General features: G+C 49.0%; 2 protein-coding genes across 8 annotated transcripts; both read left to right on the plus strand.

The window, feature by feature from the left end:
- Window positions 1-3,705: 3,705 nt before the first annotated feature.
- RXRG (retinoid X receptor gamma) lies at window positions 3,706-42,176 on the plus strand. 7 transcript variants are annotated; one of them, XM_062602194.1, is made up of 11 exons: window positions 3,706-3,806; window positions 3,882-4,014; window positions 31,195-31,454; window positions 34,692-34,836; window positions 35,515-35,694; window positions 37,882-38,042; window positions 38,733-38,862; window positions 39,411-39,543; window positions 40,278-40,369; window positions 40,610-40,715; window positions 41,726-42,176. In XM_062602194.1, the coding sequence occupies exons 2-11, from the start codon at window positions 3,921-3,923 to the stop codon at window positions 41,871-41,873; spliced, it is 1,449 nt and encodes a 482-aa protein (XP_062458178.1). In that variant the 5' UTR covers window positions 3,706-3,806; window positions 3,882-3,920; the 3' UTR covers window positions 41,874-42,176. The 7 variants fall into 7 exon arrangements, with proteins under 7 accessions (XP_062458178.1, XP_062458172.1, XP_062458171.1 ...); XM_062602188.1 differs by lacking the exons at window positions 3,706-3,806; window positions 3,882-4,014 and adding an exon at window positions 15,682-15,787; XM_062602187.1 differs by lacking the exons at window positions 3,706-3,806; window positions 3,882-4,014 and adding an exon at window positions 15,817-15,947.
- Window positions 42,177-49,641: 7,465 nt separating this feature from the next.
- LMX1A (LIM homeobox transcription factor 1 alpha) lies at window positions 49,642-92,152 on the plus strand. Its single transcript, XM_062602144.1, has 8 exons — window positions 49,642-49,821; window positions 50,384-50,570; window positions 86,346-86,578; window positions 90,881-91,050; window positions 91,203-91,280; window positions 91,388-91,457; window positions 91,593-91,763; window positions 91,979-92,152. The coding sequence occupies exons 1-8, from the start codon at window positions 49,746-49,748 to the stop codon at window positions 92,137-92,139; spliced, it is 1,146 nt and encodes a 381-aa protein (XP_062458128.1). The 5' UTR covers window positions 49,642-49,745; the 3' UTR covers window positions 92,140-92,152.
- The last annotated feature ends 13,751 nt before the right edge of the window (window positions 92,153-105,903 follow it).

Genomic DNA, 105,903 nt, shown 5'->3' on the forward strand with positions numbered 1-105,903 from the left:
AGGCATGGTGACGTCTGACATACAGACTGGCTAAAATCAGGGTTTGCAAGTCCTAAGTGCAACTATGTTTGTATTATAGTTTGCAAAGTGCTTTGGAGCAGCCCTGTGCCTGTTAGAACAGCAGCACACAGTGAAATAGGTTTCAACATAGACCAAGCAACCTATGCTATCAAACTAGCTGAAAAAGGAGGATCATGGGAGAAGCACCGTGGCTGTGATTTTGACACAATTGTACCATGTTCATACAGTCCTCATGACTCAATACTGGAGTAATGCAGGTTCACTGTGGAGATCTCTGGGCCTTGTGCAAAAGCAATGAATGAACAAGATACTAAGTTCCCATTAAGTTAATGGAGCTTGAACAAACACTTCAGGTTGAATGTAGGGGTTTGTGTTTTAGTGGGTCTGGGTATTGATAAATCTTCTCTTTCCCCTTCTTTCCACCAGAGCTACTGAAATAGCAGTGGTTAACAGGGAGAAATTAGGAACAGCAGTTCAAATCCCAAAGTGTGACTAGGATAGGTATTTGGAATGCCTATATGAAATACCTTCAAAGAGGTGATGAATATACGGCAGAAGCAAGGAGAGAGTGAAAAGCATATTTTATGCCTGTTTTTACACTTAGCTTATGTGTAGGTTTGAATGAAGAAGAACTGATGTGTGTCTGGTTTGGCTGATTGCCGAACATGCCATGGAAATCAGTGCCTATTGGTAGTGCCATTACCATTTCTGGGCTAGAAGAGCATTAGTTTGGTGCTGCATCTGAAGTAAAAAATTATCCCAACCCTAGTCTGCTCCTTGGGCAAGGAATTTGATCTGGTTCAGGTCTTTATGAAGACCTGGATGGCCAGCAGTGCTCTGCTGCACCTGTGCTCAATCTGCCTGCTGCAAAATGGGCTCTTAAATGGCATGAGCCAAGGTGAAGCCAATCTCATTTTGAAGCACTCTGGGTACACCCAAGATATTTCTCTGGTGCAGAGTGCTCTGTTTTCCTTTTCCCTGCTGCATGGTGTCCCCAGTATGCTGCAGCTTATGAGAAAGAAGGGGGTGTAAGGGATGCCCCAAGATGGGGATGGAACTCTGGTCTAGGATATTCTTGTGGGAGCCGAAGGGATGCAAGTTCAGAATAAATAAAAGATGGTGATTCTCTACTCTTTATTTACCTGTCCTCAGGAATGCTCTTCCCAGCAGCTCTCTCCCTCCCAGGGAGACAAAGGGGAAATCATGGTGGCAGCTCTAACTCGGGGTAAGGGCCATTTTCTGGAATGGACTTCTCCTAGACCGTTTGGAGCTTTATAGGCCAAACTCAAATCCTTAAACTTCACCAGAAAACAAACTGTCAATCAGGCTTAATGAGAACACTCCCAGGAAGCTCTGACTATGGAAGTCTACAGGCTCTCATTTGATGACAGTCAATAGCATTTTTTTTCCTCCTAACAAGGTTTCCTTAGAAATGGATCCACTGCTGAATCCTGGGTCTGCCTGCCATATCTGGGGGGACATCTGGTGTAAATTCTTCATTATTAGATTACATTAGTTGCAGCAATAATCATTCACATGGGATTATTACATCCAAGCTTGTCTCATTGCCTTTATCCTTTCACACATTGTTTTTCCTGAATCCCCTTCAAAGGGCTGTTGTGAGTCTGTGTTGGAGCAAGAAATTAACTTGTTAGTAATTTATGCATCATTTCCTCCAGCCACATGTATTTATGGAAAGATCAATATGAAATAATAAGGAAGTGGGTGGGTATTGTCACTGTGGGGCTGAAATAATTCCTTTGGTATTACTGTAAATCCTTCCCTCGCATATGAAAACCTGCAGTCCTGTCCATCATTAGCTTATTTTGCTAGACTATCAACAGAACACTGATTTGACTCCTTTGTGTGCTTGCACAGTTCATGTCCTGCTACTTCTGCTCACAGCCACACAAAGTGCTTTGAGTGGAGGTTTAAGGTTTTGAAATTGCAGTTTTTCATAGCCCTTCTTCTGGTTCCTGTCCTGTAATTAAAGCCATGCCACCTAACACTGGAGATTTGTTTCTGGAGTGGTTCCATGCTCTGGCAGCTGCTGTGGTATGTTAGGTCTGAGAAAGGGAAAGGGATAGCAAGTGGGATCCAAGCACCACAGTTCATGACACAGAAATCCTGCTGCCTGTGGGAACTGGGGAGGCGAAGCTGAGTGGATCAGAAAGGTCAATGGCAGGCTTGAGAGGATCTGGAGTCCCTGACTACTGATCTGACTGGTGGACAGCCCTTCCTGGGTAAAAACAGAGAAAAAGGAAGAGTTTGGATCCATCTTGCCCATGGCAGTGTAAGGATGTAAGAGGGGCAATACTCGCAGGGAGAAGACAGACAGCAGACAGAGCATGCTGTAAGAGGATGTAAGAGGGGCAATACTCGTGGGGAGAAGACAGACAGCAGACAGAGCATGCTGTAGTTCTATGGCTCCTAAAGAGGCCCAGAGTTGATGCCACAGGGTATCTTTCCATGTCCCTTTTCTCACTTCCTGGTTCCAATCCAGACTACCCCGCAGGGTTTCAGCTACATGAGAACTTGAATTTGAGGTATTTGTTGCAATTGCTGGTTAAGAATTTCCTGAAAGTGCAAGAAAAATCAAACTGGCAGTTCAGCACCATTGTTAGCCCTGTGGCTGTTTCTCTGGTGGTAGATGTCCTGGCACTTGGTACTGATGTGGAAGGGGCTGTGGGGCTCACTTTGGCTTTAGCAATGCTCTGTCTTCTGATCTGAGGGGATTACAGCAATGCAAAGGCTCCAATTTCTGAAAGTCTCTGGAAGAAGTCTTGCAATCACTCCACCCTGGGACTGGCATGTTTTGTTGCTGTAAATGTAGAGAAATCTGGGAGAGGGAGGCGGTTAAAAACCCCTATCAGGTCTGACTTGCATCCCAGAGCAATAGTCTTTGTGCAGTTGGGCTGGGCTGGGCAGCACAGAATGTTCCGGATGGGACAGAGAAGTCAGAGCAATCCTGCCCTCCACAACCCCGACGATGTTGACACAGCCTGAAGGGGAACACAGAGGAGACAAGATCATGAGATTATCAGTGCAGACTGGGGGGAGGAATGTCATTTGCTTGAAGTTCTTCTCCATCAGGACTGGCAGAATTCAGACATGGAGAGAAGGTACAAGCAGACACCCATGCATGGTTTGAGAGCATAACAGAGATAAAGAAGCTCCGGAACAAAGTCAGAGGCTCTAACTTCAGCACAAGAAAAAATGGTCACAGCACTATCTGTGTGTCTTCTGAAAGCCTTTTAGAGACATGGGTCTGTCCAGGTCATCTGCAAGCACTAGTGGCGCTCTCAGGAATGCATACAGGACATTGCTCCCTTGTCACCTGTGCCACAGGCCTCACTCAGCTTCAGTGAGGCAAAATCCAGCTATGCGTGGTCTCTGCTGGAGTCCAGTGGTGATGTGGCTAACACTACCACTTTCTTGATAGCAAAGTTTGTTATCAAATAGCATGGATAGGCTTGCAGATGAGAGAAGAAAGACCAACTGTCACAGAGAAGGAGGAAAGCAGATCTAAAATTGATGTTCAGACAGGAGGTCAGTTGTTTGCTTGGTTTAATTCCTTAGGAGCTGGAATTAGAAAAGAAATCACTTCCAGGAGACACTTTCCAGCCCAGGCATTTCAGACCAGCTCCTTTGCCTTGCAGGGCCTTTTGCAGGCAGCCTGTGCAGCCAGCCCTTCCCCTTGGCATTGCAACATCTCCCGCTTTCCAGAGAGACAGGAGCCCAAACAGCAAACACAGGTAACCCCAGCCCTGGTCAAGGTCTGGGAGGTAAATTTGTAACTTAGGACAGATTGAGAGGATGCTTCTTTGTAACATGTAAACAGTCATTTCTTCCTCCAACAGGCCAGCAGGGCTGAGACAGCTGATCCCAAACCTCCCTTCATGGTTGAGTCTGCTGAAGAGACAGGACACCGGTTGGAAATGCAGCCGGGCACACAGTCTTATTCCCTGGAGACGGGCTCCTTCCCTCACTTCTGTAAGTCCTTCCCCTGACCCTGTGCAGATCGGCTGCGCTGAGCAGCAGTGTGGGCTCAGCTGCAGGCTGGGCAGCTGCACGGAGGGGTGGTAGACACCGCTGTGGCCATTGCCACGTGCCAAGAGCCAGAGGGGTTGCCCAGCCTCCTGGGCATGCTGCTGCTATAGGAATAGGTGCTGGCTGAACAGAGCCTTTACGGGAGTGTAGCACTGTGCTGTGCTCTCCATTGCAGGAGAGAAAGTTCAGTCTAGACACTGGGAAAAGCTATTTCACAGGAGTGGCAGCTTTGTCTCTGATTTGATTTAGGACAGGAAGATGGCCAAGATGAGCTTGCAGGTCTCTTCCAGACCTGTTTTCTATGAGTCTGTGCTTTCCTCCCACAATGGAGGGAAAGAAAAGTGTTCAGAGTGTGGAAAGGGATACTGTATTTACAGGTGAGAGTTGTGATGGTGTACACTAAAGGTGTTCTGGGGATCAGCTAATAAAAGTTAATAAAAGACAGTGGAAGATACATGTAAAGCTCGTCAATAATTTTCCATGGGAATAATACTTCTTAAAAGCGATGTTCCTCCAAAAACTCTCCTGGGTAAATACTGATTTTGTCAAATATATTTAATACGTGTGTGTATGTACAGAGTGAGAGAATTCGAGTGGGAAAATACTAATTGTCTAATTTCAGATCTGTTTGGACCTAGTTTGTGTTTTGACCTGACCCAATGTGTTTTGACCTGTGCCAGTGCTTCACTACCTCTGCTGCATATGAGCATATATGTATGAAATATTGTGATAAAAAGGAATATATTTACCTTTTTATATTTCCAAGTCACATAAAGTTTTAAGCAGCAGCTTCTCTTGCTGCTTTCTTAGTAAATATGTCACATATCCATACCTATATAAAGTTTGATTAGTATCAGCTGATACACTATTTGTCTGATTCCTGTATATCAGATAAACCAGTGGCACAACACTGGAATTGATCTAGTTGGATGCAAAGTAACTTTTGCACCAGGGGATGAACCCTGGGAATTGAAACCCAGCTGTCTTGAGCAGATCAGAGGGCTGGAAGGACTGTAGAGAGGGCAGGGATTGCTCCCAGAAGACCAGGAGATGTTAACTGGATGCAAACAGGTAGGCAGCTGATAAGGTAGCAGGCAGTAGGTAAGCATTTGGGCTTGCAGTGAAGTTGCTTTCTCCTTCTCTCTGTGTCCCTTCCATCTGCTGCACAGACCATGGCTAGTGCATTTCCACATTGGCAGAACCCATGTCATAACTGGGACATGGAGGAATCATTGTGTCCTAGGTTCAGCAGTAGCAGTCATTTTACTCCTTCTTAGTAGCTGGTGCAATGCTGTATTTTTGACTTTCAGCCTGGGAACAGTGCTGATAATGCTGATGTTTTTAGTTGCTGCTCAGTAATGCTTACTCTGACCAAGGACTTTCTGAGTCTCATGCTCTGCCAGGGAGGAGGGGAAGCCGGGAGGAAGCAGAGACAGGACACCTGACCCAAACTAGCCAAAGAGGTATTCCATACCACAGCATGTCATGCCCAGTATATAAACTGGGGGCAGTTACCCAGCAGGGCTAGATCACTGCTCAGGTCCTGCTGGGTATCGGTCGGGAGGTGGTGAGCAGCTGTATTCTCTTCCCTTGTTATTTTCCTTACCATTATTATTATTGCTGGTAGCAGTATTGGTTTGTGTTATACCTTAGTTACTGGAGTGTTCTTATCTCAACCTGTGGGAGTTACATTCTTTTGATTCTCCTCCCCATCCCTTTGGGAGCAGGGGGGATGAAAAGGAGCGAGTGAGCAAGTGACTATGTAGTTCTGAGTTACTGACTGGACTTAAACCACGACACATTGTAAGTTTCAAAAATCTATTATTTTTTTTTTCTTTTTGTAAGTACTCCCAGGGTCAAACTCCATCAGTTCTGGAAGATTCTCTAGCTTTTTACTGGGGTGACTCACTTTGTACATGAGAAACTCCGGCAAATGCCTGGCTGCTCACAGCTCTGTTTCTTACAGAAACCTGGACAGATATGTGTGTGTGGAAGTGAAGGACAGAGACAAAATTTTGTTCTAGTCTGAGAGATCTAAAAAGACGATCTGGGTCATGACAGCCAGAAAGGCATCCATCCTGCCAGGTTTCTCTCATCCCTCAGGACAAAGGAAGGCTGCATAAGATCTCTGCCTGGGGCTCAGCCTCAGACTGAGTTTCAGTCCTAGTCCCCAAACTCTGTTTGTTGTCTGGAAGTGATCTGCAAAGGATTTGTCACCAGCTGTAGCCAACAGAGCCCAGTTGAAGTCTAGCATGTGCTGCCAAAATCAGCTTGCAGGTACTCACTGGTTAGACCCCTCCACTCTGCATCTGTCAATAAAGCGAGCATCCTTCGCATCCTGACTTTTCCCAGCTGACCTTTTTAAGCACGGTTGCAGGTTCTGCCCGATCTTCCCTTTGACAGATCTGAAGATTTATTCTGAACTTTGCCGAGGCAATTGGTTTATGGGAGAGATCAGCAACCTTTCATGGGTGCAGGGCTGGCCTGCCTTTCTGTTCTTCAAAGACAAGCTCACGCACACCTGAAACACTTACAGGGAGCTGGGAGAAGCTGCCTTTACAATGGATGAGATGGCCCCCTTCAGACAGGGTTCTTGGAGGTGGTTTTTGCATAAGAAAGAAACTTCTTCACTGAAGTCAGGGAGCTGGCAAATCAGAGGTGACTGAAACAACAGGAACAAATTCTACTGCAATTTTTATGTAACTCCAGTGACATTCTAGGGGTAAGACTTCCTTGCTGGCTTACTCCTTCCAGCAGAGAGGAGACAGTAAAAGCCCTTACATTAGCTGATAAGGGGTTTTCTCTAGGCTAGACCTAGAGTGCTGTAGTAGGCATTATTGCAGTAACAGCAGTAGTGAAAAGGGTGGGGGTTGTTCTTTGAAAGTGTTTTGAGTCTCCTCTTGATCTACACTTCAGCTGAAAACCCAAGTCGAGCTGCCAGGGGCTTTTTTACTGAGAGGGTGAAGCTAGGAGGAGGGTTTGGTGTTAGAAGTATCTTCTCTTGCTGTAGAAAAGTAGCTTACTGGGGTGTTTCAGGAGTTGAGCTGAAAGTCATCACTAGGTATGTGATGTTCTGGTCTTCCCCTAAGTCTCTTGTGCTGAGCAATAGCCTACTGCTAAGCAGGAGGTGCCTCTCTAGGGAGGTGTGCTGGGCTGCCCTTGAGAAGGGGGAGGATGGAGGGCAGGGTGATATCTCAAGGTTCATCCACATGTGACAGTAATGGCAGAGGGGAAATCTCCAGGAAACTGCAGTAATGCAATAAATGAGAGCAAACCTGAATGTTCCAGGATCAGGGTTGGGGGGAGGGGGAGGCAATGTGGTGGAGCAGTGCATTGCTGTGCCCTGCATCACATAGGTGTGCACCTGAAAAAGCCAAGTAGCACTATGGTGGCTCTGACGTGCCAAGATATCAATGCCTGCTCTGAGCTTGAGTTGGTGGCTGCTGAGCACAGCTCTGTCCTCAGATGGGCCTTCCTCCCTGTTGGTTTTTTTGCAGTGCTCTTGATTGCTTTCTTGTCATGGCTTTTCAATAGGAAGCCTTTGACATGATTCTGGCAGAAATTGCTCTCACCTTGGCTTGCCTCTTCTTCGTTTTTTTCAGAAACATTGTTGGATCCTGAACAAGACATTTTGGGGCCAGGTCCTGGATAGCCCATTTCCTGTGAGGGGTGTCAGAGGTGTTAGCTGTGGTGTGAGGAGGCCAGGCTGCCTCCACACCCAACTGTCAGAAGTCCTATGCTGTGTGATTTTTACAAGGGCTTTAGCTATAATTTTTGGCACGAGTTACATTACTGTATTTATATATATATTTATTACAACAGTAAAGCATCTGTTTTCAGTGCTTTGATGAAGAGAATCATTACACTGCAAATCTAGTTGCAGAAGCTGTGTTCAGAGACTGAAGGAGACTTAGGGGTGGATTCTCCTCTCGTTGGCACCAACCCTGCTGGGCTTGAGGGCATGAAGTTGAAGTGCACAAGCAATCCGGGTCTCCTAAAAACAAACAAGATCTGAGTTTGCAGTCCCTCAGCGCCCTGGGGAGTATGTGATATGTCTGCTGCAACCCAGAGCAAAAGAATCAGCTAAGGAGTTTGGCTGTTTTGAGGTGCAGGCTCACTCTTTTCCCCTTGGGTCCATCTCCTTGGGATCCCCAGCTAAAAGAATGGCATCAGAGGAAAGATGGCTTGGGCTAAGAGCTGGGGCCCATACTTTCTGGTCCTTGGCATAGGAACCAGCAAGGTTACAGGAGGATACAGCAGCGTTTTGGGAGGAAGGCTGCCTCTGTGTGAGGCTGGCCCTGGGGGCAGTGAAGGAGTTAAAAGCCCAGCCGTTCTGCCCAGTCTGGTTTGCCTGTAATAACCAATTAACAAAGTGTAATTGTGCAAATCCATATGTGGCAGTAATTACCAGGGAGATTAATGGATTCCTTCCTTTCTAAGCAGACCACACCACAGCTTGCCAGTTCCCCCACCACCTGAAAGGATTTGGTGAGGGGGGAAAGCAGGAGCTGCTCTTCCCTGGACACTCTGTGATGAAGCCAAGCAGACAGGGAGGCCCTGTGGGGACTGCCCAGTGCTTGTTTAAATACTCCTTTTCATCTTCCTGCATTTCCTTACATACAGCTCGCTGCTCCCTGGCTCAGACCCGGCCTCATGAGGACAGTTCGTGCCCAGCCTGCCGGGTCCGGACTGCCGTGTCCCTGCCGTCTCCATTGTCCATTCATTCCCTGCTCCCCTTTCCCCTGTTTAGCACTAATTGCTGCAGAATATGGCGTTTGTTTCCCCTTTTCTTTTGTAGCTTTGTTATTTTTGTTGCAGTGGGTAATCCAGCAAACTGTTAAAGGCATACACAAAGTGAGGAGGGGACAGCAGGGTGCTCAGGGAAGGTTTTCAAGCCAGGCAGTGGGGTTGCATTTGTGGGATGGCAGCTTGCAGGCAGGCTGGGCCTGACACATCCTTTAGGATGGGTTTTCTTAGGGTTATATAGCCACAGAATACAGTGAATGTTTCCCCCTCCAAATGCTGTGGGTGGGGAAACAGGGCCCTGAGCCCTGCTGAGGGAGAAGCGGCTGCATTTGTGGACCTGTCCCCTGGCAAGTCACCACCTGGGCAGCACAGACTTCTCCACAGTTGCACCTTGGGCACTTGAGATGCAAAACTGCCTGTCCCACTTGGCAGCCTTGGCCAGCCTTCTCCCCACATCACACGTGGATCTGAGCCCTGCTGACCCATGGTGCAGAGGGAGCTGGAAAGAGCTCAGCCCTGTTTCTGAGCTGGGCGATGATCCCTGCCCTGACAGATAGCTCGTGCAGAGAGTCACCCTGTGGGGAGGGCTGATGTGCTGGCTATGGAGACATCCGTCTATGGCTGCACGCACAGGGCTGCAGGTGCCCTGGGGGTGGCTGAGCTTGCTCAGCTGGGGATCAAGCAGGTGGATGGGGAGCCAAAAGCCCTTTAGAACCTGGGATGGCAGGGAATGATCACATATCACATCTTGCATCAAACATCCCTGCATCCTTGCTTCCTTGCTGCCTTCTTCTTCAGGCCAAAAAAGGTGATGTTGGGGGTTGAGTCTGCGTCCATGATTTTTTTATTTTTATTTTTTTTCCCCCTGTGTGTAGGCTGGGACTTGGACTTGGGGTAGGCCAGAGCTGTGTGGGCTGGGTAAGAGCATCCCACAGGTGTAAAAAGCAGCCAGGCAGAGCCAGGCCAAAGGTCCATCTTGCACATGGTGAATGCAAGATGGAAGGGGGGGGAATGCAGGGGAAGTAGGAGCAGGGTGTGCTTGAGTGATCTCCCTCCAGCAGGTACCTCCTGGCAGCCTCTGCCCTGAAGTGTTTGGCGTTTTCCATCAGCGATAACTGTGCAGGTCCAAGACCAGCTGCCCCCAAAATCTGTAGTGACATCTGCGCAAACATCCCTGCAGAGCACTGGCTGGTCCCTGTGCTGTTATTCTCTGGCAGTCCTCGCCATGTTCACTGCGTATACATTGTGATGGATGTAAATGACCTTTTTCTTATTGCTGACTTGTTTCAAAGGCCAGGAATGGGGAGGTTTGGGAAGATTCTTGTCTGGAGGTGATAGGAATGCACAGAAAGGTGCACCTTCCTGGAGGACTGGGAAAAATGGAGAGCCTGGAGAAAGATGCTGGGTTTGGGTTGGCTTGCTCAGGATTCTGGGAGCCAGCCTGCACCAATAACTGGGTTTCCAGCCAGAAAGATGAAATGGAACAGCTCTTGGGTATTGCAAACTGGATGGCGTTTTGTCAGAGAGCTGTATCCATTGGTGTCATCTGAGGCCCCTGACTCTTTTAGCTCTTCTGTTTTACCTGAACGAGTATTCATCAATACTCATCTTCCTTGCTTCTGTGTCATCCTAGGTTAGAGGTTATGTGTGCTAAAGCATGGCATGTAAACATAACTCCTGGATCCTCTCTGCTTGTGAGAGCTTGAAGTAGCCCGTATCTTGGTGGAGCAGCCTTCCTGGAAGGCTTTCCCACCTGGCACAGGTGCCCGGGGGATTCAAAGAAATACCCAGGGCACTGAGGGATGTGTCTTGCACAATTTTTGTGATGCTTGAAGTGTTGGGTCTTTGCTGCCCTGGATTTTAGGCTCCAGGACCATGGGATATAGCAGATAGCTGTGATTAAAAAGCCTTATTAATGAAATAAGCCAGGAAGACTGACACTGTGTGTGTATGTCTTGGCTCTTAAATGTCCAGAGTTTCCTATGGGAACAATCCTTGACCTGTGCTGATTCCCAGACTGTGCTCAGGAACCATCTGATGGACAATGCCAGGCACTGAGTTATTAGCCGGCAGGATGCTGGATCATACCCTGGAGTTGGTGAATTTACTCGTATAGATTAGTCTTTGGGGCTGTGCTGCTGGTCTGGAAATTTTAAGACCTGAAAAGGGACTGGGCTCAAATTTTGCAACTGGGTTATGTCTAGTTAGCAGAGGAGACAGCTCTATGTTGGAGAAGCTGCCCTGGGATCTTCAGGGATTTCTTGAATAAGCTGACTTAAGTCAGTGTACATCAGCACAGTGCCAGTATTCAAACATGTATTGCTGTGCCCACATCATCCCATGTTTTTGCTTCTGCTGTGCAGAGGCTGCTCCTACTGCTCAGAGGATCAAAAGGACAGGGTCAAAACATGTGGGCAGGTGCTCACTTCTTTCTCTCCCTTTCTACTGGGTATGCAGAGAGGTGGTATTTGACAGTGCCAGCAAATGTCATTCCACGTTCCTGCAAATTCTTCACGTGCTTGCTTGTCACTGCTGTGCTGTCTTGGCTCCTTGTGGTGTGGTCCGTGCTTGTCTTGATCTAGAGCTGTTCCATTCTTTCAGGCACAGGGAATTTTTTCATGCTCCCATGGCTTTAAATACCAGTGGATTTTCCATTTGGTACGGGGGAGCATGTGGCTTTTGAGATGATCTGTTTGAAAGGCAATGGAGGGCATTGATGAGGAAAGCGATGTTCCCTCTAGCTGGATCCTTACCTGCCCCTAGGCTGCACAGGGAGGTGAAGGGTTTTAAATAGTTTCGGCAGGGAAACACTAAGAGAAACTGATCTCATGGGAGAATATTTTGGCTGAGTTTGACATTGTGTTAGTCTCCCTTCATCTGCCACTGGAAAGTGAGTCCCAGGGGATGGACAGCTGCTATAAAAGATGAGAGAGGTGTAACTGTCCGTTAAAGGCAAAGAAATGGTTCAGTGCCCTGAATGTCAAACAAACCAGGGTGGCAGAGTCTTGAACTGATGTTGGTTGGATCTATAAGGAGATGATCACAAAAGGAACCTGTTGGTTTTCTGTGAAGTGGAAGTCTGCATGGCTTAGGGGACATATAAAGAGTGGAGTTGGCTGAGCCATTAGTGGAGCCAGAGGCAGTGAGAGCTGAGGTGAGGTCTTTGTATCCCCCTCCTTCTGCCTTTTTTTTTTTACAGCTCATTAATGAGGGTTATGTTTGTGCTTCAGTTCATCTTAAATGCATTTTGACCCTCGTGCTTGAGCAGCAAGACTTGATAGTGCTTCATTTCTTCCAGTTGCCATGCCTAGGCTGTTTCTCTGGGCCTGGTATTTGTGGAGAAGCTGTATAGGTATGTTTTTGCAGCACAGGGAGTGTCTCTGCACAAAAATGTGGTCTGGTTTATTGTTTGGTTTTTTTTTTTTCCGTGTTTTCCACCCACTGGTGACTCAGAGGTGTTATAGGTATGAGCTGGAGGCTTGCAGTGTGCTGGGTTGCTGCCTTAATAGTGCTAGCCCGGGGTTGCTGGATCAGAGTATTTGTTCCAGGACTTGCCTGAAACTCAGTATTGCTCAGGAGAGCCATCCCCAGGAAGTTCATGTCATTACAGAAACACATAACGTCTGAGCATCAAAGACAGCAAAGCACTGAGAAACCTACCTCTCCATCTTTCAAGCAGACACTCTGGTTTTAGCAGTAATTTTGATTTCCCTTACTGCTCTCCTTGCTAGGATTTTATTTCCTTTCTCTCTTGCCTAATGGAATCAAATCTACTGACATCTACTAGGCTGAAATCTACTAAAAAATGGTTAATGAGCCAGTGGTGTCTGCAGAAGTGAAGTGGAGGTGGGATCCAGATGAGCTGCCTGGCTCCTGAGAAGCTGCAAGTATCCTGTGAAAAGGCAGCAGCCCCACTATACCCCTGTGACTTATAGAAAATGTCTTGTTGCTGGAGCAAGGACTAAACCATGAAGACTGCTTGGGAATTGCTGACTGAAGCTGTGCCTAGGCAATATGGTAGATGTGACTTTTGGGCCCTTGGTCCAGATCAAAAGCTCTGTGGCCATGTGATGCAAAGTGCTAACTGGTGTAAATGCCTTCAGCTTCAGATCTCTTTAAGGAATAGTAATGGGCCAACTTGATAAGGCAGGATTTTTCCTGTGTCAGATACACTGGCTGCCAGAGAGCACATTGCATTGTAAATGTAAAAGTGCAGGAGAGACAGGAATAATTCAGTGAAAGCTGGAGCCTTTGCTGTGGCATTAATGTGACAGTGTGCAGCCAGACACTTGCACCAGATCCGGGCAGTGCTCAGTGGAGAAATGCACTGTGAGGAAGCTTGAAGTTGTGACCTTGCTGGCTTGGAGAGAACATGGGATAGAAATCCAAAGGTATGTGCTGATCTCCCGTCTCTCGTTGCAGATCAGAGGGGTCTGAGATGAGGTGTGTTAAGGTAGAGATCAGTCTTCTGAGCTTTCAGGGCCAGGCTACTGTGGCTGGGATTTCGGGTATTGGGCTGTGGCTGGTGATGGCTACTGTGCCCTCAGCCATGAAGGTATTGGTACAAGGTCCTGATGTGAAGCTGTTTCTGTTGGATGCCTCCAATTCTCCCTCCCCTGAGAAAGGTGCTACTCAGAGCAGAAATAACCCCTGTTACCTTGAACTCCAAGATATCTGCGTTTGCCTGTCTGGTATAAATAGACCATCTAAGGCAGCTGAATGTGATGGAGATTGACAGGTTGTCTCTGGAGTTTTGCACTTGCTGAAGCAGGAAGAAATGTAAAAGCATGAACATGGGGATGCACAAAGCGAGAGTAGCAGCAAAGCCCCAGCTACACAACAGACTGTAGCATTTTCCATGCAGGTGAAAGGTCTTCGTGGCCTTGTGCAGAGTAGTGCTGTAACAAGACTTTCCAGACCCTGTGCTGAGCTCTCATGGCTATCATGCAAGGTCCAATGCAAGGTCCAGCAAATACTTTATGTGGCTGGGCTGTCCCCTGTCAGCTGTGTCCATCCAACTCAGGCCCTTTCCAAGGAATATAGTGTGCTCACAGAAATCTAGGTTTCCCAGCAAAAGAGAATGACAAATAGAGCAGGATCCAGAAGGAAAATAAATAAAAAGAAAGGCTCTTTGAAATGACTTCTGCAGAGAAAGATGAAGGAACTGAGTTTCACTGAGGTTGTTTGTTTCTGGGTAGTCAGAGAAGCCCTGAAATCAGTAGAGATTTTTTGTGAATAAGGTGTGGGTATTTTGGTTCTTTTTAGAGTACCTGTCCTTGCAAGCAATAATGCAGGGTTAACCTGGTCAAGGAACAATCTTCTGTTAAAGTATTTCCTCTGAGAAATGGTTGTTGTGGGAAAATGGCAAAATCGTGGCAGTTGCAAGAGCTGTGTCTCCTAAGGTTTCCCTGAGAACTCTTTTTTTAGAAGATGAAGACATCTTGGTCTTCTGGGTGTAACTTTCTTTGAACATAGCTGTTCCAAGGCATTTTGCAGACATCTCAGCTTCACACCATGTATACACCAGGGTTAAAGAGGGGCTTGCTTTGAAATGACAACCTGTAGGTCTTCTGACACTCTGGAAAGTTTGCTTGCAGGGTGGTATCATGGAGGTACCAAGTGAATGTTTTCTTCACCTGTCCTTTGAAAGCTCCTTGCTGAACATTAAATGACACACTGGTTAACTTTAAGAGCTGAGTGTTATTTCTCACCAAAATCTCTGGACAGAAGGTCAGAGACCTGCCTTTGGATCTGAGTGTCTTTAGCCCTTACTCACAGAAATTCTGGCTTCATTGTGTCCTCATCCAACCTGGAATATGGGTTTTATAGCCCAGATTTATAGCAAGTTTGCTACCTTGCACCACTGACAAGAGAAGTCAGGGGCTTACCTTCAAGTGCAGAGGGATGTGTGACTCTCCCAGTTTGCACTATTGTGGTTCCTTTTTTGTCTCTATGACCTTTATTCCATTTAAGCTAAAAAGGTGGAATGACTTGTGTGAAAATGGGGGGGTGAGCGATGAGCTCCCAAGCCCTGAGCTAGCTGTTGATTAACTCAACTATTGTGTCTCAATACAATGCATTCCCAAACCCCTACCTGGTGTAGCACAGATCTCCTGTATTATGGGCTTGCTTATTCCCATGTGAACCCAACCCAAAGTAATGGATGCTTTTGACCAAAAAAAAGTATTTTCCAGAGGATCCAAATGGCTATCTTTTGGTTCCACCTTCCCAGGAATACTGCATGCTTTTCCATGATGCTACCACTGCTGACCTTTCTGCTCTGGCAAGGGGGAGTTGCGGGGAAGCACATAGGCAGTGATTCTTCACTGTTACAAAGGCTGGGATTGTTGGCAGCTTGACGCCCCAGAAAGTGTCTAATTGACTTGACTCTCTCTAGCTGGGCTCTGAATGGATTTTCTGCCTCAGGATATCTCGGCATTATAGTGGACCTGTTGTTTTTGCTTCTCGCAGGGTATTAAAAAATGCATTGTTGAAGCAGAAAGCGTGAGTCAGAACGGATGTGTGGAAGGAGCTGCCTGTTGCCCCATGAATAAGTGCCAGCACAGAGGAGTGGAGTGAGACGGGGTCACCTGCCATCCACAGATAGTGGCTGAAAAGTTTCTTGGAGCATCCTATAGAATGAGCTTGTCTTGATGGTATAGATGACATATTCAGAAATAGACAGATATAAACCTGCTCTTTGCACCTCAGATAAGGAGCATCAGCATTAAGATACCTCTTCTAGCAATTTTGCAATGTTTGTCTATTCCAATGCATCTCCAGGTGCCCTCTGGGCTGGGAAGAAGACTTGCTCATGTATCTCTCACCTTGTCATCTGGCACTGGCGCCTGGCAGCATCTCACCTGCAACTGTGTCAAAATGTGCTTGTGCCACCACTGGTGCCTGCCTGGGGAGATAATTCTCTGGAGTAGTGAGCAGCTGGGTCCTGCAACAAGCAAAGCTGCTGGAGGTGCTTATGCAGGCATAAGAGGATTTGGTGACACCTCTGATTAGGGTTGAGGGCCTCATTATGGTGCTGGTAATTGAAGGTCTCACAGGGTTCAAACAGCCTGGGAATTATCTGCCCTCAGAGGCTGCTCTTGGCTGCATGGGATTGTGCTTTCTGCAAGGTAAGCAGTGCCCTCCCTGAAGCAGACTGGTTCTGGGAATGGTGGCCCATGCCCTCCAGAACCTTGGGAGGGGACCCACATTGGGTGGCAGCTGTAGGGCTCAGGTACAGATGGGGAAAGCCTGCGGAAAAGAGGGCAGGCTGTGTTACTTCAGGTGTGTTTGTGGTTCTGCTGTTTGAATATGCTGCTGCTGGTAATTGCATTAGCCCTATGGGGCTCTGGGGCTAATTTCATTAGCCTGGTGTCTGTAGTTATTGCTTTACAAGAGACAGCAGTGAGAAAGGGCAGGGCTGGGTGGAGGAGGGCTGATGCATTAGATTCCTTCCTCTTCATCTCCAGGGAATCATAGGGCCACCTTGATTTTGGTGACTTTCTCTGTCTCAGGCCAATGTTGACCTGCAGCAGGTAGATGAGGTTGGGTCAGTCCATCAGTTAGCCCCGAGAAACCCAGTTTCAAGTCCCTGCTCTGCTACTGACTTCCTCTTTGCCCCTGAGCATGTCACCTGTTGTCTGTTTGTCCTCCTTTGCAGGCATGCAGGGAGGGCAATGGGCGTTTTGGCTCCTGGGGCACTCAGCCTCTTAGTCCCTATTGCACTTCACTAGCCATGTAAAGGGAGCTCCAGCTCTAACACCAACACCCTATGGGCAGTGAGTCTTCTCAGGGACTCTCTAGCTCTGAAGCAGTGTCAGGAGGAATATGTATGTGCAGTTGTAAGGTTATGAGGGCTGCAACCTTTTTATTTGCTTATGCTGTTGCCACATGCATGACCAAAGAATGCCTCTGCCTTTAAACAAAGATTTGATGGACTGATGGGTTTCGTGGTGATGTTTGCAGTTTTCCTTGTTCAATCCAATGTGCAAGGATAAGGGACCTTATTTACTCTCTGGCTTTTCTGGTTCTGTGGCAGAATGGGAGAGGCTTTCACATGTTTAGGGTCTGGCTCCAGAGACTAGCGTTCCAAAAGGCTTGGTGGAGTAGTACTGGGCGTTCTTTGAGGTGTTATTCCAACACACTGCTGAAATGCTGGCTGCAGGGAAATGGCTTTGGAAAGCTAACTGAGAGGTAAGTCAGTGACCCCACCACAATGTTAGTATCTCAGTTGGCTTGAATCAGCACTGCTTTGTTGGGAGTCCCACTCTGACTGATGCTCTCAAGGTGTGGTTGCTGGGTGGCAGTCAGCAGCACTAAGTCCCACCTGGATGTGGCATGGCAATGTTATTCCTTCCTAAAATAATAGTAGCAGTTATTTTTTCTCCTTTTACTTAACGGTGTGTGTGTGGTGATAAAACAGAATTCAATAATTTGGAGCAGTGACCTGTGCTATTATTTCTAGTAGAAATTGGGGATCTGCCTCTGTATGCTCCTGCAGCACTTGCTGAGAGACTGGGCTGGTTCCTGGAGTCTGTCACAGACTAATTTGAGTACTGATTTGAGCCTCTCCGTACCCCAAAACCCATGGTGGACCCCTAAATGTGTTGCCTGATGCTCGCTTTGCCTGAGGAAAGGGCCTGGTGGGGTTTCCTTGGAGTTGCTCAGTATGTGCATGTGTTCTGCAGCACTAAGCACTCACTAACCCAGATCTGCTAAAAATCAATAAAGTAATCCACTTACTGCTTGGGACTGCCAGCCTTTTTAAGGAGCTCAGAGATGTTTTGTCTTATTTCCTCTCCCCTTTCTTCTAAGCTGGGAGAAAGAAAAGAGGGCTGGGAAAGGGGGTGCTGGCAGAGTTGGACTAAAATCAGGCTGTTTGCTCTGGACAGATCAATAAAAATAATTCCCCACTAAAACTTCATTAGCATGGAATTAAAGCTGCTGAGATCCCATGTAGTCAGTAAGTATGGTACTGCTAAATCTCAGCACGGTTGGTGCTTAAATGCAAAGCTGCTTTGTTGCTCACACCTCTCTGTCCCAGTGCTGCTGGGGCTCAATGGGCTCTGCAGCCACCTCTGCCTCACTGCTGCTGGGTGAAGGCACAGCCCTCTCATCCAGCCTGAGGGCAAGGGACAAGCCAGGCTGGGACTGTAGTAAGGTATAACTCAAGCAGGTGGAAGTAAAACTGCTGGGCAAGAGAGGATTTGTCTTGAAATAGTGACTCAGTTCTGAGTGCTGGTGGGCACTTTAAGACTGAGGATAGATGGCCCCCAGTTAGATGCATCTCTGTGGGGTGATGGACAATTGATGGGAAAAGTCTCTGGGTGGACAGACAGGCTTCCCACCATGCCAGAGTTATCCTCTGACACTGGATAATAGAAACATCCCTCTGGCAGGCTGCACATGGGGCTGCACAAAGTCCCTCTCTTCTGTGGAAGCCTTGGGTCTTATTGAGGGTGTGTGTGTGAAAATCACTTATTTTTGTAGCAGATTTTTTGTTGGGGTTTTTGATAGAAAAATGTTTCTTTCAGTCTCATCACAGAGGAAACTTGACCTGCTGATAAATCTAATTTTCTGTCCAAAGATTGAAACAAGCCACCTTGCAGGCCGCTTCTTTGCAGCACTCTGGGTCTCTGCCCGGGGGTCTTGGAGCATCCCTGCTCTGTGCCTAGCTCTTGCCTCCTGCCCCTAAGGAGGATCCCAAGTGTGGCTGTTAAAGGACAGCACCAGAGGCAAAGTCGGTGTTATCCTGAAATAGCAAACTTTGCCTAGAGGTTAGAAATCCCTGTGGTTGCCAGAGATCTGATGCCACTTGGATTAGGGCAGGGTGGAGATGGTTTTGGAGGAACCTATGGGTGTGTGAGTGCATGGCCAGGTGACTGAGGGGGTGGTACCCACTGAAACAGGAGCTGTGCCTATGGCTTCTGCACCTGGATGCTGCTGTGAACTCTTGGAGGAGGACTGTCCCTTGCTGAGGACATTTGCTGGGGAAGTCCTTGTTGTATGTTGGTGTCGTGGCAGGGCAAAACGTGAGCTCAGCTGAACAGGGAGAGGGATGGGACATGGCACCACACAGTCAGATGCTGCTGTATTATGCTCTTGTACTGGCTATCAAACCCTATGGTCTTCCTTCCCCATAGTTTGAAACTTGTGGCCTGTGAGCGGGGCATGTATGCATGCTGCTCAGCTGCCTTTCCTCCTCTGAAATAGTTCTGCAGTGCCATTAGTGTTTGTGCAGTAAACCAAACGAGATGTGAACAGTGGCCAATAGAAAATATGAGAGCAAATTCTTCTGTTTGTATTCCCCCTGCAAGACTGCAGTTACTTGTTTGGTTTTGGGTTTTTTTTCCGTTAGTAGAACCTTCTTTGAATACTAATCTTACCTTTTTTTATTTTTAATTTTTTTTCAATTTTAGTTTTTTTAACTGTAAGAAAAACCAGTGCATCTATACCTGGGCTCCAGCTTATGGGCTATGCAGGATGCTGGTACTTGTTTAAACCCCCTGGTTAGAGAGAAATGGGTATGGCAATGCCTGAGAAAGAAGCAAGAAACAGAGCTAACAAGGGTAACCTTTCCTTCTCCTGCACAAGCATTACCTCTATGCTGACAGCACCTCAGCATCTGCATGAGCTGCTGCTGGATGCTGTGAACAGCTCTGGGCTGGCATATTGCATGCCTTCCCCTTGTACGGTGCTTAGTGCCAAAGGGCAGCATGGGCCCTTGGGTGACCTGGAGGGAGCCAAGAGCCAGCAGGCCCTTGAAGAATGCCAAACATTCTAATCTGTTGTTCTCCCTTCCTTTTGCCTTGCTGCTTGCATGGCATGCTCCCCATCCTGTATTTGGGGGTGCTTTGTGGTCTCCCTGGAAAGGCAGAGCCCCTTGTTAGCTCTGTGTCTTCATTCTTTGCCACATGGCTCGTGCCAGTGGCAAGGCTGTAACCCACCTCCTCCTCCAACAGTCATGTAAGTCAGTGCAGACCTTGGTCTGTGCTCATTTTACAACCTTAGACAAAATTCTTTCCTCCTTCATCCCTTCAAGGTGCCCTCACCTGAGGTCACCCATGTCAGAAGCCAGGAGCAGTGGGCTCTGCTGTTGCCTGCATCCCTGCTTCTCTCCCCAACTGCAGCAAGTGGTAGGGGGCTTGCCAGGCATGGAGCTGGGACTGCTTCCCCTTCAGAGTACCAGTCACTGGAGGAGGCAGTGATGAAGACTGCGTGTGGCTTTGTTCTGATCTAGCAACTGGCTGCTTGTCTGTGATTACTTCTACCTATTTCCCGCAGTACTTTATTATCAGGCTGGGTGGACATTAAATTGAAATTCTGGATGTACATATGGGACTATGTGTGAAGCCTGCTGCATTCTGCTGTGAATGCTTTACTGACTGTGGCATGGACTGAGCCCCTGGGTTCTGTCCCATATCCCTCCTTCTCATCCTAGGCAGTTTTAGCAACAGCTAACAATTTTTTGGGGCATGCTTTGGGTGTTTTTTGGACTCCTCTGGGGATAGGAGTTGAGCTTCCAGCTCTGCTCTCCCCAGGAACGTCCTGGTTCTCCTCAGCCTTGGCTGCATTTCCTAGGGATGACTGCAGTCCAGCACTGCAAGGGCCATAACTTGATGCCAGGAGTGCAGCTGAGGCAGGGCTTGATGTGGGATGGGAGCATGGAGCTCCCTGCCCTGCACAGCCCTAGCCCCAAAGTGCTAGGTTGCATGTGTGCTCCTGCCCTGTCAGCCAGCCCATGATCAGGGCACAGCCACTCTGGGTAAGGGTTGGTCCTTCACGTGTCCGGAAAACACCTCCACATGGCTGGGTCTAGTGTAACTAATAACCTGCATCGAGTCTTCACTGGTGGAAAAGCAAGGCACCCCCCTCCTTCCCCACGATGCTCCTCCCCTGAACAACTTAACCCCCCCTGCCCCTCCCAATTTGTGATCTATACCGGAGCTGTCATGCATTGATCGGCGTCTTATCCAGGCGATTATGCTACCCGGACGGTCTGCTGTGAATTTGCGGGGAGCAGAGACAGCTGAGCACGGGAGCCAGCCCTGAGCAGCAGAGAACAAGAACATGTCTCATTCCGGCGAGCAGCTGCTGTCAGCGTGAAGCAAGGATGAGGCCACGGGAGCAGGCAGCTGCCGTGGCACCCTCCAAGAGCCCCTGCTCCTGCAGAGCCATGCCCCGACCCTGGCGAGCTGTGCTGTACTCCAGGCAGCTTTGAAGTTAGGGGAGACAGTTGTGTTTAGAAAGGCAAGCAATGAACTGAAGATTAAACATGTATGGAAATTATCCTCACTTCATTAAGTTTCCTGCGGGCTTTGGCAGTAAGTATTTTACTTGCATTTGCAATCTGTGCCTTCTGGGTTAGGTGGAGGAACTGATTCCATAGTAGGAGTATGGGGGAGTTAAAGGGAATTTAAAAACATGTTTAACCTAGCTTGTATGTAGCTGTAACCTGTGGTGCCTGTGTGCTTATGATTGAAACTGTCCTGTAATTGTATGTGCTGTGAACTTCAGCACAGCCAAGCCAAGCTGTCTGTAATTATGCAGGCTTGAGTCAAACCGTGACTCTCCTCTAAAGTTCCGTATATGACATTTGAGAGATGCATGTATGTGTTTGCGTATGATGGACTGAATCTATGAATTGAAAGAACAAAATCAAACCAACTAAGTACCTTTCCAATTGCATTTTAATTAAATTGTTGGAGGGGAAAAAGAACCCAAATTTTAAAACATAAAACAGCCCCCAAGAAAATCTAAAGAGGGCTCTTTCCTTGCCCAGGGGCTGTCTCCTGTCTGTGTGACACAGATACCACCATAACTGTGTGAAGCTTTGTCAGATTAGTCAAATGAAGCTGTACGGTGAGACAATGGTCTGTGAACCACTGTGTCTGGGTGGCTGTGAGCTGCAATCCCCCTGCACATACCAGCCATAAGCGAGCCCCAGTTGCAGAAACCCGAAGCTCTTGGGAAAAGGGCTCTGCAATTACTGGGGTTTGCTCATTATCTTTTCTGAAGTTATTCCTCTTGTCCTAACATGGGTGATGTGCAAGTGGAACGAGTTGAGGAGCTGTAGGGGCTCCCCAGCTGATGCAGGGTGTGGGCAGGTTGGAGTGCTTGGCTGCAAGGGACTGGAAGCACCCGTGTTTTGGCTGCTGACAGCATCATTGGTGCTGCTCCAAGGAGGTTAAAGTTCATTATGGTTTATGGATGTGCAAAGTCTTAGTTTCCCTGGAAAACTCCTCAAGTTGTTCCCAGCCCTTTAGGGTAGGTGAATGCCTCCAGGAGTTCCCCTGGAAGCCCCAGGCTGTATACATCACAAGAAACCTGTTATTTCTCTGCTAGAAGAAAGGTTTGTGCAGAAGTTGAATTGCACATGGGATGCTCCCGCTATGTGTGCATTTTTTTTCCTCCCTCTTGCACCAGATGCTCACCTCTGGTAATTTTCCAACTCCAGAAAAGTCATTGGTATTGCATCAAATCATCCCCAAGTTTCACAAGCACTTTTTAGGCAGTTTCTGTACAAAAGAGATGACTCGTTGGAAGAATCTGTTGCTCACTGGTGTTTTTAAGGATTAAGCAAAGACAAGCCAAACTCTCTCCTATTGCTGCAATAAGAGTGAAACAATGAAAGTGTTATTTGTGTTTAGTTTGTTGAATATTACAAATTTACTAAGAAGCAAAAGAAAAGTGATGTTCAGACTGATTTTCATGGGAATAGGGCACAGATCCCTGTAGAGACAGGGGTCACAGCTTTCAGTAGAATGTTTGGGAGATTTCTAGAGGAGGAAATTGTTAGTAGGAGCAGAGGTATTTCTACTTCACCAACAAATCTGAAGGGACTGCTCTCTAGCCCGAAGTTCAGTATATTGGAACTTTTAACTTTTATTTAACTGAAGTTTTAGCCTGCTTCTGATTTGGTTTAGCAAGAAGTGTTTTCTGCAGGTGAGTTATTGACAGAGATGCAAAAGCATTGGCCAAGTTTTGTTTGGGCTGATTTAAAACGGTCACTCTGGCCTGCCCTACCCTCCCCAGATGCTATAGACACGCAGGTTACCACTTGCATCTACATTCTCCTCAAGGCTGGAGGGCTTCCATGCCCCTGAGGCAGCTTGGTGGGGCTGGGGACCTGCAGGTGGTGTGGGACTGCCTCTCCTTGGGTTGTTGGGTGTGCAGAGAGAGATTTCTGGCTGCTTGAGAAGGCAATTGCTGCTCTGGCCAGACAACTTTAGGGACCCATGGGCTGTACAAGAGGACAATAAGGCTTTGAGAGAGATGAAGCAGGACAGATCATGGTGACCAGCGATGTTGGGGGGAGCGGGGTGTGGGTGTGTGTGTAGCAAGCTTCCCACTGCTTTGGGGTCCTCACCACAAAGCCTGTGAAGGCAACCTGCATCTCCATCAGGCCCATGATACGTTGTCTTTGCTGCTTCCCCTTTATTTAAAATAGCTATGAAAATGTTTCTGGTCCTGCCTGTGCTGGCATTATGAAGGGGGACATCAAGACAACGGAAAAGGGCAGTGTCCACACTAGGCTGTCAGCTTGCTGCCTTCATTGTTCTTGCACCTTGTTGCTGCAGGGTAGTTAAGATGATGTGGCCGCTGCTGTTTGGCATGTCTAGATCTTATTATATTCAGATTTCCTTCAGCTCTGAAATTCTGGGTTTCATTTTGAGCTTAAGGTTGACATTCAGGTTAGAAATAAGGAACACGTTTTCGATAGCGTGTATAACTCACTTTGATCTTAAATGTCTAAATAACACCATGAAATTTGAGAATGTACATACACCAATTGGTAATAAGTACATAATTTGTGGTGAGAAGAGGACAGTCAGACTCTAAAGTGTTACAGATGAGTTTGGAGAGTAGCAGGGCAAGTGTTCAGATGAGTCACCCTTAGACATCTAAAGCAGGAGGTGTGCACTAAGGCAGATGGATTTGCTTTCACAGCCTGGGCTATAGGAACAAAGAAAGGGCTTCAAAATGTGTTTTTATTCTCCAGAAGGATGCATTTCATCTGAAGCTCAGCTCCCAGGGCAAGAAAAGATGCTGTGCTGGCTGTCCTCTCTCTCTGGGCACTTTCTGGCAGTGTTGGTTGGGGACAAGAGCTAACTTGGCTCCTCCACAAAGTCTCTTTTATTAGTACTCATGTAACTTGGCCTGTGGCCACACCACCTCTGGCTTCAATCTTGTCAGCTCTCCCAAGCAAAGTGGGGTTAGGCCAGGTCATTTGGGGGATAAGGAGAGAAAAACCCACATTGTGTCTGGAGTGGGGCTGCCTTGCTGGCTGGCACCTATTTTTGCCTGTGATGGTTTCAGGTTTTGTGACCTGTGTGATGCTTTTTCTGTCTGTCACAGCTTGCTATGTCAGAACCTGTAACTGAAGTATGTGAAGATGGAAGAGGGCTTTTTGACCCAGAAAAGATGTGAGAAATTTCAGTGACTGGGCAACTCCTGTAGCTACTGAAATATAGATTTTATTTTATTTTTATTTTTTTTAAGAAGGAGACACTTGCTTTCAATTGCCTGGGGCAGCCACATTTCTGATAGGGACCTGTAGCCTCTCCAAGGAGTTTAAAGACCGTGGTAGAAATCTGCATTTTTTCCTGGTGGATCCTGTGCTGGAAATCTTGCTGGCCAGGTGGGAAAGCTGATCAGACAATCATGAAAAACCCTTCACGCCTCAAATGCAACAACTTTTTTTCTTTGGAGATGAGAAATGTTATCCAACTCTTGTGTGTTACTGTGGTCACCAGGGGGATGTGATACCTTGTTAGGGTACTAACTAGAGAAGAGTTATGTGGTTACACTGCAGGTGTTTCTTGTCCAAATGTCCTTGGACATCTCAAGCTATTGAGTCAGTATTTCAGTTAAGTCAGAGCAAGACCTCAAAATAGCATCTGATGCTGAACCTGCACCAGGGCAGGTGAAAATCTTGTGTATTTCCAGCCCATGGTTTCTTACAGCCCAGGTTTTGGGTGGGCCCTGTTTGCAAGAGTGGCATAGGAGCATTACCTGAGAGTAAAAGGGGCAACTCTTCCCAGCACCCAGAGAGCTTAGGGAAACTCTCTCCCGCCCTGTGCAGATCCCTGTTGTAGAAGCCCCTGCTCATGTATGTGCCAGCACACCTCCAAAAAATTTTGCTCCTCCATGTGTGTTAGCTGCAGGGGAAGGCTGCCTTATTTATTGACTCCAAGTTGAGCAGGAAGATGGAAGCACAAAGGTTACTGGACCTTAAAAGCAAGGTGAAAACAATAACCTTTCTGTAGGATATTAGCATGGCAATCTGTACTGCCTGTGGAAATCTGCTTGGACAGTTAAAAATACCACCAGAAAGGGTACAGTTACTCAGTTTAGCTTCCATGTATTAAATAAAAACTACTCCTGCAGACATAGCAGGAAAACTTTGGTTCCAGTTAACCTGGGTTCTCTGCTGCATAACTGCATCCAGTTTCAGGACAGTTTCTCACAGGTACTTCCCCTTGAAGGTCGTCCCCAAGGACGAGCTGCCTGCCAAGCTGTACCTCCCACACACGCCCGTGCTCCTCTCCTGAAATCAGCCCTTCTGTTCATGTCTCTTCCCACTTCCTGGTGCTCTCTGATCTGCGGAGGATGAAGTATCTGCGAAGTTTTGCTAGTCGTGTGTCAGGCAGGACAACTTTAATTGCTCGTGTGAATGATATGAACCTCTTTCATGTATATCTGGGGCCTCAGAAGCACAAGCGTGGTTTTCACTATTTGAAAAGTTACAGCTTTTGATTCTAACATTAAAAAGAAAATTAAAGGCTGAAAGTGTCATCATCTCTAGGCTTACCAGAGATTCTCAGGTCTCAGGAAGCCTGACTGCTTTAGGCCTTATTTGAAGAAAGACCCCAGTGTTTAACACGGACATCTTTTCCCTTGAGGCTTTGCTAGGTGTTACAGCTGAAGGCATTAACCATAACAAACTTGCAACCCATACTGGTTCAAAAGACAGTGTACTTAGAGCTTGGATGTTTCTGGTCTCTGCATCCTCCTTCCACTTTCTGCTCAAATGTAATTACTGAGACTGGTATTTCCTGTCATTATTTGGGTGTAAATCAAGACAGCTTTATTGGCTGCAGCTTGGATGCTTATCTTCCTGCTGCCTTTTCCAAGGCATTTGGGGTCACTTGCACACTCTTGTAGATAGTCTTTGCTTTTATGCCCGCCCCAGCTTTACCTGTGAAGTGGTCATAGCACAAAGGTATCCAACCTGGCCTTATTGAGCTAATGTAGGTCCTGGATCAGCGTAGCCATGTTAGCCCAGACCTGGCTGTTCAGCACTGGTGTAGTGGACCTGGAGTCTGTGCTCTCCAGGTGCATCTGTCAAACACCTATGAATCTGCTGTGATGTAGCCAGTGGTGTTCTATTCCTGATTTTATAAGGCTATTCATGTAAGTTTCCCATCACTGGGCTACGATTTTGCTAAGGTGGAGATGAAACACTGGTGGAAGCAAAGTATCGTAGCTTTGTGTCCTCTGCTTCAGTGACTGGTGCATGAAGGTAATGCTTATGTCCTTGAGCGTATGAGAGTGAAGTAGTTCTTAGGATCTTCTCTCATTATTTTTTTCTAATGTCAGCAGAATGATTATTAGATATGATCTTTATTCTGAGTGCTAAAGCAACAGGATGGACATTGTGTGTGTGAGCACGCTTTCAACACACAGCTGCTGTCTGCAGCAAGTGATGTGATACATTTGCAGAGACAGTTTGAAAGAGCAAAGCACCCAGAAGCAGGTTTCTTCTTCTCAGGCTTTGGTTCCTGCAAAGAGGAGGCTGGACTGTGTCTGCTCCTGTAGAAGAGAGCTTGCGGAGGGTTGATTGAGGCACCGACTTCTCTGTAGGCTGTTTGCAGGAGAGACATCAGAGAAGCTACACAGGGCAGCTCCCCCTTGTCCTCTGTACCTCTGCTCCTCCAGGAGAGAAATAAATACAGTGTCAGGCTTCCCTGAAATGTCCAAGCATTAATGTGGAGGAGGGAGATAGAGGAGAAAGACACAAACAGCTCCATTTGAGGATCAGAAGTAAGTTGATCTTGAATCTGGAGTAGGTGGTTAAAAGCAGTAGCAAGCCCTGATGCTGGATGCAGGGTCTCAGCCCATCTTCCCCAGCAGACGTGGGGGACCTGGTCAGTGTGGGAGCCCACAGGCAGGGGCTGTGCCAGCCACAGAGCCCTCTCTCCCGATGCAGGGCTGCCCTCTGCTCTGCAGGGCTCCGGCACAGCCGGCTGAACCCCGGCATTGCTTGTCACCTCACATTACCTGACGGACAGACTCGGGGCCCGCTTTGGCCTGTGTAAATGTCACCTGTGCCGAGTGCTGCTGCAAAGGCAGAGGCGGCCGGCTGTGGCAGTCATGCAGGACTGAGTCCCGTCTCTTCAGTGCCCTCTGCTCTGTCCCAGAGCTGCTTCCCTGCTGCAGACCAGCTACTTGCTGGCCTTGCTCTGCTGCTATGCTGTCGTTTCTGGCTGTCTCCCAAATCATGGAAGAAAATACCTTGAGGAAGGCCATGCCGCCACTGCAAGCCCAAGGTCTTTCTGGCTGCTTTCTGTTGAGAAATGTGGGACACAGAGCATCAGTATTTTCCTGAAGATTCATTTAATTTTTTTTTTGACCAAAATTAATCATACTTGTAATATCTGCTGTTTGCATTGTCCAAGCCACCCTGGCTCCTTTGGACTGAGGCAACTTTGAGGTTACTCAGCTCAGGAACTAAGTAACCCCGGTGTTAAAGGTGCTTTGGTATGGCTCTTTGTAGACACCTTTTGCCAGTTGTGCAAATTGCTACTTGCACAAGCTGATAAGATATGATTGCTACCAGGTTATATCCCTCTTGGAGCACTACAACCTGAGAGGAATTATTTCCCCAGAGTGGGAAATTTTCTCAATGCAGGAGGGTTCATTTCTGCTCCCACAGGGACTGACTTGACAAACTTATCCCAGGGAGAGACTGAGAGTCAAAGTTTGGACCACCTTGCAGGAGTGCTTTACTTCGCCCCTTTCCCCCCTTTTTTTTCTCTTTTTTGGTTTTCCTTTTGTTTCAACGCTTCTTCATGCAGTTTGTATTACAGTCTGTAACAGGTGGATAAAATTATTCATGAGTAAAATGGTAACTTAACACGGGAGGTTTTCACCAATGGGTTTGTCACAGCCTTAGCGGGACAGCATGGCCAGGCACTGTGGAAACACGCTTGTTAGCTCTAGTGTGTATCATCAAGCCCTGGCAAAGCCTGCCTTTACACCTATGTAAAGGTGTAAAAAATATCTACTGTGCTTGCCAGTAGATATTTCCATTTCTCTGTCCATCTCCTTCATGCATTCGTATTTCTTTGATGTCTCATTGATAGGGTAAAAAAGGTAGGTGCAAGCTCTTCACAATTCCTGGTTTCAACTTTTGATCCCATCTTGGAGGTTAGGGGATTCACCTGGCCATAGCCTTCTTGGCACTGACACAAGCACACCATGGGGCTTGTCCTGGACAGCAGTCTGCTTGGCTTTGCTCTCCGTCCTTGGGAACCTTTCTAACGGAGAAACTTAATGGTGACAACGTTTCTGTAAGGTCTGATGTAAATGCAAACAGTTAAATAACTCTCCTGGGAGTCTTTTCTTATTGGTTTAAATCTTCTGCATGATACTTTCAAAATATGCCCTTTTCTGTGTTAATGGAAAAGGATGAAGAATCATGCTTCTCCTTAGCTGTCCTAGTGTGATAGATTTCTGCGCAGTCTCCCCTTCAGCAGTTTATTTTCCAAGCTGAAGAATCCTCAAAGGCAATGTTGTTTATCTAGCTGTTTAAAGAGGCATAAAAGCAATTTCTTTGTAAGTCTGTGCTACAGATGCTGAGCAGGGCTGCATGCTATGGTACCAGACTACTCACAGGTGATGAAAAATGCATTTGCTGTTCTCTGGCACAAGTCCTTTAAAGTCCCAGGAAACAACTGAGGTGCCTCTGTGAGCTGAGCTCATAGGTAACGGGGAGGGGCAGGAAAACCACATCTTCTGCCCACTGCTAAATGCTCTCCTGGCACTTGTGTCTGGGGTGAAAGTCTTTTGCGCTTGGAAGCCATTACAAGGAAAGATTTTGCTGTCTATTAACAGAAAGTAGGCTGCCTGTCTCCATGATGGTGGCAGGGGGATGCGAGATGGCTCTTTCCAGCAGCAGGCAGGAGCCCTGGCTCTGCCTTCAGACCGCCTTGCTGCCTCTAAGGCTTCTGCTGTTGTCATTAAGCCGGCTTCCTCTTTCTGCACATTGCTTTCCCACTGGGAGAATTGATCCAAAAAGCCAAAGCAAGAATTGACAAAGACCTTTTCTCCCCCCACCCCTCCTGCAGAATTAAGTCTGAAGTGGGTTGATAACGGCAGATCTAGTCCTCCTTGACTCTGACAAATGTCTTTAATGTTATTCAGCAAGCTGACCTTTTCCCGTCTTTATTGTGCATCTTCCCTTTGAATCAGATTTGATTGTTACTTCAGGTAAAATACAAACACTGTCACGTAAATAACTTTGCAATAATGGTAAAAGGAGGAAAAAAAACCCCAACAAACAAAACACCAAAGTGCTTCCTTACTTGCAAATGCAATGGGAACAAGAATCCTTTATGCCAGCCATGGAAAACCAACTGTGTGACCTTCCCACACAACATCTTTTCCTTGCTACTCCAGGGAATGATCTCCTGTGTTGACAAAACAACAGAGAAACAATGGTTCATTGAAATGTTAATACAGCTATTGCTAACTGGGGTTGGTGAATTCTAGGGGAGGGAGAAAAGGTCATATAAATCCTTAAAATACAGCTAGATACATAACCTATCAGAACTAGTGGGCATTTGATGCCCAGGTACCCTCTGAATAGGAGACTGGTCCTATAGAAGAAAGCATTTAGACCTTGGGTGAGGCATTCAGCCTCAGAGACTGCCCTGAAGTGGCAATGCTCAAGGTTATATTGCTTTTCTATACCTCCTCCTTCCCAGTGGGGTTCAGGGGCAGATTGGTCTCATGGGGCTACTCTGAGACTTAGTTTGGCAATGTGCACTGGGGTTCTTTAGTGTGGGAGGAGGAAACCCTCTTTCCTTGTGTCTCTGAAATTGTCTGCCCAGGAACATCTGTGGGAATATTCTCTGCTCTGTCTCATACTATGTGAGGAAAAGTAATGGACAAAATATTTTTGGGATGCCTTGTCCTATAATCTGCATTGCTAGCATGTCATGGGCAGTTTCTGTCCTCCATTGCTCCAGCTGCTGCAGAAAATGCTGGCATTGAGTTTTGACAGCTGGAGGATCATGTGAAATAGCATCGTGGGTTGGTGAGTGGGCAGGGAAGGAGCTAAGCCATGGCAAGAGGAGCCTGCTGAGCATGATGCCTGAGCCATCGCAGAGAGCAAAGGTGCTTCATAAGACACGGGAAGCATTCAGGGGTTTGCAGCCTGATCAGTGGAGATTTCATGGTTTCAGTTGTGCACTGTCTCTAGCACCAGCTTAGACAAAAGAAATGGGACCTCAGAGAGTAATTCAGAGAAGACCAGCAGCAGGCAGGCAGTGGTGTCTTCTTCCAAGTCAGCTGAGGCACCGAAGCAGTGAAAGCAGATTTGAGTATAAAGTGTTGTCTTTATAATACGTTTTGTTGTTGTATGTAACTCTATGTTGTGTACCATAACCAACATTTTGCTCTTTCCCTTTATAGCATAAGACATGTTTGCTGGTTGGCTTAGAGCCTTGATGTTGTGGTTTAGACCTGGCACCTGGCTGGTAATTAAGTACCACACAGCCGCTTGCCCACCTTTTTCCCCTCAGGTGGGATGGGGCGGAGAAGTGAAAGAATGCAAAACCTGCAGGTTGAGATAAGAACAATTTAATAATTGCAATCGAGTAAAATACAATGATAATAGAAATAATACCAGAAATAACAATATTGTTAATAATATTAGAGAGCAACAAAAAGGGATAAATGAAAATTCAGAAAACACAAGTGATGCGCAATACAATTTCTCAACACCCACTGACCAACACCAAACCCATCCTGAGCACTGGTCAGTCCCTTCTGGGTAACTCTCCCCAGTTTATATACCATGCATGTTGTACTGTGGTATGGAATACCCCTTTGGCTAGTTTGGGTCAGGTGTCCTGGCTCTGCTCCCTCCTGGCAGAGCATGAGAATGAGAGACTGAAAGGTCCTCGATCAGGGTAAGCACTACTGAGCAACAACTAAAACATTGGTGAGTTATCAACATTGTTCTCAGACTGAAGCCCAAACACAGCACTGCACCAGCTACTAGAAAGAACATGACCAAGGCTGGGCAGCTGATAGCTGTACAGCCAGCCTTGCTCATAGTGTATTTAATCTCTCTGCTTTTCCCTGTAGATTCCCCTGTCCATGCCAGCTCCACATCTGTGAGCCTGTCATCAAGCCTTTCCTCGGGAAATTCGGTGGAGGGGCACCACAACTACCTCGAAGCCCCTGCGAACGCCTCCCGGGCTCTGCCATCCCCCATGAATGCCATCGGGTCTCCAGTGAACTCACTGGGCTCACCATACAGAGTCATTGCGTCCTCCATCAGCTCACACCCCGTCTCACTGCCTTCAGCCCCGGGCATGAATTTTGTGACACATGCAAGTCCACAGGTATGCAGATGCGCATACTTGCTTTGCTACAATTCACAGTGTTTAGACTGCATCAGGTCCCAAAATTTGAGGGTGTGGATTGGCTGGTGTGAAGTCTGGTGGTTTTTGGCCACCAGCTCATCTCACTTGGGAGATGAGCTGTAAAGAACAATTTCCAGCACATGAATCTTTCTGCATAACCCCCACTGGCACAGACACAGAGAAGACACCTGTACATATTTCAAGATACCCTGCACAGTAAGTGGGAGGAGAGAATTCCCAGGTCAGCTCTCACTGTGGGTGCAGTCCAGCTCTCCTTCACTGCATCTTTTTTTTGCAGTGTATGTAATTACTGTACATAGAAGTAGTCAGGATGACCAAGGGCTGCAGCATGTGAAGCATTCCTCTTCTTCCTGCAAAAGGATATCTGCTTTGTTTCATTGTTTGGAAAGGAGACAGACTTTCTAGAGAGAGGCAAATGTTAGTGCTAAATGCCAGCCACATACTCTGTGTTGCACATAAACTTGGCCTGAAGAAAAACAAGGCCCTACTATCCTTACTGCCTGAGCTCACTCAGACAGCAGAGAGACTCAGGTGTTAGGGTTGGTGCTTTCCCAGAGCCATGGATGGGCTGGGAGCCTCCTGGTGTGGCTTTGTGGGGCAGAGACAGGAATGTGCTGCCCAAGAACCTGGCACCACCTCTGGCATGGCTGGGAAGAAGGTGGCAGCATAGAATTTTGTTAGTGTGCTGAAATGTTCTGGGAGTTCAGATCTAAGTAGAAATTCTGCCTTTTATTAACAAGACTTTGTGTTTTATTAGTGAGACCTGAAGGTAGGAAGTACTCAAAAGCCTCTGGGCTTCTGCTGAAGAAGCAGCAGGTTGGACGAGGCCTTGGGTGATATGATTTAGCATAAGGTGTCCCTGCCCACGGCAGGGGGGTTGGAACTAGATGATCTTAAGGTCCTTTCCAACCCTAACAATTCTATGATTCTATGGTCCTCAAGCCCTCTCTGCCCCATATACTACTCTAACTACACAGTCTGTCTGAAGCTCTTCCTTGTGCCTGCCACCAAGGCTGGGAAAGGGTGGTGTGGGGAGGCCCCTGAATTGCTCTGAGAGAGTATAGGGTGATTTGGCAGGTTTGGTTTAGCTTTTACCAGCATCCTCAGCTCCTGCATGGATCTGGGCTGACTGCAGTGGGTGCACCTGACATCCTTCTTTCCTGTGCACCAACAGCTGTTCCCCATAAACCTGACTTGTACACATGGCATCCAGGGCAGGTGTTTTGTGGTGGTGGAGCTGTGGCAGCACTGGCTGTGTGGAAGCCTTTCCTTTGGGGATGGGGATGCAACCGGGAAGTGGTTTCCCCAACCTAGGCACTGTGCCAAGTTCCCAGCTCTGAGGAGCAGGTTTCACTTGTGTTGCCTCTAATGCAAGGAGACAGCTGGGCCTTGGGGATTCAGCAGAGAGGCAGCTAATGGATTTGGGTTCAAGTAGTTGTCCCAGATATCATACGTGATTGCACTTAACCTGCCAGAGTCAAGCTCTGAGGACACTGATGGCTAAAACTGCCCCATTCCCTCCCCCTCCCATACATCCTCTCTCCCTGTTACTGTCTTAAAGTGCAGCCAGAAAGAAAAGTAGCTGAACTCTGGGTAACATTATAAACCATAAGAAATTCCTCCTGGCTCAGCATCTTGCCAAGAAGTTTTCAGGATTAAAAAAAGGTGGCTGGATACTTGTGGGGAGGAAGGGTTTTGATTTCCCTTTTTCTTGGGCCAATGTTGAAGCATTATATTTACAGCTGCCAGTGCCTGGGCTGGGTTTCTGCTGGGGAGAGCGAACCTGTATTCCTCTGGGCAATTATTCCCAGCGCACTTCTATTTTCCAGAGGAGCAAAACAACCTGGCTCCTAATGTGGTAATTTTTTTGCTGGATAATTTGTATTTTCAATGTCATCAGACCTTTGAAGCTTTGAAAATACAGGAAAAGTGTGAAGGAAGATAAATACAGGCTTCACCTTTTTATTTTTTCATAATGACCAGTCCAAAAATCCCAATGGGATGAACTCTTCTTCTTTTTTTCCTGAAATTCCCTGTGGAAATTATACTTTTTAATGGTAAATGGGCAGTTTCTTGGAGCAAACGGACAACTTGCAACAGCATGCATGAAATCTAGTGGTTTAGATGTTATGGAGACTTTAACAATATCTGTAGCTGGATTTTCATTCAAAGCCTTGTTTTGTGTCCCTAGTTTCACCTTCTTGCTGGGAAGAAGAACTTTATCTGATAAATTGGGGTGACTGCTAAAAACAGGCTCAATAATGAAGAAACCATTCCCAGCTCTCAAAGAACGGCAGTGGGAAAGATGATTTCATAGTGGTTTTGGGGAGACATTGCTCTGCCCAGACAGCTTTGGAAAAGACGTGCTCAATGGCCCTTAATCCTTACTACACTGCCAACAACAGCTAGAAAGCAAATAGCAATAAAACGAAGCCCTGGGCAACATCAGGCTTTGGTCTCTAATCGATGTCGGTTTGTAACCTTTAACTTGCAGCAGCCACGAGCAGCTCCTGGGGATCTCAGCTGGGGGCTCTGGGCCATTTGTCTGCATCTTACTGAAGCTGACTTTTAGATGCTCAGCCCCTTCCTTTTTCTTCAGCTGGTAACCCCAAACCTGCTCCAATCCCGAGGCTGTGATAGTGTTAGGGACCTAAGTCCCAGGGAATGACCAAGATGGCCATGTTTTTATGTGTTCATGCAGATCTGTTTATCGTGAATCAGGGAAGCTAACCCACTCAACATCATTAGGGCTTCCCTAGCCATGCAGCAGTGTAGGTTTCACTGCAACAAACTGCCTGGCTGCAAAGCTGTTCCTCACTAAGCTATTAGTGCTCAAGGCTGCAAGCAGAGATCAGCATCCTCTAATGAAGCCAGCGCTGTTGCTTCAAAGCTGTAACTGAGCAGCTGAGGGTTGCTGCCTGCTCTTTTATAGCTATGCTGAGTACTGGCTTTGGTTACAGCATCAGGGCAGGATGAGAGGCAATATCTGCTACCAGGCATCTGCTTAAACTGCTCCAGCTGGATTCACCAGAGGATGTCTCTCTGCCCATGGCAGCCCCATGGAGTTGCTGGTGATAAGCTTATGGGATGAGCCCAGCAGGAACAATAAAGGAGGGGTCAGCTCAATTTGGGGATGGTTTCACTGGAGTATGAGTCTTGATCCTCTAACCTGTCTTGTGGCTTCTGCTATTGCAGCTCAATATCTTGAACAATGTCAGCAGCTCAGAGGATGTCAAACCCTTGCCAGGTCTCCCAGGGATTGGGAACATGAATTATCCATCTACAAGCCCAGGATCCTTAGCCAAACACATCTGTGCCATCTGTGGGGACAGGTCCTCAGGTAGGAGGTTTTCTTTCATGGAGAAGGCTTTGTGCAATGAAGACTCCCATGATGCTCTGAAGCAACGCTCGTGCAGGAATGAACCCTGTGGAGGATTGCTGGTGCCATACTGGCATTGTAGGATTCATAGTTAGGTATGGCTTACCCAAGGGTTTTGCAGATTAGCTGTGCTGTGCCCAAAAGAGAGCAAACCTAAAAGCTGTGTTTTTCTCCCTTATGTGTATAATCTATAATATTTTACATTTTGTCCCTGTTTATCAAAGGTAAATATAAAAAACTGTGTTCTTACTTACCTGTGCTTTGTGTTAGCAAGGCTTTGCCTATGCCTGGTTTTCTCTCCTACTCCAGAGACCTGCAGCCTGGCTGTGCCTTGCAGACCACCTCTGTATCAGTGCACCCCATTTGCTACCTACGGCTTTAATGCACTTGTACTGCATCCAAGATGTGGCTCCACATCCTTGCCCTGGGATGCAGTCCCTCCTTATCACAGCAGCATTCATATAGCTTAACTGCTACTGGTCACTATTACTGGAAAGAACCCCTGAAGCCAACTCAGGCCTGCTGAAGTGATACTGTGCAGTCAGGGTTTTCACCTTTGGGGTTGTTTCAAGCTCCTTCACGCTGGAGGGAAGGGCAGATACTTACCTGCCCACTCATGGTCTCCCCTTGCCTCTCCAGGGAAGCACTATGGGGTGTACAGCTGTGAGGGCTGCAAAGGCTTCTTCAAGAGGACAATCCGGAAGGACCTGATCTACACCTGCCGTGACAACAAGGACTGCCTCATAGACAAGCGCCAACGCAACCGCTGCCAGTACTGCCGCTATCAGAAGTGCCTCGTGATGGGCATGAAGAGGGAAGGTATGTGAGGGCTGGTGGAAGGCATGGGCTTAAAGAAATTTTCCTTACATTCTTTAGGGCAAATCTGGCTCTTGTAGCACTCCAAGGCTAGAGCATTCTAAAAACCCACACTGACAGCTTCAGGGCATTTTTGACCTTGTCCTGTTCCCTGCAGTATCATCAATGCTGTGCTGCTTCAATTGCTTAGCGCAGTGGGGGACTGCAAAATGCCAAGCTGAATCAAAAACCTAATCCCAGGCACAGCTCTCCCTTCCAGCTGGGTGCAAAGTGGTTCAAAGGACCAGGGTGTCAACTCAACTTTCCTTTGCAGAGCTTGAAAATTTAAACACCAGGATCTTGGTGGGCTCTGTGGGGGTTTGGCTGCAATAATCACAGGGGCTTTCTGGGAGCTGCTGAAACTGGGGGCATATTGCAGCTTGGACATGGATGGAACCTTGACTTTGCGCTAAGATTCTGATGACTTTAGAAACACTTCCCTGGCTTCTTCCTGTCCATTACTCTAAGGAGGACAAATGATTCCCCCAGCTGGTTAGCACATAGGAGAGCATCCCATATTGTCCTCCCTCAGTGCCAGGCTCTATGTCCCACTGAGCCACCTCCTTGGGTGCAGCCAGTTCCCCAGAGCTGGGCAGTCCTGATAAGCACATCCTCCAAACTGGGAGAAATGCAGAGAATTTCAAAGTGGTTGTAAGTCTCAGTGCTGAGGAACCTCCTGTGGTTTGGCCCTTCCCCTGAAAGCACCCTAATGTAAGCCAGAGTAAGGCAAGACTGATGCAAGGATTTACTTCCTGAAACCACTGCAAACAGCAGAGCTATAAAGACAAATGGGAAAGAAATCTCCTAATCCAAGTACCTGACCTAAAAGCTTGTCACACCCTTCTTCCATCAGCACTTACTTAATTGAGACAATGGAGGTCAAATTCTCCTGCAGGCTTGCTATGATCTGTGGACTTGCTGAGTTTTTCCTTTCTTGGTGTCCCCTCCTGTTTATGCAGGTCCCCTCTCCTCTTTAAGGACTTTTTAATCCCTTGGCCCTGGTGGTTTTCCACTCCTTTGGATACTGACTGACTGGTGCTTAGCTAACAGGTGGGGAAGACATTCAGCTGTTGAATATTGAAGCACCAACGTCTGCATGGCAGGGGCTAGCTTTGCCACCAGCTTCTTCCCCCTGAACCTTTCATTTCAGGTGTATAACTGCCTACAGCTCACCACAGGCCGTTCTTTGAGACCGGGCCAGCTGCCTACTTGTCCCTTAGGGGTTATGGGGCACTCTGGGCACCTGCCTGGTGCTGTATGCTCACACAAAAGAGTGATGCGAGCAGGATTTCGTTTTGGGACATTTCTGCCCAGCAATGAGCTAAACCGACATGACACCTGCTGGTCACTTGATTTTTAGCAGGATTTTCTTCCCATCGGGATTTTCTTTAACAAAAATATGTACCCAGGGCTTCTATTGAGCACAAGGCTTGACATACCGCATACACGTGTTCTACACCAACCTGGCTTCCACACACCCAGCAGCCCTGGGATTTAATAGGTGAGATCTGGAGAGAATTTCAGTGATTGTATTTCTCTGGATAGTAGGTATTTTGGAAAATGTACAGAGATGGGAGAAGAGAGTGAAGACATTGAGGCATTCAGAGGTGCTAGGAGCTACTGTCTATTGCAGAGGGTTGGGAAGAAAAGTAGTGGAGGAGAAGGTGTCACAAGGGCTGGGCCAGGCTGCATAACCTTTTGCTCAGGAATGAGTTAGGCAGCATGTGTGGATCCAGCTGGGGTGATGGACCATCCTGCTGCTGAATGTGCTAGCCACTGTGGGAGTGTTCAAAGCATGGTGTGAGAGCAGCAAACCTTGGTGTCTGGGTCCTGGGTCCCTCCTGCCTCCTCCAGCACCTAGTTACAGCTGAGTCCAGGCTGCCACCTGGAGGTATCAGCTCCTCTTTCTTATATTCTGGAGCTTCATATCTTGGAAATCACAACTTTTCATCAGATTTGGAGGCCACTGTTCTACAGCAACCCCAATGTTATCGGGGGTGGTGATGGCAGCCATTTTTCTGGATGTACATTTTAAATATCCATTTATTTTCTGCTCTCAACCTCCTGAGCGAGTTTCCTCCCAGAAGAAAGAGACCCATCACAAGCAGGTAAGTGTTGCTGTGGATGTAGAACCATGTTTCTGTTCTGCAGCTGTGCAGGAGGAGAGGCAGAGGAGTAGGGAGCGGAGCGAGAACGAAGCCGAGTCCACAAGCAGTGGCAGCGAGGACATGCCTGTGGAGAGGATCCTAGAAGCTGAGCTGGCAGTCGAACCCAAGACAGAGGCATACAACGATGTGAATACAGAGAGCTCGGTAAGAGCACTAACATCACTTGCAGCTTGAGATGAGAGCCTTTGAGGTGTGATTTGAAAAGCTAAACCCCATGTGAATGGCTACCATTTTTGCAAGGGGTTTTTGGTTTGCACTGCCTAAAAATCAGTAACCATTTTTCATTTGAAGCTACTCTGAATGACTAGAAAACAGGCTACACATTAAATTCCTAGCTGTTTTTTTTTAAATTCCCCTTGGTTTCAATGAGTCAGTAGGGGGATAGCTGAATGCTGGAGATTCTCAGCCTGGGACACTGCTTGTCTGCCCCAAGTGACCAAGACTGGAATGGAGCTGGACTCAGCAGGTTTATTGTGGTTTTACTGGTTTGGATGACACTGCTGTTCATGCCCATTCAGAGGCTGCTTGATGATGATCAGATACGCCCTGGGGAGTAGGACTATAGCCTGCCATGCAGGACTTGCTTTGCAAAGAGCAAGCAAACAGAAAAGCTTAGCAACCAGCTGATTTGGCTGGTTGTAGAGGGGATAGTGGTAATAAATATCTTCTCTTCCCAGCACAGCTGAGATTATTGTCAGTTTGATCATTTCACTTGTGGCTCTCAGTATCATTCATTTGATCTGATACCATGTGCAAAGCAGACAGTGACTGTCAAAGATTTTTCATTGACAAATTCTCTTTTCCTCTTTTCCCTTTGATATTGCTCTTAATTAGACAAATGACCCTGTTACCAACATATGCCACGCAGCTGACAAGCAGCTCTTCACACTTGTTGAGTGGGCCAAGCGAATCCCTCACTTCTCTGACTTGACCCTGGAAGATCAAGTCATTCTCCTCCGGGCAGGTAATGTTCCCACCTGGGGTCTCTGGGGATATCCTTGGATCCATTGTCCCTCCTCTGGGCTGTGTGCTGTGCCAGCCAGGCAGGATGGTGAATGTGAAATCCTGATCTGATCTGTCCCTGCTTGCCCTATAACAGAGCAAGCACTCCATCATGAGCCATGATAGGCAGTTGGTAGAGGCTGTCTGTGGCACGGTGGAATCTGCTGTTTGTTCCTCTCTTTATGCAGACATGTAGGAGGGCTGGAGAAGTGTGAATAAAAGTCTTATTAATGTAATTCCTGTAACTGCAGAACTTACTATGTGTGGGGCACACTAGTGTGTAATGTGCAAAATGAAAAAATAGTGTCTCCCCCTTCCCTGAGTCCTTTTCTGCACCTTCGTTGCTGCTGGTCACAATTTGGCACTCCTTGCAGTGTTGGCAAGGGTGTAGTTGGCACTTGGGGTCCTATCTCTCTTGCGAGCCCCATCTGAAACCAGCTCTCCTGCTCCATGTGGGACTGATTTTCTTTTGCTAACTGTCTTTTGTGTCCTACACACCTTCTCTTGCAGGATGGAATGAGCTGCTCATTGCCTCATTCTCCCATCGCTCTGTGTCAGTGCAGGATGGCATCCTTCTGGCCACGGGCTTGCATGTGCACCGCAGCAGTGCCCACAGTGCTGGTGTGGGCTCCATCTTTGACAGGTGCGTGGCCTGTTTCTGCCACCCCTAGCAGTAGTGGTCAGGCTGGCTCTGTCTTTCCCCTCTGAATGGGCAACATATCCTTAGTAAGAACCCATGATCATCTGGGACAGGACTAGTTTAGAATGAGGAAGGGATGCTTGACTGGCTTAAAAATCAAAAATGGAATGAAAGCACCTTGAAAGGGATTTGCAGCTGCAGAAGGAGATCTTTGGTTGAGTGTGCAGGGGGAGGAATGCTTCTCTGCCTTTTCTCTAGAGTTTGTCATAGCTGGATCTACAGCTAATACTGATCAGCAAGAGCTTTATCTGGCAAAGCCTTATACCCCAACTTGCTCATGTACCAACTGCATATGTACCATCCATACCATGCCAGCTTCTTGCCTGGCAGGGCAGCGCATTACCACTCCTACACAACTGGGATGCTTCACATGTTTTGCACAGTGAAATGTGGAGAAAATCCCATGTGGTTTTCCTTAAGTGGGCGCAAATTTTCTCCATGGTCCAAGTGGAGCACAGAGACCACATGCTGAGCAAAATGAGAACAGGAGCGAATTCGGTGCTCAGGTCCCTGAGTGCTGTTGAGGAGTGTGTGGCATGGTTTTCCCTCAAAGCTGCCTCTTCCTGCAGAGAAGAATATAGGATATTCCCAGTGCCTGTCCCAGATGATTTTCAGTCAGCCACCTTGATGCCTATACCTGTCTGTGTTCATCTTCCTACCCATGTCACTGTATGCAGGGTTTTGACAGAACTGGTGTCCAAAATGAAAGACATGCAGATGGATAAGTCAGAGCTGGGGTGCCTGCGAGCCATTGTCCTATTTAACCCAGGTAAGTCTGAGACCTGGGGCAGTCCCAGGTGGCATGCACACCCTCTCGGCCATGGCAGATCGCAGGCAGGAGGGGTGTGTCAGTGAGCATCAGGTAGGGCTGCAGACAGATTTGTTCCAGTCCCTGGGTCCATGATTACAGAGAGTCTGAGTCCTCTCCTACCCCTACAAGAAGTCACTCTGCAGTGGAAATGCCCCCTGCAATGATTTCTTCCCTACCCCTATTTTCTCCTTCATCCAGATGCTAAAGGTTTGTCCAGCCCTTCAGAAGTGGAATCACTGAGGGAGAAGGTCTATGCCACACTGGAAGCCTACACAAAGCAGAAGTACCCCGAGCAGCCAGGGCGGTGAGTGTCCCCCAGCAAGGCAGGCAGCTCAGGGCAGCACAACACCCACCGTGGGAAGAGAAGACTGAGGCAGAGGTGTCTGTGCTAGCCACCCTAAAAACGACAGGAGGACACCAACCAGAACTGCTTGAGCAGCCCAGCGCCCACAGGCTGGCCTGTCCTCTCCGTGCCCTAATCCTGGGCCAGAGCCTTTCTGGTGCTGGCGGGGTTCATTTTTCTTGCTTTTCAATCCAATCATACCCTCTACTGGCCGAGCTCTTGAAGCACCGGCAGCTGGACCCATCCCCATTGCCACCAGCCAAGTGATGTGCCCACAGCATCTTCTTCTATTTTTGGCTCTGGATGTGACTGCAGAGTTCTACAAGTGGGATATGGGGAGGGGGATGCACTCTGCCTGCTGCACCCCCTTGCAGCTGTGCCTCGAAACGAGAGGCAGTGGCTGGCAGAGGCACTGCCGAGGGGCTGCACACTCTTGGGAGGCTGGGGAGTTTTGAAAGATTCTTCTTCCCAAGAAGGATTGAAATGGCACCATGGAGATGTAAGTCTTGGAGAGAGAATCCGGATGTATCTTTTGGGGGTTTTGGTGGTTTTGTTTTGTTTTGTTTTGTTTTTTTGGTTGGTTGGTTGTTTTTTTGTTTGTTTATTTGTTTGGATTTTATGTTTTAAAATGCTAAAATCTGTTTTGGAAAACATACATCCCTGAGGACATTCAAGTTGAGGCTGGATGTGGTTCTGGGCAACCTGAGCTAATTTAAGATGTCCCTGATCATTGAAGATGGGCTTTGAAGGTACCTTCCAACCCAAACTATTCTATGATTCTATGTTCCATCCACACATGCAGAGCGAAATGCTTATTTTGAAGGCATAGGGGAATCTAAGATAGAACTTCCCAAGCCATTTTGGGGGGAGAATTTGGGCTCTTCTTTCCTGAGCCCCTGCTGCAGGCTTGGAAACACTTGTGAGAGGGCAGCCAGTGCCTCCCACATGCTTCTGACTCTGCTCTCTTCCAGGTTTGCCAAACTCCTTCTGCGTCTGCCAGCACTGCGGTCCATCGGGCTGAAGTGCCTGGAGCACCTCTTCTTCTTCAAGCTGATTGGAGACACCCCCATTGACACCTTCCTCATGGAGATGCTGGAGACACCCCTTCAGGTCACTTGAGGGCCTGGCCTCTCTCTGGCCAGACCCTGTCCCCACTGTGCCCCTGCACAGCCTCCCACCCCTCCTCTCTGAGTCTGTGAGAGCTCCCACCCTCCCTCCACTCCTCCTCGGTGGGATTGTTGCGTTTTGTACAGCTGTAAATCACCTCCTCTAACCCTCCCTGGCCTGGCTGTGGGAGGTCACAGATCCTCTGACCAGTTAACCATTCCCCTGACCCCTGTACAGATAATCGCTTTAAATTATTTTTTCATTCTCAATAAAAACCAACAAAACAAATAAAATAATATATGAGAGAGACACTGATTTGAGCTGGCAGAGCAGTGTCTCTTTTGCTGTGATCACAGTTCTGGCTTGGGATGGGGCTGAGGGATGCTCCCGAGACTCTTTAAGTAGCCCAAATCAGGACAGAAGCATCATTCAGGATATTGCTGGTTGTGCTGATGGGTACAGTCCTCTGGCCAAGAAAGGACAGGTATTGTAGCTCTTGCTAAGGAAGAACCTGGAGAAACTTGGTGCTTTGAATCAGAACACTTCATTCCACCACCTTACAAAGAAACTCCTGGACTCCTTGAATTCTTTAAAATTTTTAAAGTAATATAAAAAGTGACTTTTTAATGTACTTTTTTGTTTTCTGAGCTAGTCCAGTCACTGAGGGAAAAACTGAAGTGCTTCATTTTGGTTCAGGTGGAGTATTTCAGGTTGAAACAAACCTGGCATTCTCATGGATAATTTTCAGTTTTCTAAAGCTTCACAGATCCTGTTCTTTAAAAAGCAGATCTCCTGCTTTTTAAATTTATTTTATTTCCCTCTCCATGTTTTTTGCACTGTGAACAGGCTCTTCAACCCCAAGTTTATAATCTCATGCCTCTGTAAGTGAAACTTGCAGAGGCAGAAAATACAAGACACTCAACGAACCTGCTTCAAAGGTCTGCCTTGTCTTTTCCCTGTTCAAATGGCACTGCTGGAGCTTCCCATCACAACTGAGCTAACCAGAGTCAAATGAGTTAAAGACATTAATTTGTTCAATATGCAGAGCTTATCCTGGTGGGAAAATGTCCTCCCAGGAACCCAGCAAAACTGTCTGCATTATTATTCATAAAACAGGTGTAGTGTTAAGTGATCTGCCCCTTCTGACCCTCTCAGCAGACAGTGCGGTGAGATGCAGCCATGCTTCGTCTGTCCGTGTGACAGATTGCAACGCTGCCGCTCAGCGACTCGGGGAAGTTTGAGGGGAAGGAGTAGTGACAACAGGATAAAGAAAGAAGGATAAAAATGAAACATTTAACATTTTGTTAAAAATCCCACCCAGGGACATGATTTGTTCTCTGGTATTTCACTGTGAGAAGGAAAAAGAGAATGAAAAGAGCAGGAAAAAGAAACAACCCCTCCAAATTATGAAAATGCTAAATTGTTTGGTTTTTCTTGTGATGATGAAAAGAACAGGGAGAAATTCAAATAGGTGAAAAACACTGGCCAAGGGGATATTTTAAATAGAAAATGTGATTCTCCATTAAAAGGGAAGTATTCTAAAGAAGGATAATCAACCTGCTCATTGTAAAACCTTTGCTGGAATTTGAAATACTGCATGCAGACTATGCTGGGATGGTACCCACCCCACACTGCTGGCTAGATAAAGGAAGAGGTTACTTCCAGCCTGGACTAGTACAAGCTTAAAAGCTGTGGGCTTTTAAGAGCTGGTCCCCAACTAGCTGGGTTGGGTTCATTTCCTGATTATGAAGCACCGAGTTTCTCTTGGCCTCCCTGCTCTCTGTTTTGATGGTTTAAGTCAAGGAGGTTGGTTGGCATTAGCAGACTTAGCCAGAGAAGGGCCGCAGGAGCTGATGTCACTGTCTGAAGGTAGGCCATGTGGTATTAATACCTTTTGTTGAAATATATAGAGGGAAACATGGGGATCCTCGTGCTGCAGTAGACTTCTTGCGAAGGTGGTGTCTGAGTGTTATTTTGGAGCCCTGCAGCGCTTGGTGGTGAGAGTGTGCTTTGGCTCTGGGGTGAGTCACTGCAGCACAGCAGGCTGAGCCAGCTGGAAGGGACAGGATGCTTCAACACCCATAGTGCTGTCTCTTTCAGGAGCTCGCAGCCTGTCCTCAGCTCACAGTGGTTGCAGCTGTGATTATATTTACATGGAGCTGCAAGGTTGGAATTTAATTTGGTCAAGGCAACCACAATCTTTGGGACATGCTCAACCCTCTCTGATAGGGATTTAACATAGAGAGTGTAATGCCTCTTGGTGGCTTGAGTCCATGATGAGAAACTCACAGTCCCTGGTATTCCACCCTGGCAGAACTGTTCAACCGCGTGGCCAACAGAGAAAAATAAACTGGACAGAAGAGTGGGATCCAGTGTGTAACCCAGATGATCCTGTGTGTGCCACTGCAGTCAGTGAGAGCAGAGCTTGCTAAGTCCCATGAGCAATTCACCTTGACTGTCTTGAGGCTGGTCGTGAGCTATTACCTGCACCACAAACAACCACTTTTTGAAGTGGGAAATGATGGGATATGATAACTAAGAGATTCCTGTTCTAAAGGAGACATTTGTGGCTCCTGGACACCCTTACTCTTAGCAGTCTACCTTGAGAACCTGGAAAGGTGGTTTCTGAGCTCTGTCTGCAATCCTTGAGGACCTGAGGTTTGTCCTAACCCTTGGATTCCTCAGTCTGTCATCTCTATATGATGATGTCCAAATGCTGCTTCCCCTAGCCTTGCAAAGTGTAAGGGTTAAGTCTCTACAGCCACCCTGAGGAGCAAATCCCACAACATTCAGTAATAACTCATAGGTACAGCTTTCCTTTAGGCTGAATTGTTGCAGCAGAACATAGCTGGAGCTTGCCCAGTCTGCAATTCTGCAAAAACCTAATTTTCATAAAACAGTAGAAATGGCAATTGTGGATAAGCCAAAGAAAACTCATACTCTTGCACATACATTCAGCCCCAGTTTGTGTGGAGTTAAAACTGCACAAAGAATTAAAAATAGCCCTGAAGAACTCAAAACTCAAGAAATACCAAAGTTTAAGTCCCTTTCAATGTGGTTGCTTTTCCTCGCAGACCAGGGTCAGGATGATGCCTTCAAAATCCAGGCATCAGCCACTTTTCAGGCATAACAAGGAGAGCATACTAGGGTCCAGCTACCTATGCTTCCCACTGAAACCTGGCTCCTCCTATCTCCTCTGAATTTTGCTCTTGCCAGATTCCTGTTGCTGGATCTTGCCACTACTTTGAAGATCCTGACACTGGTTTCCCCAGGAAAACCCTCATAGCCTCAGATTAAGCTCTGTCATTTTTCTTTTGCTCTTAGAATGACTGGTGCAAGACAATGTGTCATATTCTCTTTCTCACCATGCATCATATCTCATGAGCTTTCAGAGTTTGCAGCAGGTTCCCCCAACACAGACAAGCTTTGTTTTAGTGCACAGGCCAAAGGTTTCAAAGCATTTACTCTCATCCGTTTGCTCTGTAGTGCTCCATGGAGGAGACACCAAACAATAGTGTGTTTAGCCACTTATGATGGGGACCTCAGAAAAAGTGAAAAACACTTCAAACTCCATTGCTCGTGCTAAGCTGGATTTGTTTCTCAGCCAGAAATCAATCCAGTGTATTTTCCTGCCCTGACTTCATTGGGGTTATGTAGTGGCTGCTTCAGTTTTTACTGAAATTCAACAACAGCAGTTCTGTATTGGGAATAAAATAAATAAAGCCCAAACTATAAAGGTTTGATCTTTGCATTTAATTCAGCTTCTCTCTCCCTGCTGAATTTAGTGATTCAAGATCATGTCCTGTAGACCTAAGATGACTTTCAGATGCCAGTGATGTGACTCTAAACTGAGTGCCACCACCATTTGGCCTTTCCTTGAGGACCTGTTGTTGTCTGGGCCCTGGACTGCTTTCACCATCCCACCTGAGCTTCCCTGACATGCTGTCTTTGCTGCCCCATTTCTCTGTCTGTCCCCTCTCCATCCCATCTCCAGCTCTCTGCTGTCCCATCAAAGTCCTTGGATGGGAAGCTGGAGAGGCTGTGCTGACTTGTTACCTCCTGCAGTACCAGAGGGCATAGGGAGGAGGAGGGGGTAGAAGAGAAATTACACTGATTCAGAGCATGTGGGACTCCTTAGAGCTGATGGTGGCAATGGGAAGCAGTGTGTGTATCCCCTTTCAGGACTGACTGTTTTTACTTTATGGTGAGGGACATTGTGGAGGAAAACATGACACAAAGACAAAAAAGCTCAGATAAATCCCCAACTGTTTGTGAATGTTGGTGGAGAAGGACCAAGCCAAACCTATGTAAGGTCAGTGGCTGCCACCCCACACCACTTTTGTCTCTCTCCCTATGCTCTCTGTACAATTAGCTCTTCCTGGGACAGGCTTGGGTGCAGGGATTTCAGTGGTAAAAGAGTGTATCCCCCCAAAGGATATATTCAACAGCATTGTGGCTGTGGGCTGGTTTCTGGCTTGCCTCTCTACCAGGGCCAGCCAGACCAGCTGGGTCTGCAGCAGCTGATGCCTATAAAGGGCTGTGAGGGTGACAGGAAAGAGAAGGTGGAGTGTATTTAAGAGGGTAAGTGGCAGAGAGGGATGTCTCTGAGTGATGGGCAGGGCTTTGTCTTCTGGGAAGACTTGGCTTCGGGCATTAAAAGCACCCTGATGGTGCTGACTAGCTGGCCCAGTGGCTCCTGTCCCAGGACAGGTGCCTGGAGCACATGTAGAGAAGCACTACTGATAACCGCCCTCTCCCTTGGTTTCCTGTGCACATGCTTTTGTGTCCAGACCTCCCTGCTCCTCTGTGGATTTGGCTCCCTGATGTCTGGACCCATGTCTGTTGCTTTGACTGTGGCCAGTCATCCCTGAAGCTGAGTGCTGTTGATCTCCTTCCAGTGCTGAACAGTGTGGACCTGCTGGTCCACCCAAGCTCCTTGGCACAAAACAGGAGAACTGGGCAACGCCAGTGGGAAGATGGCTGGGGGAAATGTGTGGCCCCTCTTCCAATGCCGTGGGCTTGTTAATTTGGCAGGCAGCTTCTGTTCAATGATGTTTTTTCCAGACCACTCAGTTTTTGTAACACCTGGCTGCCTGCAGACCCTACAGCTAGGAGAAAGCCTAGTCCTCCTTCTCCTCTGGTTTAGTTCTCTTCAGCTGCTACTGCTGTGGGCTGCTGCACCTAATTCAGCCCTGGGTGAGCTAATCATGGAAAGCCTGGCCCTCGGAGGCTGCACTGAGCTGGCTGAAATACTGCTTTCATCTTTTGTGGGGCTGAGGTGAAGGTGTGGTTCACCTGGTGACCATCCTTTGCAGGATACCAGGTGTGCTCCAGTACCTGTGAGCAGTGTGGGAGCTGGTGGATGTGTGTAAATCATGGGCAGCAACACCCTGCTGCAGCATCATGTGCTGGGCCATCCCTCAAGCCTGATCCTTCCTAGACTGAACTGGAAGTTGCGCACAAGAGCTGTGAGGTTAAGACAGTTTCCAGACCCCTCCTTACCTGGGGGGGGGGGGGAGGGAACCACCAGATGACAGCACCTAGGTGGGACTTACTTTCAGCTGTTTCTGCATCTCTGAAGAGACCAAATCAAGCAGGCAGTCTGAGTATATATGCATGGTGTCCTGTACAAGACCATAGTTTTTAGCAGTACTAAAGGATGGCTTTCCCATCCCATGGCACTGACTCCTGTGGAAGAAAATTCTACTGCCCTTCACAGCTAGGGTGGAGTGGGCTGGGCTGGCTGTGCTGTTTTGCAAAGGGAGGAAGAGCAGTATCTGGAGCCCATGGTCATGTCCTGGCTGGGCTGGTGTCTTGGAAATGTCGCTCTGATGGATCTGGCTATTGAGAAACTTGGCTGGAGCTGCTCGGGAACCTTCAGGAGAGACAAAGACAGAAGCATCAGAGCCCAGTGACTCCCTGCTGCAGCTCAGCCTTTCTGGATGTGAGGGATCAGAGCTGTTTCACTCCAACCTGTGCAATGGCACCATTTCTTGTGTGCCCGAGCTTCCAGTGTAGTTACACTGGGATTCAGCGAGGCTGTCCCGAGAGTCCATTTCCTTCTCCCATGGGATTTTGGCAGGGTGGTGATCTATCCCTCCTAACCTGTGGCCTCTCCCCTTCCGATGAGCTCCCAAAGGACATGACCTTGGTGCCTGTATCACCCACGTCATCTGGGCGTGGGGAACACTCGGTGACGAGGATGCCCCACAGAGAGGCTGGGAGCGCTCCTGTGGCTGGTACCAAGGTCACTAGTGGACACAGGAGGTGAAGCCCCTAAAAACCTCCCATCATCCACGAGCCTGTAGCGAGTCCCTCGCAGCTCTGCAGCCGGTTCTCCCTTGCTAGCTGGAGAGGAGGGACCCGGCCCTCCTCCGTGCCGGAGGAAACTGCTGCCGCGCTGTCCAGGCTGCTCCGGCAGCAGCGGGTAAGCGGTCCCGGTCCCGTCCCCGGTACGGGTGGCTTCGGGCCTGCGAACCCGTGAAACTCCCCGAAAAATTAGCGAACCCCCGCCAGGGAGGAGAGAAGGAGAGAGCCGGGCAGGACGGGAGATTGTCGGGGCTGCGGGAAGGCTCCAAGTTTCAGCTTCTCCGGCCGGGCGGGATCTTTTTTCCTCGGGCTTCCCCTCCCCGAAGCAGATGCTGTTTGGCGGAGCTGGAGCGGCGCTTCCCCGGGGCTACCTCCCCCTGTGACTCCGCGGTACCGGCGCCCATAACGGACCGGGCCCTGCTTGGCGTCAGCCATCACCGGCGGAGAGCCTTCCGGGGCAGCTCTCCGCCTTTGTTTTTGTTTTGGTTTATTTTCCCTCCTCCCCTCCCAGCACTAATTTTCCTTAAACACTCCGGGGCAGCAGGAGCGAGGCGCCCGAGGCAACGCGCAGCGCGGGGGAGTGCATCCCCGCCGGGAACCGCAATCCTCCCCGGCCGCTGCCTCCTCGGGCCGGGACTGGCTTTTTCCAAAAGCTCCCGGCCTCGGCTTCTCCTGGAAGAGGAGTTGGTTTCTAGGCGGTTTCACCAGCGAGAGAGCCGCGGTGGCGGGCCACCACTCTCCACCTTTTTTTTTTTATTATTCCTTTTTCTCCTTTTCGGCTTTCTAAAAAAATAAGAGGGGAAAAAAAAAAAAAGCCAGGGAGCTGAGCCGAGGCCGCCCGGTCGTGCCCCCCAGAGCCGGGAAGAGCCGCCGGCCCCTCGAGGCGTGGCGGGGCTGGTGCCTGCAGCCAGGCAGGAGAGCGGGGAGGAAACTTATTTCGAGTGGGGTGGAGAGGGGAGGGCAGGGCAGGGCAGGGGGTGGGGGTCGGGCAGGGAGGTATCAGCTCCAAGAAATGTGCCTTGGCAGCAGTCGGACGGGCGCTTCCCCGCAGGTTGGTGCGCTCCGCTCCGGAGCCGTCCAGAGCGCTGAGGCTCGGTCCCCACTCCGGGCAGCATCGGTGGCGGGAAAGGCGAGGAAGGCCAGTCCGGGGAGGTAGGAGCCGCTACAGGATCATCCCGGAGCGGTGGCTGCGGACGTCTTTCCCGCAGGCTCCCTGCAAGAAGGCTCCGCCCGGGCGGTCCCAGGTAAGCGGTAGAGCCCTGCCGACGGCTGCCTCGCATCCTCCCGTCCCGCATCATCCTATCCCTCTGCAGCGGAGGGCTGCGGGGCTGGTGGGACGCTGTGAGCCCGCCTGGAGTAGGGGCTGCGAAGCCGGAACGGGGAGTTTGGGGTGTTTCTTCTGTCAGGAGATAAGGAGGGAGGAGGGGAGCGGGGCGTCCCGGGAGCTGGCGGGTAGCCGGGGCAGGGAAACCCCGGCCGGGAGCGGTGAGGCCGGCGGCCGGGCTGAACGCGGTGTGTCCGGGCTGTGTTGGTAGGCGAGCGGCGTGGCCCCCTCGCCCGGCTCGGCTCCTCACCATGCTGGACGGGCTGAAGATGGAGGAGAGTTTGCCGAACGCCCTGGACCCCGCGGCCCCGTTCTCCTCCCTGCTGGGTAAGACTGGGCACCCCGCTTGCCCTCCTGGGGACCCTGAGGGTAGGGCATAGCCGGGCGGGACACGAGCGATGGGCACCGGGGAACCCCGGTGGCAGCTTTCTCTGCGGCTCGTTCCTGCTCGGCGCGGCACCACGCAGTGCCCCGCGCCCGCCTTCTCCGCTCCCATTTCTTTCCGTAAATGCATTAAATTGTGTGCTCCCGCTCTGTCCCCCACTACAGTGAAGGCCTTTCCTTCGTATCGAACAATAAATAATTTGTAATTTTTAATTTCGTTTTAATATCCGTTTCAAACAATCGCTCTCTCTCCGAGCTGCGGTTCTGCCTTCACCTTTACAAAAAGAACGAAATTGGGGACGATGACCCGCTCCCGGAGCTGCTCTAAGGCACAGGTCGCCCCCGGATCCCGGAGCAGCACCCCGCACACCCTCGCCTCCCACCCGACCCACCAGCCCGCTCCGGGGAAGCGGGAACAGCGCGATCCTCTGCTCGTCCCTCGCGCGGTCCGTCTCCCCGTCCACCTCTCCCTCCACCCACCCCTGCGCCCGGGTCCTTCCCGCAGGCAGAGCCGCGACCCCCAAGTCGGTGTGTGAAGGGTGCCAGCGCGTTATTTCGGACCGGTTCCTGCTGCGCCTCAACGACAGCCTGTGGCATGAGCAGTGCGTCCAGTGCGCGTCCTGCAAGGAGCCCCTGCAGACCACCTGCTTCTACCGTGACAAGAAGCTCTACTGCAAGCTGGACTATGAGAAGTAAGTGTCCCCTTGTCCCCCCGGTGAGCCCCCCTCGTTCCCCTCCCAGCACCCTGCTGAAAGCATGAGGGGCTGGGGGGCTTTCCTGCAACTTCCCTCCTTCCTCTGCGCTGTGTGTCCCAAGAGGTGTCAGCTTTACAGTGCTGCGTGGTGAGTTGTGCTTCTCCCTTGCAGCCTTGTCGTGCCCCAGTTCTCCCGTTTTTGGAAGTATTTCCTTGTGCTTGGCTTGGGCCTTGGGCATTTAGGAGCCCTTTGTTCGAATCCTGAGACTTGGGGTTACTGAGCCTGAGCCTTGGTAACCCCGAGGCTGTGGAGGGACAGGGACAAGTGTTTTCCCCATCTCCTCTGGCTTTGTTCTCCAACTGAGCATCTTCAGGAGGAGCATTATATCCTCCCTCATGTTGTTCTGGATGGAATTAGGAAAATATTATATATTATTAGAAAAATAGTCCCACAGGCAGGACAATACTATTGTTCCCCCTAGTCAGATGGGGAAACTGAGGCTCTTGTTGGGGACCAGTGAAGGCCCCACTGAATTTGGAGTTTTTGCTTTCACATGCAGAAGGCTTTACCTGCATCTGGGGCTCTCATGAGCAGGAAATTTAGACACGGGTGGTTAGAGCTTCCAGTCCTGATGCTGCTCCTTTGGCAAGTGTGGGGCTGGAGGGGGGGAAGAGAATGAAAAAACTATTTTTCCTTTTTTATTTAAAGAAAAGCCTTTCCAGTGGGAATGGAAAGAAGGCTGTTGAGTCTTTCTTCTGCAGCTGTTTTCATTTTCTTCCTGATCATGCCACTCTCACTGTCCCTGCTGGACCCCATTCTCTGGCTGGGTTTTGGAGCCGTTAAATTTGTGTTGCCTCTGGGCCAGTTGTTTCTCGAGGAGGGTGTAGCTGTGGGGCCAGACCCTTCACTACGGTGATAGCACAACTGCTGGAGCCCCACGGTTTCATTCCCAGGTCACTGCTACATGAGAAAACAGTGGTTGGCGATGCTCTGATCCCTGGCCTTCGGTGGGCTGATGAACGTGCCTGGGGGCTAGCCCTACTCCAGGCCTTTTTAAAGTTGGTTTTGTTTTTTTTTTCCTTTAAGTCCCATATTGTGGGTTTGAGTTTAATCACTATGGATACAAGGCAAATTGAAAGCAGAATTTGTGCGCGTGACCTTGTTTTCAAATGTTTACGAAAGAGCGGAAGAATTAGCTGCCGTGAGAGTGGGAAGGAGAGCGCTGCGGTATGGGCTTTTTTTTCTTTTCAGGCAAAAATTTGTCGAGATTGGGTGCACGGCTTGCTTGTTCATAAAAATTTGGCTTCCTGTTCCCATAGCTTTCCAACACAATTTAATTCACATTTTTTGCTTTACCGGTGCCTCCATTTGGAGCATTAAGGGGAAACTGGGGTGAATATTACCACAGAAATGCCTTTCCAGCTTGCAGCCTGTGTGGGTTTTACTCTCTGCATGTTTGACTGCACCTTCTGAGCTCTGGAAGCTGGTTCCAACCTGAAACCCCTCTCCTATGTCTCTTGTCTGGGAAAGAAATTGGTGCCTCAGCTGGCTTCTTGTTGGGCCCATCTTGCTATTGGGATGGACAAGGATGATTGTGAAAAAGAAAAATGCTGGAAGTATTTCCTAGGCTCTGATGATGGCATCATTTATCCTGGTTATTTCCCAGCTGTGTTTGGTTTGGTGACTGGCTGGAGTTGGGAGTGGGTTCCTTAGCTGGTGGTTTCCCAGAGGTGTGATGGTTTTATCCCTGAGCCACTGCTGGTTTCCTCTCCTGCTCCCACCTGCTCCTCGCTATCACATCTTTGTGCCCTTGAGTTTCATTTTATTTTATTTTTTTTGGCATGGGGCTGTAGGTCCATGTCCCTGCTCCCTCCATCCCCTTGCCCGGGCTCTCTGATGTGCCAGCACTGCTACTCGTTACCTGGGGATGGCAAGGATGCAGAGCAAAGTCCCAAAGAGCTGTTCCCTTTGGGCTCTGCTGAGCTTTACACATGACTGTATTTACCAAAACCCCCTCTTTCTTTGCCCAAGCTGCCTATCCCGATGTTTTACCCTGGTGAAGTAATGCTGTGCCGGCATCTGCTTGGGTACTGATGCTGGTAATGGGGCTTTCAGTGCGAAAGGGGCAGGAGAAGAGACTGCTCTTGCACTGAGCTAATTACCTCAAGCCGATAGCTGGTTAATTATCGTGAATGACTGACACTCCTTGTGCAGTGCAATGGCGTAAAGTGGCTGATCCTCCCTGGGGCCTCTCTGTGTGTCTGCGTGTGAAACATCAGTGCTGGGAGTATCAGCGAAGTGGTCGGGGTCCCACTTGCCAGTGCTGTGGTGGTGTTGTTTTTTTGTTTGTTTGTTTTTGGTTTTTTTTTGTTTGATTTTATGGAGATTTTTATTTGTTTGGTTGGTTTTGTTTTGTTTTAATTGAAAGATGGGATTTCTCTTCCATGTGCTGACTGTTGTAATGTTTCATTAGAGATGAGTAGGTACAGCATTTTCCGACAGGCCTCTTTGCTCTCTGAGTTCTGTTTATAAGAAGGCTGTAGAGGGTTAATGACAGAGCGTGAGATGGCAGAGTTATGCCTTTAGTTATAAATACAGCCATGGAAAGTGTTATGGGCGGTATTAATCAACCGTCTGACTTGCTGGACTCTAGAAATTGAAGAATCATTTACTAAAGCATGTTTTACATTTCTTTGTCTTTCATGAAGAGGAAGACCTTGGGAGAGGATCTTGAGAGGGATGGTTGAAAGACAAAGGATGCCAGGCCAGGTCTCAGCATCTCTTTGGGGTGCCCAGGGCCACAGCTTAGGACCTGTGGGCAGTTTGGACAGTGGTGCTGACCACACACTCAGGGGGCTGGGGGTCATTCTTGGATGAGCTTCCCCGACTCTGGAGGGGAGGGCTCCTGGGGAGGGACTGCTTGGGCCGTGCCCCTGGGACAACATCTATTTGGGGCAGAGGACATCAGTTACAGAACATCCTGAATCTCGCAGCAGCCCCCGGCACTTATCCAAACCTGATAAGTCTTAACTATGACAAGGTTCAGGCTTCGCCCTGGCCAGCTCCCTGACTGCAGAGCAGATTCGGGGATGTTCCCCAGCTGTGGGGCCCCTGCGCTGGTGACCAGGGGGATGGGCTTTTGGGGTGGCAGGTTTTCTTTTTCGGTAACATCAAATCTGGCCATAAATGAGGAAGGGTGCTGGAAGCAATGGGAAGAGAGGGGCTGCCCTAGAGGCTTAAAATCCACATGAAGATGGGAATGCCTGAGCCCCACAGGCCTAGACATGTCTCATAGTGGGTTTGCATGGGCCAGGCGGAGCCAGAGCTGTAGGGAGAACTTGGAGCCGCTGGGACATTCCCATCCCAAAGCCCCACCGTGGGTGATGCCAGTGGCATGCAGAAGCCCTGCTGGCTGGTTCTGGGGGCCGAGAGCACTGACAGTGGTGCAGTCATGATGGGGGCGCAGCTGGGGAGCGTGGTGACGGCGGGACGGCTTGGCACGTCCCCAGCCACGGCGCAGAGCCCCAGCCCCAGCCCCGGCTGGCAGGAGCAGATGGCCAGCACATCTTGGAGCAGGCCTGGCATGTGGGCGCCGGCAGTGGAGGGACAGCCGCAGCCCCCAAGCCGCCTCCACCATGCCGGGCTCCCTGGCCGAGGGCGGCAGTTGTGTGATGCTCGTCCTGTCTTTGCATGTCTTGATGGCTCTGTGCTCTTTCCAGCTTCTGTGTTGTCATTGCAAGGCTCCCTCTGCTTGGTTCTGAAATCCCCTGCTCCTGGAGTCATGGGGTCATGAGGGTGCCTTCACCTCTGCCTCTGAGAATTAAAATGAGGAGGCACATCCGGATGTGAAGGAAAAAAAAGTCCTTCCAACCTCTGAACACACACAAAAGAAAATGTGTTTGAGAAACCCATCAGTGTTGGATTTTAAAATCATACCCTGCATCTTTGTACGGGGGATGAGTGTGGTCCTGGCAGACCATGGCGGGCTCTACCCAGGGGGAAGGTGGGATCTGCTGGTGCAGGGCAGTGCAGCGCAGCCTCCTCTCATGGGCTGGAGGCTCGTCTGGCAGCTGCTGCCGTAGAGGAGAGACAGGGAAGAGGTTTGAAGCACCGTGGCTGTTTATCTTGCTTAATGTGTCTAATGAATGTAATTATGCAATTAGCTGCAAACTGTAGCGCAACTTCCCCAGCCCAGAAGGGTTGCAAAGCAGATAATCCCGGATGGATAGAATGAATAAGGTGATGCTGAATACTCTAGAGCTGCCTGCTCCCACTGGCTAGGACTTCCTATGGTCTGTGTGGTTTGTGCTGGTAATTTGCAGTTCTTTGCTTTCCCTGGCCTGGAGAAACAGGATTTTTTGCTCTCCTTGTGGCTGATTGGAGAGAATGGGCCTTCCAGAGAGCCATGGGCCAGCCCAGCTACAGTGGAGAATGCCTTCCAGGGGTCCTTTTCCCTTCTTATAGGGCATCCTATGAAGAGTATGGTGCTAACTTGGGGTTCTCCACCTGGTCACGCACTGGAGGCAGTCAGGCTGGTCTGGACAGGGTAACAGAGCACATGGCAGGTCTGTGGCATGATATCCTTCTTGCTGGTCTCTCTTTTCCCATTCCTCATTTTTTTTTGATTCTTGAGCATCCTATCCTTCTTGCCTGCTCTCAATCCCCACCTAGCACCTTGTTTCCTGTAGCAAATGCCTCTCTATCCTTGCCTGCTTCCCCATAGCTCCTGGAGGAAACATGCTGACTTGTAGGCTGGGATGAGCGCAGCTGTGGGGTAGTCAAATCTGGCCTCATCCCTACAAGGGTTATAGCGGTGGGTCTATATTCCAGGCCAGGACCAGGTGCTGGTCCTTTGTTTTTTGTTATTAGGTTGCCTTGTTGTGCTGGTGGGGGTGGGAGGGAAGTGGGGAAGCAGCGGGATGCAGCAACGAGAGGTGTGTTGTGGCGGCCGCTGGGGGCTCTGCACTGGAAATGGCAGGTGAACAAAATACACCCTGCCTCCATCTCTACTACCCTCTGTCTTCTCACTTGTGGGGCTTTCCTTTTCCAAAGGGAGTAGAGGTCAGATTTGACATCTTGGCCCTTCACTCTGCCCTTAGTTGGGTTCGAGTCTTACAACTAATGTTTCATAGAAAGGCCTGGAAGGGAGCAATGTTTCACAGCTGGGGACCAAGGCAGCTGTGAATATACTCATCATATGTTTCTTTGTAGCAGGGACCAGGGGTAGCTTTGAGATCACCATTTCTCCTGATCATTGGCAGTGAGACTGGGGGTTGGTGCTGGCAGGGCTGGGACCTGAGCAATCCTGGGACTCTCCATGGTTTCTGCCATCTTATTTCAGACCTGCAATGACTGATTTCCCTTTCTCTCTCTTTCTCCCCCTGTGTCACAGTTCTCCCTGATCAGTGCCTATCAGAGTGCTTGGATCTGGGGGAACTGCTTCAGATCTTTGCAAACCCAGTGAAGACATTGAAAAGAAATCGGCTGGGGGATGAAAAGGGGGGTTTATATCAGTTTGAGAATTTTGTCCCCACCAGCTGGAGAGACAGCTGGGGTCCTTTTCTGTCCCGGCTCACCAGCCCTTGCCTTGCTGGTTCTTCACCTGCTTGCAGCCACCAGGCACAGGGAGGGATTTGCTGAGCCACGGATTTGGGAGCGCCTACAACTGGGTTTCTTGCTCAGTCCTTCCTTGGGGAGCTTTCTGGCAGGGTCCAAACTCAGTGCTGTGGTCAACCCCAGATGCTTTCGGATCGTGGTCTTGGGTGTTGGCTATGCCAGAGGCTGGCCAGCATGTGGGCAGGATTTGCCAGTGGCCACGTGTGCTGCCAGGGAGGATGAGCTCCTATGTCTGTCCCTGTCCCGGGGTTGTCTCAACATACTCAAACCCACAGCAGTTTCTGACTCTGATCCTGTACATTTGTCCCAAAGTTTAGCCAGGAGACCTGGAAGCACCCTCTGCCTTGGAGGGGGAGAAAAAGTACTTTGGGGGGTGAGGGTCTCCTCTTCTGCTCACAAGGCTGCAAGTCCTGCTCCTTTCTGAGGAAAGAGAAAACCCAACTCTTTAAATCTGGTTTGGATCTGGATTCATGGCTCCCCACTTCTGCTGAATCCTGTGGTGTTCAACCATGGGGCTACTCAGCATGCTCTAATGCTGGAGGATGTCTGAGGAAGAAGAGACTGTGGCCAAGATGGTGGGAGGTGGAAAAGAGAGTGGTGTCCTGGGTATTTTTCCATTCAAGATGCTCTTTGTCCTTTTGTACTCCATTTTGTCTCTGTCTTATGCTCTCTGCAGGGGCAGATGTAAAGTGGGGAACTGGGGACAGCAGCCTGGGCTGAGAGACTGTGCTTGTACGTGCAGTTTAATAAAGCATCTCCTCTGTCATAGGAGTAAAGAGTGGTTCTAAAGCAGGGGAAAAAAGGTTCAGATTTTATACAAGTTAGATACTGGGATTGACCCCCCCAAATTCCCCCCCCCCCCCCCCCCCAAAAAATGGGTTTTCATGAGGAATTTGAATTTCTGTGTATTCATAGATTTCAAGAGAGAGGTGTGTGGAGATTAACAGCTTTCCCTGCCATGGCAAGCACCATGCAGATGTGTGTGAAAGCCTATAGTTGCAGTTACACTATCCTGTAACTTCCATTTTGTTCCTTGATGCTTTTAACTTGGAAAAAATCCTCTCTGGGCAGAAGGAAGTCAACTGGTCCCCGGGTACCTTCTTCTGATGGTGCTCAGGGGCAATGGATGCACCCTGGTTGTCTGTGCATCTCCGTGAAACCAGCAGGCATCTTCTTGCAGCTCTGTTTGATTATTTTTAAGATCATCAAGCCTTGGTTGCCCAGGAGAAGGGGTCTGTAATTCCTGGCTTCCCATCCCAAATATTTACAGGCAGCCAGATCCTGAAGCTTTTGCAAAAGGCCTGTAGCAGCTTAAGCCTATCTATCTGATAGCCTTTCTCTATCAGATGGCTCTGCCTTCTTTCTTATATGTTTTGCTGGGATCTTATTAATAAAAGACCAATTTCTTCATCTTGTCAGGGATCTTTCAGGTGCTCTGCATTTTGTAGACTTGCTCTCTGAAAACGGTGATTTCTTCCCATAGGGGTTTGAGTTTGGAGGAGGGTGGCATGTGCATTTCTCAGTACAGAGGTGAAATCATGTTGTGTTCAATGCAAACAATTTATTTTCTTATTGCATTGTGTGCTTTCATGCACCTACCTATTTTCAGCAGAGCATTTTCCATGCCTATGAATATGATCCTGTTTTGGGTTCAAGTCTCTTGCATTGGTGCCTGGCTGAGACTTGGCTCCTTTACCCATGAAAATGGGGCTGGAAATATGTATCTAGCTAAAAAAGGATTTGTTCACTATCATAATGTCTTGCTGGACATGTTTGAATAGGGGGCACTAATTCTCAGTCTCTTTCCAGATTTGCCTTAGTTTTACATTGTGCCTTTCTGTTTTCCACCTTGGGCTACCTTTGACTGAAGGCAATCTAGAGCTTGTGTTGCAGTTTCTCCCAGGCATGAATCAGTAGGATTAAGGCATGAATTGATGGGAGATGGCATGAATTGGTAGGAGAACTGCTCTGCTCTGTATCACAGCACATCCCAGCGGGCAGAGGTGCTTCTTTTCCAAGGGTCGCTGGGGCTCTGTGCCTGCAGGTGAAAGGATTGCCCTGCACAGAGGCATCCTGCTCCTCCTGGGGGCAAAGGTGTCGAAGGGCAGAGAATGCTGGAGGAGGCTTCCTCAGCTGGTACTCATGCTTTGCAAGCCCATTAGAGCTCAGCATTGATCCTCCCCAGCCATCGTCCGTACATTGTCTCTTGCCACTCCTTGCCCCTCCCCTTCCCTTGTGGGCTTCATTTCCTAGCACTGCTCTTAGGGAGAGCTTTCTGTCCTTGACAGCGGAACAAATCCCTTTTCAGGTGACCCTCACACCTCAGCCGATTGTCCTCTGCCTCTGCCACCGCTGTGCAAAATCTCGCTCCCTGGTATGTCTGTTCCTCTGGAATGATAACCACCATTGCCCCTGAAATCCCTCTGGGCAAGGTCCCTGCTCTGTGAGGGAGTAAAGTGAGGTCTTAAAAGCACCACAAGAAGTAAGAGCAATTCCTGGATAATTTACCTTTTGGATGTGATTCATCTCTGTGACGTGCATCCTGTACTCTAGTTTTGTGGTGCAGAGCTCCTTGGATGAACCTGGAACCTGTGTGTGTGCTGAGGGCTCCTTCTCTGCCTGGGGCCAGTGGGGCCACATTAAAAGTTCATTTTTCACTGGATAACATTGCCCAAGGTAGCTGAGCAGAAAGAGTGAGGTGGGAATTTTCGCTTTGCTATTGAAAGCTCAGGGAAACATTTGGCAGTAAAAATTTGGAAAGGGGAGAGAAAAAGATTAGGGGACATGAAGGCAGTTCTCAGCTGCAGCATTTTTTATTTTTTTTTATTTTATTTTTTTTTTAAATTTGTAAGAGTCAGTGTTGTCATTTCTTCCCTCCAACCCCAACTGTTGTAAAAATACAAGGATGCTATCGTCAAAATTTCTGTTTGGCACTTATCAGCTCTGTTAAATCTTTGTTCCTGGAAAACAGTGTCTTAGCTATGCAAAATGTTGCTAATCTCTGCAGTAATATGTCTAAACAGGAAGAGGGAAATGCAATTTGGGAAATGGCACATGTTCACAGGGATGATTTTGATGCCTTTGGATGAGTAAATTCATGGTTGATGATTGTGGAGATGGATGTTTGTCAAGACAGAACCCCAAAAGTCTTGCCCAATGACTTCTGTGTGAACCCCAGATTGGAACTGCCCTTGAACACCCTTTTGGGGCATCTTTTCCATATCTGGTCTTAGAGAGGACTGTCCAGGCAACAGGGGAAGAGGGAATGGCAGCTGTACTGTGTGTGCGTTGAGTATGCAGGACCCCAGCCCTGTGCTGGGTGTTGATGATGGGGTGACAGTCTCCTCTCTGCTTACAGACCAATTTCTGTAGACTCCTGCAAGGGTTGAAGAGGAGGAAAAGGCTCTTCTGAGAACGTGGTACAGGCAAGCCAAAGTCTGAATTGCCTCATGGAGATGCTGAAATCCAGGTGTTGGATACAGGAAGAGCAGAGGGCCCCTTGCTCACATGAACACTGTCCGTGAGCCCAATCCTCCTCTTGGCTTGGGTGCCTGTGGTCTCTGATGGGGTGGGATGGCTTAGGCTTATGCATCTTGAATCTGGCTTTTGCCAAATGGGTGGCCAGCTGGGTTGATGATGTGGAACTGAAATACTGAATTATGTATATCTCGGCATCTCTGCTGCTGGGCAGAGCACTGGAGTGGTATCGAGCAGATCCTTTTAAACAGCAAATTGGACATGGGAGCTTGGTTACGAAAGCCATTAAGTGTTTGAATTTTCTTGATGCCTGCTCAGGTGAATGTTGCTCCTTCCTTCTGCATCTGTAATTATGAAAGGTTGAAAGAGCAACCTCGGTGGACTGGCTTAAAACTTTAATGAAGCTTAAAGTCTTGTAGGTTGGGCTCTTGAGTCTGAGCTTGTTTCAGCTCTGGCCCTAGAAAGGAGGGTTAACCAGAAAGTGGGAGAGGCTTCCTGCATGCATTACCTTGAGGACATCAAAACCCATGTTGTTGGGAGGTGCTGTTACGGAGATGGTTTAGGGGAAAGTAACGGAAGAAGACATCAGAGATAGCTGAAGGGCCCTGCATGGGGAAAGTAGGTCTAAGCGAGGTGTTTATCCTTGGCAGGGTGAAAGCTGACCATGGCAGGGATGAGATTTTCTGGCCCCTGCTGTGCAAGGTGTGTGTAACGATGCTTTCTGCTCTGCAGCTCCAAACCTGAGCAGCACTGATAGACAGGTGCCAGGCTGCAGAAGTTGCTGGTTTGCTCACCCACTCTGCCTGGTGTAATGCACTTCTCATGTAGCCTGCTAGAGACATGCCAGGCTGGGGAGGATTGCTGGTGTGTGCATGCTGGCAGCCTCTGTCTGGGTCCTAGCAAGAACCAAAGTGGTTGTGCCCATGGCAGCATCTTTACAGGAGCTTTTCCTCCGCAGCACCAAAATAACTTTTGCATCTGTTTTTGCCTGGCTGAGATGTGGAGCCAAGGCCTCAAGGTGTCAACCCATGCAGGGCTGGGGAAGAAGCACTCTTTCTCCAGATGTGCTGTTTTGTGAACCACCACCAGATCCAGTTTTTAGTTTCATGGTAAGTATTTGTAGTGGGGATGACCTCTGACCAAATGTGCTGGTATCCTGCCTGCTCCCAGTGCTTCACCTTCTTCCCCTCTCCTCATGGCAAACCTTTATGGTTGGAGTGAGGATGGAAGAAACATGATCAATACTTTGATGCTGGGATACATATGGGGACACAGCTAGATTCATAGGACCATTTCTTCATGGCCTACCAGGTTCAGAATCACTGATGCTACCCATCTTTATCCAGGCGGCATAACATGAGGTGATGAATCTGGCTGCTAAACCAGAGAGCCCAAATCCACCCTGCTCTTCCGAGATGGACCAATCCCCATCCTCAAGAGGAAGTACAATTTCCATGCCAATAATGTCTTTATCTGTATCCAACTGCACAAGTATCTCAGGAATTCCCTGAATCTTTGGCTTTTAAAGTAAATATACCCCCACCTTGCACTGGCCTGTTTCAGGCACTTCTGCCTCCAAAGATCCGCCTTGTCCTTCCCTCCCTGGCCTGATGCCTGCAGAGCACCATTCTCACGTAGAGCAGCTGCTGGTCTCACCTTGGGACGATGCTTTGCAGGTCTGCTTGGTCAGCTGGGGAAGTTCATCAGGCATGTTGTAGGTGAAAGTTGCTAACAGAACAAAACTGTGCTTTCCACTTTTAGTGCCTTTGTGCTGGAAAAGTGCAGCAAAAGTCAACTGACGATGTATCTTGCCGAAGCTGCATTTTTTTTTCCCATAAGGATTAGTTGTTCAAGAGCGGGGATTTTCAAACTGACAAGCACTTGGCAGAGAAATAATTACAGGCTTTTTATGCTTTGTGTTTCCTAAGTAGTTCTAAATAACTTTTTCCCTTGGGGTATTTTAAGTCCACAAAATGCGGGTAAAAAATGTGAATTTCCTTAGTGTCCTTGAAAATATGCAAGATGTTTGTGGAGACCATTTAAGTTTCACCTATAAGATTCTATGATTTTTTTTGCATATATTTGCTTTAACCATGTTCAAGCAACTGAAGTTTCTTGGCCAGCAATGCTTCAGAAATGGATTTTAGAAATGGGAGATAAATGTGATCACTTTTTGGCCATCTCAGGAATGCGGGTTTTGCCTCTGCAGTATATTCCTGGGGGTTTTTACCACACTCCTTGATGTAAGAGAAGATTTCTGGGGCTAGCGGAGCTGGTTTTCCCTGTCAGTGTCCATTATTTGCTTGTGCCGAGTGCTACACATGCTGCTGGGAAACGACGGTTGTGCCCCTTTCATCAGCATCCTGCCACCATTCGCAGGGGCTGCAGAGCCCAGAGCAGCTGGCCCAGTCCTCCACTGTGTCCTCTCCTTGCCCACTCCTCCATCCTGACTGCTTTGGCCAGTCTTTTGAATTTTATGAAAGGCAATGTGATGGGAAAAAAGCCACCTGGGAGTGACTGAGGACAGCTCTGAGGCACATGTGAGCTCCTGCCTTTTGCCCCTAGCAAAATTCACCTCCTGTAAGTTTCTATGTAAGCTCTTAATGTGGTATCCTAATTTTCTGAGCACACACAGAGCTCTTTAATCCCTAGTTTTTGCCCCCCCCCCCCAAAAGACACTGTCCTAAATTCCAGGAATCCTGTGCCTGATCAGGGAGCAGGTATCCACCCATCCCTGATACTGAATCCTGCTTGCAATGTAAAGGAGGATCTGGGAAAGGACCCCCTTGGCATTTACGCTCACTGCAATATGAAAGGGCAGCGCCAAGTCCCAGAGGGGCCACATTATTGCATCCACTGTCAGGGCAGTGCTGGGGTGCTCCTCTGGGATTACCAGTGCAATATTCCTGCCATCAGTAGGGAGGGGCAGGTTGCTGTTAATAACGGCGTTGCTCTGCCTCGGCTTTATTAAGCAAGGGAAGCCTCCGTTCCTCACACCCCAGGCACCTCTCAGTCTGGGCTTTGTGATGAGAGGGAAGGGCAGTGGGGAGATGGTGTTTGAAGTGATTAGAGATGCTCAGTGGAGAGGAGGGAATTGTCAAGATGGGTGTCAGTGGTACCTCAATGGAGTCTCCTACCCTGACCTGATGCAAAACCCCTCTGTGGGCTCTGCCTTCTACTGTCCTCTAAAGACCCTCTTAGAGTAGCTAAAGTCTTGTTGAGCTGGGAGGCCACAATGTAGCTGCAGGGCTTGCAAAGTCTCCTTTGCCCTACAGATGTGGCAGCTGACCCTGCAGAAAGACATGGTGCCAGAAGGGGACCTGTGTGTCCTGTTTCTTGTCTGCCCCAGCCGTCATTTCTCAGGGAAAGGATTGGTTTTTTTTCCTCATCTTCCCATGTCCAGACGCTGTGAATCCCACTAAAACTTTTGACTGGAGCGGGGATTACATGCTCAGGTTTCAGCCCTTGTCTGTGAGCAGTGTAAGCTTTCTGCTGGAGCTCAAGTGACATTTTGTGGGAGATACAAGAGTATTAAGTGTTGGTCCTTGCAGATAAAAATAGCCGCTGGCCCGACAACATTTTCTGTCGTCTTGTCACTGGTCTGACCTGGCTCCTTCGCCTCCGTGCTGGCACTCCCAACCTGGTCTTAGCAGCAGGTGCTGGGGGCACCCACAGCCCAACCCAGTCCTGCTCTGAGCATCCCCACCTGCCTGTCTCAGCAATTCTCCTTTCCTCCCATAAGCACCATGACCAGGATAGTGCCAGGTTCTTGGCACAGGCTGGAAAGCAAACTGGACCTGGAGCAGCAGGTTCCAGGTTTGTGTTCACAGGGGCTGGAAGGAAGCACTGTCCATCCTGCTCACTGTGAGCCCACCCTAACCAAGCACAGCATCGCCCTTCTCCAAAATCAGAGCCTGCAGGTCAAAACAGGTACCTCAAATTGCCCATTATTGCAAACCTTGCCACTGATGCGGGAGCTCTCCTGATTACAGGAATGCTCATGCGTGTACACATGTCAGCCTGTCTGTTTTTCCCGTTGCTGTGTTTCAGAGATGATGTTTTCATTCTGAGGTTATAGCCAGAGCTGGCTCAGGGCCCCATAGCAGCATCGGCAGAGCTGACTCTTGCCGCTCCAGAAATGCGGGGCTGGGGCCAGTCGAAAGGAAAGGGAAGGAGAGGAGGAGGAGGATAAGGGAGCGGTAAGGTCTGGCTCACTGCTGAGCTGGGACCAGATCTGCTTCTGGGAAAGCCTATCCCACCCTGCCTGCCCTGCGCCTTTCCTGGCTCTGCTTCAGAGCAGCATCTGCCCGCTCCACCTCTGAAAAAAGCCAGTATGGTTCTGGAAGAGTTTGTATACAGCTGGTGGGATGGCAGCAGGGACAATTTCTCCTGGTGTTAAGCCTTTCTTTCTTGTGGCAGGATTGGGAAGTCCCTGGGCATTAGACTCTGGGCTGGGTACCCTTTGAGGATGCCTCCATTCCATCTGCTTGTTATTCTGATGTCCACCAGAGCATTATTCTCCCCAAGGATCTCTTAATGGACTTCCTAGCTTTACAGCCAGGGTACCTTCAATGCAACTTTTAATCACGGTCCTTAAGTACCTTTCTCAAACAAGTGAAGGTTTTTGGGAGCAGCATCTTTTCCAGATTCCTTTTACTCTCTGCTTTAAGACCCACCTGCCAGTGAGGGGTTCATCATCTTGTGTGATGTCATCCATCAGCTGGAGCATCTCTCCCATCAGAAAGAGGGAACAAAGTCCTCGTGTCTGGAGCTGAGCTGATGTGATGGCACTTGGCCACTTACATTAGTGGGCGATTACTGAGCCCCTGCCAGGAATTCTTCCAGTGGGATCGGGAACACTCTCGGGTGTTAAATTTGTCCTGCAGTGTGTAACCTCTAAGTAGAGCCCGTTGTGTTTTGTAACAGATCATATGATGGCAATGATGGCAGCCGCCCGCCTGGCGTTTCAAGGTCATCACAGAGCTTGGGGACTGAGGGGCAGCTCCTGGCTGCAGCCCCACCTGACTCCTGAGCCAGCTTGCAGGGCTCTGCTCCCTCCTGGGGTGAAGCCTCGAGTCCCTCAGGAGCTTAGGCTTGGAGATGGAGGCTGTTTTGCTCCTGGCTGGTGAGGCCGCAGCCCACATCTTGGGATCTCCCCTTGCAGGGGGTGCTCCTGGGATCAATGTGACTCTGGGATGTGAAGCCTGTCTGCATGTGTCCTGCAGCCCTGTGAGGGTTTCTTGTGTGCCACCAGCATACTGTCTTCATGTCTGGAAACCTCTGTCCCTTAGCCAGAGCCAGCACATCAGGTGTGGCTCCATCCCCTGAGAGTTTTACAGCATCATGCTAAGGACAGGACCTTTCAGCATACATATAGATGTTATTCCCTCATTCTCAGTGCCTTAAAATACCTTTCAGTTAGGACTTCATCTTGTATTCTTGAAGCCAGGGGAATTGCTGTACAGAGAAGGGAGGAGTGGCAGGGTCTTTGTCTCTGCTGGCAGAGGTGAGGAGTGCAGGGTCCTTGTCTCGGTGGACAGCCAGTGATGCTGCTGCCTGCTCTGTCCCTTGGCTTCCAGCCCCTCACAGGAAGAGTCTTCTATGGTATACATCAATACATACTTTAGCCCCATCACTGTATGAAGCAATTAGAAAGGGCTTTTTGGATAGGTCATTAAATAAGAATTAGCAGGGATTTAAAATATTAATGGACAATTGGCACTCACCAGTTCTTTTGTTACATGAACATTTCATTTATAATTTGGACCCAAGTTGGGATGTGCTGAGAGATGCTCAGGCTGCAGCCTGTGCATAGGGGTTAACATAGTGCTCTTTCCTGCCAGAAAATAATAAAAGCCAGGGACTGTCTAGGGATTGTGCGTGAAGGATTAGGAAGAGGATATGCATGGGCCTGTCTGCAGCTGGTTGAAGTCTAACGCAGAGGGGTAAGCCTGGAAATCATTCCTTTCTGATGGCTTCAAGGGGGGCAGCATGGAAAGGGAGCTTGTCTCCTAAAACCTGGGGAGCTCTGCAGCTGGCTGATGTTTTTAGTGGGAGGCAATCAGTGGATCCTCTTTCCCTGAGAGATGTCTGTGCCGGTCGGGAAGGAGGAAACACTGTGTGGTGGATGCTTCTGCCTCTGCTTTCCAGCTGCTGCAGTTGTTTGATGTTAGCCAAGGATGCTGGACTCTAGGGATTGGTTTTTTTTCTTGTGTGTGAATAGAGGATGCTGGGCTCTAGGGACTGGGATTTTGGTGTGAGCAGAGGATGCTGGGCTCTCAGGACCAGAGTTTCTGGTAAGAGTGGAGGATGCTGGGCTTCAGAGAATGGGGGTTTCCACCTTTCTACAAGATACTTTGTCAGATCTACAGATTCTGCTGGGACCCTGGTTTCATCCACAGAAATATCTGTAACATTTTGGCTTTTAAAGCTGCAGGTCCCAGAGCTGAGGGATTTAATGAAGTTCTTCCTACTTTTCAGTAGGGAGCACTTCTAGCTCTTTGGTTCTAGGGAAAGCTGGAAGATGCTAATGTTTGACTTCTTGATGTTGGCAGTGCTGTTTCTTAAAATGGCCATCTCAAGCTGGCTCAGGAAGCTGGAGTCACAGCTCTCCAGCATCAGTTATTCAACATTAGCGTTTACCTTGTGACCACCACGCTCATGGAAGGTGTCTGCTGAGATGGAGGTATCCAAATTCCCCATGGTGACTCAGGGCTTTATGGCCTTCACCCAAGAGAAGCATGTTGCTTTTGTGGCAACTATTAATTGCTTCCTGAATTTAAAAAGCATAGACAAACTCACTTGCTAGGGAACGAGTTACCTGATGCATAAATACTTTGCCATTAATGCGTGGCTGACCCTGACGATGATGTGAGGACCAGAAGAGCTTTCAAAGAATTTACCAGAAACCATTTCAGGGGAGGCTGTGTGTTGTAAATCCTTAAGTAACAGGATGGAGGGAATTAGATTAGATAATAGTTTGCAGAAACTGGGCACAATTCCCCATTGAGGATCTTGAGATCATTAGAAACATAGTGTGGTGAGGCAAGGCCCCCACGCATCCTTATCCCTGAAACTGATGAGTGAGTTTACAACCTGGTAAACAAGATTATCAAAGGGTATTTTTTACATGCTGCAATAACAAGTGATGTTAGGGAGCAAAACAGGGTCTTGTTACATCCAAAGATGTATTGTAAAGCTGCAGCAGTTCCTGGAGGAGCAGCCCAGGACAGGGATTTTTGTGCTGGGTTGAGGATGCCCATTGCATCCAGCATGCACCATAGCAGCACCAGGGCACCTTGCAGCCTTTGACATGAGTTTCTTGGGTGGTCCTATGCTTCTGCTTTGGGAGCTGTTTCAGGAGGACTTTTAGCTGCGATAGCAAGGGAGGTGGTGTCCTATCTTGCTTATATAGTCTGCCCTGAAGTATGCATCTGTCTCTCTGCTCCTGCCATGAGCTGTTCTAAAGCTGTTTGCAGGTTTTTAGGGTGTCCCAGCCCCTCCTCACCCACTCCCCAGCCTGTGGACAGGGGCACTGAGCTCTTTCACGGGGAGATGCTGGTGCGTGGGGCTGTTTGTTGCCGCCCCCCTCCTCCAACACCTTTCATTTGTTTGCTACATCCGCAGGTTTGCTCTTCTTCAGGCTCCCCTGAAGTTGATTGGGTGAAATTTGGGATGCCAGTGGCTTTTGGTGGCAGACCTGCTCTTACCATCTGGCCACATGTTGGCTTTTCCCCAGGGGTTTAGGTGGTTCCTGCTGCAAAGAGCTGGGGAGCTCAGCAGACAGTTAAACATCTCTCATTTGAAAGGGTAGGCATGGGGGGGGGATGCTTTGCCTGTGGCAAAAGAAGTATTTTCCAAATCCAATATCTATGCAATGAGGGGTACTGTGGTGGGAATTGTGCATCCTTTCACGGGGCAGTGCTTGCAGGGAAAGCATTCAGCAGCCAAGCTGCCTTGAGCCCTAATAATAGTCTTGCTGGCTGCCTGGGGCAAGGCGCTGGTGCTTAAAAGATCAAATCCAGTGGCTGAAATTCAGCTGCCCGTTAATGCTGGTGTAGCAGATCACATCCAGCTTGTCTGTCTGTTGTGGGGCTGCCTGTCACATGCACAGGTTGGTGATGTTTTCAGCACAACAGTGATTGACGCTAGGGAAAGTGTAAGTCTAGATTAGCACTGGGGGTGTGTTTCCATCTCTAGAGTTCACTCTCTCCAGCAGAAGGACGAAGTTCAAAGGGGCTCTGGCCTTCCTGGAATAGGAAGAAGCAGGGTCCACCCTAGAGCCTTTTGTCTTCATACCCAGAAGGGTCCCGCCCCAGCGGAGAAGCCCTAAATCCAGCTGGGTGTGGAAATGGGGTCAGAAAGGTCTATGCAAGGACTGTGCTTCATTCCTACCGCTGCAGTGCCGTTTGTTCCCCTTGAGCACGTGCGAGGTTGTGTTTGATCTGGGTCTGACTCAGGGTTTGTCTTTAATCTTCTTTAGAAAGGGGAAAAAGAAATTCAGGAGGCCCCAGTGAGATGGGCTTGGAGCTGGGTGGCTCTCACTCCATGGAGCAAGCGCTGGCGTCCAATTTTCTGTCTCACTTTGTTTAATGGACCTGCAGACCTGTTGCAAAGCCAAGATTGCACAGGCGGACGCCCCATAGCCAGATTGCAGGGGCTTGCTTAACCCAGTGCTGCTGGGTTTTTCCCCACAGTTTTCGTGTGAGGTCTCAGCTTCACCTTTTCACCAGTGAGAAAATACCCCAGAGCAGCACAGCTGAGCCTCAGGGCTGGGGTTTTCTTTTGGAGGTGCGTTTTGCTCAGCCACGAGGATGGAGAGGCTGGTTTGCACTGGTCGCCTGCTTTCCCCCGCTCAGGTGGTACCTTTCCATGCTGGTGACACACTGGTCACTCTTTGCTATAACCACCCTGGGAGTTGTCAGCTCAGAAGGTGTTCAGTAGGTTGGCGGGTGACATCATTAGGCTTCACTGGTAATGTGCTGTGGAAGTAAGCAAGGAGAATCTCTCAGCAGTTGGTTCCCTAACTGGGGGCTCTCTGTTGCTTACATTTGCACTCTGTTCATGCTCAGATAGTTTTCCTCCTGATGCATACCCTCCCCACAGGCTTTCACAGCAGACTCAAGCAGGCTCAGGTTCTTGGGCAGGTTTTGGCCCTCTGCCTGTAAATACACGGTCTCATGGCCCGAGGTGACATTATCTCAGAGGTTCAGATTTGTGTGTGTTCTTTCCCACCTCTGCATCCTGCAGAGCACTTCCAGGGACAGAAGAAGCATCTGAGGAAGGGGAGATGCTGTAGAAATCAAGGCATGTTGGCCTGGGTGCCATGTCCCTTGCTGTGTCCACCACTACTGCCCAGTGGGTCACATCGCTGTCTGGTATTGGTAAATGTCTGGTCTGAGAGGAAAGGAGCACCCAGTGTGTATTTTTTTTCTGGGAAATAGGAACAAAGAAGTACAACATCCAACATTTGCAAGCCACCAGACATGTCTTTGGAAGAGGATGTATGGAGGTGCTTGGTACGCAGCTTGCAGAGGGGCTGGAGTGCGTTTTGGAGGCTTGAGGTCCCCTTTACACTGATGCTGCTGGAAGAGACTGGTTTTATTTGGCATTTCCCACCTCCCCACTCAGCAGCAGAGGGTGAAGTGTCCCAGCACAGGGGTGTGCAGGCAGGACTCTGGCAGGGAAGGAAAGGAGGAGAGGATAACGCCCCAGATGTGGGCCCTGGCCATTTCTGGAAGAGTAGGTCATCTGGGTGTGGGAGGGGAGCCGGTGTCCAAGCCAGCCTGGAGAGGCTGAGGTTGGGTGTATGTGTGATTTGGGGGAAAGTGAGAAGGGATTTCTTAGGCGAGAGGAATGCAGATTTCCTCCTTCACATATGTCTCCTATTCTTCCAGTTTGCAACAAAAGTCATCAAATTGCCCAAGACCTGGCAGCAAGGACAGCCTGAGAACAGCCCACAAATCAAGGGAAAGCATCTCCCCTCCTCCCTGCTTGCCTCCAGATACTCGTGCAGCAGGAACCACTTTAATCCCCCTTTGGACAATAAAACTCCTGCCCCTTCCTGATGCTGGGCGGCTGCACAGCCCAGATCCTCCAGAGCTCCTGCATCCTATAATACTTGTCCTGGCAACTTAGAAATTTGGGTTTTCCTTAAATTGTTTGCACTTTTAAACTCTCCAATTGGTCCAGGGAAGGGCTGGAGCACTCAGATATCAGGGGTTTGGAGGAGACATTGTGACGTGGCTGGTGTGACTTGTTTCCTGGTGGTGGGGACAACTGGCAGTGACTCAAGCCCTACTTGGTCTGCCTGAATCATCAGGTACTGGGAGAGGAGACTGTCAGGGATGCCCAGCTGTGGAGCACCAGGTTTTAAGGGTGTAAGGCTCCAGATGAGAGGTAAAGGAGCAGTTGTTTCTCAGGATGATGGGCGCTTTTAATGAGCCCAGCCCTTTCTTTGCAATCCTGCTGGCTGTTATATTTTTATTTGGCAGAAAGAACTGTGGTGAAGCAGAGCTGCAGAGATCAGGTGAGCCTGTCTTAGCTCTCCTGTTCACCCTGTATATCATGGGGATGGGCAAAGTCTCCCTTGCTATTGTAATTGCCAAGTTAGGATTGCTGCTGAAGGTGTGCTTCGTGTTGTTTTGTCTGCCTTGTCTGGGGCTCCCAGAGCAGTGTAGGAGTGGTTGCAGCCCCACCATCCTCCCACCATGAGCTCATGCATCCTGCCTGGTTTTGCAGCCACCTGGTTTGCACCAGGAGGTGCAGGACCTTTAGGATCTGCATAAGAAAGACAATCAGGTTACACCATTTTGGTAATTTGAGTTATGATAGGATTTTCTTACAAGAAAACAATTCTACCCATCTTATAAGTAAGTGTAGACTAGCAGTGATACCAGGACAAGAACTGCCAAGGTGTCCCACCTTGAGGGTCCACCCCTCATCCTGTGTCCCATTAAGACAGTGATGGTGCAGCTTTCACAAAGCAGTCCAGAGGCTCATGTGATGGAGGAGACACAGGGGAGCTTCAGTGTGGCTGGAGGGCAGGGGCATCCAGCACTTCATGCTGGTCAGTACATGGTGTGCAGTGAGCAAAGACAGCAGTGTGAGTCGCTGCAGAGGGGGAGGAGTTACTTCTAAGTACACCTGAGGAGTAGGGGGTCTCCTCGAGCAGTGTGGGCACAGCTGTTAGCTCTGTGAAGTTACTGCTGTCCCTCTGCCTTGCCTGGCTGGGGTGAAGGCAGCAGCTCTCTGTCACCTCTCTCCTTCCCATGCGTGTCCAATTCACCTAGGAACCAGGTGTGCAGCTGCTGTTTGGAGGGGAGTTGTTCATGCAATGGAGCTTCCTGAGGTGAAATGGCTCCAGATGAAGTCAAGTTGCATTAATGGTTCTACTTGGGATATTAGTCTTTCTTACAAGGCATCCGGCAGGATGCCCTGCAGATTGCCAGCATGCAGTGCTGGTCCTTCTTCAGCTCTCCAGATGAAACCTTGCAGACTGCCTCACTGGCTGAGCTGCTCACAGGCAAGACCTGGTTTGTAGGGCAGCCGGTGCGTGGGCTTCCTTCGTCTGCCCAGCATGCTGCTCCCGTGCAAACTGCTTTCCGCTTCCCTGTTCCTGCCTTCCTCCTCCATCCACAGCATCTGCTCCAGTTGCTTTTACCCCTGGACTGCAGAAGCTGAATTTGTTTTGTGGTTTGGTTTTTTTTTTTTTTATCTCTCCAGGGTCCCCTTCAGATTGTTTTGCTCTGTTCCATCCTCTCCAGTTTATTATCTCCTACGAATGTTATTAACATGCTAATTAGCCCCTAATTGCAATTGGCAATGAAGATGTCAGAGAGGGCTGATACTAACCTTGATCCTTCATGTCACACTTTTTCACTGAATTCTGCAGATTACCTCTCCCATTCTCTTGATTATTTTATCTGGTTTGGCTTCACGGAGGGGTGGTCACATTTGCTGAGTGTGATTCCTCCCCTAGTAAAGACTCACTGGGACAGATCATAGCATGGTTTATGAGCTCCCAAGGCCAGTTTGGCAATGGGTGTAGCTCTGAGAAACATTTTCTGGTCCCAGGGTCTTGTCTTAAAGGCAGGGTGCGTGCCTGGCTCTCGATGGCAGCCCCTTGGGAGGCAGAAGGAAAAGGACTTTGGAAAGTTAAAGAGCCGCATCTGCCATCCTGCCTATACACTCAACCCTCTGGCTGCTTGAGCGTTGTGCAAAGGTCTTCCATGACTATAAATAGGCAGAGAGGTAGGCAAAGAGGTGGTGAGATGGGATGAGGACAGGCAGCAAGCCAGCCTTGGCCAGCATCTGGAGTTCTCATTGCCTTTGTGTACAGAAGAGGTGTGGTTTGTTCCGGCCACGCTGCTCTCATCAGGCAAAGTTTGCCCCCGCAGAGCCTATATTTGAACACAAAATCCCCCTTGGTTACCTTCTGGATGTGTTGGAAAGAACTGGGGCCAGTGTACAGTGAAGTGCCCTGGTGCTGCTCAGGACGTCAAGCCACGTGCTTCAAATAGCTCTGTGCAGACGTGGCCTATGGAGATGAAATGTGGCTCTTGACCGATTGAGAATAAATCAGGGTCAGGAGCTTGAATGGTAGCCAAGAAACCCAAAGGGATAAAATATAGCCTCTCTACAGACTGTTAGCAAACAGCACGTGGGCTGAGATCTGCTAGATAAATTTATGCACTGTGAATTGTTCACCCAGCTGTAGTGGAGGGATGGATGGACCCACAGAGAACTAATAACCATATGTGGTGGACATGCCTTCGGTGCTGACCTTTAGAGGGTTCAGCAAGGCCAGGAGGTGGCATGGTGATATCTTCTTAGGGATGTCACAGGGAGGGAATGGACGCATGTGTTGCTTGACACGAGGGAGGGGGATTCAGGCTGCCTTTGCCCTGCATGTCCAGGACACAGGCTGGCACAACAAATGAATGCTCCTGACCTTGGTTCTCCCATCATGTCATTTGACATGAATTGAGGATGAATACTGGGCTCTCTGCCTTTGAATCCTTGTTTCCAAGCTCATGGGATTTGCCATCCCAGGAGCTCCCATTCCTGATGCAGCCCAGGGAGATCAGTTTAAAATGGGAGGAATAATACGGAAATAGTGAAAAGGTTGGATGCTCACCCAGTTATAGGCTGTGGGCATGGGGCCTCCAGCACCCACTGTCGCCTGTTTCAGGTGAAATGCTGAGAGATGGCAGCACTGCCCTTGCCGTGGGGACTACTTCCTCTCACTCACCCCAAATCCCTTGTAGCTGCAAAGAGGAACATCAACTTCATGTTAGGATGAAACATCCTTGCAGTGGAACCAGCTCCAGGCAGACTGACTTAATGAGCCTTTGGGCTCAGTTCAGCTGCTTTAAACCAGAGAGATGGGCCCAAGCCCAAAACATGGAGCCAAACAGCCTTGTATTTGTCCAAGCTGCAGAGGAGCATGAACGGTTTGTGGCTCATCCCTCCTTTCTCTAACCACGCATCTGCTTCCCACCCTCTGCCCCGGGACGCTGTATGTGTGCATGCTGTCATCAGATAGGACTGGCTTATATATTGACATCGTACATGTCAACATCTTACATATCAACATCTCTGTCTGGGCTTTAGCTCAGCTTGCAGGGGGGACCCGACACCCCCATGGGTACCAGACTCTGGGTCTGGCTATGGGAGGGTGACTGCTCTGCTTTCTTGTCTCATTTTACCCCAGCACTGTAGGGGGAACCTGAATTCCTCTGGCTGTGATTCAGAGAACTGTGGAGGGAAAAAAGTATACCATGTTTTGGGAGGAAAAAGCATTTCTCCTGGATGCTAGGCCAGTCCTGCACTCACAGGCTGGGCTGAGCAATCCGCCTTCCCTGGGAAGCAAATATTCCAATATTCCTGCAGGGAATATTGAGGGGGCTGCAGACTGTCTCTGCTTCCTGGGATTTGCAGCATCATTTTGAGGTTGTGAGGTGGAAAAAGAGGCTTTTTCCCTGGCTGGGCATCCCCAGCATTCTGGGAGTCCTCTCCTGGATGGACTGGCTGCTAGCTGTGCTAGCCAGTGGGTGCAGACAGAGTCTCCCACTTTGGTGGCTAATCCAGCAGCCCCCCTGCTGCTTTGCTGCCTGCCCTGTGCCTTTGCCTTGGGCTGTGACTTTTGACACAGGCAGGACACATTTAACAGTGTGCTCTGAATGCTTTGCCAGTGGTGATCCGATGGATTGTGAGCTGTGGGGCTCTGTCACAGCTCCTGCTGGAGTGACACCAGAGGTGTCATCACCATCCCAGCTTGTGCTGGGGACCCTCATCCTGGGGACAGATGAAAGCCACCAAAGGCTGGCACTGCTTTCCATGTGCAGGGTGATGGATCCCCACTGTGTCTCACACTGCTGTGCAATTCAGTGATCTCATTTGTTCTTTTATAAGTTATTTAGACTGCATCAGAGCAAAACACAGCAAGTTTTTAATGCAGACTGATTTTTCCACCAAGATGTCTTTCCTTTCTCCTTGTGGCAGTGAGGATTTTAACAAAACTTCCAAAGGAAACCACAACAAAACTCCAGAACAGTGAAATAATTGTTAAAATGTGAAAAGTGTGACGTGGTGCTTGAGTTGGATGTGCCCTTTGTTTGGTGAAGGCAGATCAGAGAAGTCCAGCACTGCGCAGGCAAACTCTAAAAGACATTAGGAAAATAACTGTTTTGGGTTTTGATTTTAGTTAAAGGGTGTGATTTTGCAAGAAGGTCTCATCGTGGTCGTTTGCTCTGTGGCCAAGCACCCAACTGTGTACTTCTTTTTTATCATGGTCTAGTCCATCCCTTAAAAAAAGGCATCTGCCAGCTATTCCAGACAGCAAATGTTGCTGGGGCAGGCAAGAGAAGCATGCGTATGCTGCTGCCCAGAGCTGCTTCTTTATCGCACACCAGGCAAAAGAGCAGAGCTAGAAGGGACTCCCCAAACCTGTGTAGTGGGAGGGGTTGTCTTTCTTACCCACCCCTGCCCCACCAGTGAGTTGGTGCATTTGGTGTTTCAGTGAAAGAATTGAGACTTTTGCTGTGGATGAGTGGCTTTGGGATTGATGGATCTAACGTACTGCCTGTTATTCTGTTGGTGCCATTTCTGGTTTCCCTTGGTTGCAGTCATTAGATTCCAGGGTGAATGATAGGCATGGGGTAATTTACACTTGTCTTGGGTGTGAGGGGACATCCCAGATATAACTTAACACCCTACAAAGATTTTGTCTTCTGGATGGATGGATTAACAACATTATTTTTCTGTTGTCTTCCAGAAGGTCCTACTGTCGGTTTGCAGAGCCCTGCCCCAACATTGCTGCTCTGTGGTAGGCTCCTGTCCCTCCATCTACTAGTCCATGTTTTGGGGCTGAGAGAGCCTTCTCCCAGCTGAGGGTGTTGAGCTATCTTCTGCGAGGGGTTCGCAGCTAATTGGTACAATCAATATTTGTTTTGCAAATGCAATTGGAGGGAAAGAGAGATTGAGAGCGCCAGAAATTCAATTGACCTGTAAAAACAGATACTGTGTAAAGGGAATCCTTCCCCTGCCAAGCAAATATTTAGAAAGGAGAAGCAATAAAATGAATAAGCAACAAAGTAATATCCTGCCTCGACAGCCACCGGAGGCTGTTGGGAAGGGCTGCTGCCCCCAGCGCTGCGATAACCCTGAGCAGACGAGCAGCAGCAACCTGTTTCCAAGGGAAGCCTGGTTGCTGTTAGTGTAGAATCTGTTGAAGGCTCATCCTGGTGCCTTGGCAGCACTGGGACCTGTCTCAGGTAGCCCGGAAAAGTGAGCACCTGTGCACCTGCAACCAGGACAGTAGTATGAGCCCAGGAGTGGCACAGGAAGAAGGACGTCCTTGCCCCTTTGTTCCACCCTGTAGCCCTTCAGTACCCAACTGAGTTGAACCAGAGAACTATGAACTTTTGGCTCATGTCTGAATTGAAAAAAGTCTGTGGAAAACAGGTTTTTTTTAAAAAAAAAACAAACATATAATGTGTATACACGTGTGTGTGTGTGTGTGTGTGTGTAAAATAGAGCAAATAGAAGGCAGATATATGATTTTATGGGAAAACTTTGAATCAGCTCTGGCACTAAGCACCTTTAGGCCACTTTGGAGTTTTCTGAGCATCCTTCCCCCATAATCATACTGACACCTCTAACTGATGTCAGGGTCTGAGACTGCCTCTTTTTTACTGGCATCAGTTAAAGCCTTTTCTTGGGGGTGTTCATGGCTGCTGAAGCCACCTTGAAATGCAATTATTACACAAAAAATATAATACTTTCAAGAGGGTGTCGGCTAAAAATGCAAGCTTCCCTCCCAGACTTCCCCAGGCTGAAGAGGAGAAAGCTCTAGCGAAGCAAGTGAATTTTTACCACTTGATAACCAAATTTTCCTCAGGTTTTATCCCTATTTAGCTTATCCCTTATTTATACCTACCCTACTCCTCTAGGATGCTCAATACCTCTGGGGAGCTGATGACTAGCCCCACAAAGACAGAGCAGCTCTGCTTCCCCATGCACTATATGTCATTTGGGAGCAGATTGCTTGTTGGGATCATGGTCAGCTGCTCATTGCCAGGTTCCTCTGCCCATGCTTCCCTGGACCATCGATGGTGTGAGAACCCCCCTCACACCCTCATCTGTTACCGCAGCCTTGTCTCGGGTGCCGCTTTGCTGAGGGTGCAGAATGCGTACCGAGCATTTGCTTCTCCCGAACCCCCAGCCCGAGAGCACATGCTACCAGAGAGATGCAACATGAGCTCAGCAGAGGTGGGGAAGAAAAAAAAGAAAGGTGGCTTAAATTTAATGTCTTTTTAGATGAATATTTCCATTCATTCCAGAGCATATTCCTCTGGCATTTCCAGCGTGCTTGTTTAGCTGAGTAGTTAACAAACTTCATCGAAACACATGTTATAGTGCTCTCTAGTGCACAGAGCTATGAATGAAGGATGCCTCTTTTGAGATATCTGGATGTGCAGCGCAGCTTTTGCTCCAGAGCAGCCTTTTAACCACAACAGCTGCTTCCCATTGTGGAAATGCTATTGAGAAAAAAAATCCACAACATCCCAACAACTTGACAACACACACAGACAATATTTATGCAAAACCCTGTGTGAGGGTGAACTGGGACACATGGAAATAAAAGATAAGACAAGAAATAACCCAGCCACGAGACTGATATCTCCTCACTGGCAGTTCCCTGTGTGCTCCCACAGATCTCTGCTTGCTGAGCCAGTCTGAAGCAGCTGGTCTCTGTGTCGGGCTTAGTTTACTCTGTTTAGCTTTCATACAGCTGAGCAATTTTTATAGCTGCCAGAACACCAGGAAGCTCGACAGGATATTGGCTGCCTCCTAATGAGAGTTTGCCACATTGGCACGTCAGCACGAATGTCCTGTGAATTTTAAATGCCTGGGAAACGCTGGCTCCTGTGGCCCTGTCCCCGGATGCTCAGAGAGCCACTGGGGGAAACATGGGTTTTCTGTTTAATAAAGGAAAACACAAGCCTTAATTGTAGCCTAGGAGACGGGAGAGCAGTCAGGAGCCCCAGCGCTGAGGTACGGCTGCACCCAGTGTATGTGCCCTTGAAAGTGATGCTTTCAGAAAGCCAGGGGAGCCCTGGGCACTCAGGAATTTGGGTGGTCCTAAGAGTGAGGTCCTGTGGGACCAGGCTGGGGTGGACTTGGTCCCCTGGACTTGCCTGATCCCTTTTTAAACCTGTTGGTACAAGGTGGAAGTGGATTTATGGCATCATGGGGGAGTCAGGGCTGGAAGGGACAAGAGGTCCCTATCCCTTCTTCTGCATAGAATAGGGCTGGCTTGAGTGTTGAAAGGTTGCTCAGGCTGGTTATCCTTGAGGAAGGACATTTCTACACTTGATCTGACTGGTCTTTCTTTTCCTTTTGTTTTTGTTTTTTGGGGGAGTATTTTTTGTTTTTGTTTTGTTGTTTTTTGTGGGGTTTGGTTTTGTTTTGGTTTTTTTTTTTTTTTTGTAATCCTCCTGTCAAAATTCTGAGCGCAAAATAAAAGCTTTTGATTTTTTGCTTCTATATTCATTGTCCATCACAGAAGGTTTACAAAAAAATTCATAAGCAAATATAATGACTTGCAAGAGGGGGTACCTTAAGCTGGAAGAGAATGAAAATAGCTCCTTCCCCCCCAACTGGTCCAGCACATCAAAAAACCAGCGGGTGTGTAAAATCCCCAAGGGGGCAGGAAAACAAGCCCGCAGGATTTTTTATCCAGGATATCCATTTCTTGGAAAGCAAAAATGAGGTTTCAAGATCATCACATTTTTATGTGCAAAATGAATGACATGAACAGCATTTCCTTCTCTCCTAGTTATTCCTGCCCTCCTTACAAAGCCAGCCAAATCAGGGTGGTGGCGGCGATAGCACATCCTCTTGCTCCTGGTGACTTTGCTTTTCCATCATTTGCCTCTCCATTAATCTCAGTACAAACAAAGGCTCTGAAGAGACAAGCTGAAAAGCTCCTGGGGGTACGTTTAAATCAGTCCTTTCTAATAATGTCTGTCGACCTCTCTATGGAAGCACTGCTCCCCAAGGAAAGGACATGGAGCCGCGGCAGCGTGCTGAAATATGGTGGGGTGTAATTAATTCTGACCTCTGGCTCCCGCTCACTCACTCTCAATATTAAATTTGACTAGTGATATTGTGTTTTTTCAATTATCCTTGTTTTCTTGGGGGCATCGAGGGGGAAGGGGTCGCTGCTCGAAATTCAGCTTTGTGGGAGATGTACTGGCTGGGATGCAGAATTGCTGTGCTATGGGATTGGTGGGATTGGTCCTTGGATTGTCTCCATTCAGATGGTGTTTGTGCTTGGACAAAGTGTTGTGGGCAACAGTGTTCTGTGTGCCTCTCCCCCTCTTACCTGTGTCCCTCTTGCCTCCAAAACCAGATCTGTGATGGGGCCAGCTCCCTGCATTATGCTATGTGTTGTTATGGGGGGGGGGGGGGGGGGTGAGGGAAGGAGAGGGGCACAAAAAGAAGCAGCCTTTAGGGAAATGGAGTAAAATCAGCATTTTGGTCTTGTTCTACTGGCCTTGCCCAGAAAGTCAGTAAAGGAACTTTATCAGGCTCCCCAAGGGCCTGCAGGGAACCCATAGCTCTCAGCTCCTGTAGGATCTTGCTGGTGAAAGTCTTAATAGTATACCCTTCATCAGAAATGGAGCAACTGAAAGCAGCCTTAGAAGCCGTGCACTTGCTTGACCTTTTATTTTGGTGTAGAGAAGGCTTGGGGGTTGTTAGTGTATTTTGGCAGCAGCTGTTTGCTGGGAAGGCTTCGTTTGTCTGTTTATTTAACCCTTTCATTCTAGTGGTGCCCCTGTGTGTCACAGTGTGGTCTCTGGAGGGTTGGGGGGGGTGTTAAGTGACCGCTTTTGACCTCACCCAGGAGGCAGGGGTGAAGGTGCCCTTTCCTGGGAAGGCTCAGATGGTTCATGTGTAGCAGAGGGAAGGTTAAACAGTCCAACAGATGCCAACCCCCTTTCCCCTTTGCCACCATGTTCCCCGTATGTCTGTTGTCCCCAGCATGTCCCTTGTCACTGGCATCCTCTGCAACAGCACCAGGCTCCAGGAGGGGATGTAAGACCATCTTAGGTGCTCTCATCAAGCAAGAGTTCATTTAGGGTTTCTCCTGTGGGGTTCCCATGCATGGATCCCCCAGTTTATCCCTGAGTTTAACACCTCCAAAGCCTCTGGGGTCCCTGGACAGGGCTGTCCCCCTGCCTCCACACTGCAGCCATCACTGACAGCAGTTCTGCCTTTGAAAGCAAACTGTGCTTGTTGGCATCTGCCACTGTGATGGGTTCTCCGAGGCTGAGATGTGTGCAGGGCTGGGGTGCATGGCAGAACATGATGCTGGATGGGGTAGGACCATTGGCTTTGGACCCTGAGAGAGCTGGGTTAGGTGAAGAAAGGTTAAAAGCAGGACCCAGGCTTCACCTCCTTTCCTTGCTTTCACTGGTCTCCCAGAGAATACAGCCACCAGCCTACTGCTCAGGGGTGGATTTGCAAGAGGCCAAGGATATTTTGGACTCCCCATTCCTGGCTGCCAGCAGCAGCTAAACTGGACCCCGGGAAGGACTTGCTCCCAAGGGCCATGAAGGCGAGCTCACATCAGCCTAAGGGATGAAATAAGCCCATTTCAGCCCGGTTGCTATGTCCCCTTGAAGGGTTGGAAGATGCATTCAAGCAGCAGGAATGAGAAGGGTTTGAGCTGGGGGGGGGGAGGGAGGAGAAGGGAAATTAAAAAAGAAAAAAAAAAAAAGGAAAACATCACTTGCTGCAAAGTGAGTGAATTCCCCAATAAACCCGAATCTGCTGAGAATACATTTTACAAACACGCAGCGAAGTTGGCCGCTTTTGTTTGGGCGTTTGTTAAGCATTAACTAAAGAATGCCATGGTCCAGCCTGCTCGGTGTGAAACCTAATTCTCCCCCTTTCTGGAGCCATGGCATGGAGTGCTCAATTTTTTTCTCTCTGTAGGACTGCAGCCTTCTAGTACTCCAGCCAAAAAACACTCATATTTTAGCAAGCTTAGCCCCGGCCCCGTTGCCAGGCAGTAAAGCGAACACTTGTCCGCCTCAGGGTAGAGGGGGAGGGAGCCAGGAGACGGAGAAGGGTCAGAAGAACAGTCCTGGGGAAAACATCCCTCCTTCATCACACCAGAGTGCTCTCTGAGGGCTTGGGATGCACAGGAAGGGTGGCTGGGGGTGCTTTCCTGCATCAGCCTGGGAATCTGGAGACCTGGTGTGGATTTGGAGGTTCCTGTGCTCGCTGGTGCTGGGTTGCCCTCTGAATCTCTTTTCCTTAACCCCAGGACATGCCAGCCTGCTCTCTGCAGCACAGAGATGGTCTCATCCCTTTCCTAGTTCCTCTCATGGCCTCAGCACACTTCCTGGGGGCTGAACATCCATGTTGTCCCCAATGCCTATGGCTGGAGTCTGCGCTTGCAGGCACCATACACAGTGGGTGAATCCCTCTCCCTTCCTTCTTGGCCACAGTCCCTCTGCCTCATCCTTTTGCCCCACAAGGGCTGGAGGGAAGGGCAGAGTGACGTGAGCCCAGCAGCAGCAGGACAGCAAATCTTTCCCAAGCCATGCTTGCAGGGTTGACAACAACTGGCATTTTTCCACTGCCAGCCCTTGGCGGACCTGGTGCTGCCCTCCCCCTTTCTGATGAGTGACAGTGAGTGAGAAGATGACCCAGTGCCAAGACAACTCAATCCAACATCCATACACATGGAGCCCTGCTGCTTATTGCCGGTGCTTGCCTCCAGCCTCCTCCTGCACCTCTCGTGCCATGCACAGCCATTGGCTCATCCCCATTTCGAGGTCATGGCTTTGCTCTCCAGAGAGACATTGATTAGGGATGTCTGTGAGCATGGCCTGGCTGGAGCCCTTTACAGCTTGGATGGGTTGGTTGAGGTCTGCTTACACTCCTCCTGGGCCATGCCGAGAGCAAGAGATGAGTCAGGTCCCTGCACCAAGGTGCTGGAAAACCCAGCATCCTTGCAGATGCATCTGCTGTGGGCAGCCCTGGCAGGGAGATGGGCAGGGCAGCTGCTTCACAGGGACTGGTACCAATGGCACCTGCTCCAGCCCTCAGCCAGGAGCTTGTGTGGTCACTTGAGGGACCCTCTCAGCACATCCCTGGGCTAGGCTGGTGCAGGCAGGCAGGAAATTATTCCTGTGCCCAGCCGAGCTGCCTTGCCTTACCTGCTGCCTGAGCCAAGCCTCTGTGCAGTGTTTGAGGTTTGTCCATCACTATTTAATATCGGCATCCCTGACCCACTGCCCCCTCCCCGGGGAGGCTCCAAAGGGCTGTGTTTGTATGCGACACACGCAGACAGACAGCAGACGGGAAGCGCCCGTCAATCACAGCTCCTTTCAGTCTGTCAGCTCAAAATAAAGGGAGAAAGAGGGGGTAGTGACTCTGATGAGAAACTGGGGCTGCCCGTACACCTCCCCCTGCATCGGTGTCAGAGAGGACATGGGATGAGCTGTCCCAGAGGTGCCTCCAGACACGTGTAGAAATTTCTAGGTTTCAGTGATGCTGCATGGATGGGAAACCCAAAAGGAGAGGTCTGGGATGGCTTTCTTGAGGAAGAGGGATTGTGTAGAGAAGTGAGACTTTGTCTCAGAGAAAAGAGGGACATCTGTAAGGCTGGCTAGTTTGTTTAGGAACCTTCCAGCAGAAATGTTGCATTTCTGGAAATGGCAAAATATTTTGTTTCAAAATCTTCTTGAATACCCTGCCCCCCCCCCCTTCTGTTTCAAAACTGTGGATTTTCATTTCAAAAGGGACCTAAATACAAAATAATAATTAATAATAATAATAACGCAGATTAATCAGTATAGAAACAGGAACATTTGTAAGATCAGAAGCAAAAGGTTGTCTGTTGTGATAAAAATTGCTGGCATCACCATATTTTGTCCCAGTTTCTGCTAGATTGAGTGGGTTTGTTTTGATTTACAAATTGTCACTGTCTGTGCTTCAATGAGACTTTCACTGAGCTGTCTGTGGCAGGCTGGGTTTCTACTGAGCATCACAGTGCTGAGCAGGTCACCCTGTCCAGTGTCCTGCACTGTGCCTGCCAGCTTCCTACGTGGTTAAACAAACCCAAAGGCTGCTAGCCAAGCCTCATTTAACTTTTGAACCCCAGGCTACGAAAGGAAAAATTGTCTTCTGCCATCCCCATGATGGCAGTAATGAAAGCACTTCTATTGAAATCTAAGGGTAGGTAATTTGTTCTTGGTTTAAAATCTGTTGAAGTCCCACCCTTCTCTTCCGTGCAGTCTCCTATAGAGAAATGTCATCCAAAGTCCCCTTTGCAGCTGAAGGGAGGCACAAAGAGGGAGAGAGGGGACAAAGTATCTCATGTGTTCTGCAAGGAGGGAGCTGGGCACAGAGCTGAAGATCTCAGAGGTGGAGGAAAACATCTCTGGATCCAGGCTGGTGTGCCTTGCTCAGGCAAAAATGTTAAATTAATTGCTAGATCTGGTGCTGGAAGAAAACTTCCTTTCAGCCCCATCTCTGGCTGACCAGTTGGGTTACCTGTGCAGGAGTTGTCTGTGCTAGAGTTATCCTATGTGAGGTTGCCCTTATTATGGGGTTGTTCTCCAGTGGGATTGTTCATGCATGGGGTTACCCATACATGGGTTTATCCATGGGGGGATTGTTAACCATGCATGCTCTTCCTCCCCAGTTCCTGTACAGGAGCTGGTACTGCCCAGGCCTGTTCCAGGACTGTAGAGATCTGGGATGCCCTTTGCACTCTCCCCATTACTACCTGTGGTAGGCTGAAGTTTTTATGCTGTGACCTTTTACTGCCTAAGATCTTGGTTTATTGTGGATTTATAAGGAGCTCTTAATGGTTTTATACTGTGAAAGAGATTTTATGGGGATTTCTCTGCATCTCACATTGCCCAGGGATGGGGGAGTCCTGCATTGGACAGTGAAAGATGACTGGTCCGTCTGGCATCTCTCAGTGGGAGCTGCTGGGACCTCAGCAATTTGGAAAGAAAGTAATTTATTCAGCAACTTAAGTACAGCTTTAAGTGTGTAATATTAGGCATCCATTTACCTAAATCTCACACCTTCCTGTTTTGCAACATGCTTTGGGCTTAGAAACATCCATCGCTAGGTTGGTGCTACTGTGCTTAATTGGCAAAAGTTTATGGTTCTTTAATCAGTGTCCTGGAAATAGAGATTTTGGACGCATTCACTTGTAAAGATCAGATAGCAGTAATGTAATAGCTTATTAATATTTTATTACTGAGAGCAGTTAGTAATCCCAACAGGTAAAGCTTCATTTCAACAGGGTGAGAATGTGTTACCAGAGCAATCAAATCACCTTCACTTTGATATGAGAGACATAATAAAAGACAATTACAAAAATATTAACACAAGCCTGAGTTTCTCAGAGCTGGGACAAGAAGAAAATAACCCTTCAGAAGGGATGCTTTAGAAGGAATATACATCCCTTTCCTTCCAGGGTAGTCACTTGGGTCTTGGAAATACATACATCTTAGAGACAGAGAGTTGTATGGAAACCTGGGAAATTAAAATTGAATGTACAAAAATAAAAGCTACTAATAGCATTACACAGAATTATAAACTCCCTAACCTCCACCTTTTGTTTGAGGATTTTCCACTTTCCGTAGTGACACTGGTGTTTTATGAAAATTTCACAACACCTCTTTCCTACTTCTTGAGGTATGCTACAATTTGTGACTTTCCCAGGATTTGGCTATCATGGGGAGAGTGATGCACCCCATTCTCATGCTCGCCCCCACCATTTTGGGAAAACTGAGGAGGGAGTGTGCATAGCCCACATGCTGGCATGAAGTGTCCATGAGAGACCCCAAGGCGAGAGGGAGCCAACACCAATAAACTGGGATACATTTGGGTACCCCATTCCCAGCCCTTCAAGCCGTCAGCACCCTCAAAGGCTGGCAGGCACCACTGGCAGGTGGCAGTGTCCCTTTTCACCCTGTGAGAGGTGTGCACGTCTGGCAGGCAGCTGTTTGCCTCTGGAGCTGGGTGCTCACCAGCTGCAGCACTGGGCACTGGGAGGTGATGCTCTGTGGCTGACCCTGCCCTCAGCATGGGGAGGCCGGCATTATCCTCTGCTCCTGCACATAACTGCCCTCCTCGTACTGTGGAGGACACTGCCCTGCCCAGGGTCACTGGCTCCGTGCAGGCAAGAGATGGGCATAGATGCAGCCACCTGCTGCCGACTCTCCCAGGCTTGCTGCCTGCAAGGCAGAACCTGCCTGTCCCCCTCTGGCAATTTGCACAGCTGGCCTCCTTCTTTATCAGCTGTTGGGCAGCTGAAGTGGTGACAGGAAATGAGATGACGCCTGGCTGGGATTTCGTAGGAGCAGAGGCTGTGCATGGGCTGCAGCAAGGTGCGTGCACCTTTGCTGCTGGGGATCTTCTGTTGTGTAGCATCTCTGGTGTTACAGGAGGCTTCGCTTTGGGAGGTACCTCTGGAACACAAAGACACACACATGCCTTATTCTGCCCCTTGTCTCCTTGTTTTATGGGCTATCGAGCTCACCACAAAAATTTTGTAAAATGATCACCGTTTTCTGAGGGTTTTGCTGTAAGAGTTTTGCTTACGTCTGGTCCTCTCCTTGTTGGGCTGGGGCTGGCTCAGCACTTTCCGTTTCCTATGCGGGTTTTTTTGTTTAGTAACTGCCAAAAAAAGAGAAAGGATTGAAAACCCACTGGTGGGTGCAGGGCTGCCCTTCTTCCTTCCCCTCCCAGCCAGTCATCCCAGCACTGCAGCCCCCCAGCACCTCAGGTTTTCCCTTGGAAACACATGGGATGGGACCACAGAGGTGGGAGCTATCTGGGGTTGGAGGAAGGCTGGATGCATTGCTCCCCATGCAGGTCCCTGGGGCATCCCTGGGCTGGGACATGGGCGATGCTCGGAGATAACCTTCACAGGATGTGTGCTGACTTCTGACTTCTCTTTCTGAGCCAAGGTCATCAAGACAGGGGACTAGTAATGTCCAGTTCCCACAGATATTTAGGACAAGGCTGAGTAAACAGTGACTTTTTTTTCCTTATGGGGCCCAAGCCAAAAATACAGATATCTGGGGGTATCTTCAAACATCTCTACTGGGTGAAACATCCCATTCACTTAAAACGTCCAGCCCAGGGATTAGCTCCAGGTGCCTCCAAATCCTCTCAAACCAACACTGATGTTGCTGCCTCCTCTCTGCTTACCTCAGTTTCCCCAGCTATAAATCAATGATCATGCTACTGAATTTCTTGGTAAGGACATTTAAAGTCAGAGAAAGAAAAGCTCTGTTTCAACCTACAGTGTTATTGCTGCTGTCATTATTATTTTTGACTTTTAAGTATAAAGCCAGTGTGCTGAAACCTGGGAATTGTACCATTAGTGATGCTTCACACACTGTCCCATCAATGTCAAGGAACAAGCTGAGATTTCTCTTTTCCTTTTGACATATTTAGTCTTCAGTCTGTCACCAGCCTTAACACAAAACTTGCTGTTGTAGAGATTTTTATGATATATTGGGTGTTTGATTATGGTTGCAAGCAGGAACAGAGCTGTGCCAGTGACCCAGGCCAGAGGGATGGGGTGGTCTGTGGGTGACTTCTTACAGTACTGATGCTTTCTTCAGGTGCTTCTTGAAAGACATGGATGAGCTTACTGGCTCCATTGCCATCTCCATCATCTCTTTATGTCTAGGTGTGATCTGGAGGCAGGTAGAAATGTAGGGTTGGCTTGGTAAAACTCATGTGTGTCCCATGTCTTGTGATGGTGGGAGCTGGTCTGTTGGGTTTGACACCTGTTTGATTTTCAGCTGGAGCATGCAGATGTTGGTGTCTTTGTCCTTTGGCTGCATTCATGGTAAGCACCTGGTAACAGATCAACCAAAAATGCTAAAGTTGACCCAAACGCAGCAATCCCCATTGGCACAGGGCAAGATGCAGCACGTGTCACTGCAGGGAGACAGTGCCACTGCGCCCAGCCCCTCAATGCAATCGAAGCACCAACGGGGTGACACCGTGATCCCGTGATGCCCATCTCCCTGCCACGGGTCCCAAGCACTGCGCCACCTGTGGGTGCAGCCGTGGTGCTGCCGGGCACCCCAGCGGGATCTGCTCTTGCTCCCGCAGGCTCTTCGCGGTGAAGTGTGCCGGCTGCCTGGAGGCCATCGCGCCCAGCGAGCTGGTGATGCGCGCCCAGAAGAGCGTCTACCACTTGCGCTGCTTCTGCTGCTGCGTTTGCGAGCGGCTCCTGCAGAAGGGCGACGAGTTCGTGCTGAAGGAGGGGCAGCTCCTCTGTAAGAGCGACTACGAGAAGGAGCGGGAGCTGCTGAGCTTGGTGAGCCCGGCTCTGTCGGATTCTGGTAAGGGGCCGCCCGTGCCCAGTGTCTTCCTGGCTGGTCCCGCTCTGAGGCCCCTGTGAGTGCAGTGGTGCTCACGAGAAGCAAGGTTTGGGCTCATTACCCTGAAACTCTGCCCCATGGTCCAAAGGGAAAAGTACATCACATTCTCCAACCGGAGTCTCTCCCACCTCAGTAGCAAGAGCATGAGTGGATACTTCAGGAGCAGAGGGTCTGCAGTGCTAGAGGATACTCTGGGGACCATCCCATCTCAATAGGCTCTTTCTGTAATGGTTTGTGCTCCTGGCCTGGGCAGCAGCACGCCATCCTGAGGGGCATACGTCCTCTCCAGGAGCAGGAGGGAGAGTCATGCTGGCCAAAGGTGACATCTCTCACCTCCTTGCCTTTGGAAATAGAGGAGCTGCCTCTGCTGTAAATACACTGTAAACAAGAGTTTTCTTTCTGAAAAATGTCATGGTCCCAAGCATCCCAGTGACTACCTTCTGTGTCCTTTCCCTGTGTATCCCTGTCCCAGACAGCAGACCCAGTGTGATGACACTGCTGGGACACCGAAGAGCCGAGGGGGGCTGCAGGAGAGGTGGTACCTAGCTGGCACCTGTAGGTGGGCAGGGGCCTGGCATCCTGCTCCAGCCAGGGTGTCACTGCCAGGCCAGGTTGCCCGGAACATCAGATCAGCACTAAAATATGTATTCACAGTCAATGCAAATAAAATCTGAATGTTTCCCAGGGAGACAAATTTAGTAAGAAAGCTCAGCAATGGTCACCAGGAGGGTGGAAATGATCTGCTAGCAGAAATCCTTCTGTTAACGCTGTCCCCATGGAGCCCTGTTTCTTGAGAGGCTGCACAACCCTATGCTGTGCACCTGGGTCACTCTTAAAACCCAACACTGGGGGGAAATCTGCCTTGTGGAGGAAAAGATTCAACTTTGAAATGCTGTGCTCTGGGAAGGGCTGACAGCATGGCTGGGGGGGAACCTGTCCTTTCCCTGCTAGAACAAAGCATTGGATTTAATAAAATAGAAATCAGTGTTACGAGCCTGCTTAGGAGCTGGTTAGGTTGTCAAGGTGTGAGGCAAGGCAGGTCACAGACGTGGCAAAGCCAAGTCCTCACTGCCAGGCACAGGCAATGATGCAGCTTGGAGCAGGTGTTGGGGGGGGACAGGGTGGTTTCAGTGGATATGGAGCAAAAATTGCTCAGAGCCCATATTTCTCTTTAGTATTGTGCTCCTCTGCAATCCCACTTGCTTGAAAGAAAAAAAAATCCTCCTCCCAGATAACGGTGATGATATTTAAACAGTAAAGAGTGAGGCAAGGGGCAGAGGTGGCTGAAGGCAGCCAGTGAGTGATGGTCCAATGCTGGAGTTGCTGGAGAGGCAGGAAAGTAGCAGGATCCAGCACACTGGTGCTGCCTCTTGCCTTAGCCCTGGGAAAGTCCTTAATGGAGTGAAGAATTATTATTTTTTCCTTCTGGGATATGCAGACTCTTTCAGATAAAATAGGAACTGATGAGGAGACATCTTGCAGGAAAATAAGTGAATTGGCCACAGCGGTTTGGGTTTATTCCTAATAGGGGAAAAGGGCAGTTTGGGAAAGGCTGGGAAGCTTTTCCTCCCCAGCGACTCATCGGCCAGTGGTCCAGCCCCCTGCCAGGGGCTCTAGCCAAACTGGGAACAACAAGCAAAAACCTCCAGGGGAAATCCTTATTTAGGTGGAAACTCCAGCTGAGACCCAAGGGATGCAAAGGGCCAATGTGGGAGTCAAAAGGGCACAGCAACCCCTTGGCTGGGTGGAAACCCAACCCAAAGCCCCAGCATCCCCTGGCAGCTACTGGTTGGGGGGTCCCAGCCCTTCCTGTCTCCCCACAGACCCCATAGCTTAGCCCCACTGTTGTTCCTGCCTGGTTTTAGTGGCCACCAACATTTTGTCTTGGGATGTTGTATGTCTTTGGAGGTGGTGGCTTAGTGGGGGCCAGCCCATGTGCACATCCCACATGGATTACCACCATGGGACGGCTTTGTCCCCTCCTGGTATGTCCCTCCTGGGGACCCCACCACCAGGCCGGGGGATGCAGAGGGAGCGTCTTCACTCTGGCACTGGTCCCAGATGCCCTTCACCAGCAGTGTGCGATGTGCTTGTCCAACCTCTCCCCTGTCTCCCCCTTGCTGCTTTGAAGACCCCCGGCCTCCCTCCCCCAGCCGCCGCGCACCAAAGGCCACTTTATGAGAAAGCACAGATAAAAAGGGAGCCATATGTTGTCTGTAATCTCCCAAACCCTCGCTTCAATTACCTCCTCCCCTGAGCCTCCGCCGCCCAGCCTAAGTAAACAAGCCCCTCTGAAAGAGGACCCCACTTTCCAATTAAAAGTGTCCTAACGTTTCTCCTCTCCCTAAATCCTCCCAAGTGAGGAATGTTCTGGCCCTGGCGGCGGGATGCGGGCTTGGCGGGTCGGACCAAGGGCATGCTGCACAATATCCATTGCTCCGGCCCCTTCCCAGGTGACGTCAGGGGCAGCCCCAGACACTCATTAATTTCTCCCCCCTCCTTGGTGGAGAAAGGCTTGAAAGGGAGAGTTAATTAAAAGTAATACCCTGCCAAATCCGGCTTCACTTTCCCTTCTTTCCCTTTGACACTGGGAGGGATTTGCGGAGCAGGTGTTGTGTGGGGGGCAGGGCTCTGGAGGGCTGCTGCGAGCGGGTTTTCCCCTTGGCATTGGTTTTGAGCATCATTTGCTTGATGGTGTCCATGAGCCTCTGGCTCCCCCCTGCTGGGCTCTGCCCCTTGCAAACTGGAGGGGATTGGGGCACCTGCCTCCCATTAGGATGTAAAGGGGTTCAGGCACTAAAATGTCCCCATTGGTTGACATTCCTCCTCCCTTCCCTCTCTACCCTTCCACCAAAATGAAGCTCCTTCAGGTTTCAGGAAAGCAGGCAGCTCAGCAGAGTAGACTCTGTGCTGGCACTGAGGAGGCAGTGACAGCCACTGCTCAGCCCCGTTAGCCATCAGACTCCACACCCAGCACCCCTAGCACTGGGCTTCTCAGACCCACTGTGTTGCCATGTCCCTTGTTTTGGGACACTCAAGAAAACAGCAATTTGCCTTTCCCATTGCCACTGCTGCCATGGGCACACTGTGGCTGTGCAGGGAGCTCACAGCAGCAACAAGGCTTTGTCTCCTGGGGGCCAGCATCTAGCTCCAGGCTGTTTGGGGATCACCAGTGTGAAGATCTCTCCCTGTCCCAGCATGCCCAGCCCTAGCCACAGGGAAGGTCTCTGTATCAGCTGATGAGCCCAGGAGAGAACCCAGCAATGTGGACGGAAGAGGTAACTGTTACCTTAGAGCATCCTTGCTCCTCCACTGGAATCACTGCCTCACCTTGCTCTGCAGAGCTGCTCCTGTCATTCCTCATTCCTGACTGGGCTGCCACTGGATTTATGCTTTTGTGATGCGTGTGATCCATGATTAGGTCTTGCCATGGGGTTCAGCCTGACCTGCTCACACCATGAATTACTATGAGCTAGGCTTACAACTCCCTCATGCATCCCCATGTCCCAGAGGCATAACAGCCTTGCAGCCTGCAAACCAGCACCTCAGTTCTGTTATCAATTCCTGAATGGATGGTGGAGGAACTTTCTGGAAAAGGCTATAAGCAAATAACAGCTTGTGAGTGAGAAGGACCTGTGCTGTCAGACTTGCATTACAGCCATCACACAATGGCTGAGCATGGGAGGCTGTCAGCATAGTGGTGATGCAGAAAATGAGGAGGGCTGGTAAGGTGTTTTCCTGGAGCAGCTTCTGCCCAAAGGTCTTGCAGCCCTGCACGGTGGAGGCCAGCAGGGAGATACACATCAGTGCCTGGGAATGCAATGGAGCAGCACATTGCAGCAAGTACCTGAGGGGTGAAGCTTGAAGCAGCCTGAGCTTCTGGCTAGAGAGATTTAAAACTCCATGGAAAGGGGAAAATATAGGCCTGGTCACAGCCGCAGAGCAGGCAGGGATTTGGGTCTGATGGAGGGAAAATCAGATGTCCTAGGATTTCACATTGCAGCTGTTCAGACTGTTGGGGCAAAGAAGAACCCAAAAGCGCATTGGCAGGCTGAGCAGCCCCAAACTATGAGTCACAGCAGCTTTTACCCTCTCTGACCTGCTGTGGGGAAGGCAGCCCCAAACTTCAGCTCCTCTCACACATTCACAGGAATATTCCCACCAACACCAGCTTAAGTCCCCCAGATATTTTTGGACATGCTGGGAAATGGAGTGCATGGCCTGTTGTCTGTAAAGGACTTGCTTCTTCCCCCCCCCCCTTAGGCAAAAGTGACGATGAGGACAGCATTTGCAAACTGGGCCAAACCTCAGGGAAGGGTGCTGAGGATGGGAAGGATCACAAGCGTCCCAAGCGGCCGCGGACAATCCTGACCACACAGCAGCGGAGGGCATTCAAGGCATCGTTTGAGGTCTCCTCCAAGCCCTGCAGGAAGGTAAGGGGAGAAGGGCCCATGCTCAGCTGCCTTCAGCTACTGGGGGTGTCCTGGATGCTGAGCAGGGACTTGTCCTGGCTGCTCTGTTCCCTCCCGAAGTCCCCCTGAAAGGCAGAGTGGGCTGAGATGCTGCTGTCATTCCTTCCTCCAAGGTTCGGGAGACGCTGGCAGCCGAGACAGGGCTGAGTGTCCGTGTGGTGCAGGTCTGGTTCCAGAACCAGCGAGCAAAGGTGGGTACAAGGGGTAGCCCCCACTAAGGTTGGTGCTGGGGCTCCCCTCCCTCCTCACTTTGGCCAGGGAATGATTTCACCCTGGTTTTCCCATTCTTCTCACCCAGATGAAGAAGCTTGCCAGGAGGCAACAGCAGCAGCAGCAAGATCAGCAAAACACACAGCGCCTGAGCTCAGGTACCCCCTCGCATCCAGTTCTCCTTGCATTCAGGATCTCCCTATTTCCCAGCCCTCTCTGGGCTTCCCAAGGGAGCTGGGCCCCCCAAAAAAGCAGCACCCCCACTGCACTGACAACTTGCTCTTATCTTCCAGCCCAGACCAATGGTAGTGGAAGCGCAGGGCTGGAAGGAATGCTGAACCACTACACCACTCTGCCCCCACCCCAGCAGCTGCTGGGCATGGATCAAAGTGTCTACAGCTCCGACCCTTTCCGGCAAGGGCTTACCCCGCCACAGATGCCCGGAGACCACATGCACCCCTATGGTAAATCTCTTGCCTTCTGCCCTTCATGGAGATGCTGGGCTGCGGTGGGGGGCTGTGTGGTGGAGGCATGCATGGGGATGCAGTGATTCTGGAAGATGGTGGTCACCTCACCGCTAAATCCTTACACTCCAAAAGCTGGGGGTACCTGGCACTGTCACGGTGCTGGAGGAGAATGCAAGCTCTGAAGCCCTTCTGCTCCTTCCCTGCTTCCCAAGGTGCTGAACCGCTCTTCCACGACCTGGATAGCGATGATACCTCACTGAGCAACCTGGGTGACTGCTTCCTCACCACGACTGATGCGGGGCCGCTCCAGGCACGAGTGGGGAATCCCATCGACCACCTCTACTCCATGCAGAACTCCTACTTCACCTCCTGAGCGTGACGTGGGCCCCAGCACACGGCAGCCACCACTCTGCTGCGATGCTCCAGGAGGGGCTGCAGAGCCCCTGGGGTTGGGAGGGAGGGGAAAGTGACACTGCTGAGATGCTGTCAAACAATATGTTGTAGCTTGGGATTCTCAAGGAGCGAGTTAAGTTATGGGCTGCATAGTTTCATGTTTCTCTTAGGAGCCTAGGATTAGGGACAGGAGTGGTTGTTGCAGCTGGCTGGTGGATTTTCAAATTTCAAACGGGGAACCAAATTTCTTGTTTCAGCAGGAGGAAAGGCAGGGGGAGGGGCATGCTCCTGTGGGAGCATCCCGGTGCCCTGTTCCCTCCACACCACCTTCAGTTTGATCAGAGGAAACTGCTGATCTTCAAGGAGAGAGCCTGCAGCATCAGCCAGGGTTTGAAATTTGAAAAGCTGACAATGCCTTGGAGAAATAAGGGGAAAATTTCACTTCAGGGTTTTCCCTCTGTTCCCTCTACCAGCTTGAGCACTCACTGTTTAAACACAGGGACTTTTAAGACAGGTGTTCCCATGTGAATATAGAAAGCTAGAAACCCCTAACATCACCCCTGTCCCTGCGGACGGGGCTGTGTGTGTGTATGTGTGTGTGAATGGGCACACACGTGTGTGTGTGTGTGCAGAGCTGTGTGGCTGTGGGTGATGTCCTACACAGCCACACCTGCCAGATTGTATCAACAAAGTTTATTTCTAAGTCTATCAGAAATGTACTGTACAGCAAAAGTAACTTTATTTTCAGCGTGAACCATATTTAAGGAAACACTCAATGCACTTAAGTTATAAGATGAAATAATTTACTTTTTATAAACGTTATGTTTAGGTTGCAAAAGCCCAGTGGCAGGGAAGGAACATCAGTTCATTTCAGGCAACAGGTTTGGATTTTGGGGTTGGTTATTTTTGGTGCTCTCGGGTTGCCCTACTGTTTTTGAGGTGCAACTGAAACCCAAAGTAGGGCTGGCTCCAATTACCTGCTCCTCTGCCAGCAGATTGATGGGGACAGCATGGTGGCCAGATCCCCATCTGGACATGTTCAGTGTGGGGTTAGTGCAAGGTGGAAAGCACTGCTGGACCTGGTGGATATCCGGGCCCATCATGGCTCAGCCATGCTTCTCTCTATCACCTCTCTCCTTCCCACAGCTGGACCAAGCCTGCCTCCACCAGCAACTCCATCCTGTACCCTCAAATATGGGTGCTAGATGAGTGTGAACTGCTGTCATGGCTCTGGAAAACACTGCAGCCTGTATCATCACCCCTCAGGCAAAGGAGAAAGGAGGCATTTTCCTTCCTGTGTTCATCCCTGCCAAAGCCATGGGAACCTGGGGAAAGTTCTCCTTAGGGTCAAGCCTTCAGCTGACCCTCACCTCATCCCCACTCTCGTTTTCATGCATTGTGTCCTTTTGTGCTGCTGTTCACAAATGATGTAAGCAACAACCCGTAAAGACATGCAAGTGACTGTGAGGCTCAAACACTGGCTTATCGCCACTGTACGATCTGACACTGAATGTAGCAGGTTCCAGAGATGGCTGACCCGGTGGGAGATGCTGACACACTGTCAGAAATCGCGTACCAAGATGAAATTAAAAAGACAAAAAAATCTCTGAAAAAAAAAACAACAACAAAAAACCAAACAGCCTGGTCTTTTCTTGCAAGGGGTGTCCCCTTGACTCTGAGAGGGAAGGTTTTGAATCATCTCCACATTCAGCAAGGTGTTGGGTAGCGTATAGCAAGACCATGGGGGAAGCTTCTGCTCCTTGGGTTTCCTATATTAAATGTTCCCTGGTCTGGGAGTAAACTGGACCTTGCGGGTCCTCCGTGGCCAGGGGACAGATTGGTGGGTCTGGAGGGTGACATCTATCCCTGGCTCCCTCCCAGGGTAGCAGTGAGGGGTTTGCTGGGAAGGCATTTCTGCAGGCCAAGTTAGCCCATAAGAGCTTTCACCTGGTCTGTTACTTCACTGTAACCACCAATCCTCCATGGCAGAGCCATGGGCAACTCCATGTTAGGACTACCTAAAAGGTATGGATAGGTGTTTTCCAATAGGAGCTTCTCTCATTCCGGGTCTCTGACATGGAGAGGTTCAACAAATATGTACAGATGGTACCAAATTGGGGATATGGATTCACAACTCATTGTCTGAGGTGTTAAAAATAACATGCTCTCCTTCCTGCCTTTCATCAGTCACTGTTCTGCTGTTTCTGTGCTATAAAATGTTTTCCAAGACCAACCTGCAGAAAAAAAAATATTCTCAAATGGTGTGACTCTCTAAAGAAAACTTGATTTTTATTTTGCAAGATGTAGTTTCCTAGGAACAGTCTGGATTTCTTGGATTAGTTTGGGGGTTTGCTCTATTTCAGGGTAGAAGAACATGGTGCCTGACCCTATAAATTGCAACTGCTTCAAAACCCCTGAGCAGCCCCAACCCAGCACTGTCCAGTTTGTTCCAGATACCAAATCATGTCTTGGGATCAGGGTGCTGGGTAGCCTGCCTGACCCAAACTGCTTGAAACTCCATTCTGGGTCATCCTGCAGCTATTTCCCCTTGCTCCCCAAAATGAAGACTTACTTTTAATCACTTTACAGGCTCTATTTTCTCTTAACAATAACTGTGATTACAGAACATCTCTGAGCCTTTATCCGGCCTCTGCTGCCTCAAAAATGAGCTGAAAAAACACAGCAGGAAGACTAGAGAAATGTCTGACATGTAGGAGAAGGCTTTCCATGGAGAATTAAAAAAGCTGTATTTTGGTGCAAGGTCTTCTCTTCCCTTTCATCTGTGCCTGTTTGCTCATTTGGGATGTAATTAGTGAGTCATTAGGTGAAAGTGTTTCAGGAGGGAGGGCAAAACCTTACAAAAGCAGGCTTCACAGGTTGCCTTGCTTTGGGAGGAGGTGGGAAGATGTGCCCTAGGAAGCTGCCTGGTCTGATTTGTGATGATCTTGTGAAGGACAGCAGGGTAGATGCTTATGTGTAAATTTTGCTGTGTTTCTAAAGCCCTTGCTCTTTCTAAGAGAAAATGATGTGTTGGAAAATTTCTTTCTAGAGACTGTAGCATTTGTGTGTACTTTTACAAAGTACAAGGGTGATACCTGTTGTAAGTGCTAGTGTTTTTTAATGTTAGCCAAGCATGGTTTTTGGACTGGTTGTCTCCAAACCCCACTTCTGGATAAATGACATGGAAAGGCAAAATCGTGTACTTGATTTTGGTGCAGGAGAGCTCCAAAGCATCAGGGTAAAGGGTTAGACATGTTCTGGCATGGGCAGGTTGGGGAAATTATAGCTTGAGATTTCTCTGTCACTAGGCTTGGTGGTCTTGGAGCAAGGCTAGCTGGTGCTAGTGGAGCAGAGGGAATTTGAGCTGGGGTGAGGCTGATAGTCACTGGTGGCTGGAGGTGGAGATGTGCTTTGCTTGTGGAAAGGGAGTTTACCTGGGGGAGATGAAGTATGTGTGGTGTGGAGGAGCTGCTGTGAGCCATGAAGCCAGCATCAGCCTGATTTGTAGGATTCAGCTGCTGGCAATGCCTTTGTTAGCACTACCCAGGTCTGCAATAGAAAAATAGATGTTTTCATTAATGGTTATTAACATTGTCTTAAAAATTTCCCTCAATCAGATGCTTCTTAAAACACATTTAAACTTGGGGTTATTTAAAATCTTTTGAAGATAAAAGGCTTGTCTTTCCCACCCACAGCCATCTCCTATTTGGAAAATGTTCACCTACATCAGTCTGGTTTTCTATCAGCCTAACGATCAATTTACACTTACAGAATTACTTCCCAGGAAACAAACCCTCCATAAAACCCATGGCATACAGACAGGCTGCCTACTTTTAAAATCTTGCCAAGAAGTACTGACATGCTATAATAAGAGTACCTCAAGGTGTGTGTATGTATAAAGTTATTGTATACAGTATCTAATTTGGGGAAGGATCAGTATTGTGGAAGGGGGCAGATCTTTGTCTAGTGAAATCAGCAGAATTTATGGTCTTAAACCTGTCTTAGAATCATAGAATAGTTAGGGTTGGAAAGGACTTTATGATCATCTAGTTCCAACCCCCCTGCCATGGGCAGGGACACCTCACACTAAACCATCTCACCCAAGGATTTGTCCAACCTGGTCTTGAAACCAGGCCTTCCTTCTGCAATTTGACCTGTGTGCTTGACACAGCCTGAACAGGAGTCCAGCTTGCAATTGTGCAATGCAGTAGCAGATGTGGGTCCTCCTGTCATCTGGATTTCATATTCTGATGTGCCATATTTCAGGGTATGGATGGATCCTGCCAAAGAAATACTGGCTGAGCCTTATCTTCTGCAGGTGATGGAGTCACTGCGTAGCAGATGACTTCTTGTCATGCTGGGTGGGTTGTGAGTTTGCTATGTTCAGGACTGGACCCCTTGGGATATACTGTCATGGTGCTGCTTTACCATGTTGTGCTCCATGTCTGAGCCCACTCTTGGCCTTTGGAGCAACTCCCTGGGACAAATGATACCTTCTTGTCAAAGCCAGAAAGAAAAGATCAAGGTCTGACATGAAAGCAGGTTCTACCTTGCTCTCTAATACAAGGACAATGCCAGGAAAGTGTTGGGAGCTGACTGTTGTGTCTCTAGTGGCTCAAAACAAAGCTTCCTCTGTTCAGGCACTGTTCGGTGGCCAAGAAAAGATCAAGTCAGAGATTACTTTTCAGTTGAGGACACTGATTAGATGATACAGATAGGCATCCAGCTCTGAGTGATATCATGTTAATTAACTTTCTCTTTGTGAATGCATGATACAGGAGCTTGTGGCAGATGCAGACTGGAATGAAACTCAACATGGTATTGGCCAGTACTGTCTGGGTTTGAATCTGGAGATTTAAATCTTGATGGTCTTTTCAGGTATTTGTGGAAGACTCGTAGTGCGTAGACATAGAAGCTGGAGCAAGCAACCTTCCCGGAAGTGTGTGACCTTGGTAGCAGATGCTGTCTAGATGAAGGACTGGATCCTTGCCTTGCTCAAAAAGTCGTGGCTCAGCATTTAAGTGAAATTAGTGTAGCTGTGGTGGCTCCTGTCAGCTGTGATATGGGCATGAGGATACCTCAAACTGAGTAAAGAGCTTGGTGTAATGGGGATATTCATTTGTGAACCCCAGCGCACAGCCACTTCCCCAGTCCGTTGGTGCACAGGGTGTTTACAGGCTGGCAGGGTGGGGGCTACCTTCTTGTGTAATGTGAGCACTTGTATATGAGAAGAACTTGTGGGAGAGTTTCTGTGTACCTGCACCAGTGGGTCATCTTTCTGCCCATGTAGGATGAAGAAGGCACAAATCCCAAGGAAGCCACAGGTAGGGTCTTTGCCTGGAACTGGACATGGGGGTTGGCAAATGCTGCTTTTTTGTGGGGAATATGACAAAGATTCAGTTGCTCCTGTTACCTTTCCAGAGTGAAATAATTTGCCAGATGCCTGATACCTACACTAATGCTGTTCTGGTACAGTATGTCACCCGTCATTAGAAAATGCTTGTCCTGTAACACATGATAAAGCTCAAACCACTGAGGATGAGTGCCTTTGCTTTGCAGTAGGTCAGTGCGCAAGATCCCAGATAACACCAGCTGTTCAAATCTGACTTGCATTCCCTCAGTCTTTTCTTCCACTGCTAATCATCTGCATGGAACATTCATTAAAAACAAAAAACCCCAAACAAAGCAAAAAAAAACCCCACACCTTTATAAAATGGTAAGGACTTGCAATGGAACGGCAGGAAAAGGGTTAGAAGTTCTGCAGGTCTAAAAAGGTGAATAATGGTTTCCTATCTTGTTGGAGATCAAATTCTTGTCTCCATTCCTTTGAGTGGTAATGTGTTGGTCATAAAAAGGTTATCTTGTCAATTTTAGACCCTCTAAACACTGATGTGGAGGCTGACGCGCTTGCCTGATTGACGTGTATAAGTTCACAGGCTGGGGATAAGCATATCCAACTGCAAACCATGTCAAAACACTCCAAGTGATCAAATACCGACAGCACTTTTGGTGAAGAACAGCAGATTCCCACTGCCTCGGGCCCTCTGAGCTGCTGCTTCAGAGGGGAGATCAGATTTCTCCTCTAATGACCCAGAGAACAGGGGGCTCATTCAGAGGGTTGCTTGGTGGGTTGAATTGTGGTCTTGGAGCAGACTAAATCCATGGCAGGAGACAGGCTGACCCTGTGGCACAGAGTTGGAGAGCTGGTGGTGAACGTCAGCAAGCATTGCCCTAGGGTCCTTATCAGCTTGATGGCTTCAAGTGGGGTGGAGAGTCAATGATCCTTTTCTGACCAGTCTTATTCAGGGCTCTTAGAGAGCCCAGGCAAGGTTAGTGCTCTAGAGAGCTCATCTTTGGTATCTCAGATCAACAACCTGAAACTGGCTAGCCCCCAGCAGCTCTGGCTCTCCTCTTGCCTATGTTCATTGCAGTACAGATGCAATAATATGTGCCTTGGAGAGGAGAAGCTGGGAAGGGAGGTATCCATGGAGCCTTGGGCTTCTCTGTGCTTTCCCGAGAGCATTTGTGAGGAAACAAGTCTGTGCTCAACACAAGCTCAAAATACTCTGTAAGCACAGGGAGCCCTGAGGCTGTGCATGAGAGTGAGGAGGAGATGGGAAACAGTGAGCAACTACCCATTTGCTGAATGAGGCAGGGACTGTATGGAAAATATAGCATGAGATCATGGAACTAGAGATGTAGCATGACACCTGTGCCTTGGGTGGCTGATTATGTTGTCCTGACAACCTTGCACTGGTGTCCCAGGCTTGCAGGGTTTGGCTTTGCAGCTGCATGCATGTAGGTATTTGGAAAGTAACTGGAGAGCCCTTGGGGAGCTTGGGAAGAGGAGACTGGTGAAACTCTTCCAAAAGGATTAGCTGGAGCATGCCAAAAGCTATAACTGACTGTTGGCTGCTCTATCTCCTCCTGGAGTAGGCGGAGAAGTGAGGAAGGAGTGGTGACATCCCAGTGCTGCCAGCAGATGACCTGGGGGCTGGGGCACATCAAGCCTATCCCATGGGGCAAAGAATTCCTTTGCAGGAGCTTTTCAACAAAGGCTGGAGTAGAAGAGCTGAAAACAGGGTGAGAGGCTCAGGCAGGACACAGTGGTTAAAGGACAGTAGCAAATGTGGCAGAGCTGCTCATCTGAAACGGGATGTTAGCTGCAGGCGAGATCAGGACATTAGGGAAGATGAGGCAGTGACGTTTGGGTTAAGAGAAAAGGAACAGCTCCACTGTGGGTGATCAGGAGGCCTGAGCGGCAGGGAAGTAGAATAGCATGGCTGGTGTTTGACCAGTGGCTTTTCCACATCAATCTGGGTTACCTGATAGCATGAGATGGGGAAGGGACACTGAATCTGGAGAAAAGTATCAGTGAGTCTTTGTTGAGGAGTTAGACCTATGAAGATGCCCAAAGGCAGATGTTACTCTCGAATGCATTGCAATATGTTGGGCAGCAGTGGGGGGCCCATAGTCTATGTCATACCCAGAAATAGTTATATAAATTGATCTGCTTGGCTTCTTTCCTGGTCTTTACAGTCTTACATTAATTAAAAGCTAATCACTTCTTTTAGAAAGACTTTAAGTGCAAACAAGCTTATTCAAGATAATGAAATTGCTTCCTAATTGATTATTCCTGCAGTTTAACAGCTGCTTCCCTCACTTGCTTAGTTTTTCCTTTTCTCAAAATACAAATCTGCTGTTGATATGACCAGCTCACCTCCAGCCAGGAGCTCGTGAGGAGCTAACAAATGTTTGCGGCAGTGCTGGCTTCTGTGAAGGGATTGACAGAAGTGCCTAGTGTATTAGCTAGGGCTGGAGCTGGTGGGGAAGTGCTTCCCCATGAAATATGAATATGCAGAGGAGATGATGCATTTTCAGTCTTCCCCATGATGGCCTCAAAGCTGTGATGTGCTGGGGGAGGAGGAAGAGTCTTGTTTCATCCCACTGCCCTCGGCTACCCGAGTTTAGGTGCTGCCTGACTGCGTGCACCCGGCCAGCCCCTCCCGATAGCATCGGGGTGAATACAGTAGGTGCTTTGTGGTTGTGGGGGGGATCTGGTTACTTGGGAGCAACTCTGCTCCTGAGGAAGATGATGACAACATGCTGGGGGGAAGCAGGGCTTGAGAAAAAATTACAGTGCCAGTTTGTGAATTACTCCAAGATTATTTCAAGGTACTTCCTAAGGAAGAAGTCAGCGGGCCCCCTGCAAGGCACAAGGGCTTTACAGCAGATTACCTCATCTGCATCTACCTGCTCTTGCTGTACTATACCTTGCTGTGATATCCTTGATGCTGTGCTGAGTTTGCTGTGCTACACAACAAGAGACATGTATTCCCTTTTTAGATGCTATTACAGGTCTTGCTCTGCATTCCCAGCAAGGCTAGTGGTGGCTCTTCTTCCTTTCTCAGCAAATGTTTCCACCTTGCTTTTCTGCTCAGACAAGGCTTATACAGTTACCTGGCCTACACCTCCTTGCCAAAATGATTTTGGGAATGTTGTCTAATTCCTGCCAATTTTCATAAATTAAAACATAGATTTCTGTGGATTTTGCATAGAGAGGCTCTGAAGAGATCTATACATCTGTCCACTACTTCTCTTCCCCTCCATGCAGAGACCTCAGTGTGAGCCCTTACTGGATTTCAGGAATTGCGTTGGTGAGCACTATTATCTATGTCGCACCTGCAGCTTAGGTGTGAGACAAGGGCTGTGGCTGCCCACCAGTGGGATGTACAAAGCCATGGAAGATCAGGCTTTCTGGAAGCTGGGTTGCTACCGAGTCCTGGCTGGCAGGTTTCTCTGCCTGACAAACCCTACGAGTTTAGCTCAGCTGAGCTGAGACCCAGGAGCACACTTGATGTGAGGGAGCTGTGGAAAAGATGCATTGCTGCTACTGGCTCATTCTTTCCCTCTGTTGGGACACCTGGCCAAAATGGGTGAGGGATATGCTGTTGTTTTTTGGCCTCACACCCAGGTGTCTGGTGTCTTGGCAGGTCATAACAGCAAGTCCTTCAACCTTCTTTCTAGCTAAATGTCTTGCCCTCCACCCCTCTTTTGGCAGCAAGTTCTAGTGAATGTGAGGCTGAAAGGGTCCTCTAGAGGCTCTCACTGAGAGTTTAACAGTGTGCAAACTTCTTTCTTTGGTGATGTCTTGAGTTGCCCTAATGTGATAACTGTTCTCAGTGGGGTTTTCTGTTGCATGGGATGCTTCAGGAGGGAGCAGGACCCTTAGCTAGAAGGCAAAATTTTTGGGAAGTCTGTGGGAAATAGAGCAGTGAAATAAGGAGATGGAGATGAAAATTTGCCATCTGGTACAGAACAAACCAACTGCAGGGAATATTCAACACATACAAGTTTGCTTCTGCAATGTGTTTGCAGTCCTGCTGGTGCAGGAACCCACTGGATGTGACATCTCAGCTGCTGGTCCCTAATAAAACCTACAGTGTACCTGGAAGCTTCACCTTTGTCAGTGATGGGAAACTGCTCAGTGCTGGGCAGGTTGCAGCCCTATTGTTCTGAGCTGTGCTTTTGGTGTGCTGCATACTGGTGGGTAATTGGTGTGCCACTCATGCAGCAGGCTGTCTGTCTGAGGAGAGACACTCCAAGCTGCTTTTCCCAGGAGGGTGCACCTGGTTATCCTGTCTGTTAACATCCATGTATTGGAGGACACAAAATACCACTCTCGACACACCACCTGCATGATGCAATCCAGACTGAAGGCTCTGTGGTAGCCAACTGATAAAACTGTCCTCAAAACCACAGTGACACATGGACTTAGACAAGCTTCCCTTGCAGGGTGAATGGATCCAGTTTCAGTGTTAATGGGTTTCCCAGGATTTGCAGATGTGAATTGTTTGCATTCTTGACTCCAAGGTGAGTGCAGGTGCATCAGATGGTCCCTGTGAGCACCCCTCTGGTGTGCTGTCCCCACCTCCTAGGTCACAGGCGGCTGGGCAAGTGCACAGAGCTGCTATTGTGCACTGCTGCCTGTGTGCCAGCTACCTGCCGGACAGCCCATTGGGTGCTCAGGGTGTTACTTGGTGCTGTCTGAGTGGCAGTGCTTTTTATAAAGGCATCTCTCCTTTATCTCCTCCAGGAGAGAAGCAGTTTGCAGAGTCAAAACCCGAGCCTGGCCCTTGGGCTTTTGGTCAGAGGTCCAAGGAAAACAGCCTTTGCTTTAAACCACTCTCCTTGCATCTTCTGTGTTTAAACTCCAGAACTATTTAACATGCTTCAGGTTCTTATAAAGTTTCTGTCAAAATGGATTAGCAGCAGGCTGACAGATTGCTATTACAGCCCCAGTGAACTTTTAATACCTGCCAGTAAGTTCTGTGAGTCCCTTAAATACTCCTGTGTATGCTTGGGTTGGGGAGCAAAGGCTGTTGTTTATGTGGCTTTTATTCAGGGTGCCTCCACCTCTTTCCAAGCTGTCAGCATTAAGAAATGACCTGTAAGGATTTCTGACATTATGTTTCCCAAGGCCTTAAAATTACTTTCTCGATGCAGATTGCATCCCCTCTCCCCATGGGATGAGGTGCTTCTGAGAGGATTGGGGCTGAAGGTCCCCCAGCAGGCTTCAGGCAGAGGAGTGGCAGCAGCACATCTTGGCTCCTGCCTGTCCGGGGAAGTGTGTTGGCATATGAGCAAAACCCAGGGTGATTTGGGGTGGGGGGAGCCCCCAGGGGCTGCTGTCCGTGCAGTCGGATGGCCAGGATCAAAGCATCACTCAGCTGAGACTAGGTGTTAGCTGCCCTCTAGGGAGGCTTAGCTTGATCTGTAGATGGCCTGCAGTCCAGTCACCCTAATAAGGGTCAGCAGGCTGGTGGGTCTAATTTGTGCCTTTGTGATTTTTTTATTTTTTTTTTTAATTCCTTATACTGAGTTCTGCATCTGTGTGAATTTTGATGCACCTTTTCCTACTACTGTCACCAAAACGGAAGCATCAGTGTAGAGGTGAGCCAAAGAGTAGCTGCCAAATGTCCATGCAGGGAGGTGGCTGCCATGTGAAGGAGGAGGTGCATGACAGTGGGTGTGCTGGTGTGGGTAACTGTATGGTGGTGCAGCCCAAATATCTTGTCTCCAGGATCGCTGTGTCTCTGGTGGGTACCAGCATGCCTCCCACAGCTTTTTTCACCTTTTAAGTCCCCAGCTTCTGGAAGCATGGAATGTGCAGGAAGATACTTCCTACATTGTACAGCTTCCAGTTGTGGAAAAAAGCTTAAAACTGCCTTTGCTGAACTCAAGAAACAGAAATTACCTACTACTTCATTGAGGATACATGAGTTTCGCATGCTTAGGACAAAAACAAGTGGCTTTTGGCCAGGATCGTTCTAACTGTATCTGAATGTGTTCTGCTGTTTAGGTTTCTCTTACTGGGATACATGTTATCCCAGTAGGCAACTTGCACCCAGAGTTTCATTAGCCTTTTGAAATGCCATCTTTCTCTTGCGCAGTGTTGAATGAGTTTGTGTAGCTTGGCAGAGATACAGTTGTCCAACAAAAGTCTGCAGCTGAGCAAGATGTCTTGGCATGGCCAACATGTTGTAGCTGGTATTTTGGCCTCCTGCCTGCAGGATGTACCTGAAGGCACCCACCAAGTGCTGTGGATGTGGATGCTGTGTACCCCACTTCCATAGATATGCCAAGGTGATGTTTTATGTGGTTCAAGGTGGGCTTTACTGTTGCCTTATACTCTAGCCAAAACTGGACCTCTGCTTGGAGCTGCATGTGTAGCTGGCAGGAGCTGGGACACAGCAGTCCCTGTAGCAAATGTATGATGGATGCAGATACAAGGGGGACCCCCTTGCCAACGGAGCAGGATTTGGGGTGCTGGGTTAGCTGGGTCCAAATTTGCTGCTGCTTGGAAATATTTGAGCATGAGAGGGAGAGACAGACCTTGGTTTACACGGGGTTATCCTAGATCTGCCCTGCTTGAACCGGGCTACCTTGGGCATCTGCTCTTTAAGCATCTTTGATATTTTTTTATTGTAGAGCAAAATGTCTGGGTTTTGGATTGGTTTTTTTTTTCTGGAAGTTGGGCTATTATCCTTCCAATAGCAAAATACAAGCCCAGAAGAGAAAGGGGTGAGGGGTGGGAGGGAGTAAGCACAAGAAGGGGGCCTTTGAAGTGAGCTGCCCAAATGAAACGTGTGACATCAGAGAGATGGCAGATAGCTGGCGGAACAAGGCTGCCTTTGAGCCCTCTTTGGGCCCAGCCAGCACGCACTTTACACCCCACCTACCAAAGTCGGAGATGAAAGATGCCCCAGGCAGCCTGCCTGACCCCATTGCCTCTGCTATCTCCACTTGATTGCACAGTGTTTTGCTCCAAACAATTCTTCACTGTCTGGGCCGCACAGGTGAATCTCCCAGCTTGGCTTGTGAGTGGAGATGCCACGCATAGCAGGGACGCTTTGTTGCGGTTGCTCACCTGCTTGTGCGGTGGTTTTCTTAGGACGGGCATTGTTTGATAGCAGGGCATTGAGGAGGGGTGGAAAGGACAGGACAGGACTGGGCAGCCTGGGCACAGGGAAAGTTTAGGGAGGGAAATGGAGTCCAGGAGAATCCTTAGGGATGGATGCATGCGGGGATATAGGGACAGGGACCATCCTTGGCCAGCAGATTGGTAAACTTGTGATGGGTGTTCCAAGAAGTGACCCAGGCTGGATTTGAAAACAATCTGCTTCTCCACTTGTTACTGGATTCAACCCGCTTGTGTGTCTAACCATTCTGGTTTCTTCACTTGGGGTCCCCTTGCTTTCAAAAAAGTGTCATGGCAGGAGGACACCTGCATGCCTACCTATACTAAGAAAAAGATCCACACACAAGTCACACTCTCTGTGTGTGGAGAGTGTGTCCAACACCAGAGTTCCTCTCAGAGAGCCTGAGGATGTAAACTGTGTGAACCTTAGTTGTTTCACTGTCCTCAGCTTCTTTGAAGCTGGGATATACTCATGTGAACCATGAAAACAGCCTTCATAGGCTGCTTAAACAGCACTTTACATCTGCCACTCTCTCACTGAACTTCATAGTCCTGGGGAGTTCTCTGCCTGGAGAAAAATCGGGCCACGTTCCAAACTGAAGACCCCAAACCATAAGCCAGGACTCAATCAGTGTTGTCATAAGCAAGGATAGAATAGACTCCTCCGGACTGGTTTGTTTCTGAGCATCTTCCAGCATTGTAAAGGCCAGGTGGGACCTGTCTCACATGCATCCACTAGCTGATTGATCATGACTGTTCTCATGCGACTTGTGTCCTTCAGTTGGGATGGTAAGGGTAAATATCCTGCTAGTGAGAGCTGGTGGTGCACTGTAAGGGCTATATAGCAGGAACAAATCAGAGCTGACCACCATCAGCCCCTAGTTAGATCAAGATGGTAAATGATTGACCAGTAGAGCCAGTCTTTGTAAGATCAATGGCCAGAACCTCTATGTGTGCTCTATAGATGGACAGACTCAGGAGGGTTTTGAGTGTTCAAGTCGTACCACAGATGTGTCAACATTACCTTCTCATTTGGTCCTTCCTCAGCAAGTGCAATCACAGGCAATTCCTAGATTCATGAGCAGGGCAGACTTCAAAACCCTGAAGGGCATTTGAAAAGTTGAGCTCCAGTACAGAGATCTGAGCACCCTTTTGACCTTTACTGAAAAGATCAGAGCCAAGTTTTCCCTTGTATTCAGTGACTTGTAAAGACTGAATGCCCTAAAATCAATGTTACTAGTGGAAACATGGAAATTAATTGTG

This window comes from Pezoporus occidentalis, unplaced genomic scaffold (assembly GCF_034315485.1).
Source record: "Pezoporus occidentalis ecotype Australia unplaced genomic scaffold, CSIRO_AGI_Poc_V1 ctg76, whole genome shotgun sequence".
NCBI lineage: Eukaryota > Metazoa > Chordata > Aves > Psittaciformes > Psittacidae > Pezoporus > Pezoporus occidentalis.

Excerpts from the sequence above, each read along its gene's own strand:
- RXRG (XM_062602187.1), top strand. The coding sequence starts at position 15,848 with ATGGTGCTGGTAATTGAAGGTCTCACAGGGTTCAAACAGCCTGGGAAT. Across the intron at positions 15,948-31,194 it reads GGGATTGTGCTTTCTGCAAG|ATTCCCCTGTCCATGCCAGC; the intron begins GTAAGCAGTGCC and ends TTTTCCCTGTAG. Across the intron at positions 38,863-39,410 it reads AGTCATTCTCCTCCGGGCAG|GATGGAATGAGCTGCTCATT; the intron begins GTAATGTTCCCA and ends CTTCTCTTGCAG.
- LMX1A (XM_062602144.1), top strand. The coding sequence starts at position 49,746 with ATGCTGGACGGGCTGAAGATGGAGGAGAGTTTGCCGAACGCCCTGGAC. Across the intron at positions 49,822-50,383 it reads CCCGTTCTCCTCCCTGCTGG|GCAGAGCCGCGACCCCCAAG; the intron begins GTAAGACTGGGC and ends TCCTTCCCGCAG. Across the intron at positions 91,051-91,202 it reads CCTCCAAGCCCTGCAGGAAG|GTTCGGGAGACGCTGGCAGC; the intron begins GTAAGGGGAGAA and ends CCTTCCTCCAAG.